The 130,230-nt window shown below is 43.6% G+C and overlaps 1 protein-coding gene across 1 annotated transcript; it reads right to left on the reverse strand.

Moving 5' to 3' along the window:
* Window positions 1-432: 432 nt before the first annotated feature.
* On the reverse strand, window positions 433-120,658 carry LOC120022673 (alpha-catulin-like). The gene is made up of 19 exons (XM_038966658.1): window positions 120,357-120,658; window positions 65,725-65,914; window positions 51,475-51,662; window positions 41,205-41,324; window positions 30,583-30,672; window positions 30,074-30,244; window positions 29,145-29,345; window positions 27,490-27,576; window positions 26,497-26,655; window positions 26,095-26,187; window positions 20,733-20,883; window positions 15,988-16,025; window positions 15,813-15,863; window positions 11,432-11,586; window positions 10,434-10,482; window positions 6,612-6,668; window positions 2,538-2,657; window positions 835-918; window positions 433-669 (listed from the first exon to the last, which is right to left on the reverse strand). Exons 1-19 carry the CDS (start codon window positions 120,450-120,452, stop codon window positions 505-507), a joined length of 2,265 nt encoding a protein of 754 aa, XP_038822586.1. The 5' UTR covers window positions 120,453-120,658; the 3' UTR covers window positions 433-504.
* Window positions 120,659-130,230: the final 9,572 nt, after the last annotated feature.

Consider the following 130,230-nt stretch of genomic DNA (forward strand, 5'->3'; position numbering starts at 1 on the left):
CACTCAATAATTGCTAAGCCATGATGCGTTTTGGTTGGTGTACAACAGTGAGAGCAATATCAGCGTTTGTCCTGGTCCCAGATTTGTTTGGCCAGTCTTGCCAACTCCTCATGACAATGGCCATAGGTATCGACAAGACAGCTCAAAACTGAGCTGGGACCAGGTGATCAGAAAGCTGGGGTAACAGCCCAAATCACTGGGTAAGATTCAAAGACGTGATAATGGCATCATGCTCTGGCTTTCATTTCAGTAAATTTCATATCTTAATACATGTGATACATTTGGCTGAGATGTGCTACAGGTTACAGTTACACGACAAAGTGAATGGGCTGATTACACTGACAGGCACATAAGTGAGCGTTTTTAGTTTTTTTTGACAAAATTGTCTAAGTGAGTGAGGCGTCTGTCGCCCCCCCCCCCCCCCCCCCCCAGGTGGTTGACAATGGTATGCTCCAGCTCTGTGATAGGTGATACAGGTTAGGGGTCAAAGGTCACTAGACTGGACTACTTGCTCTCCAGGAAGGTGAGGTTGGCCATATGCTTCTCCAGGGACTTGACCCCGAAGCCGTTGCTGTTCTTGCCGCTGAGTGCGCCGTCTTTGACGGGCGTGGACAACTGCCTGTCCCTCCAGCTCTGTGGAGAGTCCAGACTGCTTCTCTCTGACTTATACTGGAGACACAGACATAGGATATGGTAGTTCTTTTTTATATCTAACCAATGTAAAAACATTGGAGAAAATGACCACCATTGACATTCATCTGTCTACTCAAACCCCTAAACTTTGGTTTCTTGGACAACTTGGTAGATCAGCTGATATCAACTGTGACCTCTCACCTTTCTGACAAGTTTATTACAGACTGGCAGGAGGTAGGTTACCACAGTCATGATGGCTCTAGTGTTCTGAATGGATGAATCCACCTAGAGACAGACAGAAAAATATTCCAAAAACATATCAAGGATGGTTGGTGGTCTTTATAGAATGTAATATTCATCCTAACAACATAAAGATACCGACTTTTATCCCTGTGGGGAAATGTTGGTAAACCACATGGGAAAGCTGATTGGCTAAGTTTGCTAAAACCAGCTCTTGACAACCACCAGACAGAGCCTCAATTTCCTGCTCCATTAAAAAAGGCCTTTCAGCAATGACCTTTGTTTGATTAAACCACCCTGACAGACCAACAGAAGACTGATCTGTCTGGTTAATGACAACTTGAGGAGAACGCCAATGCCTATATAACCGATCCACATTAATCATAGAAGCTCATTAGTGTGTCCTAAATGGCACCCTATTCCCTACTTTTGACCAGACTCCTGTGGGCTCTGGTCAAAAGTAGTGCACTATATGGGAATAGGGTGCCATTTGGGATGCATACCATGTCATTCTCTAATCTCTCATTCTGACTGTAACCTTCCCCATTAGTAAAAAGTGACCCATGCCAGTTCATCACTGTCCAACTGATTTTAATGGAGGTTAATTAAGCTCAGTGTCATTAAAGGGTTTAATTTTACAATCATGTTTTCATGATTGACCTCTGTAAACCAGTAACAAATGTTTGCCCAATGCTGCCAATGCTGATGAATGGGTTGACGTTCTGTTCTTTTTCATTGCAGTTTATCAATACTCCTTGTCAGTTTCGTTTCTGTGCATCGTCTCACTCTTCTCTATAACCACGTCTTTTGTCACATGATAGAACTGTATTCATAGTAATAGAACCCGCCAGTCAAAATCTGTATGACTGATACTCATTATTTTGCTGAAAATTTGAACTAAGAACTTCTAATAAAAGTGGATTTTATTACACAAACAAATACAGTCATTGACAACTAAGGCCTGTCACTTAGGAATGTCCTTGTTTTTTAAAGAAAATACATTTTTTGTCCATTAAAATAACATCACATTGATCAGAAATACAGTGTAGACATTGTTAATGTTGTAAATGACTACTGTAGCTGGAAATGGCAGAGGCCTGTTATCGTAAAGAGGCCTGTTATCAGCAACCATCACTCCTGTGTTCCAATGGCATGTTGTTAGCTAATCCAAGTTTATCATTTTAAAAGGCTAATTGATCATTAGAAAACCTGTTTGCAATTATGTTAGCACAGCTGAAAATGTTGTTCTGATTAAAGAAGCAATAAAACTGTCCTTCTTTAGACTAGTTGAGTATCTTGAGCATCAGCGTTTGTGGGTTCGATTAACCCCAGAATCTGCGAAAGCCAGCAGCAGCGGGAGGCAAATAGTTGGGTCACGTAATTTTTTCCCCCTTCTGGTTATCTAGATCTCTGGCGCCCTCTTGGAGCATTTGTCTTATTTCATAAAACCGTAAACTCAAAACCAACTATATGCATTATTAAAACACATAGGGTGTGTCTATATATGGAAAAGTACACGTTTAAACATTTTGGACAATCGATTGGTCGAAAGAATAGACGACTTTCGGTCAACCAAGATCTTGTTTAGTCAGGGACAGCACCCTTGACAACAACAGCATAGTTCCACATATGTCACTGTAAGGCTGGTGTATCAGTAACAGTACCTTCTGGAAGGTGGCAGTCTTGCCCTGTACCGGCGTCCTCACCCCCATCTGCAGCTGCTGACATAAGCCCATAAGCTTCTCCATCTCAGAAAGCACTACCACCTTCTCTTCATCCATCAGCTGTGAGAGGGAAAAGGAGAGACATTTAATTATGACAAAATGTGATCACTAAAAAAGTTGCTCTATAAAAACACAGTGAAGGTTTAGGAGTAGGGTTGCATTGCAATTTCTCCAAATTCCCTGGTTTGGAGGATTCCGGATATCCTACTTATTCCCTAATAATTCCATGAATCATCCAACCAGGATTTCTGGAAAACCAGGTAATTTTGAGAAAGTTACCGGAATTTTGCAAACCTATTTAGGTTAGAATGGAGTTTATGCATTAAAATCTCACTGTGCTTGAAGTGTCATGTACAGTTGAAGTTGAAAGTTTACACACACTTAGGTTGGTGTCATTAAAACTCATTTTTCAACCACTCCACAAATTTTTTGTTAACAAACTATAGTTTTGGTAAGTTGGTAAGGACATCTACTTTGTGCATGACACAAGTAATTTTTCCCAAAATTGTTTACAGACAGATTATTTCACTTAGAACTCACTGTATCACAATTCCAGTGGGTCAGAAGTTTACGTACACTAAGTTGACTGTGCCTTTAAACAGCTTGGAAAATTCCAGAAAATTATGTCATGGCTTTAGAAGCTTCTGATAGGCCAATTGTCATTATTTGAGTCAATTGGAGGTTTACCTGTGAATGTATTTCAATGCCTACCTTCAAACTCAGTGACTCTTTGCTTCACAACATGGGAAAATCAAAAAAAATCAGCCAAGACCTCAGAAGAAAAAAATTGTAGACCTCCACAGATCTGGTTCATCCTTGGGAGCAATTTCCAAACGCCTGAAGGTACCACGTTCATCTGTACAAACAATAGTACGCAAGTATAAACACCATGGGACCACGCAGCCGTCATACCGCTCAGGAAGGAGCAGAGTTCTGTCTCCTAGAGATGAACATACTTTGGTACGAAAAGTGCAAATCAATCCCAGAACAACAGCAAAGGACCTTGTGAAGATGCTGGAGGAAACGGGTACAAAAGTATCTATATCCACAGTAAAACAAGTTCTATTTTGACATAACCTGAAAGACCGCTCAGCAAGGAAGAAGCCACTGCTCCAAAACCGCCATAAAAAAGCCACACTACGGTTTGCAACTGCACATGGGGACAAAGATCGTACTTTTTGGAGAAATGTCCTCTGGTCTGATGAAACAAAAATAGAACTGTTTGGCCACAATGACCATCGTTATGTTTGGAGTAAAAAGTGGGAGGCTTGCAAGCCGAAGAACACCATCCCAACCGTGAAGCACAGGGGTGGCAGCATCATGTTGTGGGAGTGCTTTGCTGCAGGAGGGACTGGTGCACCTCCCAAAATAGATGGCATCATGAGGAAAGAAAATGATGTAGATATATTGAAGCAACATCTCAAGACATCAGTCAGGAAGTTAAAGCTTGGTCGCAAATGGGTCTTCCAAATGGACAATGACCCCAAGCATACTTCCAAAGTTGTGGCAAAATGGCTTAAGGACAACAAAGTCAAGGTATTGGAGTGGTCATCACAAAGCCCTGATCTCAATCCTTTAGAAAAGGTGTGGGCAGAACTGAAAAAGCATGTGGAGGCCTACAAACCTGACTCCGTTACACCAGCTCTGTCAGGAGGAATGGGCCAAAATTCACCAAATTTATTTGTGGGAAGCTTGTGGAAGGCTACCCGAAACGTTTGACCCAAGTTAAACAATATAAAGGCAATGCTACCAAATACTAATTGAGTGTATGTGAACTTCTGACCCACTGGGAATGTGATGAAAGAAATAAAAGCTGAAATAAATAATTCTCTGTACTATTATTCGGATATTTCACATTAAAATAAAGTGGTGATCCTAACTGACCTAAGACAGGGATTTTTTTACACGGATTAAATGTCAGGAATTGTGAAAAACTGAGTTCAAATGTATTTGGCTAAGGTGTATGTAAACTTCCGATTTCAACTGTATGCCATTTTTTCTATGTTACATCCTTTTTCTAAAATGGATTAAATACTTTCCCCTCATCAATCTACACGCAAAAACAGGTTTTTAGAAATTATAGCAAATTTATCAAATAAAATAAACTGAAATATCACATTTACATAAGTATTCAGACCCTTTACATTGTTGAAGCAACTTTGGCAGCCTTGATTCTTCTTGGGTATGATGCTAAAAGCTTGGCACACCAGTATTTGGAAAGTTTCTCCCATTCTTGTCTGCAGATCATCTCAAGCTCTGTCAGATTGGATGGGGAGCGTTGCTGCACAGCTATTTTCAGGTCTCTCCAGAGATGGACTCTGGACTTGTCCCGAAGCCACTCCTGCATTGTCTTGGTTGTGTGCTTAGGGTCGTTGTCCTGTTGGAAGTTGAACCTTTGCCCCAGTCTGAGGTCCTGAGCGCTCTGGAGCAGGTTTTCATAAAGGATCTCTCTGTACTTTGCGCCGTTCATCTTTGCCTCGATCCTGACTAGTCTCCCAGCCCCTGCCGCTGAAAAACATCCCCACAGTATGATCCTGCCACCACCATGCTTTACCGTAGGGACGGTGCCAGGTTTCCTCCAGACGTGACACTTGGCATTCAGGCCAAAGAATTCAATCTTGGTTTCGTCAGACCAGAGAATCTTGTTTCTCGTAGTCTGAGAGTCTTTAAGTGCCTTTGGCAAACTCCAAGCTGGCTGTCATGTGCCTTTTACTGAGGAGTGGCTTTCATCTGGCCTCTCTACCATAAAAGGCCTGATTGGTGGAGTGCTGCAGAGATGGTTGTCCTTCTGAAAGGTTCTCTCATCTCCACAGAGGAACTCTGGAGCTCTGTCAGAGAGAGCATCAGGTTCTTTGTCACCTCCCTGACCAAGGCCCTTCTCCCTCGATTGCTCAGTTTTGTCCGGCGGCCAGCTCTAGGAAGAGTCTTGGTGGTTCCAAACTTCTTCCATTGTTGAATGATGGAGGCCACTGTGTTCTTGGACACCTTCAATGCTGCAGACATTTTTTGGTACACTTCCCCAGATCTGTGCCTCGACACAATCCTGTCTCGGAGCTCTACGGACAATTCCTTCAACCTCATGGCTTGTTTTTTGCTCTGACATGCACTGTCAACTGTGGGACCTTATATAGACAGGTGTGTGCCTTTCCAAATCATATCCAATACATTTAATTTATCACAAGTGGACTCCCATCAAGTTGTCGAAACATCTCAAGGATGATCAATGGAAACAGGATTCACCTGAGCTCAATTTTGATTCATAGCAAAGGGTCTGTTTTTTATAAATTCGCAAAAATGTCAAACCAGTTTTTGCTTTGCCATTATTGGGGTATTGTGTGTAGATTGCTGAGGATTTTTAAATATTTTTTATCCAATTTAGAATAAAGCTGTAACGTAACAAAATGTTGAAAAAGTCAAGGGGTCTGAATACATCTGAAGGCACTGTATTATAATCCTACTACATTAGAATATATCTGTGTCGTACCATTCACAATCTCTGGTAAACATATTTAGGAACATTTTCAGCCTCAGTTGAAAATGTTCAGGCTGATTAGCATAAAGAACTTGATCATTTACAAGAGGGCAGTGCAGCTGCACCACAAGCCTGCTTCATTCCAGAGTGGGGGGGGGGACTCCATTAGCCAATGTTTGTTTGAAGTAATTAATCAAACGCACGCTACTGAGCTGAAGTGCTAGATGTGTTGATTATGTATTAGTAGTATGTGTGAGTGTGTATGTGCGTGTATTAGTGTTTGGGTGCACTCTCCGGAGAGCAGGGTTAGCCAGTGTTGATAACCACATTTCCACTTTACCCAGTGACGGATGGCAGTCATGAATGTCTGTCAAAGAGGGACATTTAATTAAACTCCAGGACCTGGGCACTTTGGAAAGAGGGAGGCATACTTCCTTGTTTCTTTGATTTGAGTACAGAGGAAACTGAAACTGGGTGCAGGATTCATTTCCTGCCTAGCGTGGGTGAAGAACGTGCGTGGGTGTGGTTGCGTGCGCGTGTACCAGGGTGGACAAAGTGTGTAGTGAAGAACACAGCTGGAGTCCTTCCTCAGAAAGCACCTGCAGAAGGAGAGAGAGAAATATAAATATATATATAAATGAGAGCGAGACAGAGACAGAGAAAAAAACAAAGCATGGCTCACTTTATTGGCAGAACATTCTGAGCCCTGGTCTGGCAGAACATTCTGAACCCTGGTCTAGCAAATCTATCAGCCAAGTAATGTCAATTCCACTCAATGGCTGTATTGTAAGTAGCTGGGATGATGTGAACAAGACCGGTACACTGTACTGTAAGGTTTTCAAATTCAAATGTATTTCAAATTAGCCAATCGGTGAGCAGCTAATTAGAATAATTGCAAGTTACATTTTGCTGTGTGAAAGGGTAGAGTTATAGAAAGTATGGTTCTACCATGAAACTTGAGGGGACATTGACAGTTCTCTACTCTGTTCCGTTTTCTACTATATTCTACTACTCTGTTCCATATTCTATTTAAGTGATAATGCCAGAGAAGCCGGTGTTTGTTGGATATATTGGCACAGGTTTTGTTAGGCCTGAGACAAAGTACCAATATATCCTCCAAACACTGGGTATCCTCCATATAACGGGTTACCAACATATTCAAATAATGATTGACATATTATCTTTCAAAACATTATTTTGATGAATTTATTCATACTATTTGATTCTTCCATAAGATATAGTCCCATATCTAGGGTTGCTACCCAATCCGGCTAGTCACTCCTATCGGTTCGGTTGCCAGAGACGCGACCCAGTCGTTCAGTCTTTTTGTTCTGTATCTATGGACGCGACCCAGTCGTTTGTTCTAAATGTTCCATTGCCATTATTGCTGGCAATGTTGTTATCCTTGCAGTCACGTCAAACAGTGCAGCCAGAATAACAACAGTAGCGGCATTTGCACTTGTTTAAGCTGTTTTCTAATGACATTTATTTGGATACATCCATAACAATGAGCTAATGAAGTGCGATTTCGCCTGGAATAGAAAATGTGTTCTCTCGTTGCTCAGAGGAGCTAGCCAACAAAACATCTAACACAATCTTTTCAAACTGAAGCTGGAAAGACGTAAAACAAAACGAATTGCAGCTAGTTTGCTCTTTTTTCAATTTATATTTCTTTGTATATACAGCGGGGAGAACAAGTATTTGATACACTACCGATTTTGCAGGTTTTCCTACTTACAAAGCATGTAGAGGTCTGTAATTTTTATCATAGGGTACACTTCAACTGTGAGAGACGGAATCTAAAATCCAGAAAATCACATTGTATGATTTTTAAGTAATTAATTTGCATTTTATTGCATGACATAAGTATTTGATCACCTACCAACCAGTAAGAATTCCGGCTCTCACAGACTTGTTACTTTTTCTTTAAGAAGCCCTCCTGTTCTCCACTCATTACCTGTATTAACTGCACCTGTTTGAACTCGTTACTTGTACAAAAGACACCTGTCCACACACTCAATCAAACAGACTCCAACCTCTCCACAATGGCCAAGACTAGAGAGCTGTGTAAGGACATCAGGGATAAAATTGTAGACCTGCACAAGGCTGGGATGGGCTACAGGACAATAGGCAAGCGGCTTGGTGAGAAGGCAACAACTGTTGGCGCAATTACTAGAAAAAGGAAGAAGTTCAAGATGACGGTCAATCACCCTCGGTCTGAGGCTCCATGCAAGATCTCACCTCGTGGGGCATCAATGATCATGAGGAAGGTGAGGGATCAGCCCAGAACTACACGGCAGGACCTGGTCAATGACCTGAAGAGAGCTGGGACCACAGTCTCAAAGAAAACCATTAGTAACACACTACGCCGTCATGGATTAAAATCCTGCAGCGCACGCAAGGTCCCCCTGCTCATGCCAGCGCATGTCCAGGCCCGTCTGAATTTTGCCAATGACCATCTGGATGATCCAGAGGAGGAATGGGAGAAGGTCATGTGGTCTGATGAGACAAAAATATAACTTTTTGGTTTAAACTCCACTCGCCGTGTTTGGAGGAAGAAGAAGGATGAGTACAACCCCAAGAACACCATCCCAACTGTGAAGCATGGAGGTGGAAACATCATTCTTTGGGGATGCTTTTCTGCAAAGGGGATAGGACGACTGCACCGTATTGAGGGGAGGATGGATGGGGCCATGTATCGCGAGATCTTGGCCAACAACCTCCTTCCCTCAGTAAGAGCATTGAAGATGGGTCGTGGCTGGGTCTTCCAGCATGACAACAACCCGAAACACACAGCCAGGGCAACTAAGGAGTGGCTCCGTAAGAAGCATCTCAAGGTCCTGGAGTGGCCTAGCCAGTCTCCAGACCTGAACCCAATAGAAAATCTTTGGAGGGAGCTGAAAGTCCGTATTGCCCAGCGACAGCCCCGAAACCTGAAGGATCTGGAGAAGGTCTGTATGGAGGAGTGGGCCAAAATCCCTGCTGCAGTGTGTGCAAACCTGGTCAAGAACTACAGGAAACGTATGATCTCTGTAATTGCAAACAAAGGTTTCTGTACCAAATATTAAGTTCTGCTTTTCTGATCTATCAAATACTTATGTCATGCAATAAAATGCAAATTAATTACTTAAAAATCATACAATGTGATTTTCTGGATTTTTGTTTTAGATTCCGTCTCTCACAGTTGAAGTGTACCTATGATAAAAAATTACAGACCTCTACATGCTTTGTAAGTAGGAAAACCTGCAAAATCGGCAGTGTATCCAATACTTGTTCTCCCCACTGTATATATATATATACATCCATAAAAATAATGCCAGCTGATTCATAATTTCTACCGGCTGAGAAACACTGCCCGCATTTCCGTCTCGTCCTGACACGTGCATTACTATGGGACAGCAGGAGATCGAATTTGAATATTGAAACAATGTTGCAATTGTCGGAGAGACATACAGCAAGGTTTATACAAATCTCCGCTGTTGAAAAACTAAATGTTAGTCTAAAATAAATGTGAGAATGTCTAGATGCTTTTTATAGTGGAGATCAAGTTGATAAATTGCCTGGCTGGGCTGATGAGACAGTGGATTGCTCAGTCAGATGGAACAGAGTAAATAGGCATTTTAACATCATAGACTTTTAGCAGGTGGTAACTTGTGGAATAGACAAAAGCTGGAATGCGGTTTTAACCAATCAGCATTCAGGATTAGACCCACCCCGTTGTATAATGTCCACTATTTCAGGATTAGTAGAAAAATCCTAAAAGGAGATATGTAGAACACCAGCAGTATATGGTAGAACTAAAAACCCATGTTCCTTGTGTTGTTAATATACAAGGATGAAGCAAACAAATAAATAACCAATCTCTAAAAGGACCTGACAAATTGTAGTGTATGTGTCATAGAAGACAGCTGCCCTTTTCCACCTCAGTGAATTAGCAGAGGTTATTATCACTCAGTGGGAGCTCTACAGTGGAAGGTTAGGCTGTCTCTGTGTGTGTGGCATTGTGAAGGCCCTGCTGATTGAACGACAGGTGGCCTCATCAGCACTTTTTCTGTCTCTCTTCCTCTCTCTTTCCCCTTTCTCCTACAGCGAGTGCAGATCATCATCACATCTCTCTCACTCTCTCTCTACATTAAGTACAGGGCCAGGGCACTCTGCTCCCTGACTCATCCTCTCCTTACCACAGACAAATTATTGTCTTAGGCCTTTTAATAGTGTATTGATTCTGTCTTCTCCCTGGGACGTGGTTGTGTTTAATGGCACCTGGCACAGATTCAATTAAAGCCCTGTATGAAGTAGAGGAGGATGAAGGACAGGAGACGGATGAGTGGAGTGGGGGACGGGGCGCGTGTACAGTACTTTACCTCAGCCTGGTGGAAGAGATCCATGGTTGTCTTCAGTAGGCCCTCCCCCCTGCACAATCGATACAGGAAATGAATGAAAAACAGAACAGAGTGAATGAAATATTACCTGATGATAACAACTGATTAAGTATATTGACTATGAACATCATATCAACAAGATGCGTGACGGCATCTGTGTTCTCTTCTTCTATATCCATACAGCGGTGGTCAATACCTGGCTGGTGGTCAATACCTGGCTGGTGGTCAATACCTGGCTGGTGGTCAATACCTGGCTGGTGCAAAATATACTTGACATTTATAATGCAGGCTTGCTGAAGACACTTTTATAAAGATGCGTTTAATGTATGATTTCAATGTATCTATATATTTTTTAAATTCTCCTTCCTTTGTTAGTACTTTTATTTCTCTTGTATTGAAAAGTGCTATACTGTATAAATAAAGTTATTATTATTATTTAGTGACAGTCTAATGATGGATAGATAAGCTACCTGGTGAAGACAGACACAGCTGGTGTCTACCTGGTGAAGACAGACACAGCTGGTGTCTACCTGGTGAAGACAGACACAGCTGGTGTCTACCTGGTGAAGACAGACACAGCTGGTGTCTACCTGGTGAAGACAGACACAGCTGGTGTCTACCTGGTGAAGACAGACACAGCTGGTGTCTACCTGGTGAAGACAGACACAGCTGGTGTCTACCTGGTGAAGACAGACACAGCTGGTGTCTACCTGGTGAAGACAGACACAGCTGGTGTCTACCTGGTGAAGACAGACACAGCTGGTGTCTACCTGGTGAAGACAGACACAGCTGGTGTCTACCTGGTGAAGACAGACACAGCTGGTGTCTACCTGGTGAAGACAGACACAGCTGGTGTCTACCTGGTGAAGACAGACACAGCTGGTGTCTACCTGGTGAAGACAGACACAGCTGGTGTCTACCTGGTGAAGACAGACACAGCTGTTGTCTACCTGGTGAAGACAGACACAGCTGGTGTCTACCTGGTGAATAGGTACATGGAGTAGGCCATGCTGGACATGCTCTGGCCCTGGCGGACGATGTCCTGCTCCTGGTCCTCCCACTTCTCCACCTCCGTGTCCACGTCGGAGGTCAGCAGACGCAGCTCTAGACCCAGCTTGGCTATGGTGCTCTGCTCCTGGAGAGCGAGAGAGAAGATAGTGGGTCTGCCATTAGTTAAGGATGGTCTCCCATACAAGTCTACTAATCAAGCCCAAACCTTCTGAGATTCCACCATATTCGGTGGTTTCCGTAAGGTCAGTGCATGATGAGCCCATAACTACATTACTTTTTATCTACATTGCATTCACTTTCATCATCATTAGTGATTCATGATCATTCATAACCACATACAGGGCCTTCAGAAAGTATTCGCACCCCTTCACCTTTTCCACATTTTGTTGGGTTACAAGGTGGATTAAAAAAAAAATGAATAGTCTTTTTTTTTTTACCAAAGATCTACACAAAATAGTCTAATGACAAAGTGGAAGAAAAATTCTAACATTTGTCAAAAGTATATGAAAAATAAAACACTAATATATCTTTACATAAGTATTCAACCCCCTGAGTCAATTAGTCACCTTTGACAGCGATTACAGCTGTGAGTCTTTCTGGGTAAGTCTGTAAGAGCTTTGCACATCTGGATTGTACTATATTTGCACTTTTTAAAAATTCTTTAAACTCTGTCAAGTTGGTTGTTGATCATTGCTAGACAGACATTTTGATGTTAAACATTTCTAAAAACATAATTCCACTTTGACATTATGGGATATCGTTTGTACGCCAGTGACACAAAATATGAATTTAAACCATTTTAAATTTAGGCTGTAACACAACAACATGTGGAAAAATTCAAGGGATGTAAATCATTTCTTAAGTCACTATATTATCAGTTTAAAGATGAAACTCATTGCCGCTTGAGAAAGTCAACAATTCCACTCTTCACCTCTCTTAAAAGACATCATCACGCACCATCAGCAACATCAAACATTCCTAATAATTTCCAATTATTGATGATAATTTTGTGTATGCACGCCCATTCATGACGGAGTGAGACCCCGGAAGTTTACATACACCTTAGGAAAATACATTTAAACTCAGTTATTCACAATTCCTGACATTTAATCCTAGTAAAAAGTACAGTCTTAGGTCAGTTAGGATCACCACTTTTTTTTTAAGAATGTGAAATGTCAGAATAATAGTAGAGAAGGATTTTATTCAGCTTTTATTTCTTTCATCACATTCCCAAGTGGATCAGAAGTTTACATACACTCAATTAGTATTTGGTAGCATTGCCTTTAAATTGTTGAACTTAGGTCAAACATTGCAGGTAGCCTTCCACAAGCTTTCCACAATAAGTTGTGTGAATTTTGGCCCATTCCTCCTGACAGAGCTGGTGTAACTGAGTCAGGTTTGTAGGCCTCCTTGCACGCACACGCTTTTTCAGTTCTGCCCACACATTTTCTACAAGATTGAGGTCAGGGCTTTGTGATGGCCACTCCAATACCTTGACTTTGTTGTCCTTAAGCCATTTTGCCACAACTTGTGAAGTATGCTTGGGGTCATTGTCCATTTGGAAGACCCATTTGCAACCAAGCTTTAACTTCCTGACTGATGTCTTGAGATGTTGCTTCAATATATCCACATAATTTTCCTACCACATGATGCCATCTTATTTGTGAAGTACACCAGTCCCACCTGCAGCAAAGCACCCCCAAAACATGATGCTGCCACCCCGTGCTTCATGGTTGGGATGGTGTTTTTTGGCTTGCAAGCCTCCCCCTTTTTCCTCCAAACATAACAATGGTCATTATGGCCAAACAGTTCTATTTTTGTTTCATCAGACCCGAGGACATTTCTCCAAAAAGTACGATCTTTGTCCCCATATGCAGTTGCTAACCGTAGTCTGGCTTTTTTTATGGCGGTTTTGGAGCAATGGCTTCTTCCTTGCTGAGCGGCCTTTCAGGTCATGTCGATATAGGACTCGTTTTACTGTGAATATAGATACTTTTGTACCAGTTTTCTCCAGCATCTTCACAAGGTCCTTTGCTGTTGTTCTGGGATTGATTTGCACTTTTCGCACCAAAGTACGTTCATCTCTAGGAGACAGAACTCCGCTCCTTCCTGAGCGGTATGACGGCTACATGGTCCCATGGTGTTTATACTTGCGTACTATTGTTTGTACAGATGAACGTGGTACCTTCATGCGTTTGGAAATTGCTCCCAAGGATGAACCAGATCTGTGGAGGTCTACAATTTTATTTCTTAGGTCTTAGCTGATTTCCCCATGATGTCAAGCAAAGAGGCACTGAGTTTGAAGGTAGGCTTTGAAATACATCCACAGGTACACTTCCAATTGACACAAATGATGTCAATTAGCCTATCAGAAGCTTCTAAAGCCATGACATAATTTTCTGGAATTTTCCAAGCTGTTTAAAGGCACAGTCAACTTAGTGTATGTAAACTTCTGATCCACTGGACTTGTGATACAGTGAATTATAAGTGAAATAATCTGTCTGTAAACAATTGTTGGAAAAATTACTTGTTTAATGCACAAAGTAGATGTCCTAACCGACTTGTCAAAACTATAGTTTGTTAGCAAGAAATTTGTGGAGTGGTTGAAAAACGAGTTTTAATGACTCCAACCTATGTGTATGTAAACTTCTGACTTCAACTGTATCAGACTATGCAAGGTCCCTGCAATAATCGCCATTATTCCCCAATAATGTGTTTGAACAGGTATTAATTTCCTGCAGAATAAATGCACCTGTCAGGATGAGGTAGTAGATGCAGCCCAAATGCCACTGTATTCCATATATAGTGCACTACTTTTGACCAGGGCCATGGTGGGGATTGGGGGTCATACCCTATGTGAGGTGTATTGTGTAATTTTGGCCTTGGTTTCTCAAATGATTGCCTCGCCTTGTTCACCAACTACTTCTCCGACAGAGTTCAGTGTGTCAAATCTGAGGGCCTGTTGTCCAGGCCTCTGGCAGTCTCTATGGGGGTGCCACAGGGTTCAAATCTTGGGCCGATACTCTTCTCTGTATATATCAACGATGTCGCTCTTGCTGCTGGTGAGTCTCTGATCCACCTCTACGCAAACGACACCATTCTGTATACTTCTGGCCCTTCTTTGGACACTGTGTTAACAACCCTCCAGACGAGCTTCAATGCCATACAACTCTCCTTCCGTGGCCTCCAACTGCTCTTAAATACAAGTAAAACTAAATGCATGCTCTTCAACCGATCGCTGCCTGCACCCGACCGCCCGTCCAGCATCACTACTCTGGACGGTTCTGACTTAGAATATGTGGACAACTACAAATACCTAGGTGTCTGGTTAGACTGTAAACTCTCCTTCTAGACTCACATAAAACATCTCCAATCCAAAGTCAAATCTAGAATTGGCTTCCTATTTCGCAACAAAGCATCCTTCACTCATGCTGCCAAACATACCCTTGTAAAACTGACCATCTTACCGATCCTCGACTTCGGCGATGTCATTTACAAAATAGCCTCCAACACCCTACTCAACAAATTGGATGCAGTCTATCACAGTGCCATCCGTTTTGTCACCAAAGCCCCATATACTACCCACCACTGCGACCTGTACGCTCTCGTTGGCTGGCCATCGCTTCATACTCGTCGCCAAACCCACTGGCTCCAGGTCATCTACAAGACCCTGCTAGGTAAAGTCCCGCCTTATCTCTGCTCGCTGGTCACCATAGCTGCACCCACCCGTAGCACGCGTTCCAGAAAGTATAGCTCACTTGTCACCCCAAAGCCAATTCCTCCTTTGGCCGCCTCTCCTTCCAGTTCTCTGCTGCCAATGACTGGAACGAACTACAAAAATCTCTGAAACTGGAAACACTTATCTCCCTCACTAGCTTTAAGCACCAGCTGTCAGAGCAGCTCACAGATCACTGCAACCGGTACATAACCCATCTATAAATAGCCCAAACTACCTCTTCCCCTACTGTATAATTTTTTTTATTTTGCTCCTTTGCACCGCAGTATTTCTACTTTGCACACTCATCTACTGTCAAATCTACCATTCCAGTGTTTTAATTGCTATATTGTATTTACTTTGCCACCATGGCCTATTTATTGCCTTTTACCTCCCTTATCTCACCTCATTTGCTCACATTGTATATAGACTTATTTTTCTATTGTATTATTGACTGTATGTTTGTTTTACTCCATGTGTAACTCTGTGTTGTTATATGTGTCGAACTGCTTTGCTTTATCTTGGCCAGGTCGCAGTTGTAAATGAGAACTTGTTCTCAACTTGCCTACATGGTTAAATAAAGGTGAAATAAAAAATTAAAATAAATAAAATAAAATTGATGAGTCTAGTTATACCTCCGTATCTAGCTTAACAGCTTTCACCGTCTTCAGGTTGGCTGAATGTTTCTGGAGGGAAGAAAAAGTTTGACAGGATGAGTGATATTAAAGGAGAAAGTGAGGGACAAATAATTTAAACAGAATGACATAGGAAATATCCACCAATCATAGTATTGTTTATTCTGATACTCACCCCTGGTCTGGGAAGCGACAAGTAGGCTCTTTTATCACCTGTTATTAAATCAGAAAGAAAGACTATTTTGAGGAAAAATCTTTTTTAAAGTCACATTTTGGCCATTGGATCACAAGTTTGGGATAATGAATGGGAGGCTATGAGTTATATGGAAAATAATGAACGACGTGTAAGGTGTGTTCCATGAAGAAGTGTAACTGACCTTCCACAGAGTTGCATTATTTTCCAGAGAATGCATAGAGCCCTGAGTTGATTATCCCTTTTATACCATGGCTATAATTTAACACATTTCCCGCTAGAAATATTTTCATTTGCCGGTAGAAATGTGTTCAACATCCCCTGAAGTAGCTAACAAGTTTACCAGGTAGCTACAGTAGTTGCCGTGGTAACCAAACAAACTTGCTAGTTTAGCTAACCAAACCATCAGTCCTAGTTTGCCATTATGAAAATCGAAATCAACAATATTTTCAATTCGACTTTTGTTTTCAAAAGCAGCTCAAACATAGAACATGTAAGAATGAACTATAGCCATTGAATACTACCTTGCGTTATAGGAAAATAATGCACGCTCTAGAATGCCCTTCAAGCCAATCAGAAACAAGTATTCAACAATGCCATGGTTTAAGGTGAAATAATGGTCAGTTTGGTCACACCATTTCCCAGCAAAATGATTGTATGCCTTTTTAAATCCCTACACTGCTTTTTTATAATGCATTTCAAATGGTTTTCAGCCATTAATTCCAACAAATGAAATAATACTAAAAAGGGAGGGATTCAGTTGATTCTCCCCAACACATCTTCTATCATACTACAGTTGATAGTCCCTTACACATCCTAGGGTGGTGTGGTATATCGAATGAAGTAGATTAATTCGAATTTATGTTTTTGCGCGATATTCAATATCGCAGAATTTAGGCTTTTTGTATTTTTTGTTTTTATACGCGTTTATGTCCGCTTGTTCTCATGTTGTATTGTTGGTCTCGTATCGTTCGCTCTTTCTGTGCTGTGCACCTTCCCATTTACACCAGAGATCTGTATGTAATGAATAGATGCTCATGTCTCCGCCCTAACAATGGGAGTCGTTGTCCCAAAGGCGGGAAGGCAGGCGACAAGGTTCAAAATATGCGCATAGAAACACATTGGGTTTATTTTGGACAGATTTTTGGCGAGAGTCAAACCTCTCGCTTTGCCTCTTTCTCCCAAGCCCATCCCCCTACCACTCACAAAAACAAAGATGAGAGATCACTTCTTCCTCTCTGACCAACGGTTTCAACTCGCAATTTGCATTTGAGGCTTGGTCCAACAAAATCAGTATTATTTTACTGTAATAGAGAAGTTAACCTTTCTAACCATACCCCGTTTATGTTTCAAAACCTCAAATTTCGAGCAGAGCAGACACTACTAAAACTGATGTACCAATGAACATTCATTCTGGAAAATGAATGCTCAGTTTGTCGCAAGCGCATAACGGTATCGCTAGCAGCATTTTAGTCAAATAAAGATTGTTATACTAGTTGTTTAGCATAAAGCATAAAACAATTATATTAGGAATTTGCAACTCGTTCTCATTCTGAGAAACAAGGTAGGCCACTTGATTTCAACATCTGAACAAAGTGGACAGGCTAGCATGCTCTTCAAACAGTTGGAGACGGACATACTTCTGTTCATAACATTTCAACTGTTTTGCCTTGTTAGCTGAATTCAGAGCATGTGAAATTATACCTAGATCCAAGTTGCTAAAACTTGAAATATTAATATTTGCTGGCTACTCACTAGCACGTGGGCTTGTGCTTGAGAGATTGTTTATGAGACAGGTGTTAATTTTCTATTATTTTACATTTTTTAAATTTAACTAGGCAAGTCAGTTAAGAACAAATTCTTATTTACAATGACGACCAAGGAACAGTGGCAAAACTGCCTTGTTCAGGGGCAGAACGACAGATTTTTACCTCGTCAGCTCAGGGATTTCGGTTACTGGCCCAACGCTCTAATCACTAGGCTACCTGCCGCCCCTATTGAGATGGTTTGCGATGAGTTGGACCTCAGAGTGAAGGAACAGCAGCCAACAAGTGCTCAGCATATGTGTGCTACATTATTAGTGAATGTGCCTTATGTATAGTTCTGGTTAAATTTGTAACATAATATTATTTTTTATAGACAGACCGGCCAGATCAGTGATTATTGCAACAACAAAAAAAGCAGGTACAAATATTTTGATAAAATAATTAAATGATTAGTGGGTCTTATGGTTGTGGATAGAATATATTCAGCCTAGATATAATTTACCAAGCTCTGAATTCATTAGATTATTGCTGACTGTTTTAAATTCAGTGTATTTTACCTTTAATTGTATAACAAAGCTAATTTAGAGAACATTTAAAAAATATATATAGATATATATATCGTGAATCACCCATAAGTTTGAAAGAAATTGAGATATGAGTTTTAGGCCATATCGCCCAGCCCTAACACATCCATCCTCTATCATACTACAGTTGATTATCTCTAACACGTCCCCTATCATACTACAGTTGATTATCTCCAACACATCCTCTATCATACTTCAAATGGAGTGCAACCAATCAACTCAACAAAGTTCTTTTCTGTAGCTGAGATCTTTAAGTCCCGGTAAAGGCACAGTTCAGTAGAATTTACAGGGGTGGTCAGGGTGTGATAAACATCACTGATGTGTTTAACGGCTGATGAGGCGCTGCCGTAAAAGGAGTATTACTTCACATAAAAGTTTAACTGTCTACGTCGCTTCAGCACCAGCTCCGCACCCCTCCACACACACTTCTCTATTTAATGGTTTTAGCAGGGGGACGTCGTCTCTCTCGTTGCATGTCATTTGGATCGTGGCCCATAAATACGAATACCGTGACACGCCACAAAGGTTACGGATTATAGGAATTACACTGCGGAGTGGGAGAGAGCGCTGTAAAACGGCTGGTATAACCCAATGTTGAGATACACGCGCATGCACACGCACACAGGCCTGTAACAGAACGGTTTGTCTGTGGCTCGGTGAGAGGTATCGTGCTGATTGTGCTTTAATCGCTGCGTTGTGTCAGAGAATACAAACAACCACGGTTATAGAGATTGATCTGTCTATGAATAGGATCAATACATTTTAGACTACCACAGCTTAGAGAGACTGAGTACAAACAACCATGGCTTGTAGAGAGACTAACTGCCCATGAAAATGATAGAGATTAAGAGAAGAGAGCAAGAGAAGAGAGAGAATAGAATAGCGAGAGAGAGAATAGAGAGAGAGAATAGAGAGCAAGAGAATATAGAGAATAGAATAGCGAGATAGAGAATAGAGATGGAGAGAATATAGAGAATAGAGAGAGAGAGAATAGAGAGCAAGAGAATATAGAGAATAGAATAGCGAGAGAGAGAATAGAGAGAAAGAGAATATAGAGAATAGAATAGCGAGAGAGAGAATAGAGAGCAAGAGAATATAGAGAATAGAATAGCGAGAGAGAGAATAGAGAGAATAGAATAGCGAGAGAGAGAATAGAGAGGGAGAGAATATAGAGAATAGAATAGCGAGAGAGAGAATAGAGAGGGAGAGAATATAGAGAATAGAATAGCGAGAGAGAGAATAGAGAGGGAGAGAATATAGAGAATAGAATAGCGAGAGAGAGAATAGAGAGAGAGAGAATAGAGAGCAAGAGAATATAGAGAATAGAATAGCGAGAGAGAGAATATAGAGAATAGAATAGCGAGAAAGAGAAAAGAGTGAGAGGGAGAGAATATAGAGAATAGAGAGCAAGAGAATATAGAGAATAGAATAGCGAGAGAGAGAATAGAGAGGGAGAGAATAGAATAGCGAGAGAGAGAAAAGAGTGAGAGGGAGAGAATAGAGAGCAAGAGAATAGAATAGCGAGAGAATAGAGAGGGAGAGAATAGAGTGAGAGGGAATAGAGAGCAAGAGAATATAGAGAATAGAATAGCGAGAGAGAGAATAGAGTGAGAGGGAATAGAGAGCAAGAGAATATAGAGAATAGAATAGAGATAAAGAGAATAGGGCGAGAGAGAGAATAGAGAGCGAGAGAGAGCAAGAGGGTGGGGAGAAATCTGTGTGGTGACTAGTGATTACGGGTATTAATGTTATTTCAGTGTGGTGTGAGTCCATCAGATTTGACATAACTCAATGAATAATCCATTCCTTCACAGTCGTATTAACTTTTGCTATCAAAAACCATGAGGGACAGAAACAACATCCCCATGCCAGGGGTTGGTTGTATGGTAACATCCCTTGTCTGAGTGAGATCCAATCCTGGTCTTACAGTTCTTCAATACCACTTCCCATTCTGGCCCTCATACCATCATGGCCACCTAATCATCCCCATTTTACAATTGGCTCATTCATCCCCCTCCTCTCCCTGTAACTATTCTCCAGGTCATTGCTGTAAATGAGAATGTGTTCAGTCAACTTACCTGCTAAGGGTTAAAATAAAATAAAAAAGAGACTGCCCCACCCAATCTCTCCAACCAGGGGGACCGTCCCAGTCCAACACCCCCCTCCTCCCACCAGGGGGACCCCCTCTCCTCCTAACAGGAGGCCTGTCCCAACCCAACCAAACTCCTCTCACCACTTATTCTCCCTCCCCTCTCCTACGACCGGGAGGCCCACCTTGGATGCCCATTACACACACACACACACACACACACACACACACACACACACACACACACACACACACACACACACACACTCCTACCACCGGCAGGCACACCTCGGCGGCCCTCGAACACGTCATTGATCTCCCGGAGCAGCACGCCCATGTCACAGAGCTGGGACTCCCAAGCCTCACAGAACACATCCAGGTTCTCCTTGGCAATCTTACTGGATGGGTGCAGGGCCAGCGTCTGGGCTGCAGAGATGATCTGAGAGGATAGAGAAGGGAGGGAGGGAGCGAGAGGGAGGGAGAGATGGAGGAAGTAGCTATGTTTTAAAATTGTATTGGAGTGGTGAAGTGTTTCGATAAGGTGCACAGTACACACCTTAAGTGGAGCTATTACGGTGTTACTCACACCAGTAGCTATCCAGACCAGTTGGTTCTTTGAGGGAAAACTAACAAAGGTTCCAAGAAAATGATTAGACCGCCCCACCCCCACCCAATCTCTCCAACACCCCCATTACAGAATGGAATCAGGCCTCATTCTCATAGAATGTTGATCTACTCTATGAGCAGAGACACAGGATAATTTCCTCAGTGTGGGGGCTGATTGTGTGAAATGGAACCAATCTTCAGCGAGCAGAGCAGGGGGCATGGAATCCGTTTTGTCTCACAGTTTTCTAATTATGTTTGGTCTTCCAGGCCGTTGGGACAGATGCTTCATTATCTGCTGCTGGGAGTGTAGTGGAAAATGTGAAGACCCGCCCACGGTAATGTCAGACCCTGCATGACCCAGCTGTAATGACTGAGCTAATAGGTTCATAGGTCAATCAATAAGGTCAGAGGGGGAGGCTCCGCTCAGGGAGGGATAATACTGATGTATGTGTGTGTGTGTGTGTGTGTGTGTATTTCTTTCAATGGTAATAAAGAGACACCTGTGGGTAATTACCAATTAAATGCAACACGCTGGAGGTGATGCACTCTGACTTGTGTGCGTGTGGTTTTCTGAGTTATTTCTCCCCGTATCAGATGAAGTCATCTTAATGTCTGTTTCTGTAATAGTTGGCTTTGTTTAATGGATGGTAGTGAAGCTATAGGGGACAAGATGGCAGAGGATGTGCTGACAAACCTTGGTAATGGAGAAGTTGTACAGCTTAAAAACAACATCAGGGTGGAGTTTCTAGCACAACATGTATTGTGTTACGTTACCTGTCAGAGTGTGTTACGTTACCTGTCAGAGTGTGTTACGTTACCTGTCAGAGTGTGTTACGTTACCTGTCAGAGTGTGTTACGTTACCTGTCAGAGTGTGTTACGTTACCTGTCAGAGTGTGTTACGTTACCTGTCAGAGTGTGTTACGTTACCTGTCAGAGTGTGTTACGTTACCTGTCAGAGTGTGTTACGTTACCTGTCAGAGTTGTTAACTCGAAATGACACAACGACAAGGTTCCAGTTTAACAAAGTTTACTATACTATACTAAAGACAAATAAAACATCAACAACATAATTAAATGTCCAAGTATTATTCAAGATCCCCATTACAAATGGGTTGTGTGACAGTTCTTATTTGTATTACTCAAGCTGCCACTTTCCATTACTGAGAGCCTGTAGGAGCGAGAGCCTGTAGGAGCACAAGACCGGATGCTCCTTTTTTAGTCAGACAGTCAGCAAGCTGTTCCTTTGTGGTCTACCACAGAATCCGCTGGATTCTCTGTGCTTGAATAAGTTCCTTGATGCTGCTAATCTCAAAGTCTTTTCTCTGTGACAGACTTGGTTGACTTCACAGCATCAACTAATGAGTAGTTGTCAGTGACACAAACTACAGGTAGGAAGTGCCGTTTTGTCCCACCAGTGATAACCTAGCGAAGCATCACGGAAGACAACTAGTTTCAAAGAGTCATCTTTTCCAACATGCTGAAACTTTAAAGTAACTTGTTGTGATTTCAGTTTACGAACAACTTTGTTTGCCTCATGAATGGTTTGTACAGTGGCGTGTTTTGTGTTAGATGCCAAGTTGCAACCATCAAACCAGGTCTACTCTGTCTCGCAGCCCATAAAATTTGTCCCATCTTTGACCTCAATTGACCAGCTTCAATTCCACAGAGGGGAATTCCTTTGTACGGCTCTTGAAGAATCCATGTGGATAGGTTGAAGATTCTTGATATAGCTCTCCTGTTGCATCAGTATTTTTCCATCAACTGTAATAAACTCTATGCCAACATAACAAAAATGATCATGCTCCTCACGGCCAACCTAGAAAACAGCTTTGAGGTGTGGAATCACAGTTGAAGCAAAGGTCTGTGAGCCACCCCAGATAAAGTCATCAACATGACAGGCAAGTACTCCAGTCACATTGCAGTCTTGATCAAGCCAATAGAAGACTGCAGGATCCACTTGTGACATTTTTCCACCTGTATTCAGCATTGTTGCCTTGACTTTGTTGTACCAGTAGAGTGATCCATCAATCAGTCCATACACACACTTTTTTATTTTCCACAGTGTTCCTTCACTTTTAGCTTCGGGCGGAGGTCGGATGTGAATGTCCCTTTGACAGCTCTGTTCCCTGCAAAAATCCAGATTTGATGTCTATGGAATTAAGTTTCAATTTTTTCTGGCAGATCACTGACATCAGCAATCTGAGTGACTCTGAGGCGCATGTCGGTGAGTCTTTTGGGAGTTCTTTAGCAGCCAGCTCCTCAAAACCTCTAGCCACTAGACGTGCTTTGGGCACTATTCCAGTTAAGGATTCTTTAAGGGTACACACCCACCTTGTTGAGACGCACTTTTGGCCAATGTCTTTGACTTCCTCAAACACTCAATTTTTCCTCCAATTACTGAGCTCATCTAGCTTAGCTGAGTCAAATGACACGTCCTTTGTTTCAAGTACATCATCATTTTGAATGTCATTCTGTTTTTCTCGATTTTCCATTGGTTCAATTCTGATATTATCTACAAGTGGCAGGTCAGCTGACCCTGTTGTACCAGAAAGTGTAGCTGGTTCAGAGTACTGCAAGTTGTACCAGTTTTTGTGTTTTGCTTTTCCTGCTCGTCCAATGACGGTTGCTGTATGTGGAATACCACTTTCTCTGTCCGTGTATTTAACAGTTTGTCCAGTTTTCAGATTGGAACAACCATGTTCTCTTAACACATGTGACTGTTGAATGTTTTCCTCATTTGAACGCTCAACAGTATTACTTGTGGCATAGTTGAAGGTCTCTGCTCCATTTCCTGTGTTAGTTTCGGTGTCCATATCATCGGATCAGCGACATCTGGTAGGTTTGTGTCTGTTACTGTGTCCTTTTTGTCATTTTCATTAGGAGACTGATTCTCAGCAACAGCCCCTCTATCTTGTTGATCATTTACTTTCCGCAATCTTGAGTGATGCACCCTGACAATCATGCCTCCGTGCCTCACAAATATCACCACACCATCTTGACCAATGACTACTCCCGGTCCTTTCCACTCTTGACAGTCAACTCGTTTGTAGTACACTTTGTTTCCAGTTTCGTACTTCTCATCATCATTATTCCCTGAACTGCTGAGTAACTTCTGAAGTCTGTTAACTGTATCATGTCCAAACTGTTTGTAAAGCTTTAACAATACTTTGTGTTTTTCTTTAGTGCTCATGTTCTCTGTGACTGTCAGAATCTTCATGTGCTCTGTGTCAGTCAGAATCTCATTTTTGCATGGACTCTGTGTGATGTCTTTGTCTAAAATGTTTACACAATAGTGGCCTGAGGTAGTAAGTTCAAGAGTCACTGGTTGTTTAAACATCACTGCCTTGTCATTTTTTATGTCTAGTACAGCCTCTGCCTTCTTGAGGGAAGCTTTGCTTAATAGTAAGGGGATATCTGTAGGGACCACCTCTGTTTCAATGTGACACTTAGTCTGACCAATTTTTGCTGGTATCTTAACTCTCTTGGTAGAATGGACAATTCTCCCGTCTCCAAATTTGAAAGCTCTGTTGCTTGGTGTGTCAATCATATTTTGTACTTCTTTCATATTTAGTTCACTGACATAGCTATCAAGCCATTTTGCACCACACACTGTCCGTGTACATGCAGTATCAATCACAGCAGATCCTAAGGATTCAACTATAAAAATCTCAGTATCAGAAGCAGATTCATTTGAAAACAGTGTAATGTTACACTGCTCTATCTCTGTGTTTACATTTTCCTCTGTTAGTTTAACTTGTTCATTTTTATGAGGACAGTCTTTAACCCAATGGTAAGTGCTTTGACAAATTGCACATTTCGATCTCCTTCCATATTTGTCCAGTGGATTTGTGCCGGGAAATGGCGCCCTCTTCTGGTTGTCTTGAGAATGTGACTTGTTGGCGCCTTTTCTGTGCTGCTCGGTGTAATATGCTGCGTCACTCACTTGCATTCCATCTGTTATTGGCGCGACAGACGTCTTCTCACCAAATATTATTTTTAGTGCCGACTTCATAGATGCAAAAGTCAGCACAGTACAAGCAGTCAAAGCCAACTGTTTCTCCCTACCATCTAGACAAGCAGTGTCTAGCAACTTGAACCCTAACACTGCATCTGGGAGAACCATGTCTCTACCATCCAGACAGGCAGTGTCTAGCAACTTGAACCCTAACACTGCATCTGGGAGAACCATGTCGTACTTGCGCATTCTATTGTACCTCTGTTCGAAATCAATGATGTAGTCTGCCATTGCAACCGAAATATCTCTCGTAACACTGTCAAAGTTTGAATATGCCTCGTAGGCACGGTCTTTCTCTTCTTTGAGAAATACAGAATCCAGTGCTGTGATCAAAGTTCCCATACCGTCATCCTTGTTCAAATCCTCAACGGATATTTCCAGTGCTGTATCTCTCGCTCTTCCCTCGAGCGATAATACCACCGCAAGTGCTTGCTTTTTCGAGTCCAGATTAGTAACGCGTGTCCAGATTCCCAGTTCATTTTTCCAACTTTCGTACGACCTCTTCTCGTCGAAGCGAGGTGGCACGTTGTAGTTAGAAACCATCCTCTGCTACCAATGTTAACTCGAAATGACACAACGACAAGGTTCCAGTTTAACAAAGTTTACTATACTATATGAACACACTACAAGGTAGCCATTACACTCGAGGCTAGGTCCATCAACGACTAGACTTCCTGCGCATGCGCACTCTTGACTGAGTGATAGCCCCGTAATAACAGAAATATAGGGATACTTAAAACATGAACTTAACAAGAGTGTGTTACGTTACCTGTCACAGGGTGGGTGGGTGGGTGTGTGTTTCCTGTCATGGGGGTGGGTGTGTTTCCTGTCACGGGGGTGGGTGCGTTTCCTGTCACGGGGGTGGGTGCGTTTCCTGTCACGGGGGTGGGTGCGTTTCCTGTCACGAGGGTGGGTGCGTTTCCTGTCACGAGGGTGGGTGCGTTTCCTGTCAGAGTGTCTGTGCGTTTCCTGTCAGAGTGTCTGTGCGTTTCCTGTCAGAGTGTCTGTTACCTGTCAGAGTGTGTTACCTGAGGGCCAGTGACGTGGAAGGTCTCCTCAGCATGTATACAGGTGATCTCCAGAGGCTCTGTCCCTGAGACGTGACACAGCAGACGACACGTCTGGAACAGAACAGACAATATCAGCGTCTAACATCAATGTGACTGAATATGAGCAGCAGACAGATCAAGATATATTTTCCAGATATTCAACTGGAAAATAAATACAGGTCTCCAAAGCCAGTAGCTCATATCACAAGTACCATGTCCATACACCTCAGCCATAGGAATGGATATGGACCTTTTTTGATTTAATTAAATAAACTTTTGTGGTTTAATACAATTGTATGAATTAAATTCAACAAAAGGTGATTTGATCAGGGAGATTCAACAGACTTAAGTTAGCCTCCCCAGCCAGCGAGCCTTGCTCACCTCCACCAGCTGTTCCTTCTGCTCGCCGAGCGTGCAGGCGTACTCTGCCACGGCCTCCAGGTTTCCCTCGCCCCCTGAGGCCTTCAAGGCCCGCAGAGGCAGGTGTTCTGCATGCAGCTTCAACAGGTCCGCCGCCCGCCCCACCGCCACCTTATGGAGCTGGACGGCGGGAGAGGGGAAGAGGGGAGATAAAAATGGGTATACATGTTGTATCTTTTGTACACCTGGCTGCACAATGGTAATAGGAAGAGAAAACAATATTAAGACAGAAAGAGAACAAGGAGGAGAAAGAAAGGACAAGGTAGAGAGAAAAAGCGTGAGGGGGGAGTGCCAGCGGAGGGAGGATAAAGAGAATACGTAAAAGTGGGAGAGTGCTAAGGCCATATTAAAGAGAAAGAAGAGCAAGACATATGAACAAAATGTGATGAGAGCAGGGTTGGGTCATTTACTATCTAAATGTAATCTGTTACGAGTTACCTGTCCAAAATTGTAATCAGTAACGTAACTTTTGGATTAACCAAACTCAGTAATGTAATCTGATTACTTTCAGTTACTTTCCCCTTAAGAGGCATTAAAAGAAGACAAAAAGGATCCCTCAAACGCATCTGGTGTGTTGTCATAGTGGTTTCTGACTTGTGGTCAGACTTGCTCAGGTGGGACAAACTGAGACTCGCTATTTTTTTTCAATACTGAATTGAATGAGAAAACAGAAAGGTGTCAATGTATTTTTTCACAAACATCCTTTCTGAATTTAAAAGTAATCCAAAAAGTAATACATTTTTTCAAATGTATCTAAACTGATTACAACATTTTTGCTGGTAACATAACCGATTACAGTTACAGGTTTTTGTAGTCAGATTACATGTAATCAGTTGCATCCCAACCCAGATGGAGAGTACAGAAAACTCCAGACAGATCTGATCTAGGACTGAACCACTTGGCATGCGAGACAGTGATGCATTCTAGTTAAGACCGCAGTGTTACAGGACTCACCTCTCTGCGGAGTTCGTGGACACTTTGGCAGGTCTTCAGTATAGACAGCTCCATCTCCTCTGTGACCTCTTTGGCATTGAGAGACAGCTGGGATGAGGAAAATATTAAAATAAATAAGGGAGGGGAAAAAGATAAGAGTAGTCGTCACATAAATCATGCACGTGATTAATGACTGGTGCCTGGGATGTGACCTGTCTTAGCAGGAGAAGAATACGAGATTACACAGCCCTGCTCACGCCCTGTTTGTTTGTGTGTGTGTGTGTGTGTGTGTGTGTGTGTGTGTGTGTGTGTGTGTGTGTGAGTGAGTGAGTGAGTGAGTGAGTGAGGGAGAGAGAGAGAGAGAGAGAGAAACAGGTAGAGAGTGTGAGAGGAAGAGAAAGAAAGTGTGGGTGAGTGAGTGAGTGAGATCCCTTCTGCATCACCAATATCCTGTAAAACATAAGAGTTTCAGACACACGTTCTAAGGGCAAGGAGACAGGTGGGAGGCACTGTAGTCAGACTGTTTTGACACATTGCTGTAATCCTGTGAACAAAACTGTCAAACAAGCAGAATTCACCAGGGCCCAGTTTTTCAAACGTGAATATCCGGATTTTGGCTATCGGATAGGATTAAACGCAAAGAAATAGAATGATTGAATGGATGAATCATTGACTTGAAATGGGGACTCCCGTTGTATTTCTATGCATTTAATCCAATACGATAGCTGAAATCCAGATAGATCAGTTTTTCAAAACTGGGCCCTGATGATTTGTCTCTGACCCTCTCATCACCCTCTCTGTTTCTACTGAAATAAGGAGAGAAAAACACCTCATCTCACTGCTCTGTTTCTACTGAAATAAGTGAAGGAAAACGAACAGACCCTGGGATCTAGCTAGTGACACACGCTGTAGAAATAGGTCTCACTAGGGAGCCAATCATTCAACGTGCTGTAGCTCTGATTCCATTCAATTTGTCAATGGAACTGTGGCCTCTATTTTCACACATTTATACAAGCTTAACGATGGAAAAACACATCGTATGAAAGCCACAGGCTATGGAGTCCAAGGAAACACATTTCAGTGAGGTGTCGATAGAGCGAGAACAATGTGTTCTATGTAATCAATGGAGTCAAGTGAATGGCCATTCATACGATGAGGCTGACTTCAGGGCCGTATCCACAAAGCATCTCAGAGTAAGAGTCCTGATCTAGGATCTGTCCATATAATCATATTAATTCTGATCTAAAAGGCAAAACTGATCCTAGATTAGCACTCCTACTCTGAGATGCTTTGATGGGCCCAGGACTGGTTTAAGACCTATAAAGAATGAAGGAAAATAGCACTGTATAGCCGTATGGGAGAGGGTAGTGTGAAAAGGCTGGATATTATATTGTTCTCCTTCACATTATCTATAAACCTAGCAACAGTACACAAGGTCATGTAGCTAAGCAACAGAAAGGAAGTGAAGGAGTGTGTGTGTCCATCTACACACGTGAGTGTAATGTGCATTTTCATGCATGCTAAATCATGACCTACTGTACCCGTGCTCTTAATCATGTAGACGTACGAGTACATATCTACATGTGTGAGTACACATACACACGCGAGTGTGTGTGTGTGTACACATGTACAAGTACTTACATGTGTGTGTGTATGCCCAGTTTATGCCAACATACCGCCTCCCTCCAGGCTGCGATGAGCCGGTCAGTGTCTTGGCGGGCGAGCTGGCAGAGCTGCAGGATGCCCTCTCGGTGCTCGTGGCTGGTGTAGGCCGAGTCAGTGAAGTCCTCCGTCCTCTCCACCACCGCCTCCAGCTGGTCAGACAGAGCCTGCTGGGGCAGTGAGTACAGACCCTCGCGCAGACCTTCCACGTTGGACTGGGATCACAGACAGAGACACAGTAATGAATACAACAATTATTTGTTATGCCAATAAAGCATTTCAATTGAATTGACACAGAGTGACAGAGAATAACATTCAAAAGCTCTATGACAAGCTACTGGTATTTCAGGTTGACTAGGGATAATTGATTTATTGTAAAGAACTGGCGCAGAACACCTGGCGTGCTTCGTTTTTGTATGTCCAGGCCTGTTGTCTGTGCCCAATAATGTTTGTGCCATGTTTGGTGCGGTTACCATGCTGTGTTGCTACCATGTTGTTGTCATGTGGTGTTGCTACCATGCTGTGTTGTCATGTGTTGCTGCCATGCTGTGTTGTTGTCTTAGGTCTCTCTTTATGTAGTGCTGTGGTGTCTCTCTTGTGGTGATGTGTGTTTTGTCCTATATTTACATTTTTAATCCCAGCCACCGTCGCCGCAGGAGGCGTTTTGCCTTTTGCTAGGCCGTCATTGTAAATAAAAAAATGTTCTTAACTGACTTGCCTAGTTAAATAAAGGCTAAATAAAAATGTAATACATATCTTGTGGATAGACTACGTAAACATAAATGGTACCCAAATTACGCTAGATTGTAGTTTGGGGCTAACCTAGATTAGTCCAGGCCTAAACCACCATACTGTAGTTACTATATTAGAACTATATTACAATGCAAAGTGGAGAAAAAAACAAACATATGGAATCCATAAGGAAATCCTCCTGTCGTCCCACCTTGAAGTCCTTGATGCCGGTGTAAATGCTGAGGGGTAGGACCTTGGTCTCCCCGCAGGGCCGGGCGTCCGTCACGATCTCCATGACCTGCTCCAGGGCGAATCGCATGCGGTGGAACACGGCGTCTTTGTTGATACGCGCCGACTCGCAGTCCGGGTGTCTGAGACACGTCTACAGGGAGAGAGACATGGTTTACCAACTGAGGCTGCATTTACACAGGCAGCCCAATTCTGATCTTTTTACCAATCATATCAGCTCTTTTGCTAATAATTAGGAAAAATATCAGAATTAGTCTGCTTGTGTGGCAGTCCATGTTCGGAATCAATTGTAGTAATACAGTCTCTATGCCTCACATCTACTAAACACAAAAACAATGTTTTAAATGGGAAGTTAGGCTGGTTTGAAGCAAACAATTATGTAAATCCAGAAGAACTAATTTTACCCATTCAGTAGCAAGTTCTTCCAGTCCACAGGTTTAATCTAGTACATTAGCAGCAGTATGTACACACCTTGGACGCAGTGAGCAGCATCATGGTGCATTTCTCCAGCACTGCTCTGGCTGCAGCCATCCTGGCCTTCTTATTCTCATCCTTCAGGTCCTAATGGACAGAGACCAACACTGGACAGTTACAGAAGCAGTCTCAGCTGGTTCCCAAACTTCTCTGATTTGTGAGTGTGGGCCAGTTGTGAGACACCAAATAGACAGAACCATTTTAAGCCACAACTCAGTCTTGCCAAGAAGAACTGGCTTTGACCTACCAGGGATCTGGACCAGAGCCATGAATGAAGAATAAAATAAATGGCTCTGGTCTGGACTAGTGGACCAATTAATGCAAGGGGTCCGTCATTTAAAAAAAAGCATCCCCACACTTCAAACGCACACAGAGCATATCTGTATGATGTGGAAGAACCGTCAGAGTTCTCGAGCTAAGTTTAGTTAAGGTTTAGTTCTCCGGCCATCAGTTATTACTCATAGATGAACCTGGTGAAGCACGACTCAATGCAGTAGATATCATCCACTGACTCGCTCATCTCTGTGTTTCAAAGACGAAGCATTTAGTGTGTGTTCCAGGAGGAGGTGGAATCAACTTCTCTCCAGGCACAGAGCCATGGATTTCAAAGGAGATGTGATGTGTTATTATGCAGAACAACAATATAAACGTAACATGTAAAGTGTTGGTCCCATGTTTCATGAGCTGAAACTTAAAGATCCCTGAAATTTTCCATACGCACAAGAACCTTGTTTATCATTCATATCAGTGAGCATTTCTCCTTTGTCATTATAATCCATCCAACTGACAGGTTTGGCATATCGAGAAGCTGATTAAACAGCATGATCAGTACACAGGTGCACCTTGTGCTGGGGGCAATAAAAGGCCACTCTAAAATGTGAAGTTTTGTTACACAACCAAATGCAACCGATGTCTCACGTTTTGAGGGAGCGTGCAATTGGCATGATGACTGCAAGAATGTCCACCAGAGCTGTTGCCAGAGAATTGAATGTTCACTTCTCTACCATAAGCGACCTAAAACTTTGTTTTAGAGAATTTGGCAGTACATCCAACCGGCCTCACACCCACAGACCACCTGTAACCAGGACAGCCCAGGACCTCCACATCTGTCTTCTTCACCTGCGGGATAATCTGAGACCAGCTAACAGGACAACTGCTGAAACTGTAGGTTTGCACAAACTGTAAAAAACGTCTCAGGGAAGATCATCTGTGTGCTCGTCGTCCTCACCAGGGTCTTGACCAGACTGCAGTTCAGCATCGTAATTGACTTCAGTGGGCAAATGCTCACCTTCAATGGCCACTGGCATGCTGGAGAAGTGTGCTCTTCACAGATGAATCCCGTTTTCAACTGTACCGGGCAGATTGGAGACAGCGTGTACGGCGTCATGTGGGTGAGTGGTTTGCTAATGTCAACGTTGTGAACAGTGTGCCCCATGGTGGTGGTGGGGTTATGGTATGGGCAGGCATAGATACCGGTACCGAGTCAATGTACGGAGGTATTGGTTAGTCGACGTAATTTGTACATGTAGGTAGGGGGGGGTCAATGCAAATTGTCTGGGTGGCCACTTGATTAATTGTCTTATTGCTTGGGGGTAGAAGCTAGTAAAGGAGCCTTTTAGACCTAGACTTGGTGCTCCAGTACCACTTGCCGTTGAGTGAGAGGTTGTTGTACCTCCTCCCTATAGGCTGTCTCATCGTTGTCGGTGATCAGGCCTACCACCGTTGTGTCGTCAGCAAACTTAATGGTGGTGTTGAAGTCGTGTTTGGCCACGCAGTTGTGGGTGAACAGGGAGTACAGGAGGGGACTAAGCACACACCCCTGAGGGGCCCCCATGTTAAGGATCAGCATTGCAGATGTGTTGTTGCAAACGCTTACCACCTGGGGGCAGCCCGTCAGCAAGTCCAGGATCCAGTTGCAGAGGGAGGTGTTTAGTCCCATGGTCCTTAGCTTAGTGATGAGCTTGTGGGCACTATGGTGTTGAATGTTGAACATAGTCAATGAATAGCATTCTCACATAGGTGTTCCTTTTGTCCAGGTGGGCAACGTTGAGTGCAATTGAGATTGCGTCATCTGTGGATCTGTTGGGGCGGTATGCAAATTGGAGTGGGACCAGGGTTTCTGGGATAATGGTGTTGATGACCAGCCTTTCAAAGCACTTCATGGCTACCGACCCATGTGTACCGACCCATGTTACGGGTCGGTACACATTTAGGCATGTTACCTTCGCTTTCTTGGGCACAGGGACTATGGTGGTCTGCTTGAAACATGTACAGTTGAAGTCAGAAGTTTACATAAACGAGTTTTAATGACTCCAACCTAAGTGTTTCAACCACTCCAGAAATTTCTTGTTAACCAACTATAGTTGTGCAAGTCAGTTAGGCCATCTACTTTGTGCATGACACAAGTAATTTTTCCAACAACTGTTTACAGACAGATTAGACCTCCAACAAGTCTGGTTCATCCTTGGGAGCAATTTCTAAATGCCTGAAGGTACCACGTTCATCTGTACAAACAATAGTATGCAAGTATAAACACCATGGGACCACGCAGCCGTCACACCGCTCAGGCAGGAGACCCGTTCTGTCTCCGAGACATGAATGTACGTTGGTGCGAAAAGTGAAAATAAATCAAAGAACAACAGCAAATTACCTTGTGAAGATGCTGGAGGAAACAGGTACAAAAGTATCTATATCCACAGTAAAACGAGTCCTATATCAATATAAGCTGAAAGGCCGCTCAGCAAGGAAGAAGCCACTGCTCCAAAACTGCCATAAAAAAAGCCAGAATACGGTTTGCAACTGCACATGGGGACAAAGATCGTACTTTTTGGAGAAATGTCCTCTGGTCTGATGAAACAAAAAAAGAACTGTTTGGCCATAATGACCATTGTTATGTTTGGAGGAAAAAGGGGAGGCTTGCAAGCCGAAGAACACCATCCCAACCCGTGAAGCACGGGGGTGGCAGCATCATGTTGTGGGGGTGCTTTGCTGCAGGAGGGACTGGTGTACTTCACAAAATAGATGGCATCATGAGGGAGGAAAATTATGTGGATATATTGAAGCAACATCTCAAGACATCAGTCAGGAAGTTAAAGCTTGGTCGCAAATGGGTCTTCCAAATGGACAATGACCCCAAGCATACTTCCAAAGTTGTGGCAAAATGGCTTAAGGACAACAAAGTCAAGGTATTGGAGTGGCCATCACAAAGCCCTGACCTCAATCCTATAGAAAATTTGTGGGCAGAACTGAAAAAGCGTGTGCGAGCAAGGAGGCCTACTAACCTGACTCAGTTACATGGGCCAAAATTCACCCAACTTATTGTGGGAAGCTTGTGGAAGGCTACCCAAAATGTTTGACCCAAGTTAAACAATTTAAAGGCAATGCTGCCAAATACTAATTGAGTGTATGTAAACTTCTGACACAATGGGAATGTGATGAAAGTAAATATCAAAATAAATATCTCTGCTATAATTCTGACATTTCACATTCTTGAAATAAAGTGGTGATCCTAACTGACCTAAAACAGGGAATTTTTACGAGGATTAAATGTCAGGAATTGTGAAAAACTGTGTTTAATTGTATTTGGCTAAGGTGTATGTAAACTTCCGACTTCAACTGTAGCTATTACAGACTCGGTCTGGGAGAGGTTGAAAACCACTTGCCAGTTGGTCCGCGCATTCTCTGAGTACACATCCTGGTAATCCATCTGGCCCCTCAGCCTTGTGAATGTTGACCTGCTTAAAGGTCTTGCTCACATCGGCTACGGAGAGCGTGATCACACTTGTCGTCCGGAACAGCTGGTGCTCTCATGCATGCTTTGCTTCGAAGCAAGCATAAAAACGCATTTAGTTCATCTGGTAGGCTCGCGTCACTGGACAGCTCGTAGCTGGGTTTGCCTTTGTCGTCCATAATAGTTTGCAAGCCCTGCCACATCCGACGACCGTCAGAGCCGGTGTAGGATTCAATCTTAGTCCTGTATTGACAACTGCCTGTTTGATGGTTCGTCAGAGGGCATAGCGGGATTTCTTATAAGCTTTTAGGTTAGTGTCCCGCTCCTTGAAAATCGGCAGCTCTAGCCTTTAGCTCGGTGCGGATGTTGCCTGTAATCCATGGCTTCTGGTTGGGATATGTACGTATGGTCACTTTGGGAACGATGTCATCTATGCACTTATTGATGAAACCGGTGACTGAGGTGGTATACTCCTCAATGCCATTGGATGAATCCTGGAACATATTCCAGTCTGTGCAAAACAGCCCTGTAGCTTAGCATCCGCGTCATCTGACCACTTCCGTAATGAGCGAGTCACTGGTACTTCCTGCTTTAGTTTTTGCTTGTAAGCAGGAATCAGGAGGAAAGAATTATGGTCAGATTTGCCAAATGGAGGGTGAGGGAATGCACAGAGATAAAGTGATGAGATCCTGAGGCCCATTGTCATGCCATTCATCCACCGCCACTACATGTTTCAGCATGATCTGTACACATTTCCTGGAAGCTGAAAATGTCCCAGTTCTTCCATGGCCTGCATACTGTGAAGGCCCTGAAGTTGTCTGAACAGTCTGTGCTTCTCCTTCAATAGGGCGCTTCCCCTTTAATTCCCAATTAAATAGCCAGCATCAGCTGCGGCAAAGAGGATGGCGATGGCTGTGCGAATGAGGATGTGTTCAACCCTCAGTTCAGAAGCTTCTTTACGCCATTTGTTTTGTTGTATTTAAAAGTGTGTCTTGTCTCAAGTTTAACCAGGATCGGATCCACTCAATTTTTCCTTTGGACTACACATCTCAGTTTGTCTCCGCTGTTTTGTCGTGGCCTTTCTCCGCTGGAGATCTGTTGGCGGATTGGATTGTCTGACTACAACTATTTTGCATACGGTATTTAATTTGTTTGAGTGTGATTTATGGTCAGTTGTAGTTGAAGACTACTGAGGTTTGATATTTTAATTGTATGATTGAGAATGACGTTTACGCGACACTTTTATGAACAGACAAACATTACGTGACTGAGGTCATTTGAGTTACCGGGCTGGACTCTTTTAGGCCTGAGGGACGGGACTTGTCTTCAGGAACTAGAGCTCATTGCTTGTTATATTATTATGTGTGTGATCATTTATGTTGGTAATACAACCCACGCAAAACAGTTGTTTTGAAGTTATTTCCAATGCCCTAAGGGTTTATGACTTTTACATGAGTCCTTTTTGTATTGGTGTAGACAGACCAGACGGGACTCATTCCCTCCCAAACAAAAAGGAGAAATCAATATTTTCTCTGGTTGGCACGCCCTACCTGGCACCCCTACGAACAATAACCTCAAGTCAAAACCTTTACAATACTCACCAGAAGTGGCGATCTGTCATTCAGGGCCTGTTTTGAGCCCCACATTTTTTTGTCTGTTTTGCATGTTATTTTAGTATTAATATGTGTCACATCAGTTTGCAAACAATGTAAAAAAATATATATTATATATACAGTGGGGAGAACAAGTATTTGATACACTGCCGATTTTGCAGGGTTTCCTACTTACAAAGCATGTAGAGGTCTGTAATTTTTTATCGTAGGTACACTTCAACTGTGAGAGACGGAATCTATTTGCCCACGAAGGACCGCCGGAATCTATTTGCCCACGAAGGACCGCCGAGCCACCTTCCTGTTCAAGTGAACACAGAAGTCTAAAAATGAGTCTAAAAATGTATTGTATGCTGCTGCATAAATTATGTAATATGCCAGGGAGATATGTATACTGTAGCTAAGAAGGTAATACTAAGTGTATGTTGTGTAGTAAGATGTTAGTAGCCCAGGTGCCTCAACCTAATAATTTGGTCTATTTAACCCTCTTAATTCCGCCTACTGTTCTGACTTGGTGGTGCACATGTAGCCTATAACCTGTTTAGATAAATGTAATCATCGAATATTGTAAGAGCCTTCATGTCTGCTTATATGCCCCCTTTATTTATCCTACAGTTCTGACTTGGCGTACAGGGAGAACACTAAGAACGGCCCATGTTCTGAATTCTATCGCTGTACATTTCAAAAGTGCTAAACAAATTTATATTGACTACTTACATCCTAGCTCACTCGATGTCTTAATCGAAATTACAGATTGCCTCTTATCAGCTTTTTGTCCCCTCATGCCATAGTTTGTTCATCTCAATTGTCATTAGAAACCACATTTGTTTAAGCAAGTCAGCAATATCAGCTATGTTTTTTTTTTAAAGGCAGTAAATGAGGCTGAATTAACTGTTTCGCTGCCAAATAAGGCTCCGCTGATAGCCAGGTGTAGCAGTGGTAAGATGTTGGGAAAGCTTTATGTAGGCCCTAGCAGTTTGTGGCCACCATTTGTCACCGTTATAGTGCAATTAATGTATTGTTTAGGGTTGTGGCTTTGCTGGCAAGCATCCCACCTTTTTATTTTTTTGCCCCACCAAGATTTACATGCTAAAATCGCCACTGCTCACCAGACATGTCACCACCCACTGAGCATGTTTTGGATGCGTACGACAGCGTGTTCCAGTTTCTGCCAATATCCGGCAACTTCGCACAGACATTGAAGAGGGGTGGGACAACATTCCACAGGGAAGTTAACTTTCTGGCATCATTATTTCTTGAAAACGTGTACATACAGTCGTGGGCAAATTTGTTGAGAATGACACAAATATTAATTTTCACAAAGTCTGCTGCCTCAGTTTGTATGATGGCAATTTGCATATACTCCAGAATGTTATGAAGAGTGATCAGATGAATGGCAATTAGTTGTAAAGTCCCCCTTTGCCATGCAAATGAACTGAATCCCGAAAAACATTTCCACTGCATTTCAGCCCTGCCACAAAAGGACCAACTGACATCATTGTCAGTGATTCTCTCGTTAACACAGGTGTGAGTGTTGACGAGGACAAGGCTGGAGATCACTCTGTCATGCTGATTGAGGTTGAATAACAGACTGGAAGCTTCAAAAGGAGGGTGGTGCTTGGAATCATTGTTCTTCCTCTGTCAACCATGGTTACCTGCAAGGAAACACGTGCCGTCATCATTGCTTTTCACAAAAAGGGCTTCACAGGCAAGAATATTGCTGCCAGTAAGCTCGCACCTAAATCAACTATTTATCGGATCATCAAGAACTTCAAGGAAAGCGGTTCAATTGTTGTGAAGAAGGCTTCAGGGCGCCCAAGAAAGTCCAGCAAGCGCCAGGACCGTCTCCTAAAGTTGATTCAGCTGCGGGATCGGGGCACCACCAGTACAGAGCTTGCTCAGGAATGGCAGCAGGCAGGTGTGAGTGCATCTGCACGCACAGTGAGGCAAAGACTTGGAGGATGGCCTGATGTAAAGAAGGACAGTAAAGAAGCCACTTCTCTCCAGGAAAAACATCAGGGACAGACTGATATTCTGCAAAAGGTACAGGGATTGGACTGCTGAGATGTGGGGTAAAGTCATTTTCTCTGATGAATCCCCTTTCCGATTGTTTGGGGCATCTGGAAAAAAGCTTGTCCGGAGAAGACAAGGTGAGCGCTACCATCAGTCCTGTGTCATGCCAACAGTAAAGCATCCTGAGACCGTTCATGTGTGGGGTTGCTTCTCAGCCAAGGGAGTGGGCTCACTCACAATTTTGCCTAAGAACACAGCCATGATTAAAGAACGGTACCAACACATCCTCCGAGAGTAACTTCTCCCAACCATCCAGGAACAGTTTGGTGACGAACAATGCCTTTTCCAGCATGATGGAGCACCTTTAAATAAGGCAAAAGTGATACCTAAATGGCTCGGGGAACAAAACATCGATATTTTGGGTCCATGGCCAGGAAACTCCCCAGACCTTAATCCCATTGAGAACTTGTGGTCAATCCTCAAGAGGCGGGTAGACAAACAAAAACCCACAAATTCTGACAAACTCCAAGCATTGATTATGCAAGAATGGGCTGCCATCAGTCAGGATGTGGCCCAGAAGTTAATTGACAGCATGCCAGGGCGGATTGCAGAGGTCTTGAAAAAGAAGGGTCAACACTGCAAATATTGACTCTTTGCATTAACTTAATGTAATTGTCAATAAAAGCCTTTGACACTTATGAAATGCTTGTATTTATACTTCAGTTTTCTATAGTAACATCTGAAGACACTGAAGCAGCAAACTTTGTGAAAATGTATATTTGTGTCATTCTCAAAACTTTTGGCCACGACTGTACAAAGATGTAAAAACATCTTACTGTACATACAACTTAATTTGGTCGCTAGAGGGTTTGTTTGAAACTCAACAGCCTGATCAACTCTATGCGAAGGACATGTGTGGCGCTGCATGAGTCAAATGGTGGTCACACCAGACAATGACTGGTTTTCTGATTCATGCCCCTAATATTTTTTAAGGTTTCTGTGACCAACAGATGCATATCTTTATTTCCAGTCATGTGAAATCCATAGATTAAGGCCTAATGAATTTACTCATATGAACTGTAACTCAGTAAAATCTATGAAATTGTTGCATGTTGCGTTTTATATTTTTGTTCAGTATATATTCCCCTGCTCTTTACTCGGTTAGTCTCAGTAGATTTCCAGACAGAGAGACAAAGACGTGGTATGTTTGTTAAACAAAAAGAGGGGAAGCTGAATATTTTCATCTCTATATCATAACGATTCACTTTTCATCAGCTAGCTAGCGCAGTCTGTATCCAGAATAACAACCTATTCCCTGTGTAGTGCACACCTTTTGACCTTATGGGCCCTGGTCAAAAGTAGTGCACTATATATGGAATAGGATGCCAATTTGAACACGTACATAGAGACTGTGTATGACTCAAAGCAGGATTAGCAGACGCTGGCACTACAGGGAACACCAGAGTTATAACTTTCTGGCATCATTATTTCTTGAAAACGTATGATACAAAGATGTATGTACAGTATGATGTTTTTACAACTTAATTTGGCCTCCAGAGGGTTTGTTTGAGGCACGTTTTGTTTTGATGATGTAATCACTCCTTTGAGATGTGAGTCAGATTTGACCCACGCATTGGTGCTGCCGTCTGTCTAAACACACCTACACTATCCCTGCTGGTGCAGAGGCCCTGGAGTGTGTGTATATGCACGTGTGTGAGGGCAGCAGGGGCTCGTCATACATACCCTGCTATCTGTGTCATCTCGTAGTCTGAGTGGATGTGGAGCCAACACGGCTCACAGCACTGTACGGTTCTCTCCCCCACACCCACAGACACTCACTTGATTCATTAAGACAGGAGCCTCTTTTTACAAGCTGGAAAGCCCATGGCTTTTAGATCTTTATAGTCTCTCTCTCTTTATTCAATTCAAAGGGCTTTATTGGCATGGGAAACATATGTTTACATTACCAAAGCAAGTGAAATGGATAAACAAAAGTGAAATAAACAATCAAACAAAGTGAACAGTAAATTTTACACTCACACAAGTTCCAAAAGAATAAAGACATTTCAAAATCTCATGGCTATGTACAGTGTTGTAACGATGTGCAAATAGTTCAAGTACAAAGGGGAAAATAAATCAACATGAATATAGGTTGTATTTACAATGGTGTTTGTTCTTCACTGGTTGCCTTTTTCTTGTGGCAACAGATCATACATCTGGCTGCTGTGATGGCACACTGTGGTATGGATATGGGAGTTTATTAAAATTGGATTTGTTTTTGAGTTCTTTGTGAGTCTGTATAATCTGAGGGAAATGTGTCTCTCTAATATGGTCATACATTTGGCAGGAGGTTAGTATCCACCTCATTTTGTGGGCAGTGTGCACATAGCCTGTCATCTCTCGAGAGCCAGGTCTGCCTAAGGCGGCCTCTCTCAATAGCAAGGCTATGCTCACTGAGTGTACATAGTCAAAGCTTTCCTTCATTTTGGGTCAGTCACAGTGGTCAGGTGTTCTGCCATTGTGTACTCTCTGTTTAGGGCCAAATAGCATTCTAGTTTGCTCAGTTTTTTTGTTAATTATTTCCGATGTGTCAAGTAATTATCTTTTTGTTTTCTCATGATTTGGTTGGGTCTAATTGTGTTGCTTCCTTTTAAGTGGTTGTAGAATTTAACGGTTCATTTCTGGATTTTGATCATTAGCGGGTATCGGGCATAATTCTGCTCTGCATGCATTATTTGGTGTTTTACGTTGTACACAGAGGATATTTTGCAGAATTGTGCATGCAGAGTCTCAATTTGGTGTTTGTCCCATTTTGTGAATTCTTGGTTGGTGAGCGGACACCAGACCGCACAACCATAAAGGGCAGTGGGTTCTATAACTGATTCAAGTATTTTTAGACAGATCCTAATTGGTATGTCAAATGTTATGTTGCTTTTGATGGCATAGAAGGCCCCTGGAAATTGTATTTGTGGTCCTAGCAACTTGACCTTTTTTTGGAACACCATTATTTTTGTCTTACTGAGATTTACTGTCAGGGCCCAGGTCTGACAGAATCTGTGCAGAAGATCTAGGTGCTGCTGTAGGCCCTCCATGGTTGGGGACAGAAGCACCAGATCATCAGCAAACAATAGACATTTGACTTCAGATTCTAGTAGGGTGAGGCCGGGTGCTGCAGACTGTTCTAGTGCTCTCTCTAACAGTGTGAGAGCTGGAGGGGAAAGAAGAGCGGCTTGACCAATACCCTTTCAGAGAGGGACGGTACTCACATTCTGTCTGTCCCCGGTCAGGTGGGCGAACTCCACCATCTGGTTCCCAAACTGGCTGAAGATCTGGACAAACTCCTGGAAGGTGCTCACTCTCTCCAGCTGCTCCAAGGTTAGTAGCACCTGGGAAAATCAGGAACACTATTACAGCAACTACAGCTGGGAAGCTCAGGAACACTATTACAGTAACTACAGCTGGGAAGCTCAGGAACACTATTACAGTAACTACAGCTGGGAAGCTCAGGAACACTATTACAGTAACTACAGCTGGGAAGCTCAGGAACACTATTACAGTAACTACAGCTGGGAAGGAAGATCAGGAACACTATTACAATAACTAGATGGGAAGGAAGATCAGGAACACTATTACAATAACTAGATGGGAAGATCAGGAACACTATTACAGTAACTACCACTGACTCCCACACATTACACATAACAGCTCTCACTTAAACATCAAATATTATACACAGAATTCAAAGATGGCAACAGCTTTCTGCCCGAACCAGGTCTTGAGAGATGCTACATTGATGTGTGTGTCAATGGGGTTCTAGATACAGAACGAGGCAGCAAAGCAAATTATTACACAGACTCAATGTGGGCCTCGTCATACAAGTGATGGCCATCACATTCACTTTACACGCTTTCAAGCCAAAGTGTTCAGTAGACCAGCCTGTCATGACTGACTGACTTCAACAACATAGAGGACCTGTCTGTAGAAACAGGAAAAGGTCATTGTGACAGGAAGTGGAATTGTGTCCCATTCGTCTGGTGCACGGGTGAGAGATGGAGCGAGGGAAGGAGGATTGATGGTCATGCATCCATGTCTCAGGAGTTATCACTATGGACCTGAGGCTGGGTGGCGCTTGAGATACCAATCTAATCAAAGTGATTTACCCCAATCCCCTTTACTGTTCACACTGGAACACACAATGTGGGTAAGGGTTGACCTGTGATTTCTCTGCAAAAGTGACGGAGTAAATGTTATGTGTGTGTGTTACTTAATGACATATGATTTTTATATTGTCATATCGGCCTCTCTTTCCTTGATTTGCGGTATTACCGGCTTAGTACACATGGGGACGCCAAAAATCAAAACAAAAAACACATTGGGCATCTGTTACAAGAATGCTAACAAAATTAGCACAAGTAATAGCGAATTTCTTTGGAGGCTGCTAGCTAAATATGCAAACAGAGCAAACTGATTGCCTAGTATAGCATCCATGATTCGTATCATCGATTGGCCAGTCTATTTTGTTGATGTTTTTTATCGGAAATGACTAGGTGATTTGGTGGTTATATTTCCGTTGTAATTTTGAGATACTACTCGATGAGAAACGTCAGCTTCAACTGAGAACATGTTTTTATTTTATTTTTACATAACACATAGTTAGGAGCTACTGTGTCATTTTTGGTGAGTCTGGACATTTACAATCGAGTGTGAACGACAGACAGACAGACAGACATTGTGCAAATTAACAAAGTTTTGATGCATGCTTGTCTGCTCTGAAGCGGCATGTGCACACGCTGTGGGTCTGGAGTCACTAGGGCAACGGGCCTGCCTGCTCTGCTCGGAGAAGATGGGGGAGGAGCAGGCAGAGAACCGAGAGGAGAAAAATGTAAGGAAATCAAAATATAGCAGTGGTAGCTGTACATATAACTCATCCAAAGGGCGTTGAGTTCTTAAACACGGTACAAAGCTTACATAATATTGTGCCCCGTCACCTTATTAGTTCAGTAACTTACTTAGGGGTCGCGTTAAAGCATACTTCATTTTATGCAGGAAAAACATAATACACGTAATAAATCTCATGCTGCGTTTCGTAAACGCATATCTAAAATGCTTCTTATTGTAATTTCTGCTTGGCATCATACTAACTTTGTGCTTCAGTTGCACAATTCACGAACAGGCATTCTATCAGCAGACGGCGCTCTGGCTGATGTGTAGGTTTTTCTCAGTTACTTTTCTCCGTGTGTAGCCACTAGCCAGCCTACTTTTCTCCGGTAAAATTCCAGATGAACTTTAAGCAAAACATTAGGGAATGTAGCTGGCTACATTCTTTCCATGATAAATAGAAATATGATGGCCATGCACTGTTTTTGCAAAAAAAAAACTAATAGCGTTCCACTTCTTTTCATGAAAATGAAGATATTTGGTGTTGCATTAATGTATTTTCTGTGACGGAAAACTATAGTTGTACGCAGGAACGGCCCTCCCATTAGGCAAGATTAGGCCGTCGCCTATGGCAGCACTTAAATGAGGCGGCATTTTGACAATTGGCTGCCGCACTCCTGTGCCCCTGATCGGCTACTACACCGCCGCGGGACCCAAGCCACCAGATCATTGCGTTGCTGCAGTTCCCGCTCCCACCCCATTCCCGCTTCTCTTGAAGTTCACTCCCACTATTCTTGGTAGCTATGGTGATGTGTGTGTTTTTATGGGTTTATCCAATTGAGAAATATTAATAAAAATTAATGATTGTGTGTGACGAAGACGATTAGTGATTTAAGGCAATAGCCTAACCTAGCATGTTAACGTTAGCTAGCTACTACTTGTGGATATCATTTTAGCTAAAAGTAATCTAGAGATTTCAAACAATTTGCTACCATGTCTAAGAGACAAAAACTATCAGGAAGTGAATATTTTTTTTAAACAATGAGAAAAGAGGCACAATCTATAAACCAAAGAAATTCGCTGGTGAAATGTATCAGTGTGCAGCAATGTCCATCAGCCGGTGTGGAGAATGACAAGCCTACGAGGACAGGCCATTCATACGACGAGCCCCCGTTCGCTGATTCTAGCAGTGAAGAGGGCAAACCGGAGGAGTCCGAGCCATGCACTTCCACTGATAATGACAGCTCTCTGTCTGGACAAGAACAGTTGGGTCGCACCAGGCCTAGCCACACCTCCAAACAATTCCGGCGAAGACCCTACTATCTTGGACCCAGACTCAAGATTTGTCGCTCCCCCTCCCCGATGACAGTGGTGGTGCTGTTGCTAAATCCGACTCCCAGACAAAAAACATAAAAAGATCCCAGTGAGTGGCCAAAATATATGAATGGATCTTTACAGGATATGTTAGTGCAGGCTGGGCCACATCGGGATAAGGAGGGGAATTTCCCAAGAGATGTTTTCGGTGGCCCACTACAATAGGAGGATGGCGAACGGGGAGAGACCCTCTATCACTCTGTTGAAGAAAAAAAAACACTTTCAATATAAAACACGACCCCTGTCAATATACAGCCGGACTCACCTGCTCCCACTTTCTCCCGTTGTGCTATTTACTAACAAACACGTGACTGGATAAACTGTTAGGGGGAACAAATTATAAAAGCGAAAATGTCAACGATTTGACTGAGTTACAGTTCATATAAGAAAATCAGTCAATTTAAATAAATTCATTAGCCCCTAATCTATGGATTTTACGACTGGGCAGGGGCGCAGCCAGCCCCAACCAATCAGAATGGGTTTTTCACCACAAAAGTGCATTATTACAGATATAAATACTCCTCAGTTTCATCAGCTGTCCGGGGGTAGCTGGTCTCAGACGATCCCACAGGTGAAGAAGCTGGATGTGGAGGTCCTGGGCTGGCGTGGTTACATCTGGTCTGCGGTTGTGAGGCCGGTTGGACGTACTGCCAAATTCTCTAAAACGATGTTGGAGGCGGCTAGAGAAATGAACATTACATTCTATGGCAACAGCTCTGGTGGACATTACTGTAGTCAGCATGCCAATTGCACGCTCCCTCAAAACTTGAGAGTTCTGTGGCATTGTGTTGGGTGACAAAACTGCACATTTTAGAGTGGCCTTTTATTGTCCTCAGGACAAGGTGCACCTGTGAATTATCGTGGTGTTTAATCAGCTTCTTGATATGCCACACCTGTCAGGTGGATGGATTATCTTGGCAAAGGAGAAATGCTCACTAACAGGATAGGGAAAAAAATGTGTGCCCATGTAACAGTATAACTTTAAACCGTCCCCTCGCCCCGACACGGGCGCGAACCAGGGACCCTCTGCACACATCAACAACAGTCACCCACGAAGCGTCGTTACCCATCGCTCCACAAAAGCCGCGGCTCTTGCAGAGCAAGGTGCAACACTACTTCTAGGTTTCAGAGCAAGTGACGTAACTGATTGAAACGCTAGTAGCGCGTACCCGCTAACTAGCTAGCCATTTCACATCCGTTACTCACCCCCCTTTCAACCTCCTCCTTTTCCGCAGCAACCAGTGATCCGGGTCAACAGCATCAATGTAACAGTATAACTTTAAACCGTCCCCTCGCCCCGACACGGGCGCGAACCAGGGACCCTCTGCACACATCAACAACGGTCGCCCACGAAGCATTGTTACCCATCGCTCCACAAAGACCACGGCTCTTGCAGAGCAAGGTGCAACACTACTTCTAGGTTTCAGAGCAAGTGACGTAACTGATTGAAACGCTAGTAGCGCGTACCCGCTAACTAGCTAGCCATTTCACATCCGTTACACCCAAAATTTGAGAGAAATAAGCTTCTTGTGCGTACAGAACATTTCTGGCATCTTTTATTTCAGCTCATGAAACATGGGACCAATACGTTACATGTTGCGTTTATATTTGAATAACCATCCTGTGGCTATTTCCAAATAACCCGGTATACGTTATGCCGTCTTAGCCAAATACAGTGCCTTGCAAAATAATTAATCCCCCTTGGCGTTTTTCCTATTTTGTTGCATTACAACCTGTAATTTAAATGGATTTTTATGGATTTCATGTAATGGACATACACAAAATAGTCCAAATTGGGGAAGTGAAATTTAAAAAATAACCTGTTTCAAAATATTCTAAAAAATTAAAAAGTGTTGCGTGCATATGTATTCACCCCCTTTACTATGAAGCCCCTAAATAAGATCTGGTGCAACTAATTACCTTCAGAAGTCACATAATTAGTTAAATAAAGTCCACCTGTGTGCAATCTAAGTGTCACATGATCTGTCACATGATTTCAGTATATATACACCTGTTCTGAAAGGTGTCTGCAACATCACTAAGCAAGGGCCCCCACCAAGCAAGCGGCACCATGAAGACCAAGGAGCTCTCCAAACAGGTCAGGGACAAAGTTGTGGAGAAGTACAGCTCAGGGTTGGGTTATAAAAAAATATCAGAAACTTTGAACATCCCACATAGCACCGTTAAATCCATTATTAAAAAATGCAAAGAATATGGCACCACAACAAATCTGCCAAGAGAGGGCCGCCCACCAAAACCCACAGACTAGGCAAGGACGGGATTAATCAGAGGCAACAAAGAGACCAAAGATAACCCTGGAGCTGCAAAGCTCCACAGCGGAGATTGGGGTATCTGTCCATAGAACCACTTTAAGCCATACACTCCACAGAGCTGGGCTTTACAGAAGAGTGGCCAGAAAAAAGCCATTGCTTAAAGAAAAAAATAAGCAAACACGTTTTGTGTTCACCAAAAGTCATGTGGGAGACTCCCCAAACATATGGAAGAAGGTACCTCTGCTTAGATGAGACTAAAATTGAGCTTTTTGGCCATCAAGGAAAACGCTATGTTGGCGCAAACCCAACACCTCCCATCACCCCGAGAACACCATCCCCACCATCCCCAAAATAAGCAAACACGTTTTGTGTTCACCAAAAGGCATGTGGGAGACTCCCCAAACATATGGAAGAAGGTACTCTGCTTAGATGAGACTAAAATTGAGCTTTTTGGCCATCAAGGAAAACGCTATGTTGGCGCAAACCCAACACCTCCCATCACCCCGAGAACACCATCCCCATCCCCACATGGTGGTGGCAGCATCATGCTGTGGGGATGTTTTTCATCGGTAGGGACTGGGAAACTGGTCAGAATTGAAGAAATGATGGATGGCGCTAAATACAGGGAAATTCTTGAGAGAAACCTGTTTCAGTCTTCCAGAGATTTGAGACTGGGACGGAGATTCACCTTCCAGCAGGAAAATGACCCTAAACATACTGCTAAAGCAACACTTGAGTGGTTTAAGGGGAAACATTTAAATGTCTTGGAATAGCCAATGCAAAGCCCAGACCTCAATCCAATTGAAAATCTGTGGTATGACTTAAAACCCATCCAACTTGAAGGAGCTGGAGCAGTTTTGCCTTGAAGAATGGGCAAAAATCCCAGTGGCTAGATGTGCCAAGCTTATAGAGACATACCCCAAGAGACTTGCAGCTGTAAATGCTGCAAAAGGTGGCTCTACAAAGTATTGACTTTGGGGGGGTGAATAGTTACGTACGCTCAAGTTTTCATTTTTTTCTTCTTATTTCTTGCATCTACAAAGTGGTAGGCATGTTGTGTATCTCAAAAATGGTACAAACCCCCAACAAATCTATTTTAATTCCAGGTTGTAAGGCAACAAAATATGAAAAATGCCAAGGGGGGTGAATACTTTCGCAAGCCACTGTACATACCTTGATAATATGCTAACAGGAATCTCTGTATTGCATTTAGATACAACTTGGTTTGACCTGACATGCATCACCCAACAAAGATGCATGGTTTGACCTTTTTATTTAATTTTATTTATTTCAACTCTATTTAACCAGGTAGGCTAGTTGAGAACAAGTTCTCATTTACAACTGCGACCTGGCCAAGATAAAGCAAAGCAGTGCGACACAAACAACACACAGTTACACATGGAATAAACAAACATACAGTAAATAATACAATAGAAAAAGTCTATATACAGTGTGTGCAAATGAGGTAGGATAAGGGAGGTAAGGCAATAAATAGGCCATAGTGGCGAAATAATTACAATATAGCAATTAAACACTGGAGTGATAGATGTGTAGAAGATGAGTGTGCAAGTAGAGATACTGGGGTGCAAAGGAGCAAAATATATAACAGTATGGGGATGAGGTTGTTGGATGGGCTATTTACAGATGGGCTATGTACAGGTGCAGTGATCTGCTCTGACAGCTGGTGCTTAAAGTTAGTGAGGGAGATATGAGTCTCCAGCTTCAGGGATTTTTGCAGTTCGTTCCAGTCATTGGCAGCAGAGAACTGGAAGGAAAGGCGTAATTGGCTTTGGGGGTGACCAGTGAAATATAGCTGCTGGAGCGCGTGCTACGGATGGGTGCTGCTATGGTGACCAGTGAGCTGAGATAAGGCGGGGCTTTACCTAGCAAAGACTTATAGATGACCTGGAGCCAGTGGGTTTGGCGACGAGTATGAAGCGAGGGCCAACCAACGAGAGCATACAGGTCGCAGTGGTGGCACCGTTTTGTGCCATCCAATTTGCTGAGTAGAGTGTTGGAGGCTATTTTGTAAATGACATCGCCGAAGTCAAGGATCAGTAGGATAGTCCGTTTTACGAGGGTATGTTTGGCAGCATGAGTGAAGGATGCTTTGTTGCGAAATAGGAAGCCGATTCTAGAATTAATTTTGGATTGGAGATGCTTAATGTGAGTCTGGAAGGAGAGTTTACAGTCTAACCAGACACCTAGGTATTTGTAGTTGTCCACATATTCAGAACCGTCCAGAGTAGTGATGCTGGACGGGTGGGCAGATGGGGGCAGCGATCGGTTGAAGAGCATGCATTTAGTTTTACTTACATTTAAGAACAGTTGGAGGCCACAGAAGGAGAGTTGTATGGCATTGAAGCTTGTCTGGAGATTAGTTAACACAGTCCAAAGAAGGGCCAGAAGTATACAGAATGGTGTTGTCTGCGTAGAGGTGGAACAGTGAATCACCAGCAGCAAGAGCGAAATCATTGATGTATATAGAGAAAAGAGTCGGCCCGAGAATTGAACCCTGTGGCACCCCCGTAGAGACTGCCAGAGGTCCGGACAACAGGCCCTCCGATTTGACACACTGAACTCTATCTGAGAAGTAGTTGGTGAACCAGGCGAGGCAGTCATTTGAGAGACCAAGGCTGTTGAGTCTGCCGATAAGAATGTGGTGATTGACAGAGTCAAAAGCCTTGGCCAGGTCAATGAATACAGCTGCACAGTATTGTCTCTTATCGATGGCGGTTATGATATCGTTTAGGACCTTGAGCGTGGCTGAGGTGCACCCATGACCAGCTCGGAAACCAGATTGCATAGCGGAGAAGGTACGGTGGGATTCGAAATGGTCGGTGATCTGTTTGTTAACTTGACTTTCGAAGACCTTAGACAGGCAGGGTAGGATAGATATATCACCCAACAAAGATACATGGTTTGAGCTGACATGCATCACCCAACAAAGATACATGGTTTGACCTGACATGCATCACTCAACAAAGTCAGCTAATGCATAATGCATCAAACCTGTCACACCTCAGACCCCCAAAAACATAATCCATTATATATCGCTGTGATCCATCCATCTGGAGCAGTGTGTGTGTCTGTGTGTGTGTGAGAGAGAGAGAGAGAGATATTGTGAGTGTGATGGTGTGTGTGTGCGCGTGTGCATGTGTACGTCAGAGGCTTGGTCTGTCTCTCGAAGGGTAAACAGTAGTGACATCCTGCCGGCCAGGCAGAAGAGCTATGCTGTTATCAGACAGAGACATGGTTCAAAATTAAATTGTGTTTGCCAGTAATGGGAGCAGCCCCGTCGCCCGTCTGTCCAAACAGGCCTTACTAGACAGGATTAGGCCCTTACCCCCCCAGGACCCTGTGTGTGTGTGTGTGTGAGTACATCCTCTTCCTGAAAGCACCAGGTAGAGAAATGGTAAATGTGCTTCTTCCATTATCTCCAGAGCAGCAGAGGATGGAGTTCTCCTGTACTATATCATGGAGCTCTGATAAGATCTGAAAGACTGGATGGAGTCGCCAGTGCTGGGCATTTATGTCTTTGTGTGTGTATTATGTCAGTGAAGGCTCCTTAGAGGAGGAAGGGAAGGACAATCCTCCTCAGTGAATTTCATAAAAATAGTGAAACAAAAAAAGTCAATTTATAGACACTATGCTAAATATATTCACATCAACAAATACTTGATTAAAACACACCGTTTTGCAATGAAGGTCTACAGTAGCCTCAACAGCACTCTGTAGGGTAGCACCATGGTGTAGCCGGAGATGCTGGACATGCTGTCCACCCAATCAAAGCACAAGCTACAGTTAGCTAGCACTGCAGTACATAACATGTGGTGAGTAGTTGACTCAAAGAGAGGGAAAGAAACAAGGAGAGAGCTATATATTTCATATTTTTTTCACTTAGCTAGCAAATGCAGCTGTCTAGTTTAGCCTGTTTACCTGGCTCAAACAGGGATGGATGCTATGTTACCTAGCTGGCTATGGCTATCCAATACTGGAACTCTGGTAAGCTTTTGGTTTTATTAATTTATTGCCCCCGGGGCCCATGGGTGTAACTGCTAAACTGCTTGCTAACTGTACACTGTACTGCATGATTGTAGCTGGGTTACTAATGTATTAGTTCTAGTAGCTATGTTGACTTGATGTTAGCTAATATGGTGACAATGATGTAAGCTGTGTGTAGCGGTTATGATATGAAGGTTTGGCTTGGACTTTTTTTTTTGGCCTGGTCACAGACAGCTGATGTGTTGTGCGTTTAAGTCCACAAGTGAATGGAAAAGGTGAGAGCGTGTAGATGCGAGAAGGAATTATCCAACGATCAAAGGGATCATGCTGTTTGTATGTGGCTGCTATGAAAGTGAACAGTGTTTGCGTGTGATCAAGGGTGTATTTATTCTACCGATTCTGTTGAAACACTTTTCTTTAACGGAAGCAAACGGAACGGGGGATAAGCAAACGGAACGGGGGGTAAACATACCTGAAGTTGTCCAATAGAAAGCTTCGTTTGCAACAGTCGACTAATGATTACACCCTCGATTAGCTAGATGCAGGCAAGATTGTGCATGGAGCTATTGAATGTGTCAATGTCTGTCACCTTGATTACTCAAATTTCTCTCGACCTGTGCACCTACGTTGTAAACTTTCATTCATAGGCTAGATTGTAGCAACCTCGTGATGGGTATAGGGAACACGTGACTCATGTAGTAGCCTAAACCTATTGATCTTACATTAAGCTGGGTGAATGGAATTTGAATGACAGTCATCCAATATGCTGTAATGGAAATGATGAGCCATGCTCATAAACAAAATCATAATAATTGTCCTGCCTCATCTTAAAATGGCACAGACTGCCACTGGTGGGTGGGTGTTTGTGTGTGTGTGTGCACAGCTGCTTGCATGTGTGTCTCTACTTTGTTCTGTGTGTCTGTGTGCATCTATGGCCCTAAATCGAAATGTATATTGTGTCTATGGTGTGCATGCATCCCACTGTGTGGTCGGAATCGGTACCTACTTTGTTGCGTGAGGTGATGATCTGTTTGATGACGATGCGGTCTGCGAGGACCAGGACTTTGGTGACGGAGGAGAGGAGCATGCGGGCGGCCTTCACCATGCCTGTCCTGTTACTGAACACTGTCTTGCGTCCGTCCACAAGGGGGGCCACCGGCATCCCAACATCTGTCAGCTTGGCTATGGCATCCCCTAGGACAAAATGAGGTAGAGAATGATGGTGGGGGTGATGATGATGATCAAATCTATAGGAATTTTCAGCATACAAACACCATACAACATTTTCAGAGGTACCATGTAAATTATCACTGTATCTCCATTTTCTAATACTTGGTCAAACCGCTTCACAGTGGTAATTGTGTTTTCAAACAAACCTGCCGGAGAGCTCTTCATTTAGTGTTTCATGCAAACCCCATTATCCAAAAATGTTTTCAAAAAAGTGACATCCAGAATTCAGCTTTGGTTTGTTTGAGATGTTTAGCTAGCTAAAGCCCCTTTGGTTCCCTTCCCATGGTTGGTGCCCCCTCTCCTGTCAGTCAACAGCAGCACCACAAATCCCAGTAGGAACATCTCATCCTGGACAGGGAGGCTGGCACACGGGGATTATATTCACCCCGGTGGCACTGCAACAATGTGATGCCAGTCAATGCCAGGGCCCAATTTACAGGCCCTCTGAGAGGCATGACCAGGCCATTCCAATCTAAGTGGCTGGTACACTGGAGGGTCGTAGTTCGTTCACGAAAGTCCAAAACAACCCTAGGTGGGCGAAGGAAAAATTAACACACATATTTAAGCACCATAACAGTCTCAGGCAGTACAGAGAGAGAGGGAGGAGGGCGAAGAGAGAGAGACGTGAATTATGTTGGATACATGGTTGGCCTCCTTATTTGGGTTGGCTTGCATTCTAAAAGGAAGTGTACTGATTGCATCCGACAGCCCCTTGTTGATGCCAGAATGCCCCAAACCAGCTGAAACATTCAGCCTGGCTCACAAAGAATGCTGCTGAACCCCAGAATAGGCTCCGGAATAAGCATGGAGCATGGTGATGCTATGCCAGAATCCCCCTCCATCTATTTTATTTTATTGGTCACATACACATGGTTAGCAGATGTTAATGCGAGTGTAGCAAAATGCTTGTGCTTCTAGTTCCTACAGTGCAGTAATATCTAACAAGTAATCTAACAATTCCCAACAACTACTTAATACACACAAATCTAAATGACAAATGAGAATATGTACACATAAATATATGGATGAGCGATGGCCGAGCGGCATAGGCAAGGTGCAATAGATGGTATAAAATACACTATATACATATGAGTAATGTAAGATACGTAAACATTATTTAAAGTGGCTTTGTTTAAAGTGACTAGTGATCCATTTATTAAAGTGTCCAGTGATTGGGTCTTAATGTAGGCAGCAGCCTCTGAGTTAGTGATGGCTGTTTAGCAGTCTGATGGCCTTGAGATAGAAGCTGTTTTTCAGTCTCTCGGTCCCAGCTTTGATGCACCTGTACTGACCTCGCCTTCTGGATGGTAGCAGTGTGAACAGGCAGTGGCTCGGGTGGTTGTTGTCCTTGATTATCTTTTTGGCCTTCCTGTGACATCGGGTGCTGTAGGTGTCATGGAGGGCAGATAGTTTGCCCCCGGTGATGCGTTGTGCAGACCTCACTACCTTCTGGAGAGCCTTGCGGTTGTGGGCGCTCCAGTTGCCTTACCAAGCTGTGATACAGCCCGACAGGATGCTCTCGATTGTGCATCTGTAAAAGTCTGTGTGTTTTAGGTGACAAGCCAAATTTCCTCAGCCTCCTGAGCTTGAAGAGGCGCTGTTGCGCCTTCTTCACCACACTGTGTGTGGGTGGACTATTTAAATTTGTCTGTGATGTGTACGCCGAGGAACTTGCCACCTTCTCCACTGCTGTCCCTTCGATGTGGATAGGGGGGGGGCTCCCTCTGCTGTTTCCTGAAATCCACAATCATCTCCTTTGTTTTGTTGGCGTGAGAGGTTGTTTTCCTGACACCACACTCCGAGTGCCCTCACCTCCTCCCTGTAGGCTGTCTCGTCGTTGTGGGTAATCAAGCCCACTACTGTTGTGTCGTCTGCAAACTTGATGATTGAGTTGGAGGCGTGCATGGCCACGCAGTCGTGGGTGAATAGGGAGTACAGGAGGGGGCTGAGCATGAACCCTTGTGGTGCCCCAGTGTTGAGGGTCAGCGAAGTGGAGATGTTGTTTCCTACCTTCACCACCTGGGGCGGCCCGTCAAAGTCCATGACCCAATTGCACAGGGCAGGGTTGAGATCCAGGGCCTCTAGCTTGATGATGAGCTTGGAGGGTCCTATGGTGTTGAATGCTGAGCTGTAGTCAATGAACAGCATTCTTACATAGGTATTCCTCTTGTCCAGATGGGATAGGGCAGTATGCAGTGTGATGGCGATTGTTAGCGGGCCACGACGGTGGCACTGTATTATCCTCAAAGCAGACAAAGAAGGTGTTTAGTTTGTCTGGAAGCCTGACGGTGTATGTGACGTGACTGGTTTTGTAGTCCGTGATTTCCTATAGACCCTGCCACCTACGTCTTGTATCTGAGCCTTTGAATTATGACTCCACTTTGTCCCTGTACCGGCATTTCGCTTCTTTGATGGCCTTGCGGAGGGAATAACTACACTGTTTATGTTCAGCCATACTCCCAGACCTCTTTCCATGGCTAAATGCGGTGGTTCACGCTTTCAGTTTTGTGCGAATGCCGCCATCCATCCACGGTTTCTCGTTAGGGCAGGTTTTAATAGTCTCAGTGGGTACAACATCTCCAATACACCTCCTAATAAACTCACTCACCGAGTCAGAGTATAGATCAATGTTGTTCTCTGAGGCTGGCCGGAACATATCCCAGTCCGCGTGATCATAACAATCTTGAAGAGTGGATTCCGCTTGGTCAGACCAGTGTTGAATGGTTCTAGTCACTGGTACATCCTGTTTGAGTTTCTGCCTATAAGACGGTAGGAGCAAGATGGCATCGTGGTCGGATTTGCCAAAGGAAGGGCTTTGTATGCATAAGTGTTCCCCTACAGTGTTGCTTCACAACAGTGTTGTATTCTTGTTCTAGGCCTGACTGCTGACGGTGTGTTAGTTCCCCTGTTTATTCACCATGTCTCTTTATCACTAAGCTCTCTTTCATTGGGAATTGTTTTCTGCTGCTTGGTATTTGAAAGGGGTGAACACTTGACTTCATTAAAACCTGTGGAGTCTTGTAAAAAGTCCTTACCATAAAGATAGTCTTATAACAGGGTGATTGTGATGCTATGTTGTCTACAGCCTGCAGGTTGCACTGACTTGGACAGTTAGAGACACAGGGCCGGGGCCCCTTTAAACACTGACTATCCAAAACTCTTAATACAGTATTTGCCTCCTAAAACCTCAGCTAGCGACATTAATTTGTTTGGGCTGGTCCAGCAGAACAGACTGAAACCAACAACTCCGCCTCAGTGGCCCCTATCTACGATGTCGCCCCATGATGGAGATCACCAAATTAAAGTAATGTAATCACCTTTCTTATTTATTTAATTATGCTGCCTGCGTGCCTGTCTGTCTGTCTGCCTCCATTGCTGCCTGCCACTCTCCCTTCCTGCCCGTCTCCCTGCCTGCGCTGGAGGAGGCCCGCTTAGTCTCTCCCTCCCTCTGGCTACACGTTAAGAGGCCATAAATCCGTTCCTGCAGATTTAAAGACAACTTCATTCCGTTCCAAAACGACAGAGGGAAAAGTACACGTTCTCTCTTTTTCAGATTCTCAATAGAGTATAGAAGGTAAGAAAATGGCAGATAGGAGTAGAAGGAATAAATTGGCCAGTGGACCACTGTGGCTGATGATTCCCACCAGCTCTCTTTTGTCTAGGTTATCCCTTTTCAAATCAGCACACTGGGGATTAAAGACATTGTTACACATGCCGCTTCTCCCAAACAAACCTATTATCCCTTGTGTTGGGGGTCTAAATACTTACCCTGTGAAATTTTGTTTTGGACTTATCAACAGGATAAGACTGCGATTGGGCTTCAGACCTTAGGCTTCGTCCCCATATTTATCTTGCTATTTTTCGCTGGATAAGAGTTGCAAAGCCGGCTCAAAAATACATTACACTGTTCGGTTGAAAGGGAGTTGATAGCCGTGGTGTAGATATCCCCCTCCCACGAAAAGTGTTGAAAGAGAGGGAAACGGCTCTCTCTCCCTCTCCAAGGGCTTTATTGGCATGGGAACATTTGTTAACATTGCCAAAGCAAGTGAAGTAGATAATAAACAAAAGTCAAATAAACAATAAAAACAAACAGTAAGCATTACACTCACAAAAGTATATATATTGTGTATAAATTGTGTATAGTATATATATATGTATGTATGTATGTATGTATGTATGTATATACACTGCTCAAAAAAATAAAGGGAACACTAAAATAACACATCCTAGATCTGAATGAATGAAATATTCTTATTAAATACTTTTTTCTTTACATAGTTGAATGTGCTGACAACAAAATCACACAGAAATGATCAATGGAAATCAAATGTATCTACCCATGGAGGTCTGGATTTGGAGTCACACTCAAAATTAAAGTGGAAAACCACACTACAGGCTGATCCAACTTTGATGTAATGTCCTTAAAACAAGTCAAAATGAGGCTCAGTAGTGTGTGTGGCCTCCACGTGCCTGTATTGACCTCCCTACAACGCCTGGGCATGCTCCTGATGAGGTGGCGGATGGTCTCCTGAGGGATCTCCTCCCAGACCTGGACTAAAGCATCCGCCAACTCCTGGACAGTCTGTGGTGCAATGTGGCGTTGGTGGATGGAGCGAGACATGATGTCCCAGATGTGCTCAATTGGATTCAGGTCTGGGGAACGGGCGGGCCAGTCCATAGCATCAATGCCTTCCTCTTGCAGGAACTGCTGACACACTCCAGCCACATGAGGTCGAGCATTGTCTTGCATTAGGAGGAACCCAGGGCCAACCACACCAGCATATGGTCTCACAAGGGGTCTGAGGATCTCATCTCGGTACCTAATGGCAGTCAGGCTACCTCTGGCGAGCACATGGAGGGCTGTGCGGCCCCCCAAAGAAATGCCACCCCACACCATGACTGACCCACCGCCAAACCGGTCATGCTGGAGGATGTTGCAGGCAGCAGAACGTTCTCCACGGCGTCTCCAGATTCTGTCACATGTGCTCAGTGTGAACCTGCTTTCATCTGTGAAGAGCACAGGGCGCCAATGGCGAATTTGCCAATCTTGGTGTTCTCTGGCAAATGCCAAACGTCCTGCACGGTGTTGGGCTGTAAGCACAACCCCCACCTGTGGACGTCGGGCCCTCATACCACCCTCATGGAGTCTGTTTCTGACCGTTTGAGCAGACACATGCACATTTGTGGCCTGCTGGAGGTCATTTTGCAGGGCTCTGGCAGTGCTCCTCCTTGCACAAAGGCGGAGGTAGCGGTCCTGCTGCTGGGTTGTTGCCCTCCTACGGCCTCCTCCACGTATCCTGATGTACTGGCCTGTCTCCTGGTAGCGCCTCCATGCTCTGGACACTATGCTGACAGACACAGCAAACCTTCTTGCCACAGCTCGCATTGATGTGCCATCCTGGATGAGCTGCACTACCTGAGCCACTTGTGTGGGTTGTAGACTCCGTCTCATGCTACCACTAGAGTGAAAGCACCGCCAGCATTCAAAAGTGACCAAAACATCAGCCAGGAAGCATAGGAACTGAGAAGTGGTCTGTGGTCACCACCTGCAGAACTCCTTTATTGGGGGTGTCTTGCTAATTACCTATAATTTCCACCGGTTGTCTATTCCATTTGCACAACAGCATGTGAAATGTATTGTCAATCAGTGTTGCTTCCTAAGTGGACAGTTTGATTTCACAGAAGTGTGATTGACTTGGAGTTACATGTGTTGTTTAAGTGTTCCCTTTATTTTTTTGAGCAGTGTATATATATGTGTTGTATATGTATGATGGCGCCGGAGAAGATGGATGCCGTTTTAACCAACTGTGCTATTTTGTACATAATGTTGCTGCTACCGTCTCTTATGACTGAAAAGAGCTTCTGGACATCAGAACAGCGATTACTCATCTCGAATTGGACAAATCATTTTTCTTTAATGAGTCGGACGGGAAGGATATACTCGAACACCCGAACAGGCCCTCATCCACGTCATTCGCAGGAGGAAGAAACAGAGATTTCGCTGAAGGAGATCGGGGAGCCTAGTGAGGATCAGACAACGAGTGGCTAATCCACCTTTGCCATCCGTAGTGCTAGCCAACATTCAATCGATGGAAAATAAATGGGACGAACTAAGAGTACGTATATCCTACCAATGGGACCTTGAAAACTGTAATATAATATGTTTCACCGAGTCGTGGCTGAACAACGACATTAAACAGGTCAACACTCACAAGGCCGCAGGACCAGACGGATTACCACAACGTGTACTCCGAGCATGCGCTGACCAACTGGCAAGTGTCTTCACTGACATTTTCAACCACTCCCTGTGAGTCTGTAATACCAACATGTTTCAAGCATGTTTCAAACATCATAGTGTTCTTTGGCACAGGGACTAAGGTAACCTGCCTAAATGACACCCGACCCGTAGCACTCACGTGTCTGTAGCCATGTAGTGCTTTGAAAGGCAGGTCATGGCTCACATCAACACCATTATCCCAGAAACCCTAGACCCACTCCAATTTGCATACTGCCCCAACAGATCCACAGATGATGCCAGCTCTAATTCACTCCACACTACCCTTTCCCACCTGGGGTAAAGGAACACCAATGTGAGAATGCTATTCATTGACTACAGCTCAGCATTCAACACCATAGTACCCTCAAAGCTCACTACTAAGCTAAGGACCTTGAGACTAAACACCTCCCTCAGCAAATGGGTCCTGGACTTCCTGACGGGCCGCCCCCAGGTGGTAAGGGTAAGTAACAATGCATCCACCACGCTGATACGCAACACGGGGGCCCCTCAGGGGTGCATGCTCAGTCCCCTCCTGTACTCCCTGTTCACTCATGACTGCACGGCCAGGCAGGACTCCAACACCATCATCAAGTTTGCCTATGACAACAGTGGTAGGCCTGATAACTAACAACGATGAGACTGCCTATAGGGAGGTCAGAGAACTGACCATGTGGTGCAAGGACAACAACCTCTTCCTCAATGTGATCAAGACAAAGGAGTTGATTGTGGACTACAGGAAAAGGAGGACCAAGCACGCACCCATTCTCATCGACGGGGCTGTAGTGGAGCAGGTTGAGAGCTTCAAGTTCCTTGGCGTCCATATCATCAACAAACTAACATGGTCCAAGCACACCAAGACAGTCGTGAAAAGGGCACAACAAAACCTATTCTCCCTCTAGAGACTGAAAAGATTTTGCCCGGGTACTCAGATCCTCAAAATGTTTTACAGCTGCACCATCGAGAGCATCCTGACGGTTGCATCACTGCCTGGTATGGCAACTGCTCGGTCTCGGACCGCAAGGCATTAGAGGGTAGTGCGTACGGCCCAGTACATCACCGGGGCCAAGCTTCCTGCCATCCAGGACCTCTATACCAGGAGATGTCAGAGGAAGGCCCTAAAAAATGTCAAAGACTCCAGCCACCCTAGTCATAGACTGTTCTCTGTGCTACCGCATGGCAAGAGGTACCGGAGCGCCAAGTCTAGGTCCAAGAGGCTTTTAAACAGCTTCTACCCCCAAGCCATAAGACTCCTGAACATCTAATCAAAATGGCTACCCAGACTATTTGCATTGCCCCCCCTCTTCTACGCTGCTGCTACTCTCTGCTATCATCTATGCATATTGACTTTAATAACTATACCTACATGTACATATTACTTCAACTACCTTGACACCGGTACCCCCTGTATTTAGCCTCTGTACCGGTACCCCCTGTATATAGCCTCTGTACCGGTACCCCCTGTATATAGCCTCTGTACCGGTACCCCCTGTATATAGCCTCTGTACCGGTACCCCCTGTATATAGCCTCTGTACCGGTACCCCCTGTATTTAGCCTCTGTACCGGTACCCCCTGTATTTAGCCTCTGTACCGGTACCCCCTGTATATAGCCTCTGTACCGGTACCCCCTGTATATAGCCTCTGTACCGGTACCCCCTGTATATAGCCTCTGTACCGGTACCCCCTGTATATAGCCTCTGTACCGGTACCCCCTGTATTTAGCCTCTGTACCGGTACCCCCTGTATTTAGCCTCTGTACCGGTACCCCCTGTATATAGCCTCTGTACCGGTACCCCCTGTATTTAGCCTCTGTACCGGTACCCCCTGTATATAGCCTCTGTACCGGTACCCCCTGTATATAGCCTCTGTACCGGTACCCCCTGTATATAGCCTCTGTACCGGTACCCCCTGTATATAGCCTCTGTACCGGTACCCCCTGTATATAGCCTCTGTACCGGTACCCCCTGTATATAGCCTCTGTACCGGTACCCCCTGTATTTAGCCTCTGTACCGGTACCCCCTGTATATAGCCTCTGTACCGGTACCCCCTGTATTTAGCCTCTGTACCGGTACCCCCTGTATATAGCCTCGCTATTGTTATTTTACTGCTGCTCTTTAATTATTTGTTACTTTTATCTCTAACTTTTTGTTGTTGTATTTTCTTAACTGCATACATAGTTGGTTAAGGGCTTGTAAGTAAGCATTTCACTGTAAGGTCTGCACCTGATGTATTAGGCGAATGTGACATAAAATATGATTTGTAACGATGTGTAAATAGTTAAAGTACAAAAACAAAAAATAAATCAACAAATATAGGTTGTATTTACAATGGTGTTTGTTCTTCACTGGTTGACCTTTTCTTGTGGCAACAGGTCACACATCTTGCTGCTGTGATGGCACACTGGGATTTCACCCAGTAGATATGGGAGTTTATCAACATTGGATTTGTTTTCAAATTCCTTGTGGGTCTGTGTAATCTGAGGGAAATATGTGTCTCTAATATGGTCATACATTCGGCAGGAGGTTAGGAAGTGTAGCTCAGTATCCACCTCATTTTGTGGGCAGTGTGCACATAGCTGGTCTTCTCTTGAGAGCCAGGTCTGCCTACGGTGGCCTTTCTCAATAGGAAGGCTATGCTCACTGAGTCTGTACATAGTCATAATTTGGGGTCAGTCACAGTGGTCAGGTATTCTGTCACTGTGTACTCTTTGTTTAGGACCAAATAGCATTCTAGCATGCTATGTTTTTTTTTGTTAATTACTTGACACATTGGAATTATCTTTTTGTTTCCTCGTGATTTGGTTGGGTCTAATTGTGTTGCTGCACCAGCTTGCTTAGTGGACTCGTCTCTAGATTAAACTCTCTGTAGGTAATGGCTTTGTTATGGAAGGTTTGGGAATCGCTTCATTTTAGGTGGTTGTAGAATTGAACGGCTCTTTTCAGGATTTAGATAATTTGCGGGTATAGGCCTGCTCTGCATGCAGAATTTTGTGTTTTTTGTGAATTTGGTGTCCCATTCTGTGAATTCTTGTTTGCTGAGCGGGCCCCAGACCTCACAACTATAAAGGGCAATGGGTTCTATAACTGATTCAAGTATTTTTAGCCAGATCCTAATTGGTATGTCAAATTTTGTGGTCCTTTTGATGGAATAGAAGGCCCTTCTTGCCTTGTCTCTCAGATCGTTCCCAGCTTTGTGGAAGTTACCTGTGGCGGCTGAGGTTTAGGTCGAGGTATGTATAGGTTTGTGTTTGCTCTAGAGCAACGGTGTCTAGATGGAATTTGTATTTGTGGTCCTGGCAACTGGACCTTTTTTGGAACACCATTATTTTTGTCTTACTGAGATTTACTGTCAGGGCCCAGGTGTTGTAGGCCCTCCATGGTTGGGGACAGAAGCACCAGATCATCAGCAAACAGTAGACATTTGACTTCAGATAGTAAGGTGAGGGCGGGTGCTGCAGACTGTTCTAGTGCCCTCGCGAATTCGTTGATATATATGTTGGAGGGTGGGGTTTAAGCTGCATCCCTGTCTCACCCCACGGCCCTGTGGAAATAAATGTTTACTTTTGCTAATTTTAATCGCACACTTGTTTGTGTACATGGATTTTATAATGTATGTTTTTCCGTCAACACCACTTTCCATGAATTTGTATAACAGACCCTCATGCCAAATTGAGTCAAAGGCTTTTTCGAAATCAATGAGGCATGAGAAGACTTTGTTTTGGTTTGTTTGTCAATTAGGGTTCGCAGGTTGAATACAGTTGAAGTCAGAAGTTTACATACACCTTAGCCAAATACATTTAAACTGAGTTTTCAAATTGTATTTAATCATAGTAAAAACTCCCTGAAGTAGGTCAGTTAGGATCACCACTTTATTTCAAGAATGGGAAATCTCAGAATAATAGTAGAGAATTATTTCTTTCAGCTTTTATTTCTTTCATCACATTCCCAGTGGGTCAGAAGTTTACATACACTCAATTAGTATTTGGTAGCATTGCCTTTTAAATTGTTTAACTTGGGTCAGACGTTTCGGGTAGCCTTCCCACAATAAGTTGGGTGAATTTTGGCCCATTCCTCCTGACAGAGCTGGTGTAACTGAGTCAGGTTTGTAGGCCTCCTTGCTCAGACACGCTTTTTCATTTCTGCCCACACATTTTCTATAGGATTGAGGTCAGGGCTTTGTGATGGCCACTCCAATACCTTGACTTTGTTGTCCTTAAGCCATTTTGCCACAACTTTGGAAGTATGCTTGGGGTCATTGTCCATTTGGAAGAACCATTTGCGACCAAGCTTTAACTTCCTGACTGATGTCTTGAGATGTTGCTTCAATATATCTACATAATTTTCCTCCCTCATGATGTCATTTATTTTGTGAAGTGCACCAGTCCCTCCTGCAGCAAAGCACCCCCACAACATGATGCTATACCACCCCCGTGCTTCACGGTTGGGATGGTGTTCTTCGGCTTGCAAGCCTCCCCCTTTTTCCTCCAAACATAACGATGGTCATTATGGCCAAACAGTTCTATTTTTGTTTCATCAGACCAGAGGACATTTCTCCAAAAAGTACGATCTTTGTCCCCATGTGCAGTTGCAAACCGTAGTCTGGCTTTTTTATGGCGGTTTTGGAGCAGTGGCTTCTTCCTTGCTGAGCGGCCTTTCAGGTTATGTCGATATAGGACTCGTTTTACTATGGATAAAGATACTTTTGTACTAATTTCCTCTAGCCTCTTCACACGGTCCTTTGTTGTTGTTCTGGGACTGATTTGCACTTTTCGCACCAAAGTACTTTCATCTCTAGGAGACAGAACGCGTCTCCTTCCTGAGCGGTATGATGGCTGCGTGGTCCCATGGTGTTTATACTTGCGTACTATTGTTTGTACAGATAAACGTGGTACCTTCAGGCATTTGGAAATTACTCCCAATGATGAACCAGACTTGTAGAGGTCTACAATGTTTTTCTGAGGTCTTGGCTGATTTATTTTTTATTTCCCCAAGATGTCAAGCAAAGAGGCACTGAGTTTGAAGGTAGGTCTTGAAATACATCCACAGGTACACTTCCAATTGACTCAAATTATGTCAATTAGCCTATCAGAAGCTTCTAAAGCAATGACATAATTTTCTGTAATTTTCCAAGCTGTTTAAAGCACCGTCAACTTAGTGTATGTAAACTTCTGACCACTGGAATTGTGATACAGTGAATTATAAGTGAAATAATCTGTCTGTAAACAATTGTTGGAAAAATTACTTGTGTCATGCACAAAGTAGATGTCCTAACCTACTTGCCAAAACTATAGTTTGTTAACAAGAAATTTGTGGAGTGGTTGAAAAACGAGTTTTAATGACTCCAACCTAAGTGTGTGTAAACTTCTGACTTCAACTGTATGTGGTCTGTTGTATGGTAATTTGGTAGAAAGCCAATTTGACATTTGCTCAGTTCATTGTTTTCACTGAGTAAATGTACGAGTCTGCTGTTAATGCAGAGGATATTCCCAAAGTTGCTGTTGAAACCTATCCCACTGTAGTTATTGGGGTCAAATTTGGCTCCACTTCTATGGATTGGGTTGATCAGTCCTTGGTTCCAAATATTGGGGAAGATGCCAGAGCTATGGATGATGTTACAGTTTTAGTACAGACAATTGGAAATTATTTTCTGTATGTTTGATCATTTCATTGAGGATACCATCACACAATAGTCCTTTTTGGGTTGGAGGGTTTTTATTTTGTCCTGTAGTTCATTCAAGGTAATTGGAGAATCCAGTGAGTTCTGGAAGTCTTTAATAGTTGATTCTAAGATTTGTATTTGATCATGTATATGTGTTTGTTCTTTGTTGTAGAGCCAAAAAGATTGGAAAAGTGGTTTATCTCCCTCTCTCTCCCTCCTCCTCCCATCCCAGCTCTGTACTTCTCCAAACCTGAATCACACTGTTCTTTTCACTGTCTCTGTTTTTCCCCCCTCAGGCAAGAGCAGCAGTAACTCTGCTCTGTTTCCCCCCCTCAGGCAAGAGCAGCAGTAACTCTGTTCTGTTTCCCCCCCTCAGGCAAGAGCAGCAGTAACTCTGTTCTGTTCCCCCCCCCCCCCCCCCCCTCAGGCAAGAGCAGCAGTAACTCTGTTCTGTTTCCCCCCTCAGGCAAGAGCAGCAGTAACTCTGTTCTGTTTCCCCCCTCAGGCAAGAGCAGCAGTAACTCTGTTCTGTTTCCCCCCTCAGGCAAGAGCAGCAGTAACTCTGTTCTGTTTCCCCCCCTCAGGCAAGAGCAGCAGTAACTCTGTTCTGTTTTTCCCCCTCAGGCAAGAGCAGCAGTAACTCTGTTCTGTTTCCCCCCTCAGGCAAGAGCAGCAGTAACTCTGTTCTGTTTTTCCCCCTCAGGCAAGAGCAGCAGTAACTCTGTTCTGTTTCCCCCCCTCAGGCAAGAGCAGCAGTAACTCTGTTCTGTTCCCCCCCCTCAGGCAAGAGCAGCAGTAACTCTGTTCTGTTTCCCCCCCTCAGGCAAGAGCAGCAGTAACTCTGTTCTGTTTCCCCCCCTCAGACAAGAGCAGCAGTAACTCTGTTCTGTTTTTCCCCCTCAGGCAAGAGCAGCAGTAACTCTGTTCTGTTTCCCCCCTCAGGCAAGAGCAGCAGTAACTCTGTTCTGTTTTTCCCCCCTCAGGCAAGAGCAGCAGTAACTCTGTTCTGTTTTTCCCCCCTCAGGCAAGAGCAGCAGTAACTCTGTTCTGTTTCCCCCCCTCAGGCAAGAGCAGCAGTAACTCTGTTCTGTTTTTCCCCCCTCAGGCAAGAGCAGCAGTAACTCTGTTCTGTTTTTCCCCCCTCAGACAAGAGCAGCAGTAACTCTGTTCTGTTTTTCCCCCCTCAGGCAAGAGCAGCAGTAACTCTGTTCTGTTTCCCCCCCTCAGGCAAGAGCAGCAGTAACTCTGTTCTGTTTCCCCCCCTCAGACAAGAGCAGCAGTAACTCTGTTCTGTTTCCCCCCTCAGGCAAGAGCAGCAGTAACTCTGTTCACTTCACTTTAGCTCAACTTCACTCATAAAGGAACAAAAACAACAAAGCCTCCTACTTCTGGATGCCTCCGCTGCGGTTGTGTTTGATAGCAGAGTGATGTCTAGGCAGAGAACAACTTTTAAATCATTTATTTATGATGAAAACTACCCCAAAAACACTCTGTCAGTTGGACTCCTAGGCAGCATCCCAAATGGCATCCTATTCCCTATATAGTGCACTACTTTTGACCAGGGCCCACATGGGGTTTTGGTCAAAAGTAGTGTACTATATAGTATGGCTGGGAATTGCCAGGGACCTCACAATACGATATTATCATGATACTTAGGTGCCGATACGATATGTATTGCAATTTTTTAAATGTTTTTAACCTTATTTAACTAGGCAAGTCAGTTGAGACAAATTCTTATTTACAAAGACGGCCTACCGGGGAACAGTGGGTTAACTGCCTTGTTCAGGGGCAGAACGACAGATTTTTACCTTGTCAGCTCGGAGATTCGATCCAGCAATCTTTTGGTTACTGGCCCAACGTTCTAACCACTAGGCTATCTGCCACACCAATTCTCACGATTCTATATGTATTGTGATTCGATAGGGATTTTATTGCGTTTTGGTGCAGGTACAGCCAACTAGCGCAATAAATAATATTGAGATATTGTCAAAACTATATATCGTCAGAAATAATATCCCAATATGTAACCGTATCAATTTATTCCCCCATCACTACTACACAGGGAAAGGATTTCAGACACAGCTCCAGTTACCTGCTCTGCGTGCCTCGAAACAAGCCATGCCCATCTCTTCCTTCAGCTCCTCATTCTCCACGGCGATGGCCTCTCCTACACCAACAAAGCGTCCCACAGCAACGCTGACGGCCTGGCCCACCCTCTGGATGGCCTGCTGGGTCCGCTCCGACTTCTTTGGCTTGTCTTTGTGGTTGATCAGTGTGGTGATCTAGGAGGATACAGAGACTGGTCAGTGTGGTAATACAGAGGCTGGTCAGTGTGGTGATACAGAGGCTGGTCAGTGTTGTAATACAGAGGCTGGTCAGTGTTGTAATACAGAGGCTGGTCAGCGTGGTGATACAGAGACACAAGCTGGTCAGCGTGGTGATACAGAGACACAAGCTGGTCAGCGTGGTGATACAGAGACACAAGCTGGTCAGCGTGGTGATACAGAGACACAAGCTGGTCAGCGTGGTGATACAGAGACACAACCTGGTCAGTGTGGTGATAGAGACACAAGCTGGTCAGCGTGGTGACACAGAGACACAAGCTGGTCAGCGTGGTGATACAGAGACACAAGCTGGTCAGCGTGGTGATACAGAGACACAAGCTGGTCAGCGTGGTGATACAGAGACACAAGCTGGTCAGCGTGGTGATACAGAGACACAAGCTGGTCAGCGTGGTGATACAGAGACACAAGCTGGTCAGCGTGGTGATACAGAGACACAAGCTGGTCAGCGTGGTGATACAGAGACACAAGCTGGTCAGCGTGGTGATACAGAGACACAAGCTGGTCAGCGTGGTGATACAGAGACACAAGCTGGTCAGCGTGGTGATACAGAGACACAAGCTGGTCAGCGTGGTGATACAGAGACACAAGCTGGTCAGCGTGGTGATACAGAGACACAAGCTGGTCAGCGTGGTGATACAGAGACACAAGCTGGTCAGCGTGGTGATACAGAGACACAAGCTGGTCAGCGTGGTGATACAGAGACACAAGCTGGTCAGCGTGGTGATACAGAGACACAAGCTGGTCAGCGTGGTGATACAGAGACACAAGCTGGTCAGCGTGGTGATACAGAGACACAAGCTGGTCAGCGTGGTGATACAGAGACACAAGCTGGTCAGCGTGGTGATACAGAGACACAAGCTGGTCAGCGTGGTGATACAGAAACACAAGCTGGTCAGCGTGGTGATACAGAGACACAAGCTGGTCAGCGTGGTGATACAGAGACACAAGCTGGTCAGCGTGGTGATACAGAAACACAAGCTGGTCAGCGTGGTGATAGACACACAAGCTGGTCAGCGTGGTGATAGAGACACAAGCTGGTCAGCGTGGTGATACAGAGACACAAGCTGGTCAGCGTGGTGATACAGAGACACAAGCTGGTCAGCGTGGTGATACAGAGACACAAGCTGGTCAGCGTGGTGATACAGAGACACAAGCTGGTCAGCGTGGTGATACAGAGACACAAGCTGGTCAGCGTGGTGATACAGAGACACAAGCTGGTCAGCGTGGTGATACAGAGACACAAGCTGGTCAGCGTGGTGATACAGAGACACAAGCTGGTCAGCGTGGTGATACAGAGACACAAGCTGGTCAGCGTGGTGATACAGAGACACAAGCTGGTCAGCGTGGTGATACAGAGACACAAGCTGGTCAGCGTGGTGATACAGAGACACAAGCTGGTCAGCGTGGTGATACAGAGACACAAGCTGGTCAGCGTGGTGATACAGAGACACAAGCTGGTCAGCGTGGTGATACAGAGACACAAGCTGGTCAGCGTGGTGATACAGAGACACAAGCTGGTCAGCGTGGTGATACAGAGACACAAGCTGGTCAGCGTGGTGATACAGAGACACAAGCTGGTCAGCGTGGTGATACAGAGACACAAGCTGGTCAGCGTGGTGATAGAGACACAAGCTGGTCAGCGTGGTGATACAGAGACACAAGCTGGTCAGCGTGGTGATACAGAGACACAAGCTGGTCAGCGTGGTGATACAGAGACACAAGCTGGTCAGCGTGGTGATACAGAGACACAAGCTGGTCAGCGTGGTGATACAGAGACACAACCTGGTCAGCTTGGTGATACAGAGACACAACCTGGTCAGCGTGGTGATACAGAGACACAACCTGGTCAGCGTGGTGATACAGAGACACAAGCTGGTCAGCGTGGTGATACAGAGACACAAGCTGGTCAGCGTGGTGATACAGAGACACAAGCTGGTCAGCGTGGTGATACAGAGACACAAGCTGGTCAGCGTGGTGATACAGAGACACAAGCTGGTCAGCGTGGTGATACAGAGACACAAGCTGGTCAGCGTGGTGATACAGAGACACAAGCTGGTCAGCGTGGTGATACAGAGACACAAGCTGGTCAGCGTGGTGATACAGAGACACAAGCTGGTCAGCGTGGTGATACAGAGACACAAGCTGGTCAGCGTGGTGATACAGAGACACAAGCTGGTCAGCGTGGTGATACAGAGACACAAGCTGGTCAGCGTGGTGATACAGAGACACAAGCTGGTCAGCGTGGTGATACAGAGACACAACCTGGTCAGCGTGGTGATACAGAGACACAACCTGGTCAGCGTGGTGATACAGAGACACAAGCTGGTCAGCGTGGTGATACAGAGACACAAGCTGGTCAGCGTGGTGATACAGAGACACAAGCTGGTCAGCGTGGTGATACAGAGACACAAGCTGGTCAGCGTGGTGATACAGAGACACAAGCTGGTCAGCGTGGTGATACAGAGACACAAGCTGGTCAGCGTGGTGATACAGAGACACAAGCTGGTCAGCGTGGTGATACAGAGACACAAGCTGGTCAGCGTGGTGATACAGAGACACAAGCTGGTCAGCGTGGTGATACAGAGACACAAGCTGGTCAGTGTGGTGATACAGAGACACACTTTCCATGGCACAGTGTGCTGCTCTGCTCAACCTGAATCAGCATACCAACCCATTTCACTGTGGAACAGCATGTTTCCCCAAAACAAATAACCGTCTACACCATCCAGGCCACAGCGCAGGCCGTGTTTCCACCACTTTGCCCAAGTGAGGAAGTAGATATTAGATGAATTTCCTTTTGATTTCCTATGGAGTAGCCTAACAGGTGGAGAGAGCCGGCAGTGAGACAGCAGGAGTTGTCTCCCGTAGCGCAGCATCTACACACGCACACACACGCGTACACAAACAAACTTACACACGCACACACAGGCAACTCAGGTGGGGCCTATTAGCGACGATCAGAATAATTTGTTATGTATCGGACACACGCAAACTCATGCACGCACGCACGCGCACACACACACACACACACACCTCAGATGGGACCTGTTCGCTACGATCAGAGTCATCTATTATGTATAGGTTTGAACCAATTACTATAAATTATTCACTGATTGCCTTAGATACCTGAATGGAAACAATCCCTTCCAGACCATAACAGTGCACAGTTGGTGAGAGCTCAGTCGGGGGGAATTGAAACTGGTACACCACTGGCATTCTCAAGCCCCACTAACTCCTGGTGCGTGTCCCAAATGGTCCCCTTTGTAGCACTACTTTTGACCAGGGCCCACCATGAAGGGAGAAGGGTGCCATTTGGAACACAACCCTGTGGTCAGGTATCTATAATGTAGTAGGTTTACTGTACAAACCATGGTGCTTATAAGCAAGTTTAAAATATGTGTAAAACAAGTCTAAAACACATGTAAAACTGTCTAAACTTGGGCCCGCAAAACAGCTATCAATTCCTTCAGAAAATCTATGTGGTAGGATTTTTTGAAACAAGATTTCATCCAATTAGTGGCTCAAATGATTATTTTGGGATTTGGAAAACAAATTCAAATACCTCAGAACTGACTTTAGAATAGAAGGTGCTGGAACAGATAATACGTTTGTCCATTTCCTACATACAGTTGAAGTCAGAAGTTTACATACACCTTAGCCAAATACATTTAAACTGAGTTTTCAAATTGTATTTAATCATAGTAAAAACTCCCTGAAGTAGGTCAGTTAGGATCACCACTTTATTTCAAGAATGGGAAATCTCAGAATAATAGTAGAGAATTATTTCTTTCAGCTTTTATTTCTTTCATCACATTCCCAGTGGGTCAGAAGTTTACATACACTCAATTAGTATTTGGTAGCATTGCCTTTTAAATTGTTTAACTTGGGTCAGACGTTTCGGGTAGCCTTCCCACAATAAGTTGGGTGAATTTTGGCCCATTCCTCCTGACAGAGCTGGTGTAACTGAGTCAGGTTTGTAGGCCTCCTTGCTCAGACACGCTTTTTCATTTCTGCCCACACATTTTCTATAGGATTGAGGTCAGGGCTTTGTGATGGCCACTCCAATACCTTGACTTTGTTGTCCTTAAGCCATTTTGCCACAACTTTGGAAGTATGCTTGGGGTCATTGTCCATTTGGAAGAACCATTTGCGACCAAGCTTTAACTTCCTGACTGATGTCTTGAGATGTTGCTTCAATATATCTACATAATTTTCCTCCCTCATGATGTCATTTATTTTGTGAAGTGCACCAGTCCCTCCTGCAGCAAAGCACCCCCACAACATGATGCTATACCACCCCCGTGCTTCACGGTTGGGATGGTGTTCTTCGGCTTGCAAGCCTCCCCCTTTTTCCTCCAAACATAACGATGGTCATTATGGCCAAACAGTTCTATTTTTGTTTCATCAGACCAGAGGACATTTCTCCAAAAAGTACGATCTTTGTCCCCATGTGCAGTTGCAAACCGTAGTCTGGCTTTTTTATGGCGGTTTTGGAGCAGTGGCTTCTTCCTTGCTGAGCGGCCTTTCAGGTTATGTCGATATAGGACTCGTTTTACTATGGATAAAGATACTTTTGTACTAATCTCCTCTAGCCTCTTCACACGGTCCTTTGTTGTTGTTCTGGGACTGATTTGCACTTTTCGCACCAAAGTACTTTCATCTCTAGGAGACAGAACGCGTCTCCTTCCTGAGCGGTATGATGGCTGCGTGGTCCCATGGTGTTTATACTTGCGTACTATTGTTTGTACAGATAAACGTGGTACCTTCAGGCATTTGGAAATTACTCCCAATGATGAACCAGACTTGTAGAGGTCTACAATGTTTTTCTGAGGTCTTGGCTGATTTATTTTTTATTTCCCCAAGATGTCAAGCAAAGAGGCACTGAGTTTGAAGGTAGGCCTTGAAATACATCCACAGGTACACCTCCAATTGACTCAAATGATGTCAATTAGCCTATCAGAAGCTTCTAAAGCCATGACATCATTTTCTGGAATTTTCCAAGCTGTTACATACTTAGTGTATGTAAACTTCTGACCCACTGGAATTGTGATACAGTGAATTATAAGTGAAATAATCTGTCTGTAAACAATTGTTGGAAAAATTCCTTGTGTCATGCACAAAGTAGATGTCCTAACCGACTTGCCAAAACTATAGTTTGTTAACAAGACATTTGTGGAGTGGTTGAAAAACGAGTTTTAATGACTCAAACTTAAGTGTATGTAAACTTCCGACTTCAACTGTAGGTGAATTTGGAAAGAGGACCAGAGGGAGAAACAGAGGCAGAGAGAGAGAGAACGCAAAGAGGACACCCTAGGGCGCTGGAACGCAAAGAGGAGGCCCTAGGGCGCTGGAACATAGAGAGGAAGCACTAGGGAGCTCATCAAGTGCAGTGGGGATAGGTAATTCCCCTTCATCCACCTGCTTTTCACAGCCCACTCTTCAAACAGAACCACAGCCCACTTTTCAACCATAACAGAACCACAGCCCACTCTTCAACCAGGCGGCAGGTAGCCTAGTGGTTAAGAGCGTTGGGCTAGTAACCGAAAGTTCACTAGTTCGAATTCCCAAGTAGACTAGATGAAAAATATGTTGATATGCCCTTGAGCAAGTCAGTTATCCAATGCAACTTACAGGAGTAATTAGTGTTAAGAGCCTCTGCTAAATTACTAAAATGTAACAGAACCACAGCCCATTCCTCAACCAGAACAGAACCACAGCCCACTTTCCAGCCACAACAGAAGATGCTCGAGACACATTAATTGGAAGGGGGCGGCGGGTGAGTTTGGAGTGAGTACGTGACTACGTGATGTCACAGTGTAGCCGAGTGGAACGCGATGGTTGGTTTAGTGACGTGTGTCCCTGAAGAGGAGGATAATCAGACAATGAGAGAAAAGGTAACAGAGCATATCTCTCACTCTCCCCACTTATCTGCCACTCTCCTCTATCTCTCCTTCAATGCATCACAACAGCACTGCCTGGCAAGGATTAGATAGTCACTACTTATGATGCCTCCAAACCAAGGAGCGTTTGCTAACTCACCCACAGAAAAAAAGAGGCATTCTATAGGAAAAGGGAAATTCCATTTCTGTCCCAGAGCCTGAATACTGGATGAGATCTACTACTGTATATAACAGTATAGGACCATGGTGACTCAGTGATCTGGTTACCATATGTCACACTGTACACATCCTCTGCAGAAGGTTAGAATGTTTGGCCTGAATTAAAATCAACATCACAATGACATTTACATTCTGTGCAGACTTAATAGACAATCCATTTTTCTAATCTAGAGTCATGTGTCTTCACTACCCAGTACATGAGGATAACGGATGGTGTGTGTGTGTGTGTGTGTGTGTGCATGGCGTGCATATTTGGCGTGCAGGTCATAAAGGGCCTGAATCACGGGGTATCTGGTATTCATGACACTCAAAAGCCCTCTCGCGCTGGCACTCACCCAGAAAAGAAGGGATGCGACAGAACCTCAGGAACCTGACCAGTGCATCTGGTTGTGTTCCAAATGGAACACTGTTCCCTATATAGAGCACTACTTTTGGCTAGAACCAGGGAAATAGGGTGCCATTTGGGAAACACACTCTGCCGTTTAGCAGCTTGTTGAACGACTGTGGAGACCTGATAATAGCTCCCTCCGTGAGAAATCCCTCCATTTACTCTTGAGAAAAACAAGGAGGAAATGTATGAGGGCAGGAGTCTCATAAAACATTTCAAATCAAATCAAATTTTATTTGTCACATACACATGGTTAGCAGATGTTAATGCGAGTGTAGCGAAATGCTTGTGCTTCTAGTTCCGACAATGCAGTAATAACCAACAAGTAATCTAACCTAACAATTCCACAACTACTACCTTATACACACAAGTGTAAAGGGATAAAGAATATGTACATAAAGATATATGAATGAGTGATGGTACAGAACGGCATAGGCAAGATGCAGTAGATGGTATAGTGTACAGTCTATACATATGAGATGAGTAATGTAGGGTATGTAAACATAAAGTGGCATAGTTTAAAGTGGCTAGTGATACATGTATTGATTGAAAGGAAGCGAAAGATAGGGTATACTTGGAAATGTGAGAGTGTATTGACGGTCAGTGTGTACGTGTGTATTATAGAGATAGAGGAGAGAAAGTGTCCTTAACTTCCTCCTGCGGTATCAACAGAACACATGACTACATGGGGCTGTGTGTAAATAGTAATGAAGCAGGGTGGAGAAACATAATATTAATCAGAGAGAGAGAGAGATGCTATATTAAATCAGACAGAGAGATGCTATATTAATTTAAAACCAAAAGGGAGGGAGAGGAGAGTGAGCTGCTATATGGGTCTAAAGCCAAAAGAGAGATTGTGAGAGTTGCTATATTAATCTAAAACCAAGAGCTGCTATATTAATCTAAAACCAAGGAGGGAGAGAGAGAGAGAGATGCTCCATTAATCTGAGAGAGAGAGCTGCTCCATTAATCAGAGAGAGCTGCGCCATTAATCTGAGAGAGAGCTGCTCCGTTAATCTGAGAGAGAGAGAGAGCTGCTCCGTTAATCTGAGAGAGAGAGAGAGCTGCTCCGTTAATCTGAGAGAGAGAGAGAGCTTCTCCATTAATCTGAGAGAGAGAGCTTCTCCATTAATCTGAGAGAGAGAGCTGCTCCATTAATCAGAGAGAGAGAGCTGCGCCATTAATCTGAGAGAGACAGAGAGCTGCGCCATTAATCTGAGCGAGAGAGAGAGAGGCTCTATGGGTCTAAAATGAAAAGAGGGAGAGAGAGAGCTGCTATATAAATGTAAAACCAAAGGGGAGGGAGAGCGAGAGAGAACTGCTATATGGGTCTAAAGCCAAAAGAGAGATTGTGAGAAAGAATTGCTATATGAATCTAAAACCAAGAGGGAAAGACGTCACAGTGTAGCCGAATGGAAAGCCATGGTTGGTTTAGTGACGTGTGTCTAGGGCTGGGCGATATGGCCTAAAACTAATATCTTGATTTCTTCAAATTTATGGGCGATTCACGATAAACAGTACCAATCAAAAGATTGGACACACCTCACCCTGAAATTTCCATCCCTAACTATAACATTTTCCGACAAGATAGAACTGCCAAAGGGGGCGGAGTGGAAATCTACTGCAGAGATAGCATGCAGAGTTCTGTCATACTATCCAGGTCTGTGTCCAAACAATTTGAGCTTCTACTTCTAAAAATCCACCTTTTCAGAAACAAGTCTCTCACCGTTGCCACTTGCTATAGACCACCCTCTGCCCCCAGCTGTGCCCTCGACACCATATGTGAATTGATTGCCCCCCATCTATCTTCAGAGCTCGTGCTGCTAGGTGACCTAAACTGGGACATGCTTAACACCCCGGCCATCCTACAATCTAAGCTTGATGCCCTCAATCTCACACAAATGATCAATGATCCTACCAGGTACAACCCCAAATCCGTAAACACGGGCACCCTCATAGATATCATCCTAACAAACTTGCCCTCCAAATACACCTCTGCTATCTTCAACCAAGATCTCAGCAATCACTGCCTCATTGCCTGCATCCGTAATAGATCTGCGGTCAAACAACCACCCCTCATCACTGTCAAACGCTCCCTGAAACACTTCAGCGAGCAGGCCTTTCTAATCGACCTGGCCCGGGTATCCTGGAAGGCTATTGACCTCACCCCGTCAGTAGAGGATTCCTGGTTATTCTTTAAAAGTGCCATCTTAAATAAGTATGCCCCATTCAACATTTTTGAACCAGGAACAGATATAGCCCTTGGTTCACTCCAGACCTGACTGCCCTTGACCAGCACAAAAACATCCTGTGGCGTACTGCATTAGCATCAAATAGCCCCCGTGATATGCAACTTTTCAGGGAAGTTAGGAACCAATATACACAAGCAGTTAGGATAGTTAAGGCTAGCTTTTTCAAACAGAAATTTGCATCCGGTAGCACAAACTCAAAAAGGTTCTGGGACACTGTAAAGTCCATGGAGAATAAGAGCACCTCCTCCCAGCTGCCCACTGCACTGAGGCTAGGAAACACTGTCACCACCGATTTATCCATGATAATTGAGAATTTCAATAAGCATTTTTTTACTGCTGGCCATGCTTTCCACCTGGCTACCCCTACCCTGGTCAACTTCCCTGCACCCCCTACAGCAACTCACCCAAGCCTCCCCATTTCTCCTTCACCAAAATCCAGATAGCTGATGTTCTGAAAGAGCTGAAAAATCTGGACCCCTACAAATCAGCTGGGCTAGAAAATCTGGACCCTCTCTTTCTAAAATGATCTGTCGAAATTGTTGCAACCCCAATTACTAGCCTGTTCAACCTCTTTCGTATCTTCTGAGATCCCCAAAGATCGTAAAGCTGTCGCGGTCATCCCCCTCTTCAAAGGGGGAGACACTCTAGACCCAAACTGCTACAAACCTATATCTATCCTACCCTGCCTTTCTAAACGTCTTCGAAAGCCAAGTTAACAAACAGATCACCGACCATTTCGAATCCCACCTCTGCTATGGAATCTGGCTTCCGAGCTGGCCATGGGTGCGCACCTCAGCCACGCTCAAGGTCCTAAACAATATCATAACTGCCATCGATAAAGTACAATACTGTGCAGCCGTCTTCATCGACCTGGCCAAGGCTTCCGACTCTGTCAATCACCACATTCTTATCGGCAGACTCAGCCTTGGTTTCTCAAATGACTGCCTCGCCTGGTTCACCAACTACTTCTCAGAGAGTTCAGTGTGTCAAGTCGGAGGGCCTGTTGTCCGGACCTCTGGCAGTCTCTATGGGGGTGCCACAGGGTTCAATTCTCGGGCCGACTCTCTTCTCTGTATACATCAATGATGTCGCTCTTGCTGCTGGTGATTCTCTGATTCACCTCTATGCAGACAACACCATTCTGTATACTTCTGGCCATACAACTCTCCTTCCGTGGCCTCCAACTGCTCTTAAATGCAAGTAAAACTAAATGCATGCTCTTCAACCGATCGTTGCCCGCACCTGCCCGCCCATCCAGCATCACTACTCTAGATGGTTCTGACCTAGAATATGTGGACAACTACAAATACGTAGGTGTCTGTCTGTCTGGTTAGACTGTAAACTCTCCTTCCAGACCCACATTAAGCCTCTCCAATCCAAAATTAAATCTAGAATCGGCTTCCTATTTCGCAAACATCCTTCACTCATGCTGCCAAACATACCCTCGTAAAACTGACTATCCTACCGATCCTCGACTTCGGCGATGTCATTTACAAAATATCCTCCAACACTCTACTCAGCAAATTGGATGCAGTCTATCACAGTTGCCATCCGTTTTGTCACCAAAGCCCCATATACTACCCACCACTGCGACCTGTATGCTCACGTTGGCTGGCACAAGCTTCATAGTCGTTGCCAAACCCACTGGCTCCAAGTCATCTATAAGTCTTTGCTAGGTAAAGTCCCGCCTTAGCTCAGCTCACTGGTCACCATAGCAGCACCCACCCGCAGCACGCGCTCCAGCAGGTATATTTCACTGGTAACCCCCAAAGCCAATTCCTCTTTGGCCGCCTTTCCTTCCAGTTCTCTGCTGCCAATGACTGGAACGAACTGCAAAAATTGCTTAAGATGGAGACTCATATCTCCCTCACTAACTTCAAGCACCAGCTGTCAGAGCAGCTCACAGATCATTGCACCTGTACATAGCCCATCCCCATACTGGTATATATTTTGCTCCTTTGCACCCCTGTATCTCTACTTGCACATTCATCTTCTGCACATCTACCACTCCAGTGTTTAATAGCGATACGTGGTATTCTGGTAATTCCAGAATGAATGTTCATTGGCACAGCGAGTTGAAACCATTTGTCAGAGAGGAAGAAGTGATCTCTCAGCTTTGTTGTTGTGAGCGGTAGGGGGATGGGCTTGGGAGAAAGAGGCGAAGCGAGAGGTTTCAATCTCGCCAAAATCTGTCCAAAAGAAGCCCAATGTGTTTCTATGCGCTTACTTTGAATTTAAGCTTGTAGCCTGCCTTCCCGCCATTGGGACAACGACACCCATTGTTAGAGTGGAGACATGAGCATCTCGTCACGACATAAACACTCATAAAAACGAAAAAATACACACAAAAATGTAACTATTCTCTCTCTACTTCAATGCATCACAACAGCACTGCCTGGAAAGGATTAGATAGCCACTAGTTAATTTTAATTTTTTATGTTTTATTTATTTAACTAGGCAAGTCAGTTAAGAACAAATTCTTATTTACAATGACGGCCTAGGAACAGTGGGTTAACTGCCTTGGTCGGGGGCAGAACGACAGATTTTTACCTCGTTTACCTCAGGGAAATAGGGTGCCATTTGGGAAACACACTCTGCCTTTTAGCAGCTTGTTGAACGACTGTGGAGACCTGATAATAGCTCCCTCCGTGAGAAATCCTTCCATTTACTCTTGAGAAAAACAAGGAGAAAAAGAGGGAGGGAGCTGCTATAGGTCTAAAACCAAAAGAGGGAGGGAGAGCTGCTATAGGTCTAAAACCAAAAGAGGGAGAGAGAGGGCTGTTATATGAGTCTAAAACCAAAAGAGGGAGAGAGAGAGCTGCTATAGGTCTAAAACCAAAAGAGGGAGAGAGGGCTGTTATATGAGTCTAAAACCAAAAGAGGGAGAGAGAGAGCTGCTATAGGTCTAAAACCAAAAGAGGGAGAGAGAGAGCTGCTATAGGTCTAAAACCAAAAGAGGGAGGGAGAGAGCTGCTATAGGTCTAAAACCAAAAGAGGGAGAGAGAGCTGCTATAGGTCTAAAACCAAAAGAGGGAGGGAGAGAGCTGCTATAGGTCTAAAACCAAAAGAGGGAGAGAGAGCTGCTATAGGTCTAAAACCAAAAGAGGGAGAGAGCTGCTATATTGGTCTAAAATGAAAAAAAGAGCTAGAGAGCTGCTATATGAGTCTAATACCAATGTCTAATTATCTAACAGAGAGGAGGAAAATTGTCCAACACACTATAGCCTAACTCTAAACACTACCACACATCAGGCCTATGTATTCCTCTCTCTCGGATTATTTTAAATATGCTATTGGACCAAAAACAGATCTGGCTAATTAATCTATATGGGCAAAATAATGATGATCCACACTTCAAAAATATATAAACAGTTGAAGTCGGAAGTTTACATACACTTAGGTTGGAGTTATTAAAACTCGTTTTTCAACCACTCCACACATTTCTTGTTAACAAACTATAGTTTTGGCAAGTCGTTTAGGACCTCTACTTTGTGCATGACAAGTAATTTTTCCAACAATTGTTTACAGACAGATTATTTCACTTATAAATTCACTGCATCACAATTCCAGTGGGTCAGAAGTTTAGATACACTGAGTTGACTGTGCCTTTAAACAGCTTGGAAAATCCCAGAAAATTATGTCATGGCTTTAGAAGCTTCTGATTGACTCAAATTATGTCAATTAGCCTATTGGAGGTGCACCTGTGGATGTATTTCAAGGCCTACCTTCAAACTCAGTGCCTCTTTGCTTGACATCATGGGAAAATCAAAAGAAATCAGCCAAGACATCAGAAAAAAAATGTAGACCTCCACAAGTCTGTTTCATCCTTGGGAGCAATTTCCAAATGCCTGAATGTACCACGTTCATCTGTACAATAGTACGCAAGTATAAACACCATGGGACCACGCAGCCATCATACTGTACCATAAAAAAGCTTGACTACGGTTTGCAACTGCACATGGGGACAAAGATCGTACTTTTTGGAGAAATGTCCTCTGGTCTGATGAAACATAAATAGAACTGTTTGGCCATAATGACCATCGTTATGTTTGGAGGAAAAAGGGGGATGCTTGCAAGCCGAAGAACACCATCCCAACCATGAAGCACGGGGGTGGCAGCATCATGTTATGGGGGTGCTTTGCTGCAGGAGGGACTGGTGCACTTCACAAAATAGATGGCATCATGAGGAAAGAAAATGATGTGGATATATTGAAGCAACATCTCAAGACATCAATCAAGAAGTTAAAGCTTGGTCGCAAATGGGTCTTCTAAATGGACAATGACCCCAAGCATACTTCCAAAGTTGTGGCAAAATGGCTTAAGGACAACAAAGTCAAGGTATTGGAGTGTCCATCACAAAGCCCTGACCTCAATCCTATAGAAAATGTGTGGGCAGAACTGAAAAAGTGTGTGTGTGTGTGAGCAAGGAGGCCTACAAAACTGACTCCGTTACACCAGCTCTGTCAGGAGGAATGGGCCAAAATTCACCCAACTTATTGTGGGAAGCTTGTGGAAGGCTACCCGAAACGTTTGACCCAGGTTAAACTATTTAAAGGCAATGCTACCAAATAATAATTGAGTGTATGTAAACTAGAGGTCGACCGATTAAATCGGAATGGCCGATTAATTAGGGCCAATTTCAAGTTTTTATAACAATCGGAAATCTTTTTTTTACACCTTTATTTAACTAGGCAAGTCAGTTAAGAACACATTCTTATTTTCAATGACGGCCTAGGAACTGTGGGTTAACTGCCTTGTTCAGGGGCAGAACGACATATTTTTACCTTGTCAGCTCGGGGATTCGTTTTTGCAACCTTCCGGTTACTAGTCCAATGCTCTAACCACCTGCCTTACATTGCACTCCATGAGGAGCCTGCGTGGCAGGCTGACTACCTGTTACGCGAGGGCAACAAGAAGCCAAGGTAAGTTGCTAGCTAGCATTAAACTTGTAAAAAAACAATCAATCTTCACATAATCACTAGTTAACTACAGATGGTTGATGATATTACTAGTTTATCTAGCGTGTCCTGCGTTGCATATAATCGATGCGGTGCCCTGTTAATTTCTCATCGAATCACAGCCTACTTCGCCAAACGGGTGATGATTTAGCACTGTCGTTGCACCAAACCTAACCATAAATATCAATGCTTTTCTTTAAAATCAATACACAAGTATATATTTTTAAACCTGCATATTTAGTTAATATTGCCTGCTAACATGAATTTCTTATAATTAGGGAAATTGTGTCACTTCTCTAGCGTTCTTTGCAAGCAGTCAGGGTATATGCAGCATTTTAGGCCGCCTGGCTCTTTGCGAACTGTGTGAAGTCCATTTATTCCTAACAAAGATCGTAATTAATTTGCCAGAATTGTACATAATTATGACATAACATTGAAGGTTGTACAATGTAACAGCAATATTTTGACTTAGGGAAGCCACCCGTTAGATAAAATACGGAACGGTTCCGTATTTCACTGAAAGAATAAACGTTTTGTTTTCGAAATGATAGTTTCCGGATTCGACCATATTAATGACCAAAGGCTCGTATTTCTGTGTGTTATTATGTTATAATTAAGTCTATGATTTGATAGAGCAGTCTGACTGAGCGATGGTAGGCAGCAGCAGGCTGGTACGCATTCATTCAAACAGCACTTTCATGCGTTTTGCCAGCAGCTCTTCGCAATGCTTCAAGCATTGAGCTGTTTATGACTTCAAGCCTATCAACTCCTGAGATTAGGCCGGTGTAACCGATGTGAAATGGCTAGCTAGTTAGCGGGGTGCGCTCTAATAGCGTTTCAATCGGTGACGTCACTCGCTCTGAGACTTGGAGTAGTTGTTCCCTTTGCCCTACAAGGGCCGCGGCTTTTGTGGAGCGATGGGTAACAATGCTTCGAGGGTGGCTTTTGTCGATGTGTTCCTGGTTCGAGCCCAGGTAGGGGCGAGGAGAGGGACGGAAGCTATACTGTTACACTGGCAATACTAAAGTGCCTATAAGAACATCCAATAGTCAAAGGTATATGAAATACAAATGGTATAGAGAGAAATAGTCCTATAATTCCTATAATAACTACAACCAAAAACTTCTTACCTGGGAATATTGAAGACTCATGTTTAAAAGGAACCACCAGCTTTCATATGTGCTCATGATCTGAGCAAGGAACTTAAACGTTTTACATGGCACATATTGCACTTTTACTTTCTTCTCCAACACTTTGTTTTTGCATTATTTAAACCAAATTGAACATGTTTCATTATTTATTTGAGGCTAAATAGATTTTATTGATATATTATATTAAGTTAAAATAAGTGTTCATTCAGTATTGTTGTAATTGTCATTATTACAAATAAAAAACATTCTAAAAATCGGCCGATTTAATCGGTATCGGCTTTTTTGGTCCTCCAATAATCGGTATCGGCGTTGAAAAATCATAATCGGTCGACCTCTAATGTAAACTCGTCACGTTCTAACCTTAGTTCCTTTGTTATGTCTTTATTTTAGTTCGGTCAGGGCGTGAGTTGGGGTGGGCATTCTATGTTGTTTTTCTATGTTTTGTTCTGTTGTTATATTTCTATGTGTTTGGCCTAGTATGGTTCTCAATCAGAGGCAGGTGTCAGTCGTTGTCTCTGATTGGGAGCCATATTTAGGTATCCTGTTTTTCATTGTGTTTTGTGGGTGATTATTTTCTGTGTAGTGGATGTCACCTTACAGAACTGTTGCGTTTCATTCTCCTTTGTTATTTTGTTTAGTGTTCTATGTTTAATAAATATAATGATGAACACTTACGACGCTGCGCTTTGGTCCTCACCTCATTCCAACGACGAGCGTTACACTCGTGACCCACTGGGAATGTGATGAAAGAAATAAAAGCTGAAATATATAATTCTCTACTATTTTTCTAACATTTCACATTCTTAAAATAAAGTGGTGATCCTAACTGACCTAAAACAGGGATTTTGTTACTAGGATTAAATGTCAGGAATTGTGAAAAATTGAGGTTAAATGTATTTGGCTAAGATGTATGTCAACTTCCGACTTCAACTGTAATAATCTATTGAGCTCACGAGCAACGAATGAATCTATTATTATGGTGGGAGATTATAATACGGTTTTAAGTACCTCAATGGATCGTAAAGTTAGTCACCCTCAAGAACTAAAGGAAATCATGAAGATCATGGATACATTAGAACTAGTGTATATATGGAAGCTGAAAAAACCTGACCTAGTGAGATATACATGGAGGAGGCTTAATCAAGCTAGCCGTCTTGATTACGTCCTGGTCTCATTCTTGCTGGCATCAAAAGTAAAAACTGTATTAATAGGAGACCGAATGCGATCGGAACACCATCTAATTGGCCTCCATATAACTATTACAGAATTTCCAAGTGGACGGGGATATTGGAAATTTAATCAAAGCCTATTGGAAGAAAATTTGTTCTTAACTAAGACAAAATCATTCATAATTGACTTTTTTTTGCACAACATGGGTACAGCAGATCCCCTTATTGTATGGGACAATTAAACGTACTTTTAGAAACCATTCAATACAATACTCATCATTAATACAAAAGCAGTTAAGGTCAAAAGAGATTAGACTAATAAAGGAAGGAGGAAGTAACAGCGCAAGTAGATGGTAATTGTAATATAGAGGCACAAAATAGGTCAGAAGAAAAAGAAATGGAGGTACTTATTCACTGTTCCAAGTGTAATGTATTGGAAAATTGTGAAAAATGCACAAAATTGTTCTTGAATCTTCAAAATCGAAATTATACCAAAAATAATTTACAGAATTTCAAATCCATGATTCACCAAATTCTATTTTGAAAGTGGAAGCAAAATATTTTAAGCATATGTTTTCTTTTGTCTCCTCCATTTCCACTAAATGATATTAACTGTAAGGATTTATTTCCTAATAATAATAATGTAAAATTAACAAATTTACAGAAAGACCTGTGTGAAGGCCAACTTACAGAAGAGGACATTTTTATTTGTTCAGTCTGGAAAAACACCAGGGCTTGAAGGTATACCAGTAGAGGTATATCAGACCTTTTTTTATGTACTCAGATTCATTATTGGCATGTTTTAATTACTCCTATACAAACTGTAGACTTTCAGGTACTCAACAAGAAGATCTGATTTCATTACTAATAAAACAGTACCCAGGTGGTAAGTATAAAGATCCAGTCCATTTAAAAAACTGGAGGCCTTTAACACTTCAATGTTGTGATGCGAAAATCCTAGCGAAATGCATAACACATAGAATAAAAAAAGGTTTTACCAGATATTGTTCATCCTGATCACACAGGTGTTTTACATGGACGATATATTGTAGATAATATACGACAATTATTTGAAACAATTGAACATTATGAAACATCAAAGATACCAGGCCCGGTCTTCATAGCAGATTTTGAAAAGGCGTTTGAGAAATTACGACTAGAATTAATATATAAATGCCTGGATTACTTTAATTTTGGTGAATCTTATATAATGGGTTAAAGTTACATACAGCAACCCCAGATGTAAAATAGTAAATAATGGTTACTTCTCATAAAGTATTGAGCTTTTAAGATGAGTAAAACAAGGCTGTCCGTTGTCTCCATATCTATTTATTATGGCCATTAAAAATGCTAACTATTAAAATTAAACTCAACAACAACATCAAGGGGTTAGAAATCCAGGGGATAAAAACAAAGTGTCAATGTATGCCGATGACTCTAGTTTTTTCTTAAGTCCGCAATCTGGATACCTGCACAGTCTCATTGAAGATCTTAATCCCTTTTCTAGCCTCTCTGGATTAAAATCTATTTATGACAAGTGTACCATATTATGTATTTGGTTCGTTAAAAAAGTTTTTACACTACCTTGTAATTTACCAATAAAATGGGTGGATGATGAAGTAGACATACTTGGTATTCACATCTCAAAAAAGAAATTCATTTATCATAATTAATATCAATAGAAAGTTAGCAAAAATAGATAAGATTCTGCAACCATGGAGAGGTAAATAGTTGTCCATGTATGGAAAAATCATTGATTAACTCTTTGGTCCAATCAATCAAATGTATTTATAAACTTTAACATACTTACTAATGGCACTGCCTACTCCAGACGACTTGTTTTTTAAATCATATGAGCAAAAAATATTTGAATTGTATTTGGAATACTAAGCCAGACATAATTAAATATGCCTATTTCTATAATGAAAATTAGTTTGGCGGGCTAAATTGGCGGGCTAAAATTATAAAATATTAAAGCTCTCACTAAAAGCTTCACTTATACATAAGTTATACTTAAACCCAAAATGGTTCTCCAGTAGATTAATAAGAAAGGCTCATCCTTTGTTCAAAAATTGCCTTTATACAGATTACAACTTCTCATTTCCGACTAATTGAAAATGAAATTTTGTTTAAAGTATTGCCCTTTCTTAAACAAGCCAAACAAAGCGGGTTAACAATTTCAGTTTTATCTTCCAGAAAAGATAGAACAAATATTAAAACAAATGTTATGGTTAAACTCAAATATACTGATTAATTTAAAAAACATTCTTTATGGAAAAAATGTTTTAAAATTGTATTATATTTATTAATGATATTATGAATAGAAACTGAGGAGTTATGTCGCATATGCAGCTATCGAAAATATGTGGGAATATCTACTCAATCCAAATTTACAACCAACTGACATTTACATTACATTTACATTTAAGTCATTTAGCAGACGCTCTTATCCAGAGCGACTTACAAATTGGTGCATTCACCTTATGACATCCAGTGGAACAGCCACTTTACAATAGTGCATCTAAATCTTTTAAGGGGGGGGGGGGGGGGGGGGTCAGAAGGATTACTTTATTCTATCCTAGGTATTCCTTAAAGAGGTGGGGTTTCAGGTGTCTCCGGAAGGTGGTGATTGACTCCGCTGTCCTGGCGTCGTGAGGGAGTTTGTTCCACCATTGGGGTGCCAGAGCAGCGAACAGTTTTGACTGGGCTGAGCGGGAACTGTACTTCCTCAGTGGTAGGGAGGCGAGCAGGCCAGAGGTGGATGAACGCAGTGCCCTTGTTTGGGTGTAGGGCCTGATCAGAGCCTGAAGGTACTGAGGTGCCGTTCCCCTCACAGCTCCGTAGGCAAGCACCATGGTCTTGTAGCGGATGCGAGCTTCAACTGGAAGCCAGCATTACCACTGACTGCAGCATTACCACAAAAATGGAGGAGGCAAGTGGAAATGGGAGAAGGTGGGGAACTTGTTTGCCTGCCATATATTAAAGATACCAATTGGCGGAAAGGAACTGGCATAAATAGAAAAATATACCAGTTTCATTTGAGGACAGAAATTGACAGATTACATGTTGCAAAATAAATGGGAAGAGATTTTCAATGTACCAATTCCATGGCACATGTTTATGAACTGGTACAAAAAACTACACTTGATTCAACACTTAGAGTTTTTCAATTTAAATTATTAAAAATAATTATTGCCACCAACAATGCTATAAGTATTTGATCACCTACCAACCAGTAAGAATTCCGTCTCTCACAGACCTGTTAGTTTTTCTTTAAGAAGCCCTCCTGTTCTCCACTCATTACCTGTATTAACTGCACCTGTTTGAACTCGTTACCTGTATAAAAGACACCTGTCCACACACTCAATCAAACAGACTCCAACCTCTCCACAATGGCCAAGACTAGAGAGCTGTGTAAGGACATCAGGGATAAAATTGTAGACCTGGGATGGGCTACAGGACAATAGGCAAGCAGCTTGGTGAGAAGGCAACAACTGTTGGCGCAATTATTAGAAAATGGAAGAAGTTCAAGATGACGGTCAATCACCCTCGGTCTGGGGCTCCATGAAAGATCTCACCTCGTGGGGCATCAATGATCATGAGGAAGGTGAGGGATCAGCCCAGAACTACACGGCAGGACCTGGTCAATGACCTGAAGAGAGCTGGGACCACAGTCTCAAAGAAAACCATTAGTAACACACTACGCCGTCATGGATTAAAATCCTGCAGCGCACGCAAGATCCCCCTGCTCAAGCCAGCGCATGTCCAGGCCCGTCTGAAGTTTGCCAATGACCATCTGGATGATCCAGAGGAGGAATGGGAGAAGGTCATGTGGTCTGATGAGACAAAAATAGAGCTTTTTGGTCTAAACTCCACTCGCCGTGTTTGGAGGAAGAAGGATGAGTACAACCCCAAGAACGCCATCCCAACCGTGAAGCATGGAGGTGGAAACATCATTATTTGGGGATGCTTTTCTGCAAAGTGGACAGGACGACTGCACCATATTGAGGGGAGGATGGATGGGGCCATGTATCGCGAGATCTTGGCCAACAACCTCCTTCCCTCAGTAAGAGCATTGAAGATGGGTCGTGGCTGGGTCTTCCAGCATGACAATGACCCGAAACACACAGCCAGGGCAACTAAGGAGTGGCTCCGTAAGAAGCATCTCAAGGTCCTGGAGTGGCCTAGCCAGTCTCCAGACCTGAACCCAATAGAAAATCTTTGGAGGGAGCTGAAAGTCCGTATTGCCCAGCGACAGCCCCGAAACCTGAAGGATCTGGAGAAGGTCTGTATGGAGGAGTGGGCCAAAATCCCTGCTGCAGTGTGTGCAAACCTGGTCAAGAACTACAGGAAACGTATGATCTCTGTAATAGCAAACAAAGGTTTCTGTACCAAATATTAAGTTCTGCTTTTCTGATGTATCAAATACTTATGTCATGCAATAAAAAAATTAATTACTTAAAAATCATACAATGTGATTTTCTGGATTCCGTCTCTCACAGTTGAAGTGTACCTATGATAAAAATTACAGACCTCTACATGCTTTGTAAGTAGGAAAATCTGCAAAATCAGCAGTGTATCAAATACTTGTTCTCCCCACTGTATATGTAGCAGAAAAGCTGTACAAAACCAGATATTTGTCCTCTGAAGAGGTGGTCGGGTTGATAAAAAATAATTATAATAATAAATAATTGAACTAAAAAATAATTTCAATTTTAAAAAGTCCTCTCTCTTACCTTACTGTCCATGTGGCCCTGTTCAGACCAACAATAAAAGTGACATTATCTTTATTATTCTCATCAGTAACAAGCCCCTGTATCAAGTGTCCATCCAAATGTCCATCCAAACAGTAATGCAAGGAACATTATTGCACCCTATTCCCAAAGTATAGTGCACTACTTTTGACCAGAGCCATATGTGCCCTGGTCAAAAGCAGTGCACTAAATAGGGAAAGTGTGCAATCATTGTGTCCAATCTAATTAAGCTAGCCATTCAGTGGATGTTGTTCTTGTTCAACAGCATCAGTGTCTGTGGTTGTCGGGCAAAAACACTGCCGAGTGTTATTCATAGCTGGGAGCAAACAGATGAGTGTGAAAAGTGGCAGAGCGCACACACAAACACATACACACACCTCTAACACATCCCACATGCATCCCAATGAGAACAGAACAGCCTCAGAGCATCAAGAGGATTAAACTAATACCTGTCAAGGATTCAGAGGAAAGCTTCAAAGAACAAAACCAAAAGTTTCTTTTGCCTCCGACTTTATCGGAACAAGCACACCCATCACCTGTTCAGAGGTATGCAAATACACACAATTAGAGACGCAGATGCACGCACACACGTGCGCAGACAAATACACACGTATGCACACGCAATTACGCACACCTGACAGAGTCAGGAGAAGGATTATCACCACAGCAAGCAAGCTACTTGGAGTCAAACAGACAGGCCTGGATGAGATCTTTAAAGTCAGGGCCCTCCACAAGGCTCAAAAAATCATTTTAGACCCAAGCCATCCCCTGTACCCGGACTTTAAACTACTACCCTCTGGGCGCAGGTATAGGGCACCCCTCACTAGCAAAAACAGAACTAGACAATCATTTGTGCCAGGTGTGATATCCCTCCTAAATAGCTCGGGCTAATGTTCCTATCAACTCAGTAAGGCCAGCAGGCTAGTCTTTAAAAAAATATGTTTTATTGGTATGTAACTGTTATGAAAGTTGTATTGTCAATTTTGTTTTGTATTTAAACGTGTACATGACACTGCAACAAAATTTCCCCATGGGGACAATAAAGTCAGTAAGTTACAGTGCCTTGCAAAAGTATTCATCCCCCTTAGCGTTTTTCCTATTTTGTTGCATTACAACCTGTAATTTAAATTGATTTTTTGGGGGGATTTCATGAAATGGACACACACAAAATAGTCCAAATTGGTGAACTGAAATGGGAAAAAATTACTTGCTAAAAAAAAAGTACTGCGTGCATATGTATTCACCCCCTTTGCTATGAAGACCCAAAATAAGATCTGGTGCAACCAATTACCTTCAGAAGTCACATAAGAAGTTAACTAATTATGGCTGCAGGGGCAGTATTGAGTAGCTTGGATGAAAGGTGCCCAGAGTAAACAGCCTGCTCCTCAGTCCCAGTTACTAATATATGCATATTATTATTAGTATTGGATAGAAAACACTCTGAAGTTTCTAAAACTGTTTGAATTATGTCTGTGAGTATAACAGAACTCATATGGCAGGCAAAAACCTGAGAAAAAAATCCAAACAGGAAGTGGAAATTCTGAGGCTGGTGGATGTTAAACTCATCGCCTATTCAATTCCCTGTAATATATGGATCTGTTTGCAGTTCCTACGCCTTCCACTAGATGTCAACAGTCGGTAGAACGTTGAATGAAGTTTATACTGTGTTGTGGGGCCGGATGAGAGGGGTATGGTAGATTGCCAGTTCCTGGTCACGCGCATTCCTCATGATATCGCCTTGCGTTCCATAACTTCTACAGACAGAAGGAATGCTCCGGTTGGAACGTTATTGGATATATATGATAACAACATCCTGAAGATTGATTATCTACTTAGTTTGACCAGTTTATTCGACCTGTAATATAACTTTTTGAAGTTTTCGTCCGACGTTTGCCTGCATCTGCACGAGCGTTTGGACACGTGTACTACACATGCAAGCAAAAGTACCTACTTGGACATAAGTATCGGACATTATCGAACAAAACAACGATTTATTGTGGAACTAGGATTCCTGGGAGTGCATTCTGATAAAGATCAAAGGTAAGGGAATATTTATCATGTAATTTCTTTTTGACTCCAACATGGCGGCTAATTTGGCTATTGTTCTGAGCTCCATCTCAGATTATTGCATGGTTTGCTTTTCCGTAAAAAAAAAAATGAAATCTGACACAGCGGTTGCATTAAGGAGAGGTATATCTATAATTCCATGTGTATAACTTATCATCTAAGTTATACACATCTATCATCTTATCATCTACATTATCATCTACATTTATGATGAGTATTTCTGTTGAAACGATGTGGCTCTGCAAAATTACTTGATGTTTTTGGAACTAGTGAATGTAACCTCAGATTTTTTTATATAAATATGAACTTTATCAAACAAAACATACATGTATTGTGTAACATGAAGTCCTATGAGTGTCATCTGATGAAGATCATCAAAGGTTAGAGATTAATTTTATCTCTATTTCTGCTTTTTGTGACTGCTATCTTTCGCTGGAAAAATGGCTGTGCTTATTGTGATTTGGTGTGACCTAACATAATCGTTTGTAGTGCTTTCGCTGAAAAGCATATTTGAAATCAGACACTTTGGTGAGATTAACAACAAGATTACCTTTAAAATGGTATAAGACACATGTATGTCTGAGGAATTTGAATTATGACATTTCTATTTTTTGAATTTGGCGCCCTGCACTTTCACTGGTTGTTGTCATATCATCCCGTTACCAGGATTGCAGCCATAAGAAGTTAAATAAAGTCCACCTGTGTGTCACATGATCTGAGTATATACAGTTGTCAGAAGTTTACATACACCTTAGCCAAATACATTTAAACTCAGTTTTGCACAATTCCTGACAGTTAATCCTCGTAAAAAATAAAGGTAACCTGCCTAAATGACACCCGACCCGTAGCACTCACGTGTCTGTAGCCATGAAGTGCTTTGAAAGGCTGGTCATGGCTCACATCAACACCATCATCATCCCAGAAACCCTAGACCCACTCCAATTTGCATACCGCCCCAACAGATGATGCAGTCTCTATTGCACACCACACTGCCCTTACCCACCTAGACAGAAGGAACACCTATGTGAGAATGCTATTCATTGACTACAGCTCAGCGTTCAACACCATAGTGCCCTCAAAGCTCATCAATAAGCTAAGGACCCTGGGACTAAACACCTCCCTCTGCAACTGGATCCTGGACTTCCTGATGGGCCACCCCCAGATAGTAAGGGTAGGCAACAACACGTCTGCCACGCTGATCCTCAACACTGGGGCCCCTCAGAGGTGTGTGCTTATTCCCCTCCTGTACTCCCTGTTCACCCACAACTGCGTGGACAAACACGACTCCAACACCATTGAGGCAGCAGGTAGCCTAGTAGTTAGAGCATTGGGCCAGTAACCGAAAGGTTGCTGGATCGAATCCCTGAGCTGACAAGGTAAAAATCTGTTGTTCTGCGCCTGAGCAAGGCAGTTAACCCACTGTCCCCGTCCCGAAGACGTGGATGTCGATTAAGGCAGCCCCCCACACCTCTCTGATTCAGAGGGGTTGGGTTAAATGCGAAAGACACATTTCAGTTGAATGCATTCAGTTGTACAACTGGGTATCCCCCCCTTTCCATTAAGTTTGCTGACGACAAAACAGTGATCAAAGACAACGATGAGACAGCCTATAGGGAGGAGGTCAGAGACCTGGCAATGTGGTGCCAGGACAACAACCTCTCCCTCAATGTGAGCCTGACAAAGGAGCTGATCGTGGACTACAGGAAAAAGCGGGCCGAACAGGCCCCCATTAACATCGACAGAGCTGTAGTGGAACGGGTCGAGAGTTAAGTTCCTTGGTGTCCACATCACCAACGAACTATCATGGTCCAAACGCACCAAGACAGTCGTGAAGAGGGCACGACAACACCTTTTCCCCCTCAGGAGACTGAAAAGATTTGGCATGGGTCCCCAGATCCTCAAAGTTATACAGCTGCACCATCGAGAGCATCCTGACCGGTTGTATCACTGCCTGGTATGCCAACTGCTCGGTATCTGACAGTAAGGCGCTACAGAGGGTTGTGCATACGGCCCAGTACATAACTGGGGCCAAGCTTCCTGCCATCCAGGACCTATATACTAGGCGGTGTCAGAGGAAAGCCCCCAAAAATTGTCAAAGACTCCAGTCACTCAATCAGACTTTTAAGAAAATCTTGAAATACCTGTGGCTGCCTCCTGTGGCTGCCTCCTGTGGCTGCCTCCTGTGGCTGCCTCCTGTGGCTGCCTCCTGTGGCTGCCTCCTGTGGCTGCCTCCTGTGGCTGCCTCCTGTGGCTGCCTCCTGTGGCTGCCTCCTGTGGCTGCCTCCTGTGGCTGCCTCCTGTGGCTGCCTCCTGTGGCTGCCTCCTGTGGCTGCCTCCTGTATATGTTTGTGCACGTGCCTCCAAGTGTGTGGGTGATCGCATGCGTTTTTCTATTTACACAAAGGATTTCAAAATCAGACTTTTTCTGAGAAGTGATCTAGAGGCTTTCCAGTTATTACTAAATCCCATAGGGAAAATCCAGTCAATTCTTCTTAGCAGTAATGGCAAACACTATGGCTCTGTCAAGATTGCACCCTATTCCCTATGTAGTGCACTACTTTTAACCAGAGCCGTGGTCAAAAGAAGTGTACTTCATAGGGAATATGGCACCATTTAGGATGCATCCTGTGTAATACCCAGCGAGTTTGAACAAGAGTAACTTGGAAGCTTTATTTAACACACGTCTCATTCATTTCATTACATTTAATTGCTTTTTTTCTGATAAGATTACTTTGGCCCCGCTATTTCATTTTCAATCTCTTAATTCAGGCTGGTCTCATTTACTATGGACGTACCATAGTAAATGTAAATCCAGGACACTCAAATTAGTATGATATGTTAGGTTATAAGACAGATGGTTACTTAAAGCAAAAATCAAAGTACAGTGGTTGGTCAGGCGTAGAACTCAAAGGTCTAGCAACTTAAAGGTTGCAAGTTCGAATCTTATCACAGACAACATTAACATTTTTGGTTATTAGCATCTTTTCAACTACTTTGCAAACACTTAGCATGTTAGCTTTCCCTAAAACTAACCTTAATCCCTAACCCCTAGACTAGCTAACGTTAGCCACGTAGCCAGAATTCGTAACATATCATACATTTAGCAAATTCGTAACATATAGTACACTAAGCAAATTTGTAACATATTGTAAAGTCTTGTGATGGCAGTGGTCTTGGGTTCGAATCCCAGTCGATCATGCAATGACTATAGGGATGGTCTGCAGACTGTGTACACTGTACAGCAAACCTCCCTTCCAGTTGAGCAGATGGACATCAACTGAAAAAAGGATTGTGTGGTTGCGTCTCTAATTGGGGGATAAGGTATTTTAAAAAACAGAAGCACTAATCAACACAGTCATTAAAAGATGCTGAAACCTTGGCAACACTCTCCTACTGAAACAAGGGCCATTAACATTGAGCCAGTGACACAGACACTGAAAGGGCTGTGCAGCATCTCTGCACTGCTCTCTGCTGTACAGCTCTCAGGTCGCTAACAGGACACAGTCCCTTACTATCAGAGGACTATCATTTTGTCACAGAACATTGAGAACTTTGCTCTCAAACTGGCAACTGACTGAAAGCTCTTCTTTTCTTCTCTTATACAATATCATGTTTCCCACAGAGTTGGACTTTTTTTTCAGGAACCTGAACCGAGGTGAAAAACAGTTTTTTTCTGCTGTGTAATGCAGGGGGATGGGGAAAAAAGATGAAAGTCATGCTGAATATGCACTTTAATGGAAGAACAAATTCCTTCCAAATTGGCTGTGAGTGGATGAGGCTCAGCTAGCTCAGCACGGCAAGCCAGAAAGACAGAGAGCGAGAGAGCTAAAGAGAGAGGGAGGGCAGATAATTAAAGAGAGTGGAATGGGGACGGTGTGTAAGACACACTTTACACAAAGGCCACTGGCCTGCTTATTGTCTATGGGTAAGATAGGATCTCTCTGGAGGGTTCATAAAAGGTGGGGTGATTCCCTGGGAAAGTGGTCTACAGTCCGGGCTCCGGCACAAAATCTACATCCCTCTGGAGCACTACACACCTTAATAACAACACCTAGATCCAATACCACCTCTCTCTCACTGTCAATGAGCCCTGGGGAGCATTTCACATTCTTCTTCACACAGCTCAAGCAGTGAGTATGTATGTATATATATATATATATATACACTGCTCAAAAAATAAAGGGAACACTTAAACAACACAATGTAACTCCAAGTCAATCACACTTCTGTGAAATCAAACTGTCCACTTAGGAAGCAACACTGATTGACAATAAATTTCACATGCTGTTGTGCAAATGGAATAGACAAAAGGTGGAAATTATAGGCAATTAGCAAGACACCCCCAATAAAGGAGTTCTGCAGGTGGTGACCACAGACCACTTCTCAGTTCCTATGCTTCCTGGCTGATGTTTTGGTCACTTTTGAATGCTGGCGGTGCTTTCACTCTAGTGGTAGCATGAGACGGAGTCTACAACCCACACAAGTGGCTCAGGTAGTGCAGCTCATCCAGGATGGCACATCAATGCGAGCTGTGGCAAGAAGGTTTGCTGTGTCTGTCAGCGTAGTGTCCAGAGCATGGAGGCGCTACCAGGAGACAGGCCAGTACATCAGGAGACGTGGAGGAGGCCGTAGGAGGGCAACAACCCAGCAGCAGGACCGCTACCTCCGCCTTTGTGCAAGGAGGAGCACTGCCAGAGCCCTGCAAAATGACCTCCAGCAGGCCACAAATGTGCATGTGTCTGCTCAAACGGTCAGAAACAGACTCCATGAGGGTGGTATGAGGGCCCGACGTCCACAGGTGGGGGTTGTGCTTACAGCCCAACTCCGTGCAGGACGTTTGGCATTTGCCAGAGAACACCAAGATTGGCAAATTCGCCACTGGCGCCCTGTGCTCTTCACAGATGAAAGCAGGTTCACACTGAGCACATGTGACAGACGTGAGAGAGTCTGGAGACGCCGTGGAGAACGTTCTGCTGCCTGCAACATCCTCCAGCATGACCGGTTTGGTGGTGGGTCAGTCATGGTGTGGGGTGGCATTTCTTTGGGGGGCCGCACAGCCCTCCATTAGCTCGCCAGAGGTAGCCTGACTGCCATTAGGTACCGAGATGAGATCCTCAGACCCCTTGTGAGACCATATGCTGACACATGCACATTTGTGGCCTGCTGGAGGTCATTTTGCAGGGCTCTGGCAGTGCACAAAGGCAGAGGTAGCGGTCCTGCTGCTGGGTTGTTGCCCTCCTACGGCCTCCTCCACATCTCCTGATGTACTGGCCTGTCTCCTGGTAGCGCCTCCATGCTCTGGACACTACGCTGACAGACACAGCAAACCTTCTTGCCACAGCTTGCATTGATGTGCCATCCTGGATGAGCTGCACTACCTGAGCCCCTTGTGTGGGTTGTAGACTCCGTCTCATGCTACCACTAGAGTGAAAGCACCGCCAGCATTCAAAAGTGACCAAAACATCAGCCAGGAAGCATAGGAACTGAGAAGTGGTCTGTGGTCACCACCTGCAGAACCACTCCTTTATTGGGGGTGTCTTGCTAATTGCCTATAATTTCCACCTTTTGTCTATTCCATTTGCACAACAGCATGTGAAATTTATTGTCAATCAGTGTTGCTTCCTAAGTGGATAGTTTGATTTCACAGAAGTGTGATTGACTTGGAGTTACATTGTGTTGTTTAAGTGTTCCCTTTATTTTTTTGAGCAGTGTATATATGTGTGTGTGTGTGTGTGTGTGTCTCTCTCATGTTTCCCGCAAAACATCTCTGGTCACGGTCATTTAACGTGCAGACCGCAGCTGAACCAAACCCGGGGGCCCGGCCCTGTTCAGAGCAGTGCTAAGAAGAACCATGAGGGTGGTTTCTGTTTCTGAGACAAAAGCATGGCTGAAGGACACCAAGACGGTCATTACTGACACAAAGCATCAGTGAGTGAATCATACCAGGCTGCCAGCCAGGCATACAAACCCCATCCCAACGCATGAATCACAAGCCTTATCCAAGAAACAGACTTGAGTCGTTTCACGCTTATTGAACTGGCTACAGAGACAAAGAGGGAGTCATGGAGTTGGCTAATGGGAAAAGAATACGGTTTCTGCCTTACTAAATTACAACAAGCCCCGGCTCACTCCATATGGCAGTTTCTTCCTGTGCTTAACAGCTGAACGGAATGGTGTGACATGTCGTGCTCTCTGTCCATGCATTCTGAAAAATTACCATGAACATACCGGCCTATCTTTCATTCAGGCCTCGCTATATTTTACTTTCCATCCTCGGGAGGCACTGTGAATTTAATCTCTTTCCACGGCTCCTAAAAGATACAAGCCTAGCACACAGTTAACGCACCGCTTCCAAAATATTGAGCTTTTTCATTTCGCCTATATCAATTTAGAGAAAGAATTTGAGAAAAACCTCCTAGCACTTCGGTAAACTTTAAACACCCTGGATGTAAACATAAAACATTTCATTTTCAAAAACGGGAAATGTTACATCTGTTCATTCACAGACACTAGTCTGCTTCCTCTAGTGGTGGTTCACCAGTTCATGAAACAGTGGCACGTTGAGAGTAATACATCACCATTATGAAGGAGCTGGGTACTGGGCACAAGATAAGACGGGCTGAGCGAGTCTGTCTCTTATCAGAATGGGCAGACTGGTCCTTGGCTGATGAGCCTGGTGGAGGCTGGAGGACTGTAGAACTATTGCTTATCTCACACACACACACACACACAAACTTACTTATCACACTGTACTTCCTGCTTCCAGATCCAAACATGAGAGACACACACACACACACACAGTCGCTGATCCTGCAGCTGCTGCTTTAATACAGAAGGTTCGGTGCTCCAGTACAGGACGGCTGCAACACGGATGGCTCCGGAGAGAGGGCAGACGACTCAAAGCTGTGCGGTGCCCATATAATACCCAGCGAGATGCAAGGGCAAATAATGCCAATTGATTGGGTGAGCTTTGAGAGCACTAAGGAATCATTGACTGACTGGCTATGCACAACGACTGATGGATGTCAAATACAAACAGACAGGATGACGAGGTGAACCGGAGTGGCAAATTAGGGTTAATTCCTTGCTCAAGGGCACATTAGATTTTTCACCTTGACGGCTCAAGTATTCGAACTAGCGACCTTTCGGTAACTGGCCCAATGCTCTGACAGCTAGGCTACCTGCCGCACATGTGTGTGTCTGAGAATCAGATCAACGTATCTATTCTACTACAGTACTCTTGAATGGAGGAATGGCCTAAAACCTTAATAAAACATACATAAATCCCTGAAATGCATACATACTTTCATATGATCTGCCTCATGGAAACAGTAAACATAAGCCTGTTTAACGTGTCACTCCTCTCAGGTGACAGCTGAACGGAAAGAGAGGCATCTGATGGCCGTGACCCCAAAGCGCCTGAGCGCACACACACACCGCTCACATTCAGCAGAGCACAAAACCCTTCTTTCATTCTGCCCCGTGTGTGAGTGAGTACTGAGGGAGGTGGAGGGGTGGAGTCAACAGAAATCTAGTGCCTAGAATACAACATGACTGACTGACTGACTGACTATCTTTTATTATCTTTTATTTAACTAGGCAAGTCAGTTAAGAACAAATTCTTATTTACAACAACGGCCTACCCCGGCTAAACCCGGGCGACGCTGGGACAATTGTGCTCCGCCCTATGGGACACCCAATCACAGCCGGACGTGATACAGCCTGGAATGGAACCAGGAACTGTAGTGAACTGCATCTCAGCACAAGAAGCGTCACTCCAGTTCCTGGTTCTGGCCTTAGACCACTGCACCACTCGGGAGCCCCAAAATCTACTGTATCCAGTGAAACTCACTCTCACCTGCATAGCCAGAGAATACCATAGATGTAGATCCATCAGAGATTACCATGTGAGAGAGAGGGTACCGAGGCAGGTATGTATTCCACTTGTTCTGGGAGACTTGGGTTATATAAGGGAAGCTTTCTGAACCTGGTGTGTAGATGTAACGTTGCTACGTCTGACTCATCTTGCTGCTGTGCCTCCATTTCAAACTGAGAAGCTGTAATTTCAGGGGTGAGGGAGCACTCCGCTGTACTGTGTCCTCTCTCACTCCATGTCCCTAATTTAGCCGGCACTCTCACTTATGGAGGCGGCGCTAACCTTGAGGTTAGAGGCGTGCACGCCTATGGACTCACCTATGGAATCTATGGACTGACAGGGTCAAATCTAGCGGGATTCTGTGTCCTCTTTCCATATCCCCAATAACTCTTCTTAGCTCTGACAATATCGTTTTTCTGGACCAGACTGAATCCTCTACTTCTAATCAATGTCTTTGTCCCACAGGAGGACAGACAGAGCTGAGAAGTCGTCCTTTCAGACTCCAGTCGCTGAACCCAGAGTGTGAGGTTGAGTGATGAACATGCTCCTCCCACAAGGAGGTTGTCTGCCTCTATCGCCGTGGACAGATGACAGTTACAACCTTAAAGCAGAACCGAACTCCAGAATCAACTTCTCGTTGAAAACGACAGCGCAACAAATCAGACAACACGTCACACATTGTTTTACTTGAGAAATACGACACTAAACACCTTAGCTAGATGTAAAATTGCGCAACTAAAACCTCCTGCGCATAAGCATCAAAATGACAGATTCTTAAATGATCTTACATTCATTCTGACTATTTTGAGGAAGTGTTATCGGCTTTGTTACTATGGTGTCTCATGGGGGACAAACGTCAGTAACTGCCACATCGAACCACACCCCCAAGACATTTTTTTTCTTAAAAAACAACTGAAAAACACATGCGGAATCAATGCGTTAAGTCACACCTATATGTTCTCGGCTGGCCGAGCAAAGTGGTCCCCCGTCAAACAATGTCACCGTCATCATCTGATACATCGTGATACATTGTGATTCGTGACAGGACAGTCTGAGCTACGGTGTCACCACTGTGTCTCAGGCACAGATGGAATTCCAGCTGAATCAACTTCCTTCTTTCACCGAAGGACTCACTCTAAATCAAAATATGATTAAATATGTAGGCTGTTAGGCAAGACTTTTGTTGTTGCTCCACAGGTGTTCAGTGCACTTAAAAGGCCACATCCCTTTAGTTGATAAAAACAAATGGATGAGTTACCACTGTTGTTTTTTCTAATCCCAGATTGTCCCTTTGCCCAGTGAAAATCCCCAAGCACCTACATCTCGGCAATTAGGCTTCTCATAGGCAATCTGCAATTGCTGTTGATTACTTGAGGTCTCACTCAATACACTATGTCTGAACATAACTATGTCTGAACATGCCAGGACACAGAAAGAAGACGCATGACAAACACAGCCAGACACAGTGTAAACCAACCAATGAACTATAGCACCATTCAGTGTCAAATCAATTTGAAATATAGCCCAGCGTTGTGCTCGGTCATCCTGCATGGTGCTCTATGCCACAGTTCAAATGTCCATAGACATTAATGGAGGACTGATTCAACATGATGATGAAAGTGAGAAAAGAAGGAAAAACCATCCTTCTGGTAACCATCCTTCTGGTAACTCTTCAAAGAAAAATGTAAGTTGGTTGACCATGGCACTTGCAACACCAGCATCGTGGGTTCGATTCCAGCTGGGGCCACCCATATGAAAACGTACGCACTGATGTAAGTCGCTTTGGATAAAAGCTTCTGCTAAATGGCATATATGGCTTGTCACAACATTCCACATGAAACTCCTAATTCATCTTCTGGATGGTAGAAGTCTTGTTGTTCATCCACTTGAGTAGTGGTGAGTTCTCTCTCATAAAAGTAGTGAGAGAAAAAAATGGCTGCTTAACCTGGCACTCTGTCTCTGCTCTCTGAGCCGTAATGGGAAATCTATCAGGTATTAAGTGGAGCCTGTGGAGCATGGCTGAGCATCAAGCACACTTCATGAGTCACTTTGACCCAAGCAGCAAGCATAGGCTGCATCCCAAGTGGCACACTATTCCATATGTAGTGCACAACATAGGGAAGCCTAGCGAATGATGACGATTATAAATACACTGTATATATATTTTTTTTTAAAGCAATCCTGTTTTTGGGTTTTGCATACAGTGCATTCGGAAAGTATTCAGACCCATTGACTTTTTCCACATTGTGTTACATTACAGCCTTATTCTAAAATGGATTAAATAAAACATTTTCCTTATCTACACACAATACCCTATAAATGCCAAAGCGAAAAAGTTTAGAATTTTTTGCACATTTTTTACAAATAAAAAACAAAATATATTTTTTACATAAGTATTCAGACCCTTTGCTATGAGACTCGAAATTGAGCACAGGTGCATCCTGTTTCCATTGAGATGTTTCTACAACTTTATTGGAGTCCACCTATGGTAAATTCAATTGATTGGACATGATTTGCAAAGGCACACACCGGTCTATATAAAACCGTCCCACAGTTGACAGTGCATGTCAGAGCAAAAACCAAGCCATGAAGTCGAAGGAATTGTCCTTAGAGCTCCGAGACAGGATTCTGTCGAGACACAGATCTGGGGAAGGGTACCAAAATATGTCTGTAGAGTTGAAGGTCCCCAAGAACACAATGACCTCCATCATTCTAAATGGAAGAAGTTTGGAACCACCAAGAGGCTGGCCGCCTGACCAAACTGAGCAATCGAGGGAGAAGGGCCTTGGTCAGGGAGTTGCCCAAGAACCCGATGGTCACTCTAACAGAGCTCCAGAGTTCCTCTGTGGAGATGGGAGAACCTTTCAGAAGGACAACCATCTCTGCAGCACTCCACCAATCAGGCCTTTATGGTAGAGTGGCCAGACGGAAGCCACATGACAGCCCGCTTGGAGTTTTCCAAAAGGCACGTGAAGGACTCCTGAACATGAGAAACATGTCTGATGGTCTGATGAAGCCAAGACTCTTTGGCCTGAATGCCAAGCGTCATTTCTGGAGGAAACCTGGCACAATCCCTACAGTGAAGCATGGTGGTGGCGGCATCATGCTGTGGAGATGTTCTTTAGTGGCAGGGATTGGGAGACTAGTCAGGATCGAGGGAAAGATGAACGGAGCAAAGTACAGAGATCCTTGATGAAAACCTGCTCCAGAGTGCTCAGGACCTCAGACTGAGTTCACCTTCCAACAGGACAATGACCCTAAGCACACAGCTAAGACAACACAGGAGTGGCTTTCTAACTGTCCTTGAGTGGCACAGCCAAAACCCGGACTAGAACCTGATCGAACATCTCTGGAGGGACCTCAAAATAGTTGTGCAGCGACGCTCCACATCCAACCTGACAGAGCTTGAGAGGTTCTGCAGAGAAGAATGGGAGAAACTCCCAAAATACAAGTGTGCCAAGCTTGTAGGGTCATACCCAAGAAGACTCAAGTGTGTAATCACTGCCAAAGTTGCCTCAAAGTATAGTCAAGTATTTTATTTTTAATACATTTGCAAAAATGTCTAAAAAAACGATTTTTGCTTTGTCATTATGGTGTATTGTGTGTAGACTGAGGAAAAAATACAATTTAATCCATTTTAAAATAAGGCTGTAACATAACAAAATGTGGAAAGTCAATGGGTCTGAATACTTTCCGAATGCACTGTATAACCTCACAGACGATGAAACAGAAGAACATAGCATCAGAACACAACATAGCATCAATGAGGGTTTAGACTAGCGCATATGACCGATAGTATCTAACATTTTGTCCCAAATCAAGCCTGTTTTTCAACAAATAGGCTACCCTCACAGACCACTAAACAGACGAGCAGAGCACACTCATTAGGAGCACAGTGAAGACGGAGAGCATTGCTACAAGCTTACGACAACTGCACTGTGGGTTTACTGTAAGCACTGCACAACAACAGATGAGGCTGGTTGATAACTGCACAACATACAGCACATGATGAGACTGGGTGATAAACAAGGGAAGAGCAGAGGGTGAGTCAGGTGGATGAAGAGATATACTGTCAGAACAGATAAGGGGAAACAGGAAAAAGGGGAGTAGAGAGAGCAAGAGGGGGGCTGAGAGAGCGAGGAGAGAGGGGGGCTGAGAGATAGTGTGTGTATAAGAGAGAGTGTGTATGAGAGAGAGAGAGAACAATAGAGCGAGAGAAAGACAAAAGCCCTGTGATATACAGTTTCTGTAAGTGGTGGCCCACAGGATGAGAGCAGATCATCTCAAGAGTGGTCTCTCAGAGTGGTCTCTGCTCCCCGTCTCTCAGAGTGGTCTCTTCTCCCCGTCTCTCAGAGTGGTCTCTGCTCCCCGTCTCTCAGAGTGGTCTCTGCTCCCCGTCTCTCAGAGTGGTCTCTGCTCCCCGTCTATCAGAATCTGATTCTGAATTTCCTGTCTTGTCTTAGTGGCTATTGGGGGAAGCATGGGACGTCCTCCTTATTGAATTCATTGTACTGAAATCTCTGTAAATATCTTAATATCATCAAGTACATAAGATTGTTTATAACCATGTTATCATATTCAAATCATATTCACGTAAACATAAAAATCTCCCCCATCAACAAAATCCACAGTAGTAAATTAAATTATCAGGATTATGATGTTTTCATTGACTTGGAAGTGGGCCAATTGATTTATCTAGGCCAGGCTTGTGTAAACAGATGTCGTCATCATTGGGGGAAAAAGATTCCATGTGTTCTCTTATTCCATCAGTTCTTCTGCGTTCTCTTATTCCATCAGAGATCTTCTGCATTCTCTTAGCATCAAGGTCATACAAGTCAAAGGTTTCAAACCAGGGTTTTCTAGAAGTGGTTAGTAAATAGAGGGGGAAAGCCCTGCTGCAAAGCTAGTCATTTATTGATAAGCAGGTACTTATATAGCTGGCTTTACATTCATATTTAATGTGGTGTATAAATTATGGAGCAGAGTTTGACTTGTGCCTACGAATGCAGATGATGCACCTCAAGTGTTATACGTCTCATATGTGGGTGTTTGTGTGAGAGAGAGTTTGTGAGTGTGTGTTTGTATATGTGCTCGTGTGAACGTGTGGCAATGAGTCACAATCAAGTACATTGACCATTTCAGAGGCATATTTTCTTTAAAAGGCCGAAGAGGGAAAACACATTTTTTTTGTATACATTGTCCACTCTCTAAAATAGTGGTAGGCAATTAGTGCCTTCCCATCTTTGCTACCTGTCCCAAGTAATGATGATAGTGAGACATTAGCATACCTCCCTACCTACTGGTTACCCTGCTTCCATTGTTGAGACAGCAGAAACCTTTTACAGAAACACATTATGTGTCCGAAATGGCACCGTGTTTGCTATTTAGTGCACTACTTTCAACCAGGGCCCATTGGGGTCTGGTCAAATCTAGTGCACTTAATAGGGAATCAGGGGCCATTTGGGACACGGTCAGCAGCATTTCCTCTCCCAATATTAAAGCTTTGGAGTATGCGAGCAGAAGAAAACCTAGTGGTCTGATAGTTAGACAACCAGTCCGTCACCAACACCCTAGTGGTCTGACAGTTAGACAACCAGTCCGTCACCAACACCCTAGTGGTCTGACAGTTAGACAACCAGTCCGTCACCAACACCCTAGTGGTCTGACAGTTAGACAACCAGTCCGTCACCAACACCCTAGTGGTCTGACAGTTAGACAACTAGTCCGTCACCAACACCCTAGTGATCTGACAGACAACCAGTCAGTCACTAACAACCTAGTGATCTGACAGACAGACAACCAGTCAGTCACCAACAACCTAGTGATCTGACAGACAACCAGTCAGTCACTAACAACCTAGTGATCTGACAGACAGACAACCAGTCAGTCACCAACAACCTAGTGATCTGACAGACAGACAACCAGTCAGTCACCAACACCCTAGTGGTCTGACAGACAACCAGTCCGTCACCAACACCCTAGTGGTCTGACAGACAACCAGTCAGTCACTAACAACCTAGTGATCTGACAGACAGACAACCAGTCAGTCACCAACAACCTAGTGGTCTGACAGTTAGACAACCAGTCAGTCACCAACACCCTAGTGGTCTGACAGATAACCAGTCCCTCACCAACACCCTAGTGGTCTGACAGTTAGACAACCAGTCCCTCACCAACACCCTAGTGGTCTGACAGTTAGACAACCAGTCCCTCACCAACACCCTAGTGGTCTGACAGTTAGACAACCAGTCCGTCACCAACACCCTAGTGGTCTGACAGTTAGACAACCAGTCCCTCACCAACACCCTAGTGGTCTGACAGTTAGACAACCAGTCCGTCACCAACACCCTAGTGGTCTGACAGACAACCAGTCTGTCACCAACACCCTAGTGGTCTGACAGACAACCAGTCCGTCACCAACACCCTAGTGGTCTGACAGTTAGACAACCTGTCTGTCACCAACACCCTAGTGGTCTGACAGACAACCAGTCCCTCACCAACACCCTAGTGGTCTGACAGTTAGACAACCAGTCCCTCACCAACACCCTAGTGGTCTGACAGTTAGACAACTAGTCCATCACCAACACCCTAGTGATCTGACAGACAACCAGTCCGTCACCAACACCCTAGTGGTCTGACAGTTAGACAACCAGTCCCTCACCAACACCCTAGTGGTCTGACAGTTAGACAACCAGTCAGTCACCAACACCCTAGTGGTCTGACAGTTAGACAACCAGTCCGTCACCAACCCCCTAGTGGTCTGACAGTTAGACAACCAGTCAGTCACCAACACCCTAGTGGTCTGACAGTTAGACAACCAGTCCGTCACCAACACCCTAGTGGTCTGACAGTTAGACAACCAGTCAGTCACCAACACCCTAGTGGTCTGACAGTTAGACAACCAGTCCGTCACCAACACCCTAGTGGTCTAGAGCCTTGGAGTCACAATCACACTTGTCTTTTCTTACTAGCTCTGACTTTACTGATAGCTGCTGTATTGATGAAAAATGTACTTACTATGACTGTGATGTGTGGTTGTCCCAGATAGTTATCTTAAGATGAATGCAATAACTAAGTAACTCGCAATAGGAGTGTCTACTAAATTACACATTTTTTTTAAATGTCCTAAGTCAGTAGAACACAATAAAACACAGACGTTGACAGAGAATACATGATATCAAAGATAGACAAGAAGAGCTCCATCCCACACACTTGTACACCGTATATATATACTGTAACACAGTACTACTAGTCTACACAGTCTACTTCAGACAGGGACAGTATTTCATAAGACCAGGGCTCTCCAACCCTGTTCCTGGAGAGCTACCGTCCCGTAGGTTCACTCCAACCCTGTTCCTGGAGAGCTATTGTCCTGTAGGTTCACTCCAACCCTGTTCCTGGAGAGCTACCGTCCTGTAGGTTGTCACTCCAACCCTGTTCCTGGAGAGCTACCGTCCTGTAGGTTGTCACTCCAACCCTGTTCCTGGAGAGCTACCGTCCTGTAGGTTGTCACTCCAACCCTGTTCCTGGAGAGCTACCGTCCTGTAGGTTCTCACTCCAACCCTGTTCCTGGAGAGCTACCGTCCTGTAGGTTGTCACTCCAACCCTGTTCCTGGAGAGCTACCGTCCTGTAGGTTGTCACTCCAACCCTGTTCCTGGAGAGCTACCGCCCTGTAGGTCAACTCCAACCCTGTTCCTGGAGAGCTACCGTCCTGTAGGTTGTCACTACAACCCTGTTCCTGGAGAGCTATTGTCCTGTAGGTCTTCACTACAACCCTGTTCCTGGAGAGCTATTGTCCTGTAGGTTGTCACTCCAACCCTGTTCCTGGAGAGCTATTGTCCTGTAGGTTGTCACTCCAACCCTGTTCGTGGAGAGCTACCGTCCTATAGGTCTTCGCTACAACCCTGTTCCTGGAGAGCTATTGTCCTGTAGGTTGTCACTCCAACCCTGTTCCTGGAGAGCTATTGTCCTGTAGGTTGTCACTCCAACCCTGTTCCTGGAGAGCTACCGTCCTATAGATCTTCACTACAACCCTGTTCCTGGAGAGCTACCGTCCTATAGGTCTTCACTACAACCCTGTTCCTGGAGAGCTATTGTCCTGTAGGTTGTCTCTCTGGCTCGTTCTTTCCCACCCAGATGAACTATTATTTTAGAGGGAGATGGCAGTTGTTTAACCTGGCTAGGAAACCCAACCTGGAGAGCCAAACAGTGCAGCCAAACAGCAGGACACATTACATCTAGGTGTAAGGTCTCAATATAGCCTCTGTTGGCATTATGGAGAGGAGGAATTCGGCAGTTTGGGGCAGTCTAAGTGTGTCAAATGTCTGCAACAGTTTGCTGAAATATGTCTAAAATGAATGCAGCATTCATTTCAGATACACTTTCAGATATTTCACAGAGAATTTTCAAGGTTCCTGGGGCACATGTTCAAGCCAAGGCCATGTTCAAGCCAAGGCCTACCTCTGATTGAATAACTACATTATTCAAAAGGACATGGTCTCTTGTTGGAGATGAGGGGAAATAAGATAGTTCTTGGCAAAATATTTTCCCTCAGAGTTGAAAAATGTAAATGTGTCTAAATCGGTTCTATGCAGCTGGTGAGATCATGCATCCCAGAAAACTGTCCTGAATTTACATAGGGTGTAACAAGAGGCCCGGGCTAACTCTTTATTGACTAGCCTGAGCCCAAACTCGGATTATTCCCTTCCTTGATTACCTTTGAAGAGGAAACAAGATATATGAGGCTTTACTGTACCTCTCCATTTATCCCAGAGAGAAGGATCCTTTGGTGGCAAACGAGCGGAGCAGACGATTGATGAAACCAACCTGCCCTCCCTCTCGGCCGAGATCACGCGTACACACACACACACACTAGGCCCATCGCTGAGAGTGTAAATCAATCCAGTTGAGGTAAATCTACCTAGGAACCATTATCATCACACAGGGTTTTGTTGGGACCCTAATGTGAGAGGAGAGGAAAGCAATCACTGTAATTAGCAGCTCTGCGTCTTGTCATCATCATTATCTTAGAGTCATCTGACTGCTGCCTCACAATAATGGCTCGGATAAGAAACTACCTGTTTAAACTCCTGTTGTGTTTTGGCCCCAGAAATGTTCCTCTAGGAATATTGCTCGAGCTGTTGACAGGTGAACCAGGGGCCATATGTATCAAGGGTTTCAAAGTAGGAGTGCTGATGTAGGATCAGTTTTGTCTTTTAGATCACAATGAGATTACATGGACAGGGGAACCTGATCCTAGATCAGCACTCTGAGACACTTGATACATTAGTCCCCAGAAGAAGAGCTAGGTCACAGTGACCAGATGTAGTGGATGTGAGTTAGCTAACTTCGCCAGGGACCAATACATGTCTTTGCTTTACATCACCACACTGGAGCATTAGCAAGACAGGAACCCAGCCCTGGTATGAGGAACCATCCTGTTCAGGAGAATAACTTCCATAAAGGATTTACTAGCTTAGATGTTCTGCATCCCAAAAAGACAAATCAGTTGGTTACTAATGCTAAACCACACTGGGATCCTAAAGGGGTCTTATCCTCTGGTGATGTCACCCCTTCCCCTAATGTTGTTTTCACACATAGCTATGTCTAATGCCTTGGTAATTACAACCCTTACAGGAGGATGATCCAAAATCAGGCACAGAAATTCCTTCAGTCTTCATTACCAGTAATTACAAATAATGAACAAATAATACAGAGCTGGGGAACAGTGTGTGAAAGTGGCTTAACTCGCTGTGTGACAGCTTCACAGCTTCCCACAGTGCTAACAGGGGCTAATGACCACGGCCCTCAGTCGAGGTATTCAACCTAACGCTGCACGGCTACAGTCAAAACCTACATTCATTCAGATAGTAATCTAATAAAAGGGTCTGTGTAACTGCTGAATGGAAGGCAAAGTAAAGGGGGAAACACTATTTTCGGTCAGAGAGAGAGACACCATTGAGGTGAAATCAAATAAAAGCTCAAGTGCCACATGAAAGAGTTAGTCTCGACTTTCACCGGGGGTAGGCATGACAGCCAACTGATTTACGCTCGTGAGGGAGTGAGCTGTGGCAGGGCTTTCGCCTGAGTCACAATCACTCAAATTCAAACTAATAGATGGAAGATAATGTCAGGTGTGATAAGAAGTCAACATGTTCTATCGTGAGGGCAAGAAAAAGCCCTCGTGTTTTTTCCCCCGAGACTGCGGTGTTGTCAGTGACATTTGAAAATATATATATAGCTTCTTTTTTTTTTTTAAATACAAATGTAAATGATTGCCTCAATAAATCACTTTAAAAAGGGATATCATGCCAAACATAAAAAGCAGAAGCTCGGGGCTAGTTGAATGATTCATTGATAAAGTTCGAGCCCATGGGGGTATATTTACATTTGACATTTCAGGCATAAGAGCGAATCTGCAGGACAGAGTTGAGCTGGACTGGGCTAAGCGGGATCTGCCTTCCCATAGGATCTCGAAGAGATCAGAGGCGGCAGAGCGGATTGCTCGGGTTGGGGTGTAGGGTTTGCAGTATCTCATGCAGACCGGAGAGGCCTGTGTGTATCCAGGTCTCGCACTATGTGACTCTGCCCTTTGACCTCACTGGAGACACCCCTCCTGTCACCGCACACACACACACTCACCAAAAGCACATACACACTTTCGGTGGAGGGTGGAATGCTGGCCCCTTGCCCTTTGTCTGGACAAAGGAATGTGTCCTTTCACATACACACACCTGTTTTCACTACATGACAAACAACCATGTTCTTTAGTTTTTAAAGTACACATATTTCCTTCAAGCCAATCTGTAACCCAAGCCTGTCACTAAATCTACTATATGTACAGAAACCAAAACCAACCACATATTTATGAAGTCGGGCTGCAGTCCCATATCCTGTGTATTTTATTCAAACCAGTCTACACTCCAAGACATTGTTATAGTTAAACTTCTCTATCTACCACAGTATATCACTCACACTACGCTACATATGAAGCCCTTTCAATAAGGGACGTGATCTTTCCTCTTGGAACCAGACCGTTTATATATAGTGAGTGACCAGAGGTAGGGCTAACGGTAACTTATTAATAGGAGACTTTCACACAGCGATGGAACTTCCTTATTGTCACTCTCAATGACCACCCCGTCCCCCCACCCAGAAGCACATAGTCTATCTCCCTGTCTGTCCCCTCCCCCAAGACGCTGATGCCCTGCTGAGATTGTTGTGTTTCTTCCTGGCTTTTTCCCCCATTTTGCTGTTAAAAAAAAAAGTGAGTCCAAGAAGGTTGATAATGGTATCTTGTCATACCCTCCAACCACCCTGGATACGCTATCCATTTTGATGGAGTAGTTCCCTTAAAAACATTCTAGAGCAAGAGAGACTTGGATCCCCTATAACGCACAGTCCATTCCCAAGGCTAATGTTTTAGCGGCTAGCCTCCATTAGCGTTAGCCTCATCTCTGCTTATCTGGCTGACGGATAGGCACTGAGGGCTAGGCTAATCCATGTGGTCCAGACCAGGGACATGATTGATGGAACTAATTACCCTGAGAAGCTGCTCTTTGAACCCAACTCTGCAGGAAGGAAGCATTGACGCCAGGTTCTAGAATCTACACACTGGGACAATCAAAGGAGGATTCACATTGGTGGGTCTTCTCTTCTTTGGACTGCTGGCTTTAACGTGAGCTCTGTTTGCACTGGTTTTTACCTTTGAGGTTGGTCGCTTTTTGAAAATAAATGTTTTTGGTGTTATCTAAAATTAAAGTGAGAAAAATTATTTTAAAAGCGACAGAGTGTAGCCAAAACTCAAACAAATATGCCCGGCTCATCAATCTCATTACTGTCATACGACAATCATTTCCAATGAAAACTCATTAGCATTGAACGTTGATCTTTTGTATGGCGAGGACCTTCTCATCTATCAAAATGACAGATCTGTCCCTTTCCTATTCAAATTAGGTCTGTGTAAAGTAAACCCTTTTCTGACTGGCCACATGACAACCACATTGCACAAAGGTTGAAGTTTATTGGGATAAGTCTTGTCCTTGAGGCAGAACAAAGCAATTTCCGCTAGATGGGCCAGCTGCAAAGTCAATTGTCCATATTGTAAAAATGTATGTATGGTTAGGCATTAGGGTTAGCAGTGTAGTTAGGGTTAAGGTTTGGTTTAAAATCTGATATTATGACTTTGTGGCTGTGCCAGCTAGCTGCCTCCAGAACAAGATTCATGACGAGTGGCGCAGTGGTCTAAGGCACTGCATCTCAGTGCTAGAGGCGTCACTACAGACCCTGGTTCGATTCCAAGCTGTATCACAACCGAACATGGTGATTGGGAGTCTCATAGGGCGGCGCACAATTGGCCCAGCGTCGTCCAGGTTAGGGGAGGGCTTGGTCATTGTAAATAAGAATTTGTTCTTAACAGACTTGTCTAGTTAAATAAATACAAAATTAAACCTGCATATTACACACACACACACACACACACACACAATACCCCCAGCGCCTCATTGGTTCGATGTAGACTACTCAATCCAAGTGAGAGGGGTGTTGAATGTGGCCGGTTTCATCCCAAATGGCACCCTATTCCCTATATAGTGTACTACTTTGGACCAGGGCCCATGTCTCTGGGAAAAAAAATTGTGCACCCCTATAGGTAATAGGGTGCCAATTGGGACTTCTTTACAGACTGTTCCAGGCCACCTCTGTTCTTTAAAGTGCAGAGATGGGTGGGTATTATCACGTCTCAGTTTATACCTTTGACTCACAGAGAGTAGAAGTAGGAGCTGGGTCATTGTGGAGACGACAGGTTGGTTTTACCTCAGTTACCTGTAGCCTGGGGGCTTTCAATAGCCTGTATAATTAATGAACCTGTGAGTCTGGGACACTGGGTTACCAGGAGAGAGAGAGCGAGTGAGAGAGAACTAAAACACCCTAACAAAGAGTTCTGACGTCACACGGGTATCAAGTGACACTCACCAGCACCCTGCAAATCACAGGAACAGCTGCCAACTCCACCGGCCTGGATGGAGACGGTCTCTTGACCCATCTATACCTATGGTGCCATTCAGCCTGACAAGCAACCCCCGCAGCAGGTCCCTCACCTGGTTCAGCCAGGGGTGATTTCCTACCTTGGGTGGGGTGGGAGAGGGCTGTGAACACCTGCCAGAGGAAATCATATCTCGAAAACTTTGGGGCGGAAACTCAACACAGCAAACCTTGAATGTACCTGTAACACACATGGGGGCATAAAACTTCATGGTCATGACTGTCCTGCTTCTTAAAGGTCATGAATATCCTGCTTCTTAAAGGTCATGACTGTCTTGCTTCTTAAAGGGCCTGGCTTTGTTCTGTTATGACAACTTTCAGGTCTTTAAAATAACTCATTATCAAATGGGGGGGGGGGGGGGACTTCAAAGCTGCTCACATGGAGGCAATTAACACATAGAACTAATAGTCTGATGTGATTGACACTCTGTGGCCCAGTCAGCTAAGACGGAGATGAATGAGCCCATTATAGAAGAGTAATATGAGACTGATACATGCTGTCCATCGCTGGCTGTTTGTTTGCTGTTGTCCAGGCAGCAGAACTGATAGTTTATTCCTCTCTACACTTCACAGGCTGGCAAAGTGTGTGTGTTTGTGTAATTACTGTAAGCGGTGGGTATTTGTCACAAGCCCTTTACATTCCATACTGGGAGCAACTGCTGCATAGCACTGACTATCTGCATGTCTGACTCCAACCCAACCACCAAACAACAGTGTGGTAGGCAAACACAAATGAAGAATCAGCTTGCATGGAGTGAACCGTCTTATCATGAGAGACTGAGAGAGAGAGACAGAGAGAGAACTGCAACACACTCAATACTGTTGTTAACCAAAGCCCAGAAAGCAGAAGCAACACCAGTGACAGACAGTGGATGTTTTGTATTCTCTTTCCAAATAAAAGGGCTCCTCTTTCTCCCTATGCTGGGTCTAAAGCTGGGGGTGGTCAGTTACAGTGAGATCAACCCAAAACAACAACACCACCAGTGATAGAGATCACTTCCTGCCCCCAGCACGCTGACAGATATCATGTCATGGCATAAACACGGCCTGCTGGAAGCGGGCCAAAACCTGATCCTGGTGAAGGAAGCCAGAGCAGAGCAGCCCTGGTCAGACCTGGGAGGGACAGGGGACCTCCCCTTAAGTCAGACCCCCGAAAAGCATCTTGAGACTCAAGAGTAGGAGTGCTGATCAGGTTCTCCCTGTCCATATGATTGTATAAATGATGATCTAAAAAGGGAAAACTGATCCTAGTTCAGCACTCCTACCCAGGCCGGGGTCTCCTCCCCCAGGCCGGGGTCTCCTCCCCCAGGCCGGGGTCTCCTCTCCCAGGCCGGGGTCTCCTCCCCCAGGCCGGGGTCTCCTCCCCCAGGCCGGGGTCTCCTCTCCCAGGCTGGTCTGAGGCAGCAGGCACGCAGTTAGCCAGACTCATTATCTGTAGTGGAGCTATCAGCCACCAGTCACTGGCCGACAGATAACCACCAGTGAGGGTGAGAGACACTCCACTTTCCTCCCCATTATCTCAGGTGAGAGATCCCTTCTGGCTAATGACTAAAACCAATGAGGAGAAGGAGGGTAAAATGGCACCCCACACACAGCATGGATGGGCTGCCCTCCACAACACCATTCCTGGAGAGGCACTGGACTCTCATCATGCAGTATATTATTACATCTTATTACTTATTTTACCTTTATTTAACTAGGCAAGTCAGTTAAGAACAAATTCTTATTTACAATGACGGCCAAACCCGGAAGATGCTGGGCCAATTGTGCGCCGCCCTACGGGACTCCCAATCACAGCCTGGAATCGAACCAGTGACGCATCTTGCACACAGATGCAGTGCCCACTCGGGAGCCCAAGAAGTCAACTGATGAACATCTGGGAGTGGTAATGACTCCCTTAATAGCCGGAGAGGGAAGAGAGGGAAGAGTGATGGAGGGAGGGGACTGTGGTTATAGCAACTGGGTGGGAGGGGAGGAAACTGCAGAGAAAAGCTTTCTCTGGCTTCGGCCTCACACAGAAGCCTATTATGAGAGAACCAACCAACAGACGAAGGCCCGAACTCACATAGCCAGCCTGAAGTCAACTGTGAAATAATTGATCAGATATTGTATTAACCAACCTCGTTTCACTAAAGCTAAACAAACGTCATGATGAGGGAATGCAACCGCTTACCATACACAAGCGCGCACGACCACACACACACAAACACACCTTTGTCTCTGAAGAGGTGTATCGTATGTTAATCCTTTGTGTTTTGCCTTAAAGCCATGGAGTCACTCATCTTTATTACAGTCATAGCTAGAAGAAGCAAATCTGTTAAGTTCTCTATAGGTTGATGCCTCTGATGTCTGTCTACTGCATCACCTGGGTGTCAGTCCACTGCTGGGATGGGGACATTATTAGCATAACTGATATGCTGGTTAAACAGAGCATATTCATCTGGATTCTAGGTTAGTACATTACTGCACAGGGTGGTTAATGCCGCCATAAAATTGTCAATTTTCACATGAAACATTACGGGATAGATGGTCTGGACTGGAGCACTCGGATACCAGAGATGAATTAGATGAAAAGATGGAGATTTTTTCAGAACAGGTTTTTCGTGACAATGCAGCTCTGTAGCATTTTAGCTCTTTATTCTGAGATGTTAGACGAGTTATTTGACAAAGTAGATAAAAAAAAGTGGCAAGTAGCCTAGTGGTTAAAGCGTTGGGCTAGTTACCGAAAGGTCGCTGGTTCAAATAACCAATACTGCAAAGTGAAAAATCTGTCAATGAGCACACATTTCACTGCACCTATCCAGTGTATGTAATAATAAAACATTTAAATGTATATTAAAAAAATACTGAAATCACTGAAGCCTGCCACTGAGGTTTTGTTTAGGTAATACATCTTAAATGTTATTCCAGATCGTAAATAAACTAAAGAAAAGCTACATTTCTTCTCAAACATTTTGGCCCTATTTTGTATTTATTATGGATCTCCATTAGTTCCTGCCAAGGCAGCAGCTACTCTTCCTGGGGTTTATTATGGATCTCCATTAGTTCCTGCCAAGGCAGCAGCTACTCTTCCTGGGGTTTATTATGGATATCTGTTATTTCCTGCCAAGGCAGCAGCTACTCTTCCTGGGGTTTATTATGGATCTCCATTAGTTCCTGCCAAGGCAGCAGCTACTCTTCCTGGGGTTTATTATGGATCTCCATTAGTTCCTGCCAAGGCAGCAGCTACTCTTCCTGGTGTTTATTATGGATCTCCATTAGTTCCTGACAAGGTAGCAGCTACTCTTCCTGGGGTTCAGCAACATTAAGGCAGTTATATACAATAGAAAAATATTACATGACATTACATTTCATTGTAAATAAGTATTTGTTATTAACTGCCTTGCCTAGTTAAATAAAATGTTAAATAAAAAAGATGTAAAAAATAACACTTTTCACAACACATTAAGTGTGTGCCCTCAGGCCACTACTCTACTATCACATATGTACAGTAGAAAATCCATATGTACATGTGTGTAAAGTGTGTGTGTTAGTGATGTGCGGGTTGATGCAAGGCGGACAGGTTTAGGATCATTAAATATTGTGTGGCTGAAGGGCGGGTGGGATAAAGAGAAACACCTCAAAAAATGTATAATTATTGTGCAATTTATATAGGCTACAATGAGGGGTTTTCTTCTGCTATTACTGCATAAACCTGAACATTAGGACTTAACTACAGGCAAATAGCCTACAGTCCTCATCAGGGAGGGTAATTAGAAAATATGTGGGTTTTTGCTAACGGAATTACAAAGCACAAAGCAATATTTGTTGAACTTATAGAACTCCAAAATTAAATATAAGTACTGATATTAGTTGGCAGGGGTCATTACATCAACATTAGTGTTTGATGTATTTCTGACTTAGGACTTTTTCTGGGTAGATGTTTTCTAAAGACCCCTTTTCCATCTGTTTATCCAGAAATCACAAAGCCTTTACTTATGCATCATTTTTAAGATGGAACATAGTTGAAAAATGTATCTATGCCTTCATTTCCCACAAATATAGACCCTTAGCTTTCATCTGACACCCAATTTCATATGCTCCTATGAACTTCCCATGTCAGTGCTAATGGGTCCTTTTCCATGGAAATAACCCAAGGCTTTGGGTGTCACAGGCGTTTAAAATGTTCCCAGATGAGATCAAAGACTCAGGTGTAATTTATAATTTAGTGTCATTTTTTCCCTTTCTTCCCACAAGACCCATACCACCACCACCACCCATACATCCAGTTAACAAAGACCACCATGTTATGTCTATACTGTATCACAGGAACTTTTGTTAAACCAAAACGCACACCTCAATTATATAGCCAAAGACCAGAACTATTATTTGACTAATCATGGCTTCAAAACAGTAATCAGATGTGAAAAGGAAGCGGAAAAGCTAGATTTAAAAAATCCCTAATTACCCACCAGCCTACTGTGTGGACCACATCACAGGTAAGGCTCTACAAAGGGCTGGTTGAGACTCATTCACTTTGCATTCCCTGTGCCGTGTGTATGATGACGGGTGAATTCTGCCCCACTATCAGAAATAGGCTATTCATCACCGTGCATTCAATATGCCATTGGAACTTCAAAACAAAGACAAAATGCACCATTGCATAGATATGAGAGAGAACTGTTGAAAGACAAATAAAAGGTTTTCTTAGTTTTGACCAGGTCCCGAGAGGGGCCACAGTGACGGAGGATGCAGACAGACAGGCAGGTTGTTGTAGCCGTGTGTGTGCATGCATGATGCAGGACCATATAGATACAACATTGTAGCCATAGAGATACAATACAGCAGTGTTCTATATTATTTTGTTCTGAGAATGTATAAAAGTGTTCTATTTCATTCTGTGGTTATAGTCGTGTGCGTTCGTGAGTAGCCCCATGAGTACGTCTCCCTCCCAGCTACTAACAAGCCCTCTGATCACATGCTGGTGGGAGTGGAGCTGATAACAGAACAGAGGCTGTGAGAAGTTCAACGTCACAACCTACAGACAGGGTGGAACGAGCCCCATAATAACCTTCCCAGGACATTTCAGTAATACTGGCCTTTCATTTCCTCACAGATAATCATCCCCCCTCCTCCCTCCTCACAACCCCACTCCCAAAGGAGAGACAATGCAGCGTAGCTGGACCTCCCCATCTACTTCTGGCCTCCACACAACAGAAGCCTCTCACTGCAGGGAAACAAGTGTATCAACTACACTCACTGGCAGCCTAGCGGCATGATTATCCCCGATGGCATTATCATCAACAACAACCGCAACAAGTAAACATGGATCCATATGGAAAAAACATTTAACAGAGAATTTCTGTGTTGCAAATGGTTGCTATGGGGATTGTTACACAGGATTTTTTTGTGCAAACAAGAGATTGTTGTGCAAACATTTTGTCCTTGACGCTTTGTTACATCTAAAAACAGCAAGATTGTGAATGTCATTATAGCGCGATCACACACGATCATCCATCCTCACAACCGGAGAGAACTTGAAACAAACATGATTATGTTCAGTGGCTGTGCAATGTGCATTAACAACAATAACTCTGCTAGTTTTTGAAATTAGCTGGTATGAAAAAGTTCAGCTTGAGAAGTCCTTGAATCTTATAGCATTCCTTGAGAAAGGCAGAACCATTGATTGACTGGTCATTTTATCAATAAACTACAAGGTCCGGAGCCTGCTGGTTCTGTTATACTTGATAATTAATTACACACGCCTGGTGTCCGAGGTCTAAATCAGTCCCTGATTAGAAGGGAACAACGAAAAAAATGCAGTAGAACTGGCTTCGAGGTCCAGAGTTGAATGAGGGAACTAAAGCATGTACATTGCGATTTCTTAGGCATGCAAAACCTGCTTCTTCACTTCAGGTGCATGGAATCAACCAGTGCTAAATGAAGACATTGGAATGACAGATTGGTCCGATATCATGCCGCTCAACTCTTTAGACAAGGCGTATCCACATGGAGGACTCTTGTGGCCTTATCTTTCAAAATGAGCCAGTGCCAATGGATGGAGGACCTAGGCTTTGACACCTCTTTCAGGGGGAAGGGCCCTGGCCAGAGACCCTTCACCACTGTATTGTCTGAGGCTCTGTAAAGGCGTCCGCATGCCTCCCAGCCAAAACAAATTAGTGCATATATTATGACAACATTTTGTGACGTTTTTGTTCATTTTGGTCTTTGGCATGTTTTTTTGGGGTTGTTCATGAACACTACATTTTTTAGAGGCACGCCGAGTCTACGCCCCTTCATCAGTGATTGGTCAACAAAAGGGATTCTTCAATCAAGTGGTTGTTTTCATTCAACAAGAGATTTCATGCTAATTTTTCACTTGAGAAATGTTGCACCAAACATCTTAGATGTAAAATTGCGTGACCAAGACCTCTTCTGCAAAAACATCAAAATGAATTTCAGATTTCTTGAGTTAGATTAATTCTGATTTTTTTGAGGAAGTGTATACTCATACCATATTTACAATGTGCAGTGATACTAGAGTGATGAAGGTAGATATGTATAGGGGTAACGTGACTAGGCATCAGGATATGATAAACAGAGTAGCAGCAGTGTATGTGAATTTGTGTGCATGTGTGTAGAGTCAGTATAAATGTGTGTGCATGTTGTGTATGTGTTGGAGTGTGAGTGGGCTTGGTACCGAGTGACTCGGTACCAGTACCCCCTGTATATAGCCTCGTTATTGTCTAACTTTTCTTTATTTAGTAAATATTTTCTTAACTGCATTTTTGGTAAAGGGATTGTAAATAAGCACTTCACAGTAAGATCTACACCTGTTGTATTTGCCACATGTGACAAATAAAATTTGATTTGAGTCTTGAGTGTGCATAGAGAGCAAAAATAAAACATGGGTCAACTCAGATAGTCCGTGTAGCCATTATTTTAGCTATTTAGCAGTCTTATGGCTTGGGGATAGAAGCTGTTTAGGAGCCTGTTGGTGTCAGACTTGATGCACCGTTACTGCTTGCCATGTGGAAGCAGAGAGAAAGGTCTATGGCTTGAGTGTCTGGAGTCTAACGATTTCCCAGGCCTTCCCTGCCATCCAGAGGTCCTGGATGGCAGGGAGCTCGGCCCCAGCGATGGCCTGGGCTGTCCGCACTACCCTCTGTACCCTCGCCATACGATTGCGGGTGTTTCTGTTGCCATACCAAGCAGTGATGAAGCCAGTCAAGATGCTCTCAATGGTGTGGCTGTAGAACTTTGAGGATTTGAGGGCCCATGCCAAACTTTTTAAACTTCCTGAGGGGGAAGATGCGCCTTCTTCACGACTGTGCACATGTGTACTATTTTAATTCCTTAGTGATTTGGACTCCGAGGAACTTGAAGCTCTTGACCTGCTCCACTGCAACTCTGTGGATGTGGATGGGAGTGCGCATGCCCCTCGTTTCCTGTTGTCCATGATCAGATCCTTGGTCTTACTGACGTTGAGGGAGAGATTGTTGTCCCAGCACCACACTGCCAGGTCACTGACCTCCTACGTCAGCTGTCTCATCATTGCCGGTGATCAGGCCTACCACCATCATGTCGTTAGCAAACTTCATGGTGTTGGAGACGTGCGTGGCCACGCAGTTGTGGGTAAACAAGGAGCACAGGACGGAACTAAGCACACACCCCTGTGGGGCCCTCGTGGTGAGGGTCAGTGTGGTGGAGGTGTTGTTACCTTCCCACTACCTAGGGTTGGCCTGTCAGGAAGTCCAGGATCCAGTTTCAGAGGGAGATGTTCAGTCCCAGTGTCCTAAACTTGGTGAAGAGCTTGGAGGGGACAATGGTGTTGAATGCTGAGCTGTAGTCAATGAACAGCATTCTTACATAGGTATTCCTCTTATCTAGGTGGGTGAGTATCTACAGTTGAAGTCAGAAGTTGACATACACCTTAGCCAAATACAATTAAACAAAGTTTTTCACAATTCCTGACATTTAATCCTAGTACAAATTCCCTATCTTAGGTCAGTTAGGATCACCACTTTATTTTAATGTGAAATATCAGAATAATAGTACAGAGAATTATTTCTTTCAACTTTTATTTCTTTTATCACATTCCCAGTGGGTCAGAAGTTTACGTACACTCAATTAGTATTTGGTAGCATTGCCTTTAAATTGTTTAACTTGGGTCAAACATTTCGGGTAGCCTTCCACAAGCTTCCCACAACAAGTTGGGTGAATTTTGGCCCATTCCTCCTGACAGAGCTGGTGTAACGGAGTCAGGTTTGTAGGCCTCCTTGCTCACACACGCTTTTTCAGTTCTGCCCACAAATTTTCTATTGGATTGAGGTCAGGGCTTTGTGATGGCCACTCCAATACCTTGACTTTGTTGTCCTTAAGCCATTTTGCCACAACTTTGGAAGTATGCTTGGGGTCATTGTCCATTTGGAAGACCCATTTGCGACCAAGATTTAACTTCCTGACTGATGTCTTGAGATGTTGCTTCAATATATCCACATAATTTCCCTACCTCATCATGCCATCTATCAACATGATGCTGCCACCCCTGTACTTCATGGTTGGGATGGTGTTATTTGGCTTGCAAGCCTCCCCCTTTTTCCTCCAAACATAACGATGGTCATTATGGCCTAACAGTTCTATTTTTGTTTCATCAGAGGACATTTCTCCAAAAAGTACGATCTTTGTCCCCATGTGCAGTTGCAAACCGCAGTCTAGCTTTTTTATGGCGGTTTTGGAGCAGTGGCTTCTTCCTTGATGAGTGGTCTTTCAGGTTATGTCGATATAGGACTCGCTTTACTGTGGATATAGATACTTTTGTACCCGTTTCCTCCAGCATCTTCACAAGGTCCTTTGCTGTTGTTCTGGGATTGATTTGCACTTTTCGCACCAAAGTACGTTCTAGGAGACAGAACGCGTCTCCTTCCTGAGTGGTATGACGGCTGCGTGGTCCCATGGTGTTTATACTTGCGTACTATTTTTTGTACAGATGAACATGGTACCTTCAGGCGTTTGGAATTGCTCCCAAGGATGAACCAGACTTGTAGAGGTCTACAATTTTTTCTGAGGTCTTGGCTGATTTCTTTTGATTTTCCCATGATGTCAAGCAAAGAGGCACTGAGTTTGAAGGTAGGCCTTGAAATACATCCGAAGCTACACCTCAAATTGACTCAAATGATGTCAATTAGCCTATCAACAGCTTCTAAAGCAATGACATAATTTTCTGGAATTTTCCAAGCTGTTTAAAGACACAGTCAACTTAGTGTATGTAAACTTCTGACCCACTGGAATTGTGATACAGTGAATTATAAGTGAAATAATCTGTCTGTAAACAATTGTTGGAAAAATTACTTGTGTCATGCACAAAGTAGATGTCCTAACCGACTTGCCAAAACTATAGTTTGTTATCAAGAAATGTGTGGAGTGGTTGAAAAACGAGTTTTAATGACTCCAACCTAAGTGTATGTAAACTTCCGACTTCAACTGTAGGTGTGTGTGGACTGTGTGGAGTGCAATTGAGATTGTGTCGTCTATGGATCTGTTGAGGCGGTATCTATTCTCTCCCTCTCTCATTCCCCCCATTGCAAGCTGACCATGTGACTAGCTAGAATTGGAAATCAGCCCAGAGGTCACATCAGGGAATAATAGGCTAGTTTTACATTGAAACAAGCTATTTCAGAGAAAATCTGATTATGTTGATCTGATCAAATCCTATTCTTCAAATGGGGATAATATTACTCTCTTTGTGCAATCTGAGAAATGTAGGCATAATTTGCTTATAGCTTTCTCTAGAGAACTACAATAGCCTAATAGAACCGGCTGAGCAGTCCTAGACTATATGCTTTTAACCTGCAGAAGAGCAGGTGCTTGTTGTTTACCTGATGAACACTGAATTATCTGAGAATGGTAGGTATTGCCATGATATTCAGAGAAACTTTCTGTACAATCCTACATGTTCATAGGCTCTTAGCATTGTTCCAATAGGTGGAGAATTTTTTTTTCGTTCAGAGAATAATTGTAACTTTTTAGATGTTTGGGTCAGTCCTCCTGTGCACTAATTAGAAAAGTTAGGATATGCAGGGAGAAATGTTCACAGACCATTTCATCAACTACATCTAACGGCAACGAAGGCTAGCTACACTGTAATCAAATGTAGGCCTAACTTACTTAAATGAAACCGTTAAAAACACCATTCAGGGCAAATTATACATTGTTTCCTCTTTTTGGTAGGCTACCTTTTGAAACTTCCTTGTGTCCACACATTCTTTCCGTAGTTGGTCCCATGCAACGAAATCAGTTTTGAAACTTTTGACAGCTAAGGACTGAAATTAGACACATTTTAACTGTTTAACTGCAACACTTTACGGCTTGAGTTTAATATTTTGCTATAATCAGATTTCAAACCATTTCAACAACACGAATGCAGTTGTATCAATGTAGGCTCAACCGGCTCTATCAAACTTCCATGTCTGAATAGGCTGGTTTTAAAACCGACAACTGGAGAGCAATGCAATCTCTCCTTCAATCGACAATTGCGTAGCCTGGTAAATGAAACATAACAATTCGTCCATTTATAGTATTCACAACAAAGTTTGAAGTAGCTCGTTCTCGCGCAAAAACTCACCTGCGAGACCAATGGGACAAGTGTTTGTTCCACAGACCGAGTTTTGATTTCCAGTCCGGAATCAAAGTTTCCACTGCCGCAAGGAGATGAAGCCATTCCCGCAGACCTCTTTATTACACGATTCACTATTGAGTTACCGCTACCTGGCGTAACGTTTCAATAAATGTGGGCAATGTCTAAATCTTTGGGATTTCTTCCTCTAGTTACACGACCGACTGACTGCCCCTCTAAAGAACCATGCCGTTGTAATCCACTCGTGTTCGACTGTGCTGCGTTCCGTGAGTCCGCTAATGTCCTTGTAGTTAGGCTACTCAACTACGGCAGACAGAAAGGGGACTGCAGCAACTAGAGAGAGTGGGTTTGCTATCCAGGACTATAGCCGTATGGATAGGAACTGACTGACACATGAGAGAGCACACTGAGGACGTGGGGCAGTTTTACCCTCTAATTTACATAAATAATATTTTCCTCATAGCCTATAGCCTACCTTAACAGTGTTTCGTTATGGCATAGTAATGACCCTTGACTTTTGAAGTTATTGAAATGGATAACAAAAGCCACTATGTGATTATATATTCCATGACTCTTGGACAGCATGGAAAGTATTTCTACACTGAACAAAAATATAAACACAACATGCCAAAATGTCTCTGATTTTACTGAGTTACAGATTATATAGGAAATCAGTCAATTTAAATAAATAAATTGGGCCCTAATCTATGGATTTCACATGACTGGGAATACAGATATGCATCTGTTGGTCATAGGTACCTAAAACAAAAGGTAGAGGCATGGATCAGAAAACCAGTCAGTATCTGGTGTGACTACCATTTACCTCATGCAGCATTACACATCTCCTTCACATAGAGTTGATCAGGCTGTTGATTGTGGCCAGTGGAATGTTGTCCCACTCCTCTTCAATGGCTGTGCGATGTTGCTGTATATTGGCGGGAACTGGAACACGTGGTTGTGCACGTTGATCCAGAGCATCCCAAACATACTGAATGGGTTTACATGTCTGGTGAGTATGCAGGCCATGGGAAAAACTGGGTCATTTTCAACTTCCAGGAATTGTGTACAGTTCCTTGCGACATCGGGCAGTGCATTATCATGCTGAAACATCAGGTGATGGCAGCGGATGAATGGCACGACCATGGGCCTCAGGATCTCGTCATGGAATCTCTGTGCATTCAAATGCAATTGTGCTTGTTGTCTGAAACTTATGCTTGCCCATACCATAACCCCACCTCCACCAAGGGGCACTGTTCACAACATTGACATCAGCGAACCACTCCCACACGATGCCAAACACAGTGCGCTCTTTGGTTCTACCCACCAGTGTCGTCAGTAGACCTGAGCTTCCAGGGCTTCAGCCCCGGATGGTTTTTTTACAACTCACTTCAATATGAGTTTCCGTAACCACACATCACTTGCGCTATGCAGTATTTTTAAAAAAATTGTTTATTTTTGGCTTGCCTCAAGACATTTTTTGTGTGTGCACGAACAGCCCCAAAAAACTTTGCAGAAGACCAAAACAAACAATGACGTCACAAAATGTTGTCATAATATATGCGCAAACTGTTCTAAACCTTTTAGGGAAGCATGCGGACGCCTTAAGCCAGAGATTTGTGCAGGGTTGGTGGTAGCTAACTAGCTAGTCTCCCTCAGCATAAGGGTTGGTGGTAGCTAACTAGCTAGTCTCCCTCAGCATAAGGGTTGGTGGTAGCTAACTAGCTAGTCTCCCTCAGCATAAGGGTTGGTGGTAGCTAACTAGCTAGTTTCCCTCAGCATAAGGGTTGGTTGTTGCTAACTAGCTAGTTTCCCTCAGCATAAGGGTTGGTTGTTGCTAACTAGCTACTCTCCCTCAGCATAAGGGTTGGTGGTAGCTAACTAGCTAGTCTCCCTCAGCATAAGGGTTGGTGGTAGCTAACTAGCTAGCCTCCCTCAGCATAAAGGTTGGCTAATGCTAATAAGCTAGAGTTAGCGCTCAGCACCCTAAAGCTATTGGGGTGTCAATTATTTAATTAACAGTATATTTAGTGAATGGGAAAGCTAAAGATGCTGATATACAGTAAGTCATGATATTAAGAAAAGTGTTTATTTCCAGCGAGTGTATTTTATGGGTTTTGTTTCTTTAGTTGGGGTGGCAAGTAGCCTAGTGGTTGGAGCGTTGGGCCAGTAACTGAAAGGTTGCTGGATCGAATCCCCGAGCTGACAAGGTAAAAATCTGTCGTTCTGCCCCTGAACAAGGCAGTTAACCCACTGTTCCCCGGTAGGCCGTCATTGTAAATAAGAATTTGTTCTTAAATTTCTTGCCTAGTTAAATAAAGTTTAAATTTAGCTTGGCTGGCTAGCTACTTCGGTAGCTACTGGCTGGCTAATGTTTTTCTGACTGAAGCACATACTGTATCTTCTGACAGGGACACAGTGCCCACCTGTGGACTGAAGCTGAACCCTGTTTACAATTAGCAATGTTGTGGTAGAACTGACTAAATTAAAGGAATCATATAAGTCTTATAACCTATTCCATTCCACAAGTTGGGGGTAGCTAACTAGGCTCATGTCTGTTATTTCCATATAGGCTATTTAAAAAAAAAATACGTATTATTAAATTGGTGAAATTATTTAATTAATATTTTATTTGTATTACTCTTTTTATTCACTTAGCTACTTCCTTTTTCCATTGTTGTTGCATTGTCGAGAGGTTAACCTATAAGTAAGCGTTTCATTGCACTGAGTACTCCATGTTTATTTGATAAATAAACAAACTTGAACTTAGAAGGGAAGGAAAGACAGAAATAGAGGGGAAAGATGGCCAGCTTTGTGGTTAGGTTGGAGGTGAACACAACATTGAAAATACATAGGCACCTAAGTTATGTGTCCTCAAATGTTATTTAATCCAAAAATCTCGCATTAGCTGATATAACTGATTAAATAAAATGTATCATAGAGGTCTTATTATTTCATTCTACAGGTCAATTGTTTGGGGCTCATGTCTCTTTATAGTCATATAACCAAGGGGCTATGCAGCTTTTTATATGTCATGTTTGGAGTTGTGTTGCACTGATATTTGGACACTTGACTTTTTCTTCACATTTCAGTTGCCCTGGTCGTGTCAGTATACAGTAACTTTAAAAGAGCAACTTCCCCTAAAAAACAACTTCACATTTAGAAAACAGCCTATGTAGCATCGATATGAGGCGGACACATTTATTCTACTGTCAAAATTGACCACAAAGTGTAAATAGGATCATTTTGGTTGTAAAGTCAGTCTGAGTGTTGTGGGACTTATGGTAGTGACTGCATCACACCACCTGATTGTAATGCCTGTGGTAAATTTGGGTTGACTTTGGATTAATTGGGGTTAATTGGGGACCATCGGTAAATTACACACAATGCACATGGGACAATATGTTACAATTCCAATAGCTCCAAATTCCAATGACTTTAAAACCTCAAACCTACTATGAATTGTAGAAATTCATATACAAATATGGAAAGAATTTAATGAGAAGACTAAAAGGTGTGCAACATGAAAATATTGTCTCATTTACATTGTGTAATTTCTTGACGTTCCCTAACTAGCCCTGGAGAGTCAGGTCGCACACCAGCCAACTAAATCATTTTGGGCTAACTCTGCATACCTGTGAACACACACGAGACACCCACATCAAACCACAGCCCAAAACCAACTCACCTTTGAATTCCATCATGGCCGCCAGCATTTCTCAATGAACCAAATTTAACATGAGGCCAAATCAGGAAGTACAGTTGTCCTTTAAAACTAACTAATAACATGTTGCACCTCTACCTTGCTACCTTCCAGATGTGCCAAGGAGGAGGACAGATGAGAACAGCAGGCCAGTTGAGCATTTAGAACAGCAGCATGGTAGGGAAGAGGATGATTTAGATGACCCAAAATACAGGCTCAAACAAGTTACCCCAGTATCCCCTTGACCGTTTTGGATTGGAACACTGAAGAAGATGATGAAGAGACACCAGAAGAACAGAACAGGCCATAATAGACGAGGATAGACAAAGGAGACGGTAACAAACAAGAACCTGAGACAATAATGTTTCATCATATTTGCATACTGTTTTACCCACTTCATATGTATATACTGTATTCTAGTCAAGGCTCATCTTATATAAATACTGCTTTACACACTTTTCTTATTCATATACTGTCCATACTGTCTATACACACCATTTCAGATATTTATTGATTTCTTTCTTTAAACTTTTGGGGATTTGTGTATATTTTTTTGTTAGGTATACTGCACTGTTGGAGCTAGAAACAAGCATTTTGCTGCACCTGCGATAACATCTGCAAAATATGTGTACCCGACAAATTAAATTAGATTTGTCGGATTTTGACAGCATCAGACAAGACACAGACAGCAACAGACAAGATACAGAGAAAGTGACAGAAGAAGGCAGATGGAGAGAGAGAACAAAGGTGGGTTTAGCACACAGTAGACCAGCAGTAGATTGTATCACTTCAAGCTGTTCTATAGATTCAAATTTATTTACACAGATTATTACAGGTGAAATACAGACATTGGAAAAGTCAAACATGGTTGACAAAGTATTTTCAGGGGAGGGGAAAATGCCTGTGAAATTACTATTAAAACAATCGTTTTAAGGCCTACCACTGTTTTAAGGCCTACCACTGTTGTTTCTTGTTTCTTGTCCTTTAAAACCAGGAAAGGACAAGAGAGCAGGGTAGACAAGAGACAGCAACATAGAATACTAAGACACAGCAACAGATGATAAAGTGTGAACACACAGTAGACTGTATCACTTAAAGCTGCTCTATGGATTCTAATTACTGCACTGTGTGTGTGTGTGTGTGTGTGTGTGTGTGTGTGTGTGTGTGTGTGTGTGTGTGTGTGTGTGTGTGTGTGTGTGTGTGTGTGTGTGTGTGTGTGTGTGTGTGTGTGTGCGTGTGTGTGTGTGCGCACGACAGGTAAGAATCTATGTTTGAAGTTGTTGATTGGTTTTTGGCAATACATTGTAGATGTATGTGTTCCAGAGTAGAGTGTAGTGTTCCAGAGTAGAGAGACCCATAGTAGCTACTGTAATTGAATACTGGCAGTGTCTGCTGTGTCAGGTGGGAAGGTGAAAGTTACCTGAAAAATATCTAATCATGCAATGTTTATCTCAAAGTGCACCAAATTCATGCATTTAGCTGTTGAAATTCAATTTTTATGCTGGGGGAGAATGCCCCTGAACCCCCCTACTGGTTTTGGGCTAAACCACAAATATCTTCAAATCCTAAAAACTCCCTACTAACCACCATGTTTATATAGTGGATACAGAACAACCACATCTCGTAGTGCTTTGGTTCTACCCAACATGTTTATATAGAGGATGCAGAACAACCACAGCTCTCAGATCAGCCGTCATAGAATCTACTGGGCCACATCTTTACACTGAATGGAATTCGAGTGAGATTGGATGCTTGAACATTGGATTGTGTGTTAAACTGAGAACACTAGCTATTCAGAGCAGTCTTTTTCATTTATTGCCATACTGTATTTCGATTATTTTTTTTCTTCTAATCTCGCTTTTTTTTCTAATCTCCCAGACAAATTGACTGTTCTGTTTTTGTTTGTCAAAAAATATGTTAAGGAAGACCGCACTGTCCTAGTGTAGGCATATTAGCAGTGCTTGACTTAGCAGTGCGCGGTACCGGCACTTCTAATGGGAGATAGAGTTGTTCATTTTGGGGGAATGAGTACCAGCTCCTCTATAAAACAAAGTAGCCTATCACCGGCCATGAAAAGGAATGTAAATGTGTTTCATAATTTTTGTTAATGTAATTAATGAAGACACACTTAAATATTAGCCTATCAATCACTTAAAACTCGACATATCAGCCATCATCGGAATGACCCTTCAGTGCGTGTCTGCTGCGTGTGTGCGACATTTCAGCAGCAGGTAGGCTATAATGACAGTCAGACTAAGTAGATAGCCAATTCAAAACATAACATAACTTGTAGCAGTTATCTCGCTAGTTAACTATACCTAACTAAGCATTAATCTCATCGTCGCCTTATTTCTACCGGCACTACATAAATCTGCACCGTTGAAAAATTGTGATTCCACTCCATTAAACAGTAGCCATGTAATTGCGACAACGTTAAAAAATATTCTAAGAATAGCAAAATTGACAAATTACTTGCTGTGCATAGATCTTCCCTGAAACATTCATATTTGAGCCTTATATATAAACATGTCTAGTAAGATACCTTGCTTTGAAGTAGCCTACCTTGTCCATTTGATCCCTGATTCATTGAATGAGGGAATAATTAGATAAAAACAAAAGTATTTGGTTGTAATGTTGCAAAATGTTATATCAAGGGTGGCAACCATCCTCCAGCATAGCTACTGGGGGTGCAGGCCTTTGTTCAAGCCCTGGTCAAACCACATTGTAGCCTAAATATCAGCTGCGCAACAGTACTTTGATAAGCAGACTTGGGTGTTTCAGGGCTGGATCAAAAGCCAAGCCTGCACACCCAGGAGCTCTCCAGATGGAGGGTTGACCACATGTTGACAACTTTGTGTGTGTGGGGTGTACTGAAAAATGCATATGAAAAAAAGCATTTCAAGGTCCTGGAGTGGCCTAGCCAGTCTCCAGATCTCAACCCCATAGAAAATCTTTGGAGGGAGTTGAAAGTCCGTGTTGCCCAGCAACAGCCCCAAAAACATCACTGCTCTAGAGGAGATCTGCATGGAGGAATGGGCCAAAATACCAGCAACAGTGTGTGAAAACCTTGGGCAGGTTACCATGGTGTTCTTGGGCACAGGGACTATGGTGGTCTGCTTGAAACATGTTAGTATTACAGACTCGGTCAGGGACAGGTTGAAAATGTCAGTGAAGACACTTGCCAGTTGGTCAGCGCATGCTCGGAGTACACGTCCTGGTAATCCGTCTGGCCCTGCGACCTTGTGAATGTTGACCTGTTTAAAGGTCTTACTCACACCGGCTACGGCGAGCGTGATCACACAGTCGTCCGGAACAGTTAGTACTCTCACGCATTGTTCAGTGTTGCTTGCCTCGAAGCGAGCATAGTAGTTATTTAGCTCATCTGGTAGGCTCGTGTCACTGGGCAGCTCGCGGCTGTGCTTCCCTTTGTAGTCCATAATTGACAGTGCTTGATCTGGGATGAAAGAAGTGAAGTAGCTGTCTTTTTACAAGTCTGTCCAAGTCCGGACTTGTAAAAAGACAGCTTCTGCACTTTTTTCATCCCAAATCAAGCACTGCTATTAGCCGTTAAATACAAGATGTGTCGGCATTGTGTGATTGTCTTACTAACAGCTGCCTCTGAAGTTATTATGCTCTTCAGAACCGCTGACTGCTATTTCACTCTCTGTATCTTTCTTCTTGGCTGTGTGGCTCTTGGGAACAGGACTGCTGAGCTGAATGTAAAGATCATGAAAGGAGGGTGATTTTGTGCACAGTGAAATGTGGAATCAGCTGCATAGTCAGTAAGTTTCCTAGGATATGCAGATTAAGGATTTTTTAACTATTTTCTCAGGAATATTGGGTTCATGGGCAGGCATATGATTATTCAAATAATCCATGAACTAAGTTTGAGTGGTAGTTTTCACTGCAAAATGCAATCATATCTTGTCTGAAATAGAGTTATGGAATGTAAGTTCTAAAAATGTAAAACAGCTTTCATATATAATTTCCTGTAGCATGTCTTTTTTGCTCCAAAGGTATGTAGGTTTTAGGGTAACGACACTGCATTGACACTGATACAACCATGAACCATAGAAACAAAATTGTTTTTCTGCTTCCAGAGAGTGGCTCCTTACAGAAAGGGCAATGACGGAAATATTCCCATACCTCTACTATTAAACCCCTTTGCCCGGGCATTTGAGACCACTGGTGCAAGCTGGTGATTGTGCCACCCAGCCTGCCAGTGCTATATTCCCAATATGCCCATGCCACTGCTGCCCAGTCTGCCAGAGGGAGGCCCTTATGGGCTAGGCTCATTGAATTACCTGTAAACAAAAGCAGGCTGCAGAAAGTGACATAGTAATCTAGCTGCTGTGTTTTGTTTGGGTATTTACGCTGTCGTTAAATCCTGCACAAGCTCAATTAATACTCTCCGAGCCTCTCTCTCTATCCTGCACGCTAAACTACAGGCCGTCTGTCCGCTCTGCAAGCTGATGTGTGCAGGTAGGGATAACATTACACACACACACACACTTCGGGGGTTGCGTGTCCCTTGTGAATGACACGGGTTTGACCTCTGCTGGCCTGTACCTGCTCCCCCAATCTGTCCGGTGCTGGGCGAGATAATAAAGTGATCATTTCTGATGCAGAATGTGTCTGTGGCTTACATCAGAGAGCCGGCACAACAAAGCCTTCAGCATGGCTGGTGCCATACTTAGTGGCTGTGGGAAATAGCAGGGGGAGTTACTGTCTGTGCCCCAAATGGCACCCTATTTCCTTTATATTGCACTACTTTTGAACAGAGGCCAGTGTACTATATAGAGAATAGGGTGCCATTTGGGATGCAAACTGTATTGTAGATGTTGTATGATTCTTAGGGAGATTTAAAAAAAAAAATGTATTTAACCTATATTTAACTAGGTAAGTCAGTTAAGAACAAATTCTTATTTACAATGATGGCCTACTCCGGCCAAACAGGGCGACACTGGGCCAATTGTGCACCACCCTATGGGACTCCCAATCACAGCCGGATGTGATACAGCCTGGGAACAGGAATGTGTCCCCAGGACAGAGAAAGTGTTTATCCCACTCTACTCTAAAGGTATTTTGCCACTTTGTGTAGGGGCACTTTTGAAATCCAGCATAACTCCAATTGAATCATAGTCCCAGTATCCAATCTGAAATAGATAAGTGGACCAGACTACGGTGTAGTGAACGGGCCTACTGCAGAACATACAGTATAGGCTAGTAAGGAGCACTGTCTTGTCAAGGAAGAAGTGGGAGATAATAGAAAATGTGAGTCTCTTTGACAGATAGATTTTCTTGGTATTGCGTACCCCATCAGTTCTCTCAGCCACCCCTGAGATGACATCTATTGGGGTTTTCTCACCCAAGAGGTCGCTTTCACTGAGATAAGTCACTTGGAGTGTCTTTGTGTGCACCCTAAATTGGCACCCTATTCCCTATAATGTGCACTACTTTTGACCAGGGTCCACAAGGGACATTTTTTCCTGAAATGTTGATAATGATGAGTCCAAATACCAACCCTCCAGGACCTGCCTTCTCTCTCTCTCGCCCATCGCTCTTATTCTTGATTTATTTGTCATGAATCATGTCGTCTCAGAGGGTTCCGAGATGACAACCCATTTTCTTCCTTGTGATCACGTCAAGAGGTGGTTTTTAAACTGCTTCTGACAAAACTGTCGTCTGAGACCTTTGCTACATACCTTGTTTGGAGGAGCAGTTCCTACCAGCCCAGAACTGACAGACCAGCTTAGGTCAACCACATCACTTCAGTGTGTAGCCTACTGACAGAGTAACCTTTCATACAGTGTGCCTGTGATCATATGCCACTGGCAGCTCTGCCATGACCCTGTATACGTTGGGTTGTTTGAAGATGGCTTCGTCTTGCTTTCTTTGCATGTTATATCTTCTGACATGCAAATCAGCAAGGCTGACAGTACAGAGGATACGGTGGAGACACATGACATAATGGAACAAAAGGCTGCAACACTCTTCTTGTCACATTAATTCCATCGTCAGTGTTCAAAGCACTGGCTTATGTATTTCACAGAAACAAAGTTAAATGCAATACAACCCTCATCCACAGCGCTAAACCACATCTTAATGTAGGCCTATAACAGTGTAAATGTTAACATCCAATATAGCCTCTATTTTAACTAA

Source organism: Salvelinus namaycush, chromosome 27 (assembly GCF_016432855.1).
Source record: "Salvelinus namaycush isolate Seneca chromosome 27, SaNama_1.0, whole genome shotgun sequence".
NCBI classification, from domain to species: domain Eukaryota; kingdom Metazoa; phylum Chordata; class Actinopteri; order Salmoniformes; family Salmonidae; genus Salvelinus; species Salvelinus namaycush.

What these genes read in the sequence shown, in the direction of transcription:
- LOC120022673 (XM_038966658.1), bottom strand. Translation starts at nt 120,452, where the DNA reads ATGGCTTCATCTCCTTGCGGCAGTGGAAACTTTGATTCCGGACTGGAA. An exon ending in TGACCGGGGACAGACAGAAT is followed by an intron (nt 30,673 to 41,204) that starts GTGAGTACCGTC and finishes TCTGTCCATTAG; the next exon opens with GACCTGAAGGATGAGAATAA. An exon ending in ATCTCTTCCACCAGGCTGAG is followed by an intron (nt 6,669 to 10,433) that starts GTAAAGTACTGT and finishes CTCCTTCTGCAG; the next exon opens with GTGCTTTCTGAGGAAGGACT.